The 113,359-nt window shown below is 38.7% G+C and overlaps 2 protein-coding genes across 2 annotated transcripts; one reads left to right on the forward strand and one right to left on the reverse strand.

Annotated features, from left to right (window-relative positions):
• Positions 1–28,183: 28,183 nt before the first annotated feature.
• SHOC1 (shortage in chiasmata 1) lies at positions 28,184–104,491 on the forward strand. Its single transcript, XM_055124987.1, has 29 exons — positions 28,184–28,260; positions 29,352–29,533; positions 38,714–38,873; positions 39,070–39,166; positions 40,558–40,708; positions 43,034–43,135; positions 43,345–43,446; positions 43,629–43,730; positions 44,939–45,040; positions 45,237–45,338; positions 46,954–47,062; positions 48,335–48,426; positions 49,440–49,682; positions 53,910–54,338; positions 56,392–56,541; positions 57,727–57,903; positions 66,490–66,594; positions 69,235–69,413; positions 71,200–71,272; positions 76,429–76,498; positions 78,187–78,365; positions 79,869–79,986; positions 82,662–82,773; positions 87,686–87,807; positions 90,801–90,891; positions 94,765–94,896; positions 98,231–98,380; positions 99,390–100,323; positions 102,956–104,491. Exons 1-29 carry the CDS (start codon positions 28,199–28,201, stop codon positions 103,054–103,056), a joined length of 4,728 nt encoding a protein of 1,575 aa, XP_054980962.1. The 5' UTR covers positions 28,184–28,198; the 3' UTR covers positions 103,057–104,491.
• A 143-nt stretch (positions 104,492–104,634) lies between these two features.
• On the reverse strand, positions 104,635–111,546 carry GNG10 (G protein subunit gamma 10). The gene is made up of 3 exons (XM_055140744.1): positions 111,379–111,546; positions 106,713–106,844; positions 104,635–105,550 (listed from the first exon to the last, which is right to left on the reverse strand). The coding sequence occupies exons 1-2, from the start codon at positions 111,457–111,459 to the stop codon at positions 106,719–106,721; spliced, it is 207 nt and encodes a 68-aa protein (XP_054996719.1). The 5' UTR covers positions 111,460–111,546; the 3' UTR covers positions 104,635–105,550; positions 106,713–106,718.
• Positions 111,547–113,359: the final 1,813 nt, after the last annotated feature.

Here is a 113,359-nt window from a genome sequence, read left to right on the forward strand (position 1 = left end):
AGTAGAGTTAGCTCTTGCACTATTCCCAAGGAAGTGGTGACTCAAGTACCTACCCATAGAGTATTCAACTCTATGATTTTTCCACTGTTACAGAGTCAAGCATAATGTCATCTTTCTCATCAGAAGCTTAAGTAAATTTTTTCATGTTACTAGAACATTCAATAAATATTTGATGTATGTCTCCCAATCAGAAAAATTTGAAAAGTTGAATATGTGAGCAGAGAAAAGTGATGTGAACAGTCAAATCTTGCAAAAAAAGTTATATTTGCCTTCTATATTTAGAAAAAAATCAAACTATATGAATATAAATATTAGTCTTCACTTCCATACTCGTGAGATAGTTTTTAAATGCTGATGCTACTTCAGCTCTTTTCTAGCACCAATATCTAATGTAATTAAATATGTTATTCTAAAATGTTTACTCTCAATCTATTGATGTGAAATAGTCCCTTCACTGATCAAAAGATATGATGTAAGAAGACTACACCCACAAATTAGCAACCAAAAAACAAGTTACTTATGAAACACATTTGTGCAATGTACTTTTCATTCCACATATCCAGATTTTCTGCATGATCTTGTTTAGGCTAATAATAATTCTTTTATTAAGCTGAGTATTTGGTATATTCATGCCATGTTCACTTTGGAAGTCATGTGTGTTTGATATTTTATACGTATTAGCACACCACAAAACACTTAATATTTAATAAGAAGTACAAAATTGGACTTGTTGTTTCAAAGTTACCTACTGCCAGATTTTAAGAGGTTTATTAAATGAAAATTCATTTCAGAGTTTATTCCAAATAAGATATTGGTACTCTTTACTAGTTTATGTGAAGATAACCAATATGTCTGTAATCCACATCTCAAGAAGATTATAATCTGGGTAAGTACATACACATGAACAGACTGCCTGAGTTTAGAGTTGTCATACTTTCTAGCTGCTTAATCTTGAGCAAGGGACTTAAACTCTCAGTGGATTGTGCTACAGAATCTCATTAATAAGTAGCACAAAGTATAATAGTTCTTAGCACATAGTAACTGCTCAATAAAAGTTAGGTATTTTTAAACTATTATTCTTAATGTGGCAGAGACTATTTCCACAAATATGTTCTCTTATTATCTTGATAAAATCTCCAAACTGCAATTATGCAAATAACTTTCCAGAAGAACACCAAATATTTCAGATTCTTCCTCTTCCTCTAAAAGTTGTGATTAGAAAAGGAAACAAAGGGGCTAGAAAGATAATACCAAAAGAAATAGAAAGATAAATACAGTGGATAAGGTATTGGCCATGCACACTGCTGACTTGGGTTTGATTCCCAGCACTGCATATGGTCTTCTGAGCCTTTCAGGAGTGATCATAGAGCCAGGCGTAAGGCTTAAGCACCACTGGGTATGGCCCAAAACAAATAGGAAAAGGAAACAGAAAGTTTCTAAAATTCTTGTAATGCTGTTTCTTCATTTGACTGGAGGTTCCAAACATATTTCTTTAAAATATTTTAAAATTGTGATTTGCTATATTTTTTAATTGAATCACCATGAGACACACAATCACAAAGTTGTTCATGATTGGGTTTCAGTCATACGATATTCCAACACCCATCCCTGTACCAGTGCACCTTTCTCACCATCAAAAAATTGTATCTTGTTTTATGTACTTTCTTCTATAAACAGTCTACTTAAAACTCATATATATACATATGATTCATTTTTATATATATATAAGCAGCTGTTCTTGGCCACTGGTTTTTTTCCCTCCATTCCGCTGCCTGAGAGATTGAGTCACAAGAATATGGATTACAGAACAAAAATATCAGTGTGATTAGTCAAAGATAATCCTTATGGGTTTTGGGAGACATAACTATTCTGTCAAACCTATATATATCCCAAGTTAATTTACTTACAAGAAAAAGAAATATTGCTTATTTTAGAGTTTTCTACTCTAAACGAGCGATAACACAGCGGGTAGGGCATTTGCCTTGCACGCAGCTGACCCAAGTTCAATTCCTCTGTCCCTCTCGGAAAGCCCCGCAAGCTACCAAGAGTATCCCATCCGCACGGCAGAGCCTGGCAAGCTAGCCATGGCATATTCAATATGCCAAAAACAGTAATAGCGTGTCTCACAACGGAGACGTTACTGGTGCCCGCTTGAGCAAATGGATGAATAACGGGATGCCAGTGCTACAGTGCTACAGCATATTCTACTATTTTATGGACAACCCCGATATTAGTTTATGTATGCTAGAACTTTAAAAAGAAAATCTACTTAGAAAACCGGTATATTCTCCATACATACACACACACACACACACACACACACACGCACACACACACGCACACGCACACTCATATACACAACCAGACATATAAATCATGGAAGAAGAAACCAAAAATGTTTTAAAACTATTTAAAATGTATTTAATCTCAGGGATAATCAGAGAAATGTAAATTTTGGGGTCTTTTGGGTGGGCCACACCTGTATTTCTTGGCCTCTGGCATCCTAAGCATGTGCTCTAGCCCTGGAGCTATTTCTCCAGTCCCAAGAGAAATGCAAACTAAAACAAAAAAGAGCATTTTCTTGCATCATATCAGCAAACACTTCCCCCCCCCATTGTTGGGACACTCCTGGCAGTGTTCAGGACTTACTCCTGGCTCTGCCCTCAGGGATCACTCCTAGCTATGCTCAGGGGACCACGTGGGGTGCCAGGGATTGAACTAGGGTTAGCAACATCCAAGGAAGTTGCCCTCCCCACTGTACGACGACTCCAACTTCAGCAAGCACTTAAAAAGAGCGATATATTCCATTCTGTTGCTAATCCAGAAAAATAGTCATTCTCAGATTAACACGAATCGCTCTAAGTTTGGGAAGTTAAGTTGACAATATCTCTTAAATTTAAACATACTTACTGTTTGAATCAAGAAAGCAACACAATTCTATATTAGAGAACTAACAGCAACTGAGCAGGGGATGTACGGTTCAGTGGTACATTCCTAGCATTCATGAGACACTGGGTTTGATCCCTGAAGTGGGGAAAGAGCAATATACATACATATGTCCAAGAATTATTATTGCAGCATTCTTTGCCAAGATTAGAAAAACAACAACAAAAAAAGATAAGAGGCTAGATAGTACAGTGGGCAGGGCTGCATGACCTGTGTTCAATCCATAGATCCCTGAACCTTGTCAAGAGTGACTCCTGGGCACAGAGCCAGGAGTAAGCCCTGAACACAGCTGAGTTTGCCCCCCTCTCCCCAAAAAACTTTCAAAATTAGAAATATGGGGTTGGAGTAATAGCACAGCAGACAAAGTGTTTGTCTTGCAGGTAGCTAACCCCAAAATTAATCCCTGGCACCACATGTTGTCCCTCAAACTTGCCATGCATGATCTCTGAGCACAGGACTAGAGTAATTCCTGAAAACCTCCAGGTGTGGCCCGTAAACAAGGAACTAAGAAAAAAAATTGTAAAACCCATGAATAGCAGAATGGATAAATTATGGCACATCCTTATTATGAAATATGCTGATTTTCCTAGTGAGTTAAATCTATGGTGACCTGGTATTCCTGACGTATTGTTTAATAAGGAAAATGAGCTACCTATTTTTATATAACTAGTCAGCCTACTTTGTGTAAATTTGTATATAAGCATGTAGGAAGGTTTGGAAAAATACATCCCAGGTTGCTAACAGTAATTGCTTGAGAATCAGGGTGGTAATGAAGATTACTTTCTCTGTGCTCATCTTTACATTGTTTTATTGATTACAATAAGTATAAATAAATCGGTGTTACTCAGAAGCACTAAATTTAACATTGGTCAAAATAATCATATGTATACATTAAAATAATGAATGTGCTCCATGCTTGGTGAATGTTTTCATAAGCATTAAATCCATGTGACAGAAGCAAACTGCACAAACCTGTACGGACTAAGTAGAATGAAGTCGGTGACTTAAGAAAATAGAATGGTTTATCTACTGACATTTCATAATTAGTATTTTGTTAATAATTAACTTGAGAGACTCCCAGGTGTTGGTAAAATAAATAAATGCAGATTGCTTCTTGAAATTTCTGGAAAGGAACTTAGGATGACAGGAGTTAGGAAATGCAGAGGAAGGGAAAATTCTTGTTCCTTATCAGGTGGGCGTTGGGATTCCTAAATGAATGTGTTTGAGGAAGTGAACAAGACATGCAACAAGACGTGTCCCAGTACCATCGCGTCCTCTTCCTGCTCCTCTGGAAACATTCTTCCGCCAGACAACCGAGTCATGGGTGTGATCTCTTTTGCATTCCTCTTTAAATCCGATTGCTAAATCCTCTCAGTTTTACCTGTGGAATGTTTCTGACCTGGTCCTCCCTCAGGCTCGCTTGCCTTTGGCTACCATGTGCTCAATGACGTTGGAGCACCCCCAACCAGAGCAGCTGGGTGGGACTGGGGTCATGTGTCTCATCTCTGGATGACCTTTCATCACTAGTTCTTTTCTGACTTTCTTTCTTTCTTTCTTTCTTTCTTTCTTTCTTTCTTTCTTTCTTTCTTTCTTTCTTTCTTTCCTTCCTTCCTTCCTTCCTTCCTTCCTTCCTTCCTTCCTTCCTTCCTTCCTTTCTTTCTTTCTTTCTTTCTTTCTTTCTTTCTTCCTTTCTTTCCTTTCTTTCCTCTCTTTCTTTCGCTTTTTGGGTCACACCTGGGGATGCACAGGGGTTACTCCGGCCTCTGCACTCAGGAATCACTCCTGTTGGTGCTCAGGGACCAAATGGGATGTCGGGTATCGAACCCGAGTCTACCTCGTGCAAGGCAAACGCCCTACCCGCTGTCCTATCGCTCCAGCCCCCCCTTTCGCCTTCTTTCACTGCCCCCTCCGCACTCCAATCCGGTTTGGTGCACCTTGAGAGCCCATAACCTCCGGGAAGGATGCACGATAGTCTCCAGGTTTGGGCGGGTGGCGAAACGTGGCCAGAGCCGGAAGCGGTGGGCGGGACGCAGAAAGTGGCGGAAGGCGTGGCCAAGGCTGGGTGGCCAATGGACGCACGGAGATCAAGGCGAGAGGTCACAGGTCAGCCCCGGGCGGCAATTTTTCTCCAGCCGGGCTGCTGGGCGAAGCTTTACCTCTGGGGGAGACTGAGGCGACCCGAAGAGGGCGCGAAGGGAGGTGTTCTGGAACTCGGCGGGACTTCAAGCCTCGAACTTCTAGAAGCTGCGTTGTTTAGTGTGGGGCGTCCCTGAACCTCGCCCCCCTACGACTTGACGTTGTTCAAGTGTGTTTTCGGGTTTTGCGTTCTCAAGGAGGGGGGTGAGGAAGGGAAGGAAGCTTCCTTAGGCGAGTGGGGGGAGAGGGAAGCCCACCTGAAGAGTCCCTTTGTCGTCGTAAATAATCAGGAGCAATAGCCATTTTTCGTATTTTCTTTCTTTCCTTCCTTCCTTCCTTCCTTCCTTCCTTCCTTCCTTCCTTCCTTCCTTCCTTCCTTCCTTCCTTCCTTCCTTCCTTCCTTCCTTTCTTCCTTTTCTTTTTACTTCAGTAAAGGGGGACGGGGAGGGATCCTGAGGAAAAGCTTACTTGGTCCCGTCCCCAAGAACCTGACTTGCAGCGTGCGTTTTTCATGTTGATCTGTAGATACCAGGCAGAAGGCAGCACAGGAGAATAGAAAGCTTTTAGAAATAGGTAAGGAAAGCTTATTTCAGGAAGAATTGCTGCGTTTCAAAAGCCGATGAATTTGAAGTACCTTCTCTCCAACCATGATTTGGGTTCTCCTCCTTGATGTTAAAAACAAGGCAACTTGATCTCTCTTCCAGTCCATCTACCATTATGAGATGGAGTCATATCTACTGCAATGGACTGATGAGATAATAATTATTGTTGTTATTATTTTGATTTTGGTTTGGGAGCCACACTTAACTGTGCTCAGGACTTTCTCCTGACTGTGTGCTCAGGGATCACTCCTGAAAATCCTCAGGATCCTTCCTATTCAGGTTGGCCACCTGCCATAGACGCTCCCTGCTGGTTGTACTACTTATCTCTAATCCAAGGACAGATAAAATGCTAAGAATGTCACTTATTTAATTGCAGTAATTATGATCTATAGGTTATTTAGTATGAATTTAAGTGATTGGCTTCAGTCAGTACAACGATGATTATTCCTAAGGTAGCTGATGACAAGGATGAATCTGGAGCTGATAGAAACATTATGCTTTATAAGAAAGAAAATTTTAAGATAAATGCTGGCAATAACCTAATAAACTAGAATTCGTTTTTTGGTTTTTTTTTTTCCTTTTTGGGTCACACCTGGTGAGGCACAGGGGTTACTCCTGGCTCTGCACTCAGGAATTACTCCTGGCGGTGCTAGGGGACCATATGGGATGCTGGGATTCAAACCTGGGTCGGCTGTGTGCAAGGCAAACACCCTACCCACTGTGCTATCTATCACTCCAGCCCCTAGAATTAGTTTTTAAAAGTTTTTTTAAATGACTACCAGATTGTAACTCATAATTTTTCCTACACTGTAGCACTGTTGTTCATTAGTTTGCTCCAGCGGGCACCAGTAACATTTCCATTGTGAGACTTGTTACTGTTTTGGGCATATCTAATCCACCACGGATAGTTTGCCAGGCAGGGGTAGCTTGACAGGCTCTGCCGTGAGGGCGGGATATTCTCAGTAGTTTGCCAGGCTCTTTGAGAGGGATGGAGGAATTGAAGCTGGGGTCAGCTGCATGCAAGGCAAATGCCCTACCTGCTGTGCTATCGCTCCAGTCCAGTTTTTCCTGAATTAGCAAATATTAACAAATGAAAATTCTATAATCAGTATTTGCTCCAAAGATTAGTGACGCACCAAACGGAAGTTGTATGGATATCCAGTTATTGGAATATTTTGAGAGGAAAAAATCACCTATAGAAAATGCTGTGTGGGCGTTGTTGATGTAATAGTGAAAGACGGTCACCAACATATATTTTAAAAATTCATTATGTATTTTTCACAGTTGTTGACATAGCAGAATCTGATAGTTCTAAAAAAATTTAGATAGGGTTGGAGCAATCGTACACCAGCTAGGGCACTTGCCTTGAATGCAGCCCACCCAGCTTCAATCCCTGGCACTCCATATGGTTTCCCCAAGACTTCCAGGAATGATCCCTAAGCACAGAGCCAGGAGTAAACCCAGAGCACTGCCAAGTATGGAGGTATGGTCCAAAACAAAACAACAAATAATTTGGATAATTTTGGGGTCCTGTTTTTATTGAAGAGTTTATAGTAATATCCAAAATACCTTCTAATTTATTGATTAAATAAAATAATTGTGTTCTGGATTAAGATTTATATTTGGGGGCTTAAGGGGGGGAAATGGCCCAAAGGGTTGCTCTAAATTGGATCCCCAGCACTTAATGATCCCCCAGCACAGCCTGGATTGTCCTCCCCAACAAAAATTTAAAAAGAAAACTAAAAAACTCAGTAGTAAAAGGTTGATGACCACTAAAAGAAATAGATTTATATTTATTTATTTATTTTGCTTATGGGGTCACACCCAGCAGTGCACAGGAGTTACTCCTGGCTCTTCACTCAGGAATTACCCCTGGCGGTGCTCAGGGGACCATATGGGATGCTGGGACTCGAACCCGGGTTGGCCGCGTGCAAGGCAAACGCCCTACGCGCTATGCTATCGCTCCAGTCCCAAGAAATAGATTTATAGCTATACATGGTACTATCAGGTCTTTTAGTGCAGTTTTTAGTTTTAGTACATCAACTAAAACCAAGAAAACATCAAAAAGTTAAAAATAAAAGACCATTTGGATTAAAGTATTTCATTGAACAAAAGCTTATTGACAAAGTGCCATATGAAAACATTGAACTTACATCTGAATTTCCCAAGGTATTTTCAATCATTGATCATAATGACTAAGAACATTTGATAATCAGGATTGTTTTAGAGTGACTTTTTAAAATTATAATTCCTTTGTCTTAGCATAAGTAAAAACCATTTTGTATTACTTAGCATTATAAATTTTTTCCACTGTCTTAATAGATGAGCTTACCAATAATATAGTATATTGGCCTAGGATTAAGGTGCATTAAGGCTTTATTCTAAATGAGCTAATATTAGGGAATTCTAAGTTTAGGTGTTTTATTTTCTAAAGAATAAAGTGGAACTTCCTAAATCCCACTTTAATAGTAGTTTTACCCTTGGCTATTTGATTTAAAGACCAATGTTTTGGTTTGTTTTTATTTGGGGGGGGTCACACCAGGGCTCACTTCTGACTCTGCACTCCAGGATCATTCCTGGGGATTATAGGTGGCACGAGGCAAGCGCCTTACCTGCTGTACTAACACTCAGTTTTAAAAGACAGTTATCCTAAGAAAACCATTCTCCAATTTTGTGAACTCTAACCTATTTGGCAACAAAGTGATCACGGTAAACATATTTCAGCCCACCAAATTGAAGTTGTACAGACTAAACAATATTAAAAATACATGAACATTTTTGTCAGTAAGCTGTTTTCATGATACCTAAGTCATTATAGTTAATTTATTAATTTTTATTCATATAAAAATGATTTTAAAGGCATGAATGAACAATAGCTTTGTGAATAAGAATGGTATTATGGGGGCTGGTGAGAGTAGGATCTTTGCTTTGCACAAGGCCAGCCGGGTTCAATCCTCGGCATCCCCTATGGTCCTCTGAACCCCTCCAGGAGTGGTTCCTGAGTGCAGAGCAAGGAGTAAGCCCTGAGTACTGCTAAGTGTGCCAAAAAAAAATGGTACTCCAGTTTGATATTTTACCAATATTAAATTTTTATTTTTGTATTTTCAGATATTAAAATTTGTACTGCTTTCAAAGAAAGAAGATATGTTTTCACCATTCAAATATTGCGCAATAGATTATTTATATGAGGTATAGTGTTACTATATTACCACTTTATTTACAAAGAATTATAATAGAAAGTGTTATCTGCTTTCATTGTATGGTTATTATAATTTTGCTGCTCTTAACTTAATCTCTAAATACTTTGAGATTCATTTAAAGTTACTTCCTGTTTTGGGGAGTTGTTATATTTAGTTTTTATTTTGGACATACCAGATGGTGCTCAGGACTTACTTCTGGCTGTGCACTCAACAATCACACCTGACAGAGCAGGAGACCATAGGCGATGCCAAGGATAGAACTTACCTGGGTTGGCCTTGTACAAGGCAAGTGCCCTACCTGCTGTACTATCATTCTAGCCCATACTTCCCATTTTTAACATACCTTAACAATGTCTATTTTGGAAGAAATTTATTAATAATTTAACATGAATTTGAAGCTGTCATGAGTAAAAATATAAACCATTAGCAAGTTTGGGCTGTCTTTATGAATCTTCAATGATCTTTCTCAAATGAAATAGGGAGGAAAGCAATCCAAATTACCTTACTTTTTTTTTTTAATTGAATCACCATGAGATACAGTTATGTAGCTTTCGTGTTTGAGTTTCAATCATACAATGATCAACCTTACTTTTTCACATTAAATTTTTCCATTAATTTATCATTGGTTTGCATTATTATGGAATTTCAGAGGTTTAATTTCATACCTTCATGTACCACCTCCATGAAGTTTCAGGGCCATTCAATTAACTCTACTCATTCCTCCCATCTCCCTTCTCTTTCCCTCAAGTAGTCACTATTGTGTTCACTAAATCAAGGAGTTTTGTTGTTGTTTTGTTTGTTTGTTTGTTTGTTTGTTTTTGCTTTTTGGGTCACACCTGACTCTGCACAGGGGTTACTCCTGGCTCTGCACTCAGGAGTCAGTCCTGGCGGTACTCAGGGGACCATATGGGATGCTGGGAATCAAACCCAGGTCGGCAGCGTGCAAGACAAATGCCCTACCGGCTGTGCTATTGCTCCAGCCCCAAGTTTTGTTGTTTTTTTGACAGTTTATTTTATGTGTTTATTTTTCCACATGTGAGTGAAACCATTGGTAATTATCTTTCACATACTTCCTTATATCATTTAGCCTAATCTTTTCAAAATTTACCATTTTTTCCAGAAGAGCATGATTATATATATACATATATATATATATATATATATTTCTTTTTGGGTCACACCCAGCGATACTCAGGGGTTACTCCTGGCTGTGCACTCAGGAATTTCTCCTGGCAGTGCTTGGGGGACCATATGGGATGCAGGGGATCGAACCTGGGTCAACTATGTGCAAGATAAACGCCCTATCCACTATACTATCGCTTCAGCCCCATGATTTCATACTTTAAAGAAACAGTTTAGTATTTTGTTTTCTTTATCTATTCTCTGTTAATAGGTATTTAGGTTGATGCTATGTGGGCTATTTTGACTTTAATAGATTAGATGATTAGATGTGTGGGTTTGTTTGGGGCATCTCTATTCTATCCCACTGGTATATGTACACTTGTTTTTGTCTCAATAACCTCACCTGTTTATTATTATTTTGTTATTAAGGAATTTAGGAATTGCTTTAAATTTTTTGAAGTTCCACCCAAATTTTAGAATTGTATGTTCTTGCAAACAGCCTCTGTCATTTTGTTGAATCTATAGATTGCTTTAGGTAAGATGACCATTTTAATATATTTTGTTATTCCATTTCATAAACATGAATTTCATCTATCTTTATGATAAAATAGCAGTAACATGTGTAATTATGCATTAATTAGTTTTCTCTTATAATGGATCATGCCTTTTGACCATCATAACTATCCCAGGAGGTAGATAATATTGTTATACAGATTTTACAATTTATAGATGATAAAGCTTATGTCTAGAAGTTAAACACCTATGAAAAGCAGAGAATCAAGGCAAATTGTATGTATTTGATTAAAAATGGAATCACATCTTATATATACGTATATAATTAATTTGTTTTTGTTTCATTTAAAGGTAAAATATTTTGTCTTAATTGTTGTTTTAGAAAACAACAAAGCCTTACCTAGGAGAAAATCTGTAGGAAGGGCCAGAGACCTCAAAGGATTGGAATATATGCTTTGCACACCAGAGTTCCATGTTCTGTTCCTGGCTCCACATGGTCTCCCAAGTACCTACAGGAGTGACCTTTGAGCTTCCTAACACCAGTGGCTGTGACCTAAACAAGCAAATAAAATATGTATGAAAATACACTGAACTGTTATTGATATTACTCTGTTTTCTTCTTTTTTATGTTTTATATTGAGAAGTTATTATCTTTAAATAAAACTGATATAAATTTAGAATAGAAAAATTTTAATATTCTATTTTGATACATTAAATCTGATAAATATATATTAAATTATCAATCTTATTTCTTTACACAGAATTTAGTTAAAAAAGCTTGCAGAAATGCTTTAATGCGTCGAATCCCTTCATCTTTATGTCAAGATGAAAATTTTGCAGGAGATTTTGATGATAAATATAGGAGACCATGGATGAGAGGTATTTTTTTCTTAAAAACATTTTTCCTTAACTGAAGATATGGCTCAAAGGACTGTATTGAATTCTTTGTATGCAGGAGCCCTGGGTTTGATCACTGTAACAACATGATCACCAGATTATAGCCAGTTGTGTTCCAAAAAACAAAAGTCTATTTTTAAAAATAATTTAAGAGTTTTACATAGTAAATTATCAAGAAAATGCCTTACTTTGCTTATTTACTATTAAAACATAGTTTTAAATTCATTATTCTATAACACAGTTACAAATTAAAATTTTTGATGGCACCTCCCCAACAGTGCTTGGACCACTTTGAAAAACTGGGTCTGGAGATGTGGTGCTACCAGCCGAGCAGTACTGGCCTCACTGGCAGTGTTTGGGCAGTTAAGTGGTTATAGAGATCAAACTTGGAGTTTCTAACATGCAAAGAAAGTATGCCCTCTACCACCTTGAGCTATATCCCCAGCCCACAAGTTAATATTTATTTTTATGACCAAATTTAAATGACAAAGCAGGAAATCAGAAATTATATACTAGATACGAAAAAAAATATGTAGATCTGAAATTTTTAAATAGTTAACATTGTAAAACATCTTGTGTAATAGGCTTTTGTTCAGTTCTGTAAGGATTGTTTTAAGTTGTAATGATACCTGAATATATAAAGTTATTACTATTTAAAATTTTATTTTTATGAAGTTGTTCACATTGATTTATTACATTAAATATTCCAACACCAATCCAACCACCATTACATTCTCCCACCACCATTCTTTTCTTTTTTATTATTATTATTATTTTCTATTTTCCCTGCCCCAATAGCAGGCCCTAAATGATCTATTTTGTATTGCTAGTTATGATTCGCACTATACCACTGTTAACACTGTTATCCCATTGTTCATTGATTTGCTCGAGCAGGCACCAGTAATGTCTCCATTATCAGACTTGTTACTGTTTTTAGCATATCGAATACGCCATGGGTAGCTTGCTAGGCTTTGCCGTTATGATGAATTCACTAAAAATGATCAAAATGGATTTCCTCAAGTGAAAGTGTGCAGACTGTTGTATCTCAACCTGGAGTCTTTAAACTCTTGTGTAAAAGATTACTAACATGATATTTACAGGTTAAGCCTTGTGGTTGCCTTCTACTTTACATCCCATCCCAATGTGGTGTGCTACTTCTAGTATGTCAGCATGGAGTATGAGATGTTGCACAGCCATAAAAGCAGCTATACACTCCAGGAATTCAAAAAATTTTATGGGATGATACAACTGGGGTTGAATAATTAACTGGATGGTGACTTTGGGGTCCGGAAGCATCTCTGTGGTTTGCTGGTCTCTTTCAAGATTCTCTGGATCATGGCCAGATAATGAGCTTATTTGGCGAGTGCCTGAGGCAGTTTATGGGCATAACTGCCAGGCTCCCAGGAGAACAGGAGCATGGGGGGAGGTCACCCATCCTCTACTCATGGAAGCCTGAAGATGCATTCATGCAAGAGGCTCATCCAAGCGTGTGGGATCCAGCTGTGAGCATGGTGGTCATTGGGTTCTGGGAGTCTTCGCTACCAGGGCTCTGCTGGGGCAGTGGGAGGCAGTGAGGGGCTGATCCACCCTCTTCTGCTCCACTCTTTCCGGGGTCTGAAATTCATCCTGGTGCAGGGTTTGGAGACCTCTCTTGGCAGTTCAGAGTTCTGACAGCCTCCACCACCCAACCCATCCCAGCCCCCGTGTCAGAGCTGCTGCCATTTTGACTCCTCCCATCTCTAAAGTTATTTTTAAATATATGGGTGAAAAATAAGTTTTTTCCTTTTTATTATGTTATGAGCTAAAAATATAGATATAGCCTTCATGAAGAACTCAAGTCAGTTAACATTTATTCAGCGTGCATTATGTACCAGGACTATTATAGGTATTAGGGATATAGTTAATAGTAAAATTCAGCAATATCTCATGCCTTCAGTGAGTTGAAAACTGGTAAGGAAGATGTATCAATAAAACAAGTATACAAACTAATATCTGCTATTGATAAATGCATTAGAAAGACAGAATAATGAAAAGTGATAGGAAGTTTCAGGAGTAGGAAATGCTCTTTTCGAAGATGGTTAAGAAAAGACCTCTATGAAGAGGTGGACCTTTGAGTTTAAGGCTGAATAACAAGAAGGCAGGAGCTATAAAAGGTATGGAGGAGAAGCATTCCAAGCATATGCAAGTTCCTAACTCAGGAACCTAATAAACTTGATTTGTACAAAGGTCAGGAAATTAGGCCATTGTGACTTTTTTTTTTCCCAAAGGAGATATCTGAGAAGTAGACACTTTTTTCATTTACTTTTGCAGAGCTGAGGGCCACACCCCACAATGCTTAGGATTTAGTACTGGGGGTGGAGTGATAGCACAGTGAGAAGGGCGTTTGCCTTGCACACAGCCAACCTGGGTTCAATTCCTCGGCCCCTCTCAGAGAGCCAGGCAAACTACCAAGAGTATCCTGCCCGCATGGGAGAGCCTGGCAAGCTATCCATGGTGTATTCAATATGCCAAAAATAGTAGCAGCAAGTCTCACAATGGAGATGTTACTGGTGCCCACTCAAGCAAACCAATGTGACAGTGCTACAGTGCTATATTCGGAGATCACTACTGGTGGTAAGGGACCATATGTAGGATGGTCACATGGAAAGCCAGGGCCTTAACTCCTGTATTATTTCTCTGGCCCTGTTAATTTTTAAATAATTTAAGGCTTTTCAGGCCATAACATGAAGTTACTTAGTTTGTTGGTTAGTTTTATGACTCATATGGGAAGTCACTGGAAAGAGATAATATGAGATATGAAAATTAAGAAAGGGAACCTTCTTTCCCTACCAGGTCAGTTCTCCATATTCTCCTCTGTTCCTTCCCACAAATGATATCATCAATAAATAACCAAGACTGAGTCAGTGGCCCATTGCCCATTTCTAAAATGAATAACTGACAATAAGGACTAAAGAAAACTATTTAAACAAAATAAAATTTTTATCTTCAAACATAATTTAACAGCAAAAATTTTCTGGCTGTTAAATATGCATAAACCACCTGACTATGATAAATACATTATTTTTTGCAGGTAAATAAGACTAATCTTTAGGCTATTTTTTTAAATACCAGTCTGTATTTAATATCAAGCATTATTCTTCCACGACGTCAACTATTTCAATTTTTCATGCCATTCCTATTCAGCAAGAATCAGTCAGATTTGATTCAAAGCCCAAACTTCTATAGAAATAGAAGGAATAACTGACAATAAGTCAAAAGGACTTAGGAACTGAATTCATAATTAAAAATTAGCTACTCTTCTGGACAAACACAGTTCCTTAACTGTCCTTCCAAAAAGCCTAAGGTAAGGACCACTTGAGCCTTTGACTTAGATCTGTAGATAAAGATGACCACAAGAAACTAGTCTGGGAAGACATTTATTGATCACTCTGGTGCCCACCAGTCTACAACACACCTTTTAGAGTGCCTTCTTCCAACCTGCCGCATATTGTCAGTAAAGCTGTTTCTCCACCCATTATTGTGTCTCTCCATTGATTTACCACTGAGCAATAATGTAGCAGAACCATGGTGATTACAGGAATCATATAAGTGGCATAAATTACAAAGAGAAACACATTTTAGTCTACCTAAATATCTCTGTGTCACTAAGTTGAACAATAGAGATTGTGAAGTATGTACATAATTCTTTAATAATTCCATTTTAGTTTTTCTACTCACATTCATGTTTTATCGCTTTCCTCTTGTTTTCTCATCCCTTTTGTTATTAATCAATGCATGAGCCCAGTAGATACCATCCTCAGTTGGACATTAGGAAGGAAACTACACACTGGAGAAGTTCTTTTGTTGGGAGAGGGCACACCTAGTGCTACTCAGGACTTACTCCTAATTCTGTGGGATCACTCACAGTAGACTTGGGGAAACTATATGTGATGCCTGGGATCAAACCTGGGCTGGAAAGCCAAGCACCCTACCCGCTTGTACTATATACTCTGGCCCAAAACACTGGTGAATTTTTACACAGTTTTATTCTTCATGTTAAAGCATGATGCAAGACAGAAAGGAATCTGCTTGCCCCTGTCTAGCAGGAATATCTCTTTAAAGCACAGCACACAGTAAGATCTGTCAAGCTCATCACAGCAAAGAGTGGGAATTTTCCTTGGTTAATGTCCATTGTAAAAAATGCCCTCTTATGGGTTGTATGTTTCTTTTACTTGTTAAATCTACTCTTCAAGACATGATTTTTAGTGTTCAAATGAGGGGTAAAGTCATTAAGGGATTAGTCCCAGTATCTATCTTGGCATATGATTTTTTGTTTAATATGGTGTGTGAGCACCTTTCCAGTATTATCCTCTTTCCACATTTCTTTGTGATACACTGTTCAGAATATATGAAACTTGGTCTTTCCTTGTATTAAAAGGTGGTAAGTACAACATAAGGAACAAGAGTGGGACTAAATTTTCTGCCCCTGAGTTCACCCTTAATTACCAGGCATTGAAATTAAGAGCTTCTTCCAGCACTCAACTAATTGCTCCTCTTATGGGGCAATAAAGTTTATTTTCTCCAACTTAAAAAAAGTAATTTATCGGAGCTGGAGCAATAGCACAGTGGGTAGGGGGTTTGCCTTGCACGTGGCCTACCCGGGTTCGATTCCCAGCACCTCATATGGTCCCTTGAGCATACCTAGGAGTAATTCCTGAGTGCAAAGCCATGAGTAACCCTTGTGCAAAAACGCCGGGTGTGACCCAAAAAGCAGAAAAAAAGGTAATTTAATTAAAAATTTTTTAATTTATTTGTTTATTTTTTAATAAGTGAGTCACCGTGAGGGTACAGTTACAAATTTACCCATCTTCGTGCTTGTGTTTCCCTCATACAATGTTCGAGAATCCATCCCTCCACCAGTGTCCATTCTCCACCACCAATGAAACCAGCATCCCTCCCACCCTCCAATCCCGTCCCCCCACCCCCACCCTACCTCGACTCTGTGGCAGGGTATTCCATTTTGTTCTCTCTCCTTTTGGGTGTTGTGGTTTGCGATAGGGGTATTGAGTGGTCATCGTGTTCAGTCTCTTTCAGCACGCATCTCTTTTCTTGTGCGGGATCCCCTACCACATTTTACTTGGTGTTCCCTTCTCTATCTGGGCTGCCTTTCCCCCAGCATGTGAGGCCAGCTTCCAAGCCACGGAGCCAACCTCCTGGTATTATATACTACTATTCTTGGGTGTTAGTCTCCTACTCTGTTATTTTATATTCCACAAATGAGAGCAATCTTTCTATGTCTGTCCCTCTCTTTCTGACTCATTTCACTTAGCATGATACTTTCCATGTTGATCCACTTATGTGCAAAGTTCATGACTTCATCTTTTCTAACAGCTTGTCAAAATGGCAATACTCCCCAAAGCATTATGCAGATTCAATGTGATCCCTATAAAAATACCCATGAAATTCTTCAAAGAAATGGATCAAGCAATCCTGAAATTCATATGGAACAACAAACACCCACGGATAGCACATTGTATATGTACCAAAGTTTCTTTAACCAGTCATCTGTTCTTGGGCACTCAGATTCTGGCTATTTTCCAGATTCTGGTTAATGTAAACAGTGCCGCAATGAACATATAAGTGCAGGTGTCATTTTGACTATACTTTTTGTTTCTCCGGGATATATTCCCAGACATGGTATTGCTGGATCAAATGGAAGCTCAATTTCTAATTTTTTGAAAAGCGTTCAATTGTTTTCCAAAAGGGCTGAACCAGTCGGCATTCCCACCAGCAGTGTAGAAGGGTCCCTTTCTCCCCACATCCTCTCCAACAGCGGTTGCTTTTGTTCTTTTGGATGTGTGCCATTCTCTGTGGTGTGAGGTGGTATCTCATAGTTGTTTTGATCTGCATCTCCCTGATGATTAGTGATGAAGAGCATTTTTTCATGTGCCTTTTTGTCATTCATATCTCTTCCTTAGAAAAGTTTCTGTTCATTTCTTCGCCCCATTTTCTGATGGGGTTGGATGTTTTCTTCTTGTAGAGTTCAGTCAGTGCTTTATATACCCTTGATATCAACCCCTTATTGGATAGGTATTGGGCAAATATTCTTTCCCATTCTGTAGATTGTCTTTGTATTTTAGTCACTGTATCTTTTGCGGTACAGAAGCTTCTTAGTTTAATATAGTCCCATTTGTTTATCTCTGTTTCCACTTGGTTGATCAATTGCGTGTCATCTTTGAAGATATCTGTAGCTTCAATATCATGGAGGGCTTTTCTGACCTTGTCTTTGATGTACCGTATGGATTGTGGTCTGATATTGAGGTCTTTAATCCATTTTTATCTGATTTTTGTGCATAGTGTCAGGTCAAGGTCTAAGCCCATTCTTCTGCATGTGGTTGTCCAGTTATGCCAGCACCATTTGTTAAAGAGACTTTCCTTGTTCCACTTCACATTTCTTGCTCCTTTATCAGAGATTAGATGATGATACATTTGAGGTTGTGTGTAGGGATATTCCACCCTGTTCCACTGGTCTGTGGTTCTGCCTTTGTTCCAATACCATGCTGTTTTTTTTAAAAATAAAAATTTTATTTTATTAAATCACCGTGTGGAAGATTACAATGCTTTCAGGCTTAGGTCTCAGTTATACAATGCTGAAACAACCATCCCTTCACCAGTGCCCATATACCACCACCACCAAAAAAAAAAAACCCACACAGTACACCTCCATCCCGCCCACCCCCTACCTTGTAACTGATAAGTTTCATTTTACATTCGGTTTACTTTGGTTACATTCAATATTTCAACAGAAACCTCACTATTGTTGTTAGGAGTACCCCACTAGATTCAGACCTACTGTGAAGACAAATAAGGTTTTGAATTTCTGTACTTTAACACTAAGTCCAGGGAGATTTCTTCCAGATATTGGATCATTGCAGGCTTGAAAACACAATCTGTGGTCGTCTTAATATGGCGGACACTGCGCCCTTCATCCCCGGAGAGAAAGAGGCGAGAGAGAGAAATACCTTTCCCCTCCTGGGCGGGCACGGGGCCGAGGCTTAGCTCTCAGGCTGGAGACATTCTGCGAGGAGATGCCCATGCCTAAAGAGGTTTTTCTGGGTCTGGATTCACGCTTGTGCAGCTGCGGAGAGGCCCCAATACCATGCTGTTTTAATTGCCACTGCTTTGTAGTAAACTTTAAGGTTGGGGAGGGTGATGCCTCCCATCATTTTTTTCCCAAGAATTGTTTTGCTATCCGTGGGTGTTTGTTGTTCTATATGAATTTCAGGATTGCTTGATCCATTTCTTTGAAGAATTTCATGGGTATTTTTATAGGGATTGCATTGAATCTGCATAATGCTTTGGGGAGTATTGCCATTTTGACAATGTTGATTCTCCCTATCTATGAGCAGGGGATATGTTTCCATTTCCTCATGGCCTCTTTTATTTCATGGAGTAGCGTTTTATAGTTTTCTATGTAGAGGTCCTTTACTTCTTTAGTTAAGCTGATTCCAAGGTACTTGATTTTTCTGGGGCATGATTGTGAATGGGATTGCATTTTTCATGTCCCTTTCCTGTGTCTCATTGTTTGCAAATAGGAAGGCCATGGATTTTTGGGTATTGATTTTATAGCCTGCGACTTTACTGTACAAGTCTATTGTTTCTAAGAGTTTCTTAGTAGAAGTTCTAGGCTTCTTTAGATATAATATCATATTGTCTGCGAATAGTGAGAGTTTGATTTCTTCTTTTCCTACCTGGATGCCCTTAATATCTTTTTCTTGCCTAACAGCTATTGCAAGTACTTCCAGTACTATATTGAACAGCAGTGGTGAGAGTGGGCATCTTGTCTTGTCCCTGATCTTAGAGGGAAGGCCCTTAGCTTTTCCCCATTGAGGATAATACTTGCCATAGGTTTGTGATAGATGGCTTTGAATATCTTGAGGAAAGTTCCTCCAAAACCCGGTAATTTAAATTTTTTAAAGATTATTCCAGTTATTTGGAGGATTTAAGAAATAGGTATTGAGAGACAATAGTACAAACAGTTATTGTAATGGTCCAGAATCTACAAGGTAATTACAAGCTAATACCTTGTAATAACCAAATATTAATGATAATAGCCAAAATATTAATGGCTTCGACTAGTAGAGATGTGAGGAGTAATTAAACTTTGGATTACTTTAGAAACCCAGCCAATAGTGAGGAGTTAATAAATAATTCCTGCTTGGTATTTGGCCAGAGCAAATGGATTGATGACAGTACTATTCTAAGATAGGGAGACTCACGAAGAAGCCTACTTCTTCATGAAGTAACCTACTGGAGGTATTAATTACAGCTCATAGCTCTACTTTGGCCATGTTGAAATACTCATAAAGAAACTAGTTTTTAAATAAACACATATAATTGGTGTGTGTATATATGTGTATACCCCTAATCCCAGAATGCATTTCAATGGAAAGAAATTCAGAAAGCAATTCGTGGGTTTGGAGATGTGAAACAATTGATTAAGCAAGGCCCTGGGTTCCACACTTAGCACCATATGTCTGCTGTGTCAGCACCTTAAGGAGTCATCCTGATGACTCAAGCTTCACCTGGAGTAACCCTACTTCCACAGAACCATAGAGTATGACTCCATATCTAAATAAATAGAAAAATACAACTGGTGTTGTCAGTCTAGAGCACAGTTGGTCTTTTATCTTTTTTAAATATTTTATTAGTGAATCACCATGAAGTACAGTTACAAACTTATGAACTTTCATGTTTGCATTTCAGTCATATAGTGATCGTTTACATCCCTCCACCAGTGCCCATTCTCCTCCACCAATATTCACAGTATCCCTCCCACCATACCCACCCCAACCCCTACCACACCGCCCTGCCTCTGCAGCAGGGCATTCCCTTTTGTTCTCTCTCCTTTTGGGTGTTGTATTAGTTTGCAATAGAGGTATAGAGTGGCCATCATTTTTGGTCTATAGTCTACTTTCGGCATGCATCTTTCAACCTGAGTGGGTCCTCCCAACATCCTCTACTATAAGTTCCCATCTCTATCTCAGCTGCCTTTCCCCCCAGCATGTGAGGCCAGTTTCCAAGCTGTGGGGCAGACTTCCTGGTTCTTATCTCTACTACGCTTGGGTGTTAGTCTCCCATTCTGTTGCTTTATATTCCATAGATGAGTGTGATCCTTCTATGTCTGTCTCTCTCTTCCTGACTCATTTCACTTAACATGATATTTTCCATGTTGATCCATTTATATGCAAATTTCATGACTTCATCTTTTCTAACAGCTGCATAGTATTCCGTTGTGCAAATGTACCAAAGTTTCTTTAACCAGTCATCTGTTTTTTGGGCATTCCAGTTTTTTCCAGATTTTGGCTATTGTAAACAATGCTGCAATGAACATACAAATGCAGATGTCATTTCTACTATACCTTTTTGCCTCTCTGGGATATATTTCCAGGAGTGGTATTGCTGGGTCAAATGGGACCTCAATTTCTAAATTTTTGAGAATCATCCACATTGTTTTCCAAAAGGGTTGAACCATTCCCACCACTGTGAAGAAGAGTCCCTTTCTTCCCACATCTGCGCCAACACCAGTTGATTTTGTTCTTTTGGATGTGGGCCAGTCTCTGTAGTGTGAGATGATATCTCATTGTTGTTTTGATCTGCATCTCCCTGATGATTGGTGATGTAGAGCATTTTCTCTTGTGCCTGTTAGCCTTTTGAATTTCTTCTTCTTTTTTTTAAATTTTGCTTTTGAGTCACACCTGGCGATGCACAGGGTTTACTCCTGGCTCATGCACTCAGGAATTACTCCTGGCAGTGCTCGGGGGACCATATGAGATGCTGCGAATCGAACCCCGGCTCGGCTGCGTGCAAAGCAAATGCCTTGCCCACTGTGCTATCGCTCTAGCCCCCGGATTTCTTCTTTGAGAAAGTTTCTGTTCATTTCATCACCCCATTTTTTGATGGGGTTGGATGTTTTCTTTTTGTGGAGTTCAGCCAGTGCCTTGTATATCCTTGATATTAACCCCTTATCAGATCAGTATTGGGTGAATATCCTTTCCCATTCTGTAGACTATCTTTGTATTACATTCACTGTTTCTTTTGAGGGAGCACAGTTGGTCTTTGAAGTTGCAAACCGCCAATATGTACCTTGCACATAAATTTGGAAAACAGAAGAAGTCACTAAGGGCACATGTACAGATAGAGCAGAGTACCTAGGAGAGAGTCTAGGAACAGTCCAGCAGCTAAAATTCTGACAGAAAAAGAGAAACCAACTGAAAAGACAAATAAGACAGAAATATTGAATGAGTGTGGTGCTGTAGAATCTAAAGAGTTTTAAGAAAGAGGATGTAGTGATGGTGAGTGTGGTGTAATAATGGATACATTTGAAGGGGTGTGAGCTTGTATAACTAAAATATGTAGACCAATTCTCCCTCAAAAAAATAGAAAGCAGTCATATTACATTGGTTACTTTTAATAGGTCAGTTATGGTGAGGATAGTGATTTTGCCTATATTCAACTAGAATTGGAACTGGTTTCACTAGAATGGTTGGTATAAAAGTGTGATTAGAGTATGATGAGAAGAGAATGAGAAGTGGGGATATGAGATAGTGACTGTTGACAATGTTTTTGAGGAATTTTGCTGTAAAAGTAAATAAAAAATCACTTACTACAGTAGTTATATAGTGGTAGCTCCACTACCTAGCCACCGCCACGCTCCAGGCCACTTTCTGGACCATGCAGCCATGAATAAGACACTTAATACCCATTTTCCATAATTACCACACCATATTTGATGGGGTTCAAATATGGTGTGAACCATGGGAACACGTGTAAGGGCGATTAGAGGCCACCCTATAAGCCTCCATCCCTCTCAGAGAGCCCAGCAAGCTACCAAGAGTACCCCGCCTGCACAGCAGAGCCTGGCAAGCTACCCGTGGCATATTCGATATGCCAAAAACAGTAACAACAATAGACCTCATTTGCCTGACCCTGAAAGAGCTCTCAATACGGCAGCATTAAGAAGGATGAGCAAAGAGAGGCTGATAAAATCTCAGGGACGAACTAAACTGCCAAAATGAAGAAGAACTAAAGTGACTGTCGGTACTTTCAATGCACATATGCTGGCATCGGAAGCATCCATCAAGGACCGGATGGTACAAGTGTAGAAGATCAAGTACGACATCATTTGTCTGACCAAAACGAGAAGGCATCAATCACATTTTCAACACTGGAGAACTGTTCCTCGGAACATGCGATGTAGAGGCTTTGGTGGCATAGGTGTCCTTGTCAACACGCACTTTGCCATGAGCATTGATTCATTCCAATGCCTAACAACCTGAATCGGTTGATTATGCTTGGATAGATGTGACTCACTGCCAGCAGTTTCTATCTTTATCGTCTACACACCAACATCCAACTACGATGAAGAAGAAATTGAGAAGTTCTACCTGGAGTTGGAGAAGTTCTATAAAGAAGACCACACCTGTTACAAGATCATCATTGGTGGTGATTTTAATGCCAAGATAGGACCGAGAAGGTCGCCTGAAGAACTCCACATTGGGACCCATGGCCTAGAATGGAACAAACAGGGCGTGAGACTGTCTGAGTTCATCATGTCGACCAAGACCATCCATGGTAACTCACAGTTCCAGAAGGCCAAATCTAAACGTTGGACATGGGAGTCTCCCAGTGAACAGTTCCACAACGAAATTGACCACATCATATTCAATTGACAGTTTTGCCTGCCTGACCGATATCACTGTTGTCCCAAAATTCCAAACAGGATCAGACCACCAACTCCTTCGTACAAAATTCTACTTCACAGAGGAGGGAGAAAGGACTGCAAAGTTTAAGAAGAAAACTCCCAGAATGACCACCAATTGGGAACTCTTTGGCACTATTGCGGTAATATAGGAAGATGCCGTCGCTGACAACATCAATGAGGAATACGATAGACTGGTTCAGCACTTCCATAACTGCGCAAGGAATGCCAAGAGTGGAAAAGCCACAAACGGACACCTGTCTTCGGAAACTCTCGAGCTCATTTGTCAATGTGGTTTGGCACGAGCCTCAGGCAATCACAAGCTAATGTCCAAGCTCCCAAAGCTACAAAGCTATGCAGAGAAGTGATAAAGAAGACCTCAAAGAGAGAAGAGCAGCAGTGTTGGCCGATGCGGCAGAAGCAAGGAAAAGTATTAGCAATGCTCGCCTGGCAATGCTCACCTGTCCTTTGCCAACTACAAGACCAAGATGACTGCCCTCCGATGTCCTGATGGATCTATCACAGCTTCCAAAAGGGTAAGGGAGAGGATTATTCACAACTTCTACTCGGATCTCTTTGATAGCCACATCCACCTGCCCACATACCAAATTCTGCAGGATGGATATGTCATTCCCAATGTTCTCCCTTCCAGAATCCAACATGCCATTTCATTGGTAAAGATGCGTACAACACCCGGTCCAGACAAGGTCAGACCCGAACACCTGAAGAATCTACTGCCAGTACTCGTCAATACACTGGCTTGGCTCTTCACATGCTCCCTGTCCTAATGCAAGGTTCCGTCCTAATGGAAAACAAGCAGGACCATTCTGTTGTACAAGAAGGGAGACATCCACTGACATGAGCAATTATCACCCAATCTGCCTCTTGTCCATCATCTTCTACAAGTTGTTCACTCGAGTCATCCTGAATAGAATAGGCAGAACACTAGATGAAGGACAACCATGTGAGCAAGCTGGGTTCCGAAAAGGATTCAGCACGATTGACCATATCCACACGGTGACCAAGTTCATGAAGTTTCGCGAGAGTTCAAGATGTCACTCTGTCAAACGTTCATCGATTTAAAGAAGACCTTTGATTCTGTTGAGACTGAAGTAGTCATCTGTAAAAACTAAGGCACACCGACAGGTATGTGCATTCTCGGGCTCTCTGGGTGGCTCTGTCTCACCGCTCGCGTTCAGTGCTCTGGAACCGCTGTGTATGGGCTGGATTGGGATGGCCGTTGGCCAAGGACAGGCGAAGGAAGAACGAGGACCAAGCTGGTTGCTGATTAGTTACTGTTTATTCAATTTTCCATCTTTCTCATCTGCACTCCCGGCTCCTTCCTCTCTCTGGATCTATTGCAGCCTCTCTCTGGATTCTCTAGTCTCTCCCCCTACTTGTCTCTTCCACCTTGCCCTCTAGGCTACACACAGCCAGGTAGCAAAATCAACATAAGAAAGCCCTTCCTGAGGGCCATCAGGTTCAAAGGCAATACTACCTAAGGGCATTCCAAAGCCCTTCCTGACTCTTAAGGTGTTTTTCTCCTTTCCTTAGTCCAAACACTTATTAACATCTAAATACTAGTTATTTTTGGATGGACATAGCAAGAGATACATTGAGGCTTGCAAGGCAGCTCTCATGGCAACATCTTGCTACAGGCTCAGACTACAGCACTCAGGCCAGATTAATCATTCCTAACCCTAGCAGGGTCTGAATCTAATTATCACTGTTTGGATCATGACAACATTTGTCCATGACCAAGCTCTTAACATAGTTAAGCATTAGGCACTTTGGCCAGGCCCATCTCGATGCCAGGGTAGCACACAACTCACCGCTTGCCCTGGGTTCGTCTCATCCCTCATCGGGACCCTGCTTTTGGGGGTGCTAGGAAGTAAGGGCAGCTGAGGTTTAGGTTGAGAGAACAGATGCCCAGGAGAAAAATATCATGTAGAGTCAAATGACTCCCAGGTTACAAAAGCATAGCATTTGCTAAGTCTTCCTGTGTCCATACAAAAAAGACATTGCTCTGAATAAACTATGCAAAGGACTCAAGGAGAAGAGAAAAACATTAACAAGTCAACAAAACACTAAGAAAGAAGCTACAAATAAACACAGAGGAATGGGAGCATTGTGATGGGAGTAACCCAATAAACCTAAACTATCTGAGGCTATGCTATCCTACAGTCATCAAAGCCCTAGCCAAAGAGGGCATTCATCAGGATCCTCCACTAGCTGTATTATGGATTCACCACCAGGATTTCACCATTCTACAAGGAAGTAATCATCGATGTAAAGAGAGGGGTTCGGCAGGGTGATACATTTCGCTGAAACTCTTCAGTGCCACCCTCGAGAACGTCATGTGACAACTGGAATGGGAAGGAATGGGAGTGAAGATAGACACTCAGCAACTACATCACCTCCACTTCACTGATGATATCATTCTCATAATACCAAACATAACACCAAACACAAGACCAAGACAATGTTCAGGAAAAATGAACTAGTCCTTGACGTTCCATTTGTTCTCAATGGAATGAATATCTCCGAATGCAGCAGCTATGTGTACCTGGGTCAAGAATTCAACATGTGGGGCTGGAGCAATAGCACAGTGGATAGGGTGTTTGCCTTGCATGAGGCCAACCCTGGTTCAATTCCCAACATCCCATATGGTCCATCCCATATGGCACCTCCAGGAATAATTCCTGAGTGCAAAGCCAGGAGTAACCCCTATACATTGCCAGGTGTGACCCAAAAAGCATAAAAACTTAAAAAAAAATAAAATAAAGTAAGTTTATTCAGCATTTATTATTGAGGTGATTTTTTTCTAATAATTTTTACCTCACCTAATGTACATGTATAGAAAGTAGAGAATAGGGATTTTCCTAATTTATTATAAGGGAAAGAGATATAAGAGAATCAAGAATCTTTGTAAGAGAGTAGCTATGAGGGGCTGGAGCAATAGCACAGTGGGTAGGGCATTTGCCTTGCATGAGGCCAACCCGGATTCTATTCCCAGCATCCCATATGATCCCCCGAGCATTGCCAGGAGTAATTCCTGAGTGCATGAGCCAGAGTAACCACTGTGCAATGCCAGGTGTGACCCCCCCATCCAAAAAAAAAGAGAGAGTAGCTATGAGACTGGCCTTGAAAATCAAATCTGACTTAGGGCATGAGGGAGAATGACAAACATTGTAAAAAGTAATCAGTGGTCTGAAGCAGTTAATAGAATTGTAAGTAAGATACAGAATAGCTTTCATCAATTATTCTGAAAGTATAGGAGGAAACAAAGGGAGATCTCATTTATTTCTATTTCATTTTTTGCCTTTTGTAAAACAACTATAATAACAATAACCAAATTTTATTGGTCATTTAAAGTACATTCACATGACTCATTATTTACTGCTTATAACAACACAGTGAGAAGATTATTGTTATTCCTAATTTGTAGGCAGGGAAACTGAGCTACAAGGAGATCAAGAATTATACCCAATATCATTAATAAGCTGTACAGGTATAAAACTCTATACTTGTTTAGACCACAGACTTACATGTTAAGCAATTTCTTCAAGGTAACAAATCTAGTAAGTTGTAATTCTTGTAGAATACACGTCCTTTAACTCTTACTCAGTGGCTTCCCCTGACACTAGTAAATATTATGGTCGTTCTCTTTAAGAAACCATCGGTCTTGGGGCCTGAGCAGTAGCACAGTTGGTAAGGTGCTTGCCTTGCATGCAACTGACCTCAGCTCAATCCCCAGTGTCCCATATTGTCCTCTGTGCATCACCAGAAGTGATTCCTGAGTGCAGAGCCACGCACAAGGCCTGAGCACCTGCAGGTATGACTCAGAAAAGAAAAGAAAAAAAAAGAACACAGAAAAAGTGGGTCTAATTTGGGGAATAAGCTGTAGATAATATTTTCTCTTGTTTTTTTGCGGGGGGGTCAAACCTGGCGATGTACAGGGGTAACTCCTGGCTCATGCAGTCAGAAATTACTCCTGGCAGTGCTCAGGGAACCATATGGGATGCTGGGAATCGAACCCGGGTCAACCGCGTGCAAAGCAAATGCCCTACCCATTGTGCTCCAGCCCCTGTAGATAATGTTTTATTTTATTTTTTTATTAGTGAATCACCGTGAGGGTACAGTTACAGATTTACACATTTTTGTGCTTGTGTTTCCATCATAGAATGTTCGAGAACCCATCCCTCCACCAGTGCCCATTCTCCACCACCAATGAACTCAGTATCACTCCCACCCCCCAATCCCATCCCCTCCACCCCATCCCGCCTCTGTGGCAGGGCATTCCGTTTCATTCTCTCTCTCTCCTTTTGGGTGTTGTGGTTTGTAAAAGTGGTATTGAGTGGCCATCGTGTTCAATCTATAGTCTACTTTCAGCACACATCTCCTTTCCCGAGCGGGTTCTCCATCCACATTTCACTTGGTGTTCCCTTCTCTATCTGAGCTGCCTTTCCCCCCCAGCATGTGAGGCCAGCTTCCAAGCCATGGAGTCAACCTCCTGGTACTTGTTTGTAGATAATATTTTAGATAAAAATATGAAACTATGAATCAAGAGTGGCAGAGTTAGGTCTAAGCCAACTGGAATACATATACTAACAATGTTAATATTGAAGTCTTCAGCTGGACTCTGCACAGTTGGAGATCTTTGGTGCCATTTGAGACATCTTTGGATTTAATCAATCAAACTGACTGCAGTTTTTCATGAAAACCCTAAATTTGGGGTCAGAAAGTGGGCGAAGTAGATAAGGATCATTTGAGCTGTCTCATTAGTTGATAGATATCCTTTCAGACAAAATAATTTCTTAGATGTGATTGTATATGATTAAGTAATGCTACTGATAGTGTTATGGTCTCAAGGAAAATATGGCAGAGTAAGCTGGAATGGCTAATAAAGATTTTAGAGAAATAATATGCGCTATTAACTAGTACTCTCTGGTTTCCTTATAGTAAGTATCAAAGAAAATCCTATTATGTGAATACTGATTTTATCTTTCCCTTTTCTAGTTTCAGCTGTTCCAGTTTTGGGAATGACAGATTCAGTCGTGGATCAACAAAAAGCTGATCTCTTTGTAGAGAATTTCTTTGAGAAGTATGTATCCTTAGCCTAAATGTATCCCTTTTGCAACTAGCAGATAAATAAACTCTCTAAACACTAGAATATCCCTTTTATATCGTTGCAAAGTTTCTTTCATTTTGTAATCTGAAGCAAAAACCTTAATCTTCAAAGGATACATAATTAATGATTAATTAAAATGATTTATATCTTTATGTTGTTCCCTTAATCACATACTAACTATTCTCTATGCTTCTGTATTGCAGGACACACAGAGATAGAACAAATAATTATGTTTTAAATCAGTAAGTAAACTTTCTATATAAACTATTGATAGAAAGTCTTTAATATTGAAAAAAATCTTTTTCTTATGGCATAAATTAAGATTTAGGGCTGTTTTCTAACATTCTGTGAAAACTTATGTTTTGCTCTTGGGCCACACCTGGTGGTGTTCAGGGGTGCTCCCAATAATGCACAGGGATCATGTGGTGCCCAGGATCAAACCCAGGCCTCCTGTACTCTAGCCCATTGGGTCATCCCTCTGACCCCAAACATTTTTTATTAATCAGTCATTCATCAAATATTTATTGGACACCATGCTGTGTGCTGGATCAGGATACCATTACAATAGGCTCCTTTAAGTCACTTGAAAATGAAGTGAGGAGTGAGAGAGATAATACAGTCGGTAGGGTGCTTGTCTTGCACACAGCTGACCCCTGTTTGATCCTCAGCATCCCATATGGTCCCCAGAGCCCCACCAGGATTGATCCCTGAGCAGAGCCAGGACTAAGCCCTGAGCATGTCCCAAAAAGCTAGAATAAGAAGAGAAAAAGAAAGTGAAGTAAATGTGCATTGATTGAAATATAAATGTGCTCATGCTTCATTTTTTGGCAGAAAATGAGAGGCTACAGAAAACTATGTACATAAATTTACTTTTGCTGTACAATTCAAAAATAATTGAGAAAATTCTTAATCTTTTTAATTCATCTCTTGAGTGGTAAGACTACATGTAAATTTCCTTTGTCTTAGAATGTGATCATTTTTCTACAAATAACATATACTATGTGTTGTTAAAGATGGTTTAAAGTAGAACATATATAAAATAAGTATTTTTTATGATGTTATAGAAAATCAATTACAGAAATTGTGACCCCAATTGACAATGAATTTGATGAAGTTGTTCCAAGTTCAAATCCAAACTCTCAAACTGAAGAAGAAACGAATTTATATACTTGTGAAGATTACATTGAAATCCTTTCACCTATTAACCCTTTAGTAATATATCCAGCACTTCAAGCAGAGAACCAAGGTAAAACATTTTTGGTTTTATAAAACATTTCTTACTAATATATATATATATATATATTTTCCCTTTCAGTGAGTTTTGTTTTATTAAAAGTTTCATTTCTGTCTTTAAAAAAGGTCTACCTGCATATTATAATTCTGAGTTTTGTTACACTAGGGAAATATTTTATCTTTCATAGTAATTCACTGTATCACTGTCATCCCGTTGTTCATCGATTTATTCGAGCGGGCACCAGTAACGTCTCTATTACACTCAGCCCTGAGATTTTAGCAGCCTCTCCTTACTCGTCCTCCCCAACAATTGGAGGCTTCTTCAGGGTCAGGAGAATGAGACCTATCATTACTGTTTTTGGCATATCGAATATGCCATGGGTAGCTTGCCAGGCTCTGCTGTGCAGGCAGGATACTCTTGGCAGCTTGACGGGCTCTCCAAAAGGTATGCATATATCTTTCACTGTATTTTTGGATATGAATACACCATAGTAATTAACATTTTGTAAATTACATTTTTTGGAGGTGGGGGTTTAGGTCTACTGGGATTCCAAATAGTAGCACTGCACTGCACTGCCGTCCCATTGTTCATCGATTTGCTCGAGTGGGCACCAGTAACATCTCCATTTTGACACTTGTTACTGTTTTTGGCATATCAGATATGCATGCCACGGGGAGCTTGCCAGGCTCTGCCATGCTCTCTGAGAGCTCTCCGAGAGCTCTCCGGTAGCTTGCCGGGCTCTCCGAGAGGGGTGGAGGAATCGAACCTGGGTGCTCAGAAAATTCCAAATAGTACACAATAGTATTCAAAGCATGCTGCTAAATGATTTTAATTTCTGTGTACAATCTGATAACACAGAAATTGGCATAACATTAAATTAGCAATTGCTATATTTTATTTTCCAAAAATTTGCTAAAGACTTTCAATATCTCCTAATTTATATAAAATCTTAATTCAAAGTAGAAATTGAATAGCTGAACTATTACTTCAAGAGAGTCACTTTATCATATAAATTTACCATGAATAATTAAAGATAGTTTACCCACCTGCCCCCAGTGCCGTGTAATCCCACCAACGGCCAACATTCAGAGACTATAACACCAAGCTCCGGAAAGAAAGCGACGCAGTCTCTTGGCCCCTGCACCTGGCTGTCTTCTCAGGGGCCTTGGAGGGGATGGATTGCCTTTCCCTCCCCGCCCCAAGCAGAGCCTTGATAGTTGAAGACCTCCGGAACCCAGACACAGTCATGCTCAAGGCCACTCTCCACATGTTTGGACAAGCCTCACACATGAAAGGGCCGGCAGAGGAACCCAGGTGTGCGGGCCCCGGGGATGAGATCTCCAAACCTGCTCAGATTGCGACTGGGCCTTCTCCACCCAGAACCCCCATTTTCCCGTAGCTTGGCAGCCACACCCACAAACTGCCCCTGGCACCATGTAATCCTACCAACGGCCAACACCCAAAGACTATAAGACCAAGCTCCTGGACATCTAATAAGCCTTGTTCTCCCTCTTGGAGACCCTGACAAGCTACCAAGAGTCTATTGCCCATACAGGAGAGCCTTGTAAGCTCCCCATGGCATATTCATATCCCAAATACAGTAAAAGATATATACATACCTCTCGGGGAGCCCAAGAAGCTACCGAGAGTATCCCACCAGCACAGCAGGGTCCGGCAAGCTACCCATGGTGTATTTGATATGCCAAAAACAGTAACGATAGGTCTCAGTCCCTTGACCCTGAAAGAGCCTCCAATCATTGGGAAAGATGAGTAAGGAGAGGCTGCTAAAATCTCAGGGCTGAGTGTAATAGAGACATTACTGGTGCCCGCTCAAATAAATCGATGAACAACAGGATGACAGTGATACAGTGATACAGTAATTTAAGATATGTTATAAATTGAATATTAAAAGTAATTTTCCAGGACTGGGGATATGGCTTAGTGACACAATACTTGATTGAAGATTTGAGACCTTGTACTGCCCCCCAAAATGTAAAATAATTTTAGCTAACTTTTCAAACTGATTTTTTAAATGTTTGTATTTTGCTTTAAGTAACATGGCTAAAATTTTTGTTAACATTTATAGTTGTGATGTACAAAAATATTATATCTTCACCGCCACTTACGTGCTCAAGGCCCTCCACCTCTGTCTTCATGTTACTTCTAGTCAACCTCTTCCTCTTACATCCTCAATCCCCAGTGCTTGGTAATCTAAGTTTTATAATCCAGTGCCAAGTGTTTATCATTATTCAATATTATTTCTTCCTTATTTTGTTTCTTTATATACCACAGGTGAGTGAGATCATCCAGTATTTGTCCTTCACCCTCTGACGCAGCTTGTTTGACATGATATTCTTTCATCTTCATTACAGTGAACTTCAAATTTCATCTTTTCTTTGTTTTTAATAATATAGAAATACTGCTGTTTATTCAGCCATTGATTAAGCTGATTGAATTGGGCATGAACTCCACATTACCTTTTATTTTTAGTATATTCTGAATGTTAACTTTATTTTATTATTTTATTATTATTTTCCCCCCCTTTTATTTGATTCACATTGAGATGCATCTACAAAGCTTTCATGTTTGAGCTTCAGTCATGTAATCATCAAACACCCATCCCTTCACCAGTGCACACTGTCCACCACCAAAATCCCCAGTATCCCCCCCGCCCCGTTCCATCCCTTTCCCTATTTGTGCGGCAGACAATTTCCCCCATAAGCTCTCTCTATTTTTGGTTACATTCGATATTTTGACACCAGTCTCACCACCACTCAAACCTGCCAAAAAGGCAATGCTAGACAATTTGTTTGGTATTGCTTGCTATGGATAGAATATAATGTCCAGGAAATTCTGTGTCATTCTCTTCTGGGAGCTTTAATTTATAGTCTCTGGGTCTTGGCCATTGATGAGATTACATGGCGCCAGGGGCAGTTTGTGCATGTGACTGCCAAGCTTCTGGAAAACTGGGGACCTGGGGGTAGGAGGCCAGTCCTGATCCAAGCATGCTTGGAGATCTCAGTCATGTATTCTCGCATGTCTGGGTTTTCCTCCTGGTCTGCTCTCTGGTGAGGTTCATCCCGTTTTGGGTGAGGCTCGTCCGAGCATGTGGAGATTAGCCTTGGGCTTTGCAGTTTTTGGGTTCTGGAGGTTTTTGCTGCCAGGGTTCTGCTTGGGCCAGGAAGGGAAACTCAACCCACCCTACTCCAAGGTGTCCCAGTGAAGACAGCCTGGGGTGGGTTCAGGGCATTCTGCAGCGCTCTCTTCAGAGAGCTTTAGTTTATAGTTTCTCGGTCTTGGCCACTGATGAGTTTAATGGCAACAGGGGCAGTTTGTGGGTGTGACTGCCAAGCTACTGGAAAACTGGGGAGGGGTGGAGGAGGCCAAGTCCTGATCCCAGCAAGCCTGGGGCTGTCAGTCATGGGTTACCACCTACTTCTGCGCTACAAGCCCTAACTGCATCTTTTGATCTCTTTCAAGACTTATGGGTCACTGAAATAAGGCCAATAAATGAGCTTATATAGCTGAGCCAGAGGTGATTTGTGGGTATGTCTCCCACATACCTAACTTTTGGCCATTTAATTCTTGGTAAACTTGGCCCCAAGTTGTTGGGGTCTGGCAAAAGGCACAGCAACAATTTTAAGTTATCTGGAAGTCTGAAGGCATCATCAAACTGTTGATGCACTTGCCTCATAAGTACAGGTTTACCTGCTGGTGGCACCATACCCCCCCAAATTTCATCTTTTCTTATATTTGCATAGTACTCTACTATATGTACAGACAGTAGCTTCTTTAACCATTCATCTGTTGTTGAACATTTGTGCTGTATTCAGTGCTGCTATGAGCATAATGTGCATGTAGATCTTCAAATTAATGTTTTTGTGTTTGGGGCATTAATGCCAAGTGGAATTGCTGGGCCATATGAAAACTATTCTTTTTGGATCAATCTCCATGCTGTTTCCCAGAGAGGAAATTGGCTAATATTCCCACTAGCAATAAATCAGGGTTCCTTTTCATCTCATCAATGATGGTTGTTTCCAGTCTTTTTTTTTTTTAATATATATGTCATATTGTGGTGAGGTGGTATCTCATTTTAATTTGCATTTCTCTGGATTTTGCAATCAGTTTTCCAAGTGTCAAAAAAATCTCCTAAGAAACTGAAATATTATGGGGATCTGTTAATTTTTTTTACCTTAGATCTTAGGTATTAGTTAACCTTAGCAACTTTTCATTGTTGTTGTTTTTGTTTTTGAATCACACCCGATTAGGATTCTAGGGCCTAGATGGGATGCCAGGGATCCAACGGGGTAAGTCTGTGCAAGAGTACTTGATAGGGTACTTACCCTACCAACTGTACTATCACTCCAGGCCCTAGTCTTGGTTAGCTTTTAATTTTTTTCCTGGAAAATGACTCATCTTGATTTTTCCTCAAGATTTTTTAAGTGGAGTTCATTAAAATTTATGGTTTTCTCATATACTTTCTGCATGTTTCCTTTATGTTGCTCCTTGATAATTGCACATTTGTAATCATTATGAAGGAGTTTCTTTCATTAATTTTTTTGGGGTTTTTGTTTGTTTGCTTTGTTTTGCTGTCATGCCCAGCGGTTCTTGGGTCTTACTCCTGCCTCTGTGCTCAGAGATCAGCCCCTGCTGGACCTTCCATTAACTTTTTTTTTTTTTTAGTTTTATTTTTTATTGAGTCACCATGTGGAAAGTTACAAAGCATTCAGGCTTAAGTCTCAGTTATACAATGATCCAACACCCATCCCTTCACCACTGCACATATTCCACCACCAAGAACCCCAGTAATATCTCCCCTCCTACCCCACCCCCCTGCCTGTGTAGCTGATAATTTTCACTTTACTTTCTCTTTACTTTGATTACATTCAATATTTCCAAAAAACTCACTATTATTGTTTGGAGTTTCCCCCCAAAATCAAACCTGCTGAAAAGGAAGCATTTGATAATTTGTTTTCCATTGCTGAGAATGAAGAGATATGAGGTTTTGGATTTCTGTATTTAGTATTTTAGTAACTAAGTCCAGGTAAATTTCTGCCAGAAATTGCATCATTGCAAGCTTGTACCTCTCTTTAGTGGTCCTTATAAGATGGCGGTCCCCACACCTTTACCCCCACGGAAAGGAAAAGCTGAGAGAGAAAAACCTTTCCCCTCCTGTGGCGGCATGGGGCCGTGGCTTAGTTCACAGTCTAGAGACATTTCTGCAAGAAACTGCTGGTACCAAAAGTAGTTTAGCTGTCCTCCGGGATCATGGTCATCCACCAACGGAGAGGCTACACATGTGCAACTGTGTAAAATCACAAAAAATAAAAAGAAAAGGGGCTCGGGAGGAGCGCCTCACTGCACCGAGCCAGGCACAGGGCGAATGAAGGAACGGAGGCAAGCCGGTTGGTCTCAGTCGCAGTTTATTCCATTCCCATCTCCATTCTCCTCTGATTCTCCTCCTGCTTCTTCCTCCCCCATCCTACTTCATTCTCCTTCTCCTCTGGATCTCGATCTCGATCTAGCTTCTCCAGCTCTGGCCCTGGGACTGGCCCTGGAATTCTACAGCACTCTCCCCCAACTGGCCCTGGAATTCTACAGCACTCTCCCCCAGCCCCCTCTCACAGCCACACTAAATCCCTCCCCGCCCCCCCCCCCATTCGCCTTATGCATAGGTGTGGTTACAATCAATAGGGGGTAAAGTTCTATCCCTTAGGGGATGCTTTCACTAGGACAGAATCTCTCTCAGCAGGACATGGGTGTGTTTCTCCTCTCTTTGTCCAACTAACATATAAGTATTCATATTATAAATCATTTTGTATGGACATAGCAAGAGACCAAGAGATGCATTAAGCTTATAGAATTGCTCTCCGGGGGTCACCTCGATCTCAGACTATAGCGCTCAGGCCAGATTAGTCTTTCCTAGCCCTAGCAGGGCCCTAGTCTCGGCATTGCTTTTGGATCATGACATGACATGCCCATGACCAAGCTCTTAACATATAGTTAAGCATTAGGCGCTTTGGCCAGGCCCATCTCGATGCCAGGGTAGCACACAACTCACCGCTTGCCCTGGGTCCATCCTGTCCCTCGTCAGGACCCTGCTTTTGGGGGTGCTAGGAAGTAAGGGCAGCTGAGGCTTAAGTCCAGAAAGAAGATGCCCGGGAGTGAATAATATTTAAAGCCAATTAAATCCCATGTTACCAAAGCATATTAACAACTGTCTTTCTTTGTCTATACAAAGAGGATATTGTTTTAAAGTAAACTATTCAAAAGACATAAGAGAGGAAAAAGACAATATTAACTTACAATACAAGTTCACTTGTCCTAGCAAGGTCTTACCTTAAAAATTAACAGTTTGATTAGAGGAAGAGCAGATAAACTGGTAGAAGTGGTTACAGATAAACAAAGGAATGGGAGTGACTCGGGAGCACTTTGATGGGTGTGACTGGTATACCTAAGCTCCTAGTGGCAAGGGGAGCAGGACATACCAATGTAGTCTAGAATTGTTTAGAGATTATTACCAGATAAACCCAAATTCTGTGGCAAGGGAGAAAGGACAAACCAATGATATCCAACATGCAACCACTCGGAGGACCTTCCATTAACTTTTGACTAGATTTTTATTTATATTTGAAAACCACTGAGTATATTTATCAGACACCTTAGTGTACTTTCTTTCAGTTTAGTTATGTCATTTAGTCTAGGTAGAAAACTATATTTTCCTTTTTAAAATAAAAATGTTATTTAAAAAATTTTTTAAAAAAATGAATCGTAGTGATACACACAGTTACAAAGTTTCTGTGATTCAGTTTCAGTCATACAATGTTCCAACACCAGTTTCTTCACCAATATGTATTTTCCATCACCAATGTCCCCAGTTTCCACCCCCACCCCAGCCTGCCTCCACAGCAGATACTCTTCTTTAATCTACCAAGATTAAACCTGCCCCTTTTTCGATCTACAGATTTTTCTGCATTTTTCATAATTAATTATTCAAAATTTATTTCCTATAGTAACGTAACAGTCCTCTATGACAGATGAGGTTAGTTTCCTCAGAGCTATATTGAAACACAGCTGTAGCACTGTAGCACTGTCGTCCCGTAGTTCATCGATTTGCTAGAGCGGGCACCAGTAATGTCTCCATTGTGAGACTTATTGTTACTGTTTTTGGCTTATCGAATACGCCACGGGTAGCTTGCCAGGTTCTGCCATGTGGGTGGGATACTCTCAGTAGTTTGCCGGACTTTCCGAGAAGGACGGAGAAATTGAACCCAGGTCGGCTGCGTGCAAGGTAAATACCCTACCTGCTGTGCTATCGCTCCAGCCAATAAAGTAAAAACACCAGCATGGGCTATATAAACTTAAGAACATAAATAACATTTCTGTATGTAATGTTATAAAGTACACTGTAGTGTGATACTGCCCTCAAGTGGATTTATCATAAAAGTGTTGGGAAAAAAAGTCCTCATAACTATAGATGTTCCCCAAGGGTTCCCAGAGATACTAGGATGAGCCTTGAGAAAAGGAAGATGGCCAGAAATATTTGGAAGTTGAAGATAGAGATGGGGGTATTAACTATTTCTGTGTGGGTTTTTAGTGATTACTGTTTCTTCATTCATAATTCAGAATTAATGTACCATGAGCCATTTTTTGATGATTTCATTTAAATCCTGCTAAGACAGACTAATTAGCTAATATTCCTTGGTACATAAAATAAATGTACCAAATATGTCATGGAATATTCTTGTTCATGAAATTATTTGGAACATAATTGGTTCATATCAATAATTCCTAGGAGTCTGGCTTATAAAATAATTTCTTCTTCGGCATGCTCTAAGCTTATGTATTAAGTATGTGCAATAATTATGGGTCATGGGAGATATCATTCTGTGCTATCCTTCAATCATGTCATTCTAAAATTTCTAAGTGACACACTGATACCTAGGTCAAGAAATTCTTGCTGGAGAAGTTAGAGAGATAATACAGGGCCTTGCACACAGGCGACCCAGGTTCAATCCCTGGCACCCTATATGGTTCCCTGAGCTATATACTAAGGAGTGATCCCTGTGCATAGAGCCAGGAGTAAGCCCAGGAGTAACCCTGGATATGAGCCCTATTGTTTGAAAGATCGAAAGAAAACAAAATGAAATTCTTGCTGGGCCAAAGATCACTCAATAGACTGAACACATGTTGTGCACGTGGGAAGCCTGGGATAGATTCCGAGTACCAGTGGTTCTCTGATGAACTGGAGCGATAGCACAGCAGGTAGGGTGTTAGTCTTGCACAAATCTGACTTGGGTTCAATTCCTCCCTCCCTCTCGGAGAGCCTGACAAGTACCAAGAGTATCCCGACCACATGGCAGAGCCTGGCAAGCTACCCATTCAATATGCCAAAAACAGTTTCACAATGGAGACGTTACTGGTGCCCACTCGAGCAAATCTATGAACAACGCAATGATAGTGCCACAGTGCTACCGTGGTTCTCTATCACAAGGAGCAACCCCTGAGTACAAAACCTGGAGTAGCCCCTAAGCAAGTTGGGTGTGGCCCCAAATCAAAAACAGAACAATGGAAAAGAAATTTTTGCTTCTGCAAAGTAGTTTTTGTTTGGGGGAGCTTTGCTCTCCAAGTAGTTCCTTGCTTAAACTGCAATTTCCATTTTCTTTTTCATCTTTAGAGCTTATTGAAAAACAGGTTTTTGTTGTTGTTGTTGTTGTTGTTGTTTTGCTTTTTGGGTCACACCCAGCGATGCACAGGGCTTACTCCTGGTTCATGTACTCAGGAATTACTCCTGGCAGTGCTCAGGGGACCATATGGGTTGCTGGGAATCGAACCCAGGTTGGCCGCGTGCAAGGCAAACACCCTACCCGCTGTGCTATCGCTCCAGCCCCCAGTCAGGTTTTTTTTTGTACCAGCCCACTAAAAAAAAAAAGTGGAGGTGGCAATCAAAATTTTTAGGCTATTTGCTTACTACTAAGTATATTACAAGTAATAAATTATTGAGCTATTTTATAGCTTAGTTTATAGCTAAGAAGCTATAAACTGATGCTATTGTGTATGTTTTACATGCACAGTAAATGAAAAAATAAATAACTTAAAATATTTGAAAAACCCTATTTTATCTATTGGTTATCTATACTAACCTTTGTGTAACTAGATTTTTCTTATTTACTTGGATGTACTTATTTTCAGATTTGTCTACTAATGAAGAGATCGTTTCTGTAGATAATTTTATGAACTATAAAAGTCACCTGACAACTTCAGACACTCTATTAAGTGGTCAGAAATTATGTTTGGTTGAAAAGCCCCATGTAGACTTCAAAGGACAAAGCACAGAAGCAGATTTTTCCAGGTACTTAGTTGCACAATAGTATAAATATTTTTAAGAGAAGAAAATATTCTTTGTATGCTCACAAGTCTAGATGTAATCAATAATAATGTTTTACCATTGCATTAATTCACTTATAATATTAATCATTATATATTTTGATTATCTGCACTTAATATCTCTATTAGTGAATACTAATGAATAATTTTTTTTTATTAAGTGAATGTTTCTCTTTTCAAGAAGATTTGGAAAGCTTTATGAAGGATGATTTTTTCATGGATGAAGAAAACCTTGGTCAAGAAAATCTAGAAAACATAGTAAGTTTTTTCTTCACTTTCCTTCAGTAATATTTTAATAAAAGTAAAGTACTCTTATAGTGATTTTAACATAAACCATATTTAGAAATAAAAGACTTTATAATTATTAAATGCATATATTAAAGAATGAAATTTACTTCTAAGATAGTGATTCTGAAGTTTTGCTACACATTGGAATTTTTGGAGAGTTGTAATAAAATACTAATGCCTGGATTCTATTCAAATACATGCTGACTTAATTATTCTGGTGTTCAACCCAAGTATAAGGGAATTTAAAACCTCTCCCAATTATTTTATTCAATATACTATACCTGAGATATAGAATATCATGTCTTAATTTAAAAATTGGAGACTAAAAATGTTTATGAGTTATATACATAACAGATGGTACTTGAACTATAAAAGAAGTCATATCATTGAAAGAGTAAGAAAAGAGATTTTCTGAAACTCCATTTTAGGCTTGCCAATGCTTAATGTGAGATAGATTTTTTTCATATCTAAGACCAAATTTTTTAAAGGTCTTATCATATAGTTCCAATAGACACAAAATTATTATGATGTTATTATGTCAAGTGTTCTAGCAGTTGAAAGAACAGATCCCTTTTGGATCACTAAGATAATGATGGCTGGAGGAACCAGTTGGGATGGGAGATATATGGCGAGAGTAGATAATGGACCAAACATGATGACCTCTCAGTGTCTGTGTTGCAAGCGATAATGTCCAAAAGTAGAAAGAGAGTATGGGGAATATTGTCTGCCATATAGGCAGGGGGAGGGTGGGAAAGAGGGGGTGTACCCGGGACATTGGTGGTGGGGAATGTGCACTGGTGGAGGGATGGGTGTTTGATCATTGTGAGATTGTAACCCAAATATGAAAGTTTGTAACTATCTCACGGTGATTCAATAAAAATTTAAAAATTTAAAAAATAAAGAACAGATCCTTTCTGTAGGTTTCATAAGCTCCAATATCTAGCTTTATATAAATTAGATGCATTTACAAAGTGAACTTGAAATTTTTAAGACATTTGAAAAAAATCTGTTCCATTCTGTCTACCCTTTTCATTTCCCACCATTAATTATCATCTGCTGTGTTTATGAGTTTTTAATTTAGAATTTTTAATTTTCTGTCAGTTCAGAAGGTATTTCTGCACTGAAAGATATTGTATAGCATTAACATAATCAATCAGTCACCACTCAACGAGCATTACTTAAAGAGAATATTGCTTATAATATAAAATATTTTGGGTTGACATACTTCTGATTTTCAAAGATATACATAGTTTTTAATTTTTTGACTGGATTTACTAAAATTTTAGTACTCTGATTAATTAAATTTATAAATATTTATTTGGAAAACCTCGCTAAAAACTTTTACTTGTATATTATTTCAGCCATCAATATTGCCCAAGAATGAAACCTTAATATCTTCAAGTCTCAGTCAAGAAGGTGATATTTCAGCCTTCTCAGAACTGAAGGAATCATTAAACTTCATGCCAGAAGAAGTAATTTATGAAGATACAAATAAAGAGCTTGCCCAAAAAGGTGAGAATTGATTTAAAATTATGTATTTGTAAAAATTACTTAATATTTGTTGAAAAAATTCATATTCTTGAGGGAGAAGTAGGCTATAAGGCTATAAGACTTAGAAGCTTCCAGGAGCTTGCTTTTAAGTCTCTGGACGCTGGCTGTGGATAGGATTACACGGCACTGTGGGGGCAGTCCAATGGGTGTGACCGCCTTGCTACTGGAAAATGGGGAATCTGGGCGGAGGAGGCCCAGTCCCGATTCCAGCAGGCTTGGAAGTCTCAGCCCCAGGTCCCACACACCTGTGTTCCTCTGCCGGTACCTTCATGTGTGAGGCTCATCCGAATGTTTGGAGAGGGACCTTGAGCATGGCTGTGGCAAGGCTCCTGAGGTCATTGGCCGCCGGGGCCTCTGCTCAGGGTGGGGAGGGAAGCTGGAGCCCATCCCCTCCGAGGGGCCTCGGGGAAGACAGCCAGGTGCGCAGGCAAGAGACTCTCTGGGTTGCTCTCTTCTGGGAGCTTGCTTTTTAGTCTCTGGATGCTGGCCGTGGATGGGATTACGTATGTATATCACAACTTTTTGATCTGTTTATCTGTATTTGAGCATTTGGGTTGTTTCCACATCCTGGCTATTGTACTAAGTGCTGAAATGAGCATAGTTGTATATATGTCCTTTCAAATAGTTTTTAATTTTTTTTGGGGGGGAGCAGATTCCAAGAATTGGTATGGCTATTTTATAACAAAGTTTCATTTTTACTCTGGAGAAATCTCCTCTATTACTTTCTATAGAGGTTGAACGAGACAACATGACTGCCAGTGGTGAATGAGTGTTCCTTTTAGTCCACAACCTCACCAACACTGTTTCTAGACTTTTTGATATATGCTATTCTGACTGGCATGAGATAATATCTCATTGTTGCTTTGATTTGTATTTCCCTCATAAGTCATGATGAACAATTTTTCATGTGCCTGCTAGTCATCCTTATGTAGTCTTTGAGGAAATGTCTATTCTTCTCTCCATTTTTTTTTAAAGCATTTATTCTTTTTTTTTTTTTTTTTGCTTTTTGGGTCACACCTGGCAATGCACAGGGGTTACTCCTGGCTCTGCACTCAGGAATTACCCCTGGTGGTGCTCAGGGGATTATATGGGTTGCTGGGATTCGAACCCGGGTTGGCCACGTGCAAGGCAAACGCCCTACCCGCTGTGCTATCGCTCCAGCCCCTCTTCTCTCCATTTTTGAATGGGGTTCTTGGATTTTCTATTGTTGAGCTTCATGAATGTTTTATAGATCCTGGATATTAGCCCTTTATCTAAGGTGTTATGTAGAAATACTTTCTTCCATTCAGTTGGGTTTCTTTTGTTGTTGTTATTAGTTTGAACTTCCTTTGCTGTGCAGAAGCTTTTTTATTTAATGTGGTCCCATTTATTAATTTTTGGTTTTTTTGTCTTTTTCTCTGTGGTCATCTCATTGAAAATGCCTCAGACTTTTTCCTTGCAAAGTTATGCTTATGTTTTCTTCAGTGCATTTAATGGTTTACTTTTGTAAATGCTGTGAGGTATGGTTTTAATATTATTTTTGTATATGTTGCTATCCAGTTTTTCAAACACCATTTGTTTAAGAGACTTTATTTTCTCTGCTTCATATATTTAGCTCCTTTTTCATAGATTAACTGCCCATAAATCTGAGGTGTTAATTTTGGACTCTTAATTCTGTTCCACTGGTCTTTGAGTCTATCCTTATTCCAGTCCCATGTAGTTTTGACTTTATAGTACAATTCACACAGCAGACCAAGGTTCGGTTCTTGACACCACACACAGTCTGAACTCCGTGTAGGCATGATCCCGATGGAGCATAGAGTCAGGAGTAAAATCTCTGAGCACTAAACTCCCCAGCCAGTTGAAATAATCAAAGATATAGCATAGTAGAGAGATATGAAGGGGGATTTATTGCATCCATTTAGAATACAGATGCTTGTGATCTATAGACCACAGAAGAAATCTTGCAGATATGACTAAATCAAACTACATGTCAAAACAAGAAAATGAAAAAACAAAGTGTCAATTTGGAGTAAATGCATACTAAAACTTCAAAATATAAGAGTTCAACATGAATATATCAAAATATAATAGAGTTCTGTATGGTGATCTGTGTGCTTAATTTATGAATGCTATGGGAAAGGACAAGTAACACTCCCAGTCTTTAACTGGCTCTGACGGTAAAGTAAAATCATTGCCACTGGGTAATGTAGAATCACTGCCACAGAGTAATTAATATTTTTTTTAAAAAACTCACCTAATAGAAGTCTTTTTGTAGAAAGTAGTCTTTCTTATTTTTCTTCTCAGATATTATTATCAAGCAAGACATTAGAAATGAAGATACGAAATGCAGCTCCATCGAGATTTTGACCACTCAAAGTCACATTGAATCAAAGAACAGTGAACCAGGTAAAATTTTTAAATAAGCCATCGAGTTTATCAAGGTTTTCTAAAAGTGAGGGAAAAGACTAATGCATTTATGTATAAAATCTTTCAAGATAATTTTATATTTAAAATTATATTATTGAAATCTAATTTGTTTTTAATGAATAAAATTTTAAAAGCCTAATATAAAAGTCATTTTGTTGAAAGTAGCCTTTCTTATTTTTCTATTTTAGATTCTACTACCAATCAAAACACTGAAAATGAAGATATAAAATGCAACCCCATTGAGATGTTAGTCACTCAAAGTCAGAATGAGCCAATGAACACAGAGCTAGGTTAAAAAATTTAATGAATCATCAACTTTATCAGGGTTATCATTACATTTCCAAAGTTTTGAGACAATATTCATCTTTAAAATTTTATTATTGAAATTAATTTATTGTTTTTAATGAGCAAAATTTTAAAGCCTAATATAAAAGTTCTTTTGTTGAAAATACCTTTCTTATTTTCTTTTTAGATTCTACTACCAATCAAAACACTGAAAATGAAGATATAAAATGCAGCTCCACAGAAATGTTGGGCACTCAAAGCCAGAGTGAACTAAAGAACAGTGAACCAGGTAAAAATTTTTAATGAATCATCAAGTTTATCAGGATTATCTTTACAATTGCAAAGTGTTGAGACAATTTAATCTTTAAAATTTGATTTATACATATTGCAAACCACAATGCCCAAAAGAAGAGAGAGAGAGAGAGAGACAGAGAGAGAGAGAGAGAGAGAGAAAAGAAAAGCCCCTGACATAGGTAGACAGTGTGTGTGTGTGTGGGGGGGGGTCTGGAATATTGTATGACTGAAATCCAATCATGAACAGCTTTGTAAGGGTCTATCCGACAGTGATTCAATAAAAAAAGTTAAAAAATAAAATTTGATTGATACAATATAATTTATTGGGGGATTTTTGTTTTGTTTTGTTTTCCCCAAGTTATTTAGACACCATGGTTTACAAAGTTGTTCATGATGATTTGTTACTGGTATTCAGTACTTCAGCACCAATTGCACTACCAGTCACCTTCCCTCCATCATTGTCTCCATTTTCCAAACAACCCCTCAAGTCTACCTCTGTAACAGGCCCACAGTAATTTATTTTATATTGTTTGTTACTAATACATGGCTAATGGAATGAGAAAAAATACTTTGGTAAAAAAATTTTTTTGAAAATTCTACTCACCATGAGGACATAAAGTCCGTTTTTGAGGTAAATTTACTAGGCTGTTATTGCAAGGTAAGCCTTCTGTGTTAAAGTTTTTGTTAGTCTAGATTATTTGGTTTCTACTTTACATTCCTACCCAACCTAGTATGCTCCTACTGGGATGTTAGTATTATAGAGTTTGGAGATGTTGCTCCAGAAAATCCAGAATATTTAACTGGGCAATTTGGCTGGAGGCATGGTGAAAACTGTTGGGGGCATGATGAGTATGACTGTTTGGGCTATGGTAGGGTGGGTACTTGGCCTGCCCCCATACCGAAGATCACCTCAGAGGTCTCAGCCAGGATCAGGTATTCTAGAATTTTTTTTTTCTTTTTGGGTCACACCCGGCGATGCACTCAGGAATTACTCCTGGTGGTTCTTGGGGGACCATATGGGATGCTGGCAATCAAACCCGGGTCGGCTGCATGCAAGGCAAACACCCTACCCGCTGTGCTATCACTCCAGTTCCAGAAAATTTTTACTAATTTATTGTTTTTAATCATTAAAATTACCCCTTAAAAAGTCTCTAATATGAAAGTTCTTTTGTAGGAAGTAGACTTTCCTATTTTTATTTTCAGATCTTATTATCCAGCAAAACTTTGAAATTGAAGATATAAAATGTGGTTCCACAGAAATTTTGGCCACTCAAAGTCAAAGTGAACCAAAGAATAGTGAACCAGGTAAAAAGTCTTAAGAACCATCAAGTTTATCAAGATTATATTTATATTTACATATAGAATCTTATGAGACAATTTTTATCTTTGAAATTTGATTATTGCAAGTCTAATTTATTCCTTCTAATGGACAAAATTGTAACAAAAATCTAATATAGAAGTCCTTTTGCTTAAAGTAGACTTTCCTCTTTTTTATTTTCAGATACTACTACCAAGCAAAAATTTGAAGCCAAAGATATAAAATGCAGCTCAATAGAGATCTGTGCCACTCAGAGTCAGAATGAACCAAAGAAAAGTAAACCAGGTAAATTTTTAAATAAATAGTAGAGTTTATCAAGGTTATATATATGTGAGGTATAAGATTGATACATTTACATATCAAGTCTTATAAAATAACTTCATCTTTAAAATTTGATTATTGCAGTCTAATATATTGGTTTTTATTTTATATGTCCTCTTTATATTTATTACTCCTATTAAGTTATTTTTCTTCTAGCACCAAAACTGAATAATGAATAAAGAAAAGGTATAAAAATCAAGGAAGAGAATTGGAGGATAATATTAGCATTAAAAATGTAAATCTGATAATATAGCTTAATAAATAAATGTTTATGTTTTATAATAGTTTTAGCATTCCTACTAAGTCTTTATTGCATTTTTGTAAATTAATCATTTTAATCTCCCTAAATAATTCTATCATTATTGTTAATATTATTCTAGGAAATTTATAATCTCTGAATCATCTTTTGTTTCAATGTAATGCCTAATCATGTTGTGTCTTAAATATATTGATGGGAACATTGTTTAGTTACATTCATAACTGGATCACATTAATCATTTATTTGTAGGTTAAACCATTTATTTGAAAAGTCATAGAAACATATTGACTACTTATGACTAAAGACCATATTTTCAAGAATACCCTATAAAAATAAAACTTAGAGCCTGAGAGATAGTACAGCAGATATGATACTTGCCTTGCATGCAGGTGACCCATGTTTGATCTCCAGCATCCTATATTGTCTCCTGAGCACAGTCAGAAGTGATCTCTGAGTGCGGAATCAGGAGTAACCCCTGAACACTGCCAGGTGTGGTCCAAAAACAAAACAAAATTAAATAAAATTAAAAATTATAACTCATTGTTAGGCCAGCAAGTCTCCATATCTATGAAAATGAAGAGTTACTTTCCATTAATATTATTTGTCTGATGGCTTGCTCTTTAAATCCCATGTTCTCCCAAGGTCCAGTGTCTTGCTTGTTTGTCTCTGTTTCTTTGCTTGCCTATTTTGACTCTGGAGAAAACTGTGTTCTCTCTTACTTACCTTTTTCTCCCCCCTCACATCATTCTAAATAATTTTCAATAAAAACTATCTTGCATCACACAAAAAATTACTGTTTGGCATTATTAATAGTTACTACAGAGATAAATCATATTATCTGCTAAGTAATAACAACTTGTCAGAATTAAAATCACACATAGAGCTCTTAGAATTTATCTCATACAGTAACTCTATAAACTTTAGTTTTCATTCTATTTAAAAATCACTGCTAATAGGGCTGAAACAATAGTACAGCAGGTAGGGTGTTTGCCTTGCACAGAGCTAACACAGGTTGATTTCTGGCACCCCATATCTTCACCTGAGCCTACCCTGAGTGCAGAGCCAGGGTACTATGAGCTGTGCCCCCAAGCAAACCCCCCAAATCACCACAAATAAAATATGAGAAATGATATATGTATAATTCCTTATATATGTGGAAATTTTAAGAGTTCTTTAATAGTTCAAATTACTCCAAACTTATTATTGAAATGTGCTAACTACTAAGTATAGTAGTTGCTTCCTAAGTGTTCTTTTTTTAACTTTTGTAATTATATTATTCAGTATTTATGCAATAATATGATAAAATTTTATGCATTCTAGCAATGTTAGAAATGCCACTAATTCCTCTGAATTTAACAAACCAACATTCTTCAGTGAGTTTATTGTGTCCAGGACTTAAGACATTTTCATTTTCTCCTGTTGGTGAAATGTGAGTAAAAATTTATCTTGAAGGGGTTGGAGTGATAGCACAGCGGGGAGGGCGTTTGCCTTGCACACGGCTGACCTGGGTTCGATTCCCAGCATCCCAGATGGTCCCCCGAGCACCGCCAGGAGTAATTCCTGAGTGCAGAGCCAGGAGTAACCCCTGAGCATCTCTGGGTGTGACCCAATAAGAAAAAAAAAATTATCTTGAACTCAAATTGTAATTCAGAACAAGAGGTCCTTAATTATATCATTCTATAAAAAAGCAATTTCCAAGATAATACTTTGAAAAAATATAAGCTAGAATTGTGTCTATAGTAAGCATCTGGAGTAACACATCAATATATGTATATATTTGGTTTTATATGCATAGAATGTCTTTTTAATGACAACAAGAGTCAGGTAACATTTGTTGTGTTGAAAAGAGAATTGGGTAACCTGACAGTGTAGAAGCTATTAATTGATAGATATAGGGTCTGTCAGTTTTTTAAATGTAAATGAATTACTGTGAAAACTAATCAACTTGAAAATAATTTAAATATCTGGTATTGGAACAGTTCCTTAGCATAGTGTCATTGGCCACTTATCAATGTCACTGTCCCTGTTGGCACTAAGTGTGAAGTACACTTCACTACTACCTTCTCTACTACCTTCTCTACTACCACCTCAAAACATAGAAATAAAAACCCTTGCTATTCACTCACACATCCGCCAAGATTGAAAAATATCCAAAGATTGTTACTTCCTGAACAATAACTGATCACTTCCGAAGAAGATAGAGCAGAGAGAACCTTTTCCATAGTTCTATCTGTATCTGTTCTATAGCCAGCAAAGATCCCAGAATTTCTATTAGAAATTGTTAGAGAATAATTTTATCAAACTCTATGTTGATGATAAAATTATAATTTTTCATGATAAGCACAAAAATTGTATTTAAGATTGTATCTTGCTCCTTCCTGCAGAGACTATTCAGGTGCAATGCATAGGGTTGTGCACTGGCAGTACTCAGGAAATTTTGTGGTACCAGACATCCAACACTGACCTCACAAAAATAATAGCACTTTGAGCCATGTCTCTGGGCCCTAGATTGTATTCTTATATGGGGCAATTTGCAGGGTTGGTGCTGGCACAGTTTGTGAAACTCTCTACTTCAGTTTAAATATGTATTAAATAGATCATTTTTTCACTTTAGAACATAAAAATAACTTTTCTTGTAATAAAGTTTTGTTATATAAAGATTCAATAATATTAATATATTAAATAAACTCTTTTTCGGTAGTTTGCTTACTGCTGAAGAATCAGTTAACAAATACTTGAAGGTATGGCAATTACAAAGCTGCAGAAGTTCTTTGAATTCTCTTTTGCATACAGGTAAAGATTGATTTTGAGTACTAAATAGAAAGTATATATGAAAAGGTAACTGACATTCAGTAGTAGTGTTTTGTCAGTTTTGCTTTTATTATTATCATCATAAGAAGCAGATTGAAAATTAGAATTATAATTTTGGGCTGATAATGAAAATAATAACATCAAGTAGTTGCTCTACTTTTTTGGGGGGAGGGGTCACACCCGGCAATGCACAGGGGTTACTCCTGGCTCATGCACTCAGAAATTACTCCTGGCGGTGCTCAGGGGACCATATGGGATGCTGGGAATTGAACCCGGGCCAACTTTGTGCAAGGCAACGCCCTACCCGCTGTGCTATTGCTCCAGTCCCGTTGCTCTACTTTTGGTCATACATTATTATTTGTTTTTATTTAGACTAAAAAGTGATTAACTGGAGGTCTGGGGATGCAGCTCAAGTAGTCCTTATCTTGCATGTGCAAGGCTGGGTTCAGTCCTGTATACCAATCCCTCTAACCACTACCAGGATGTGTGAACTTGGTAGTCATGGTAGCATCTAAGCACCTTGAAGCCCGAGTTCCATTGGGAATGACCCTTACAAAAACAGCAATAAAGTAGAAAGCTATCTGTCACAGTAATAAATGAGAGTCATCATAAAATTTGATCAAATGTATCTTCTTGTTTAGACTCATTGTAATGAATAAGAATTTAATATATATATTACTTTAATTCTTCAAAATTTATGAGCTGATTAGAAATGACAAATTAATTGTTCCATTCTACTGAATTTAGAATAATTTTAACTTCTTGGTAATTCCACAGATCAAAATAAACTTTCATTGCAATAATATTTTAGACATCATAAATATTAGTATCTTAAAGACAAAATACTTCATAGAATTTCAGTTTCACTCTCCCCTCCCATGCATGAAAATCTCTTTCACAAGAAATTTACAGAGTGGTTATCTTTATTATGTTACCTTTTTTGTCTTATATATTGTTTCTAACTATTTAGTTTTGGACTTCACATTGTTTTTTAGTGCCAAGTATTGAAGAGCCCATCAACCAGCATCGAGCTATAAACCTGAAAAAGGCATTTTCTACTGAAGAAAAAAGTGTCATGGTTAGTCCTATAAATACAAAGGGATGGAAACAAGCAAGACTACACCTGATAATGACAGAAGATTTGAAACATCAGAATATATATTTGTGTCCTGATGATCTATCTTCTGATGATACTAAAATGAAGATTAACTTGCCTAGTAAAGAACTTCAATTAGAATGTAAGTACAAAATACTAAATAACACTTGTGTTAGCACCTTTAGAATGAGAAAATAATAAATACTAGCTTTCCATGAGATGATTGAAAAAATATAATTAGGTCCAAGTACTTAACATTGACTCGTGTATGCCAAAATGTGTCTTTTTAAAGTTTATGATTTAAGCACTGGTCATAAATTTCACTTTATTTAGTTGGCCGAATAGCCATTTAATTTTTTTCAAATAAATTTTGAGAGTTACAAGTTACATAAAATAAAATTTTCCTATTTATATAGTTTGATGCGCTTTGATAAATATGTATACCGAAGACCTACCGTCATAATTAAGGCATAGACTATCCAGAAAAACTGAAACTGGAATTGTATGGAATATTTTGTCTTTAAGATGCTGCTATTTGTAAAGACTAAAATATTATAGCAATGTAAGACACATAGAAGTTTATTTTAATCTGTGGGATTACCAAAAAGTTAAATTTACTCTAAATTTAGTAGAATGGAACAATTATTTTGACTTGGTAGTAGAGTGCCTGCCTTGATTGTGTAAGGCCCTGAGTTTGATCCCTGATATGACACATACACAAAAATAGAATATTTCTATAGCCAAAAAGTTTCCTTATGTCTATTTGCCTTCTGTTCTCTCCCCTATTCCCTATCTCTGCCTACAAATATTTATCCTTGATTCTAGGTAACCACTGGTCTATTTTCTGTTACATTAGTTTCCTCTATCCTAGAATTTCATTAAAGGAATCATACAGTATAAATTTTATGTATCTGGCTTCGATTCAAAATGGCATTTTTGAGATCTGCTCATGATATTGTATATAAATATAGCATGTTTCTTTTTATTACTAAGTAGATTTTATCATATGGGTGTATTCACAGTTATTCAATTCTGTTTTTCCAAGTCTTTTTATAGTTATGAATAAAACTTCTATAAATATTCCTCTCCAAGTCTTTTTGTGGATGTATGTTATCCTTTTTTAATTTTCTTTTTGGGTCACACCCGTCGATGCACAGAGGTTACTCCTGACTGTTCATTCAGGAATTACTCCTGGTGGTGCTTGGAGGACCATATGGGATGCTGGGAATCGAACTAGGGTTGGCCGCATGCAAGGCAAACACTCTACCCACTGTGCTATCGCTCCAGCTCCCTGTTATCCTTTTTCTTGAGCGAATAATTTTATGATGTACTATTCAAATGGGGTTTTGGTACCATTGTACATGACACCAGTATTGTATAAAAATTCTAGTCATGGCTATCCACAGAATGGGAAAGGATATTTACACAATACCCATCAGATAAGGGGTTGATATCAATGGTATATAAAGCACTGGTTGAACTCTACAAGAAGAAAACATCCAACCCCATCAAAAAATGGGGCGAAGAAATGAACAGAAACTTTACCAAGGAAGAAATACGAATGGCCAAAAGGCACATGAAAAAGTGCTCTGCGTCACTAATCATCAGAGAGATGCAGATCAAAACAACTTTGAGATACCACCTCACACCACAGAGACTAGCACACATCCAAAAGAACAAAAGCAACCGCTGTTGGAGAGGATGTGGGGAGAAAGGGACCCTTCTTCACTGCTGGTGGGAATGCCGACTGGTTCAGCCCTTCTGGAAAACAATATGGACGACTCTCAAAAAATTAGATATTGAATTCCCATTTGACCCAGCAATACCACTGCTGGGAATATATCCCAGAGAGGCAAAAAAGTACAATCGAAACAACATCTGCACATGTATGTTCATCGCAGCACTGTTTACAATAGCCAGAATCTGGAAAAAACCCGAATGCCCCAGAACGGATGACTGGTTGAGGAAACTTTGGTACATCTATACAATGGAATACTATGCAGCTGTTAGAAAAAAGGAGGTCAAGAATTTTGTAGTCAAGTGGATGGGCATGAAAAGTTTCATGCTGAGTGAAATGAGTCAGAAAGAGAGAGACAGACATAGAAAGATTGCACTCATCTATGGTATATAGAATAACAGAGTGGGAGACTAACACCCAAGAACTGTAGAAATAAGTACCAGGAGGTTGACTCCATGGCTTCGAGGCTGGCCTCACGTTCCGGGGAAAGGTCAACTCAGAGAAGCGATCACCAACTACATTGTAGTCGAAGGCCATGTGGGGGAAGGGAGTTGCGGGCTGAATGAGGGCTAGAGACTGAGCACAGCGGCCACTCAACACCTTTATTGCAAACCACAACAGCTAATTAGAGAGAGTTGCGGGCTGAATGAGGGCTAGAGACTGAGCGCAGCGGCCACTCAACACCTTTATTGCAAACCACAACAGCTAATTAGAGAGAGAAAACAGAAGGGAATGCCTTGCCACAGTGGCAGGGTGGGGTGGGGGGGGAGATGGGATTGGGGTGGGTGGGAGGGACACTGGGTTTACGGGTGGTGGAGAATGGGCACTGGTGAAGGGATGGGTTCCAAACTTTGTATGAGGGAAGTATAAGCACAAAAGTGTATAAATCTGTAACTGTAAAAAAAAAAAAAAAAAAATTCTAGTCATGGGACTAGACTTTGCAAAAGCAAAGCAGGTAGGGCATTTGCCTTGCATGTGTCTGACTCCGGTGCGATTTCCAGCATCCCACATGGTCCCCTGAGCACAGCCAGAAGTAATTCCTGGGTGCAGAGCCAGGAGTAACCCCTGTACATCACTGGGTGTGACCCAAAAAAGCAAAAAAAAAAAAAGAAAGAAAAGAAAGAAAGAAACTTCTAGTCAATCTATGCCATTGCCAATACTTGGTATTGACAGTCTTTTCAATTTGACCATCTTAATGTGTGTTGTGGTATCTCATGGCTCTAATTTGTATTTTCCTGATGATTAATGATGAAGAGCATTTTTTTACACACTCCTTGGCCATTTGTGTCTCTTCTTGGGGGTGGGGCATTGAGGCCACATCTGACTGTGTCAGTATTTACTCCTGGTTTTGCTCTCAGGGATAATTCCTGGCAGTGTTCAAGGGACCATATGTGGTGCTGGAGATCAAACCCAGGTGGACTGCATGCCGGGTAAGTACCCTACTCACTGTACACTCTTTCTGTGATAAATAAATATATACATCCTTAAAATGTAATTTATATATGATAAAAGTACCCATTTAAAGTATATCAGTATTTTTAATATATACATAAAGTTGTATACTCATCACCACAATTAAGTTCTAAGCATTTCTATCATCCCCTCCCCCCAGACAAATCTGGTGCCTGAGATCGGTCACTCATATGAGTTCCTAGTTTTGGAACCACTAATCTAGTCTTTTTCTCTCTATATTTGCATATTCTAGATGTTTCGTGTAAATGGAATCATCCATTTTGTGTGATTTTTGATATTTCACAACTATCTCCTTTCATTTAGCATGTTTTTAAATATTCACCTATTTTGTGGCATGTGTAATACGAAATATTATTTAAATATTTGACAAAATTATTCTTCTTTTAGAATATTGTTATGAATTATTTGTATAATTGATATGTAGGTTGATATAGTCTTTTTCTTTCTTTGGCTTTTTGGGTCACATCCGGCGATGCTCAGGGCTGATTCCTGGCTCTGCACTCAGGAATCACTTCTGGTAGTACTCAGAGGACCATATGGGATACTGGGAATCAAACCCGGGTCGGCAGAGTACAAGGCAAATGCCCTACCTGCTGTACTATCGCTCCAGCCCCAATACAGTCATTTTTAACTATCTGTTTTGCAGGTTTTTCTTCTAGTCTATGGCTTGCTTGAGACAAAAGTTTTGAACCTTAGAAAACTGTTACTACCAAAGCTATGACATATTATGTGCCTTTTCGCAATACAGTTTTTCTGTAATTACTTATTTACCTGGTAAATTAGCTTCTAAAGTAGAAATATGATGCTAAATTTTTAATATTTAAAATATAATATTTTATTCAGACCAAAAGTACATTTTCAAAGCATTAAACAAATGTTTCCCAAGGTGGGTTATATCACACCCCCAACCTCCCAAGGGCGGGTAGGAGTAGGGGCAATAGTAACCTTGGTGCCACTGGGGGACATTCTCTGTTAACTTAAAGGACATGTATTTTCAGGGCAACTCTAGTAACTTTTTTTTCTGGAAAAAAGGCAGAAGACCTCTGAAGTAAACAAAGTATACTTAGAGTCAAATTATATTCAGAAACCACAACTTAATATTCTAGTGGTATTCATTTAGTCACAGAAATCATCTGAATATTTGTATTCTGTTTTCAGCATGGCAAGAACATAAAGGTTGTCCCTCATCTATTGTACTTATTGATGAGAAATCTACAAATGATCATTTATCTCTTCCACAAAAAAGTCCATCTTTGGTAAAAGAAGTACCAGACCTATGTTTTTCTGATGATGATATCTCTGTTAAGACACCAACAAAGGAAGAGAAAGCAAAAACTGATGTGGAACTAGTTGTGAAAATAATTGAAAATGAAGAAAATAAAGATTACAAGGAACTTTGTCACACAGTACCATCATCTATTGAGTCACATTCCTCTCCAAAAATTGAAAAAACATCTTTTAAGAGTGGCAAAAGTTGTGGGAATAATTTGGACCTTTTGAGTGACTTTATTATGCTTCGAAAAAAATATAATACTTGCATCTCAACAAATCACAATGATGAAGTCATAAACAATGATAAAAAAGATGGTGAGTAACTTAGTAATATTTTAGTATAGACGTGGTAGCTTCAAAGACTAGGTATATATTATTTATTATAGAAATAAAATGAACACAACTCAATTATATTTTTCAAAATGAAAGAAAATGTCATTGATTTAGGACACTTATTGTGTAGATAGCAATATAAATAGATGTAGATAATGTATTCTCTAAAAAATTCAAAAGTATATTTTAATTTGTATGAAAAGCTGCTGCTTACAAAACATATATTTATAGTGTTTCTAATTTTTGTTGATCATTCTTCAATTTTTTCTCTCTTAAATGACAGTTATATCTCAATATTTTATTAATTTTGGGTGGAATATTTTATCTGTATTTTACTTCTAGTCTTATTTTATAGTTTATCAGGAGGCAAGAAAAAAGGCAACTTATTATGCTCCCTCAAAATTCTAAAAAGTAGCCTGGGCGGGGGGCAGGTGGTATCACTCAGCGGTACTCAAGGGTTATGCCTGTCTCTTTACTCAGGAATCACTTCTGGTGGGCTCACATAACCATATGATATGCCAGCGATCAAAACTGAGTTAGTAGAATGTTGTTTCAGTATAGTAGAATGTTGTAACAGGGCAAAAGGATTCACAGGATGCTGAAGAAACTAAAATGAAGGCTACATTGTTAAATTTGAGGTAGAGCAGGTAGTCACAAGTAGAACGTCTTATAGAAGTGCCTGGTATATGTTTAAGCTAAAGAAAGTAATAAGATATGAATGGACATTACCTATTGGTGAAGGGATTAACTGATCAACATATATGCACTCAATTAAAGGGCATTAAAGTTAAAGCAACTTCTATTAGACCTGAAGGGATCATCAATTGGAACACCACGGTGGTGGGACATTTTAACACCCCACTTTTGACATTAGACAGATCAACTAGACACACCAGTAAGAAAACAAGATTCCTAGGAGAGAAATTGGGTGTTCATACTCTCCTTTATTATTCAGCATAGTCTTAGAAGTCCTTGTCACAGCTGTGAGGCAAGAAAACAAAATCAAAGGCAACTTAGAACTATCACTATTTGTGGATGACATGATAATATACACAGAATGCCCTAAGGACTCCACACACAGAATCAAAACCTCTTACAATAAATAAACCAGTACAACAAAGTAGTAAACTACACAATTAATACACAAACACTGACAGATACTCAGTGGGTAAGGCTTTGACCTTAACACACAACTGACCCTGGTTTGTTCTCTTGCACCACATATGGTTCTCAAGCATCACCAGGGCTGATCCCTCAATGGCCTGAAAACAACAACAACAAAAATATTTTTAAATTATTTATGAAAAAAATAGAATGGGAAAGGATAACCCCACTTAAACATGTGCCAGATTTGAGCTAGTGTGAACAGTGCTGCAATGAACATAAGAGAGATAGCTACTATATCAATAGATCTGGAGAGTATAATGGTATAATGTATCGTGTTAGTCAGAAGGAGAGGTCAGACACAGAATGACCTCTCTCATATGTAGAAAATAAAGAAACATAGAAGAAGTGTACAAATACCTAAAGGAAACAGAAAACAAGAACTGGTCTTTGGTGGGAAGTTTACCACAGGAGAGGGATGGGTGGGATAGGTTTGGGGGAGGGGTGTAAGGGACACTGGAACTGTGGTAGAGGGAAATGAACACTCTGGAGAGGGTGTGGTGATGGGTTCCATAGGTATATGGGATTGTGTCCCATATACCTATATCCCATATATACATATATATATATACACAATCCCATATATAAAGTACACACAGATATATAAAGTAGATATATGTTTTATATTTTCCATTAAAGAAACTGAGCTAGTGCCATAATGAAGTTGAACACTGACTTAAAGTTTTTTCCATTATTACCATTCAGCTTCATATCCACCATAGTTCTAAGTCCATTGACGTAAAATAGTTGTTTAGTACTATGTTTTTAAGAAGAGCTTTGGCAATTTTGATCATATCTAAAGAAATTTTAAAAGTAAATCAGTAATGTTTTCCTGAACAATGAAAATTAATATTTTTATTATAATTTCAAGGCAAAGAGTGTTCTTGGATGCTTCAAGAAGAATGTATGAATAAAACCCTAGAAAAAGTCAATCCAGAGAAAATGGAAGAGAATGTCACGGAAGAGAATGTCACCAAAGACAATGTCACTGAAGATAATGTCATTGAAATTCAAGCATCAGGTAAGTTTTGAACTTTTAAATTGCATTCAAATTCCAGTAAATTTCAAAACCTTTTTCTTAGATATCTAGGACATACACTTTCTTTTCACATATTTATCTTCTCTTGTTTCGGGTATTTTCTCATTCCGTTCCTGCTTTCAACTTATGCAAAAGCTTGGAATACCCTATTTACTGCCTTTTGCCCTTCCCAGTGCCCTACTCCTGTCTACCAACTGTTATTTCTTTCTTAGTTTAAGTTCTTTCTTCCCTACATCAATCAAAGAAGAATAACATAAAACTTCTTGTTGTAAGGGAGCGCCATGAGACATAGATGAACGCCACTGAGAGACTGAATCGGGAGTCTCTATCAAAGAAGCAGCTAACACAAGCAGGCTAATGTCCCAAAGAACTCATGACCTAAAATACAGTCAGGGACAAATTTTTAAGGGCAAAAATGACATCCTAGTAAAAGAATGGACATATTGGGTGAGGGACTGCAGGAGCTGAAATCAGCAAAGCAAGTTATAGAAGCAAAATAAGCTAGTTAATGATTAAGCTGACTTTCAGTCCTGGAGAACAATTGGCTGCAGTTATGGAGGGACAATCACAATTAGGGGAGGTAATGATTCTGGGAACTGAACAATTTGTTTATGGACTGTACTTGTTAATGGGTTACACCTAACCCTTGGAACAATGGAGAGGAATTCCCTTCCTGCTGACAGGCTGGGAGAGGATTAAAGATGGAGTCTCTTATGTCAGGAGCCCTTAGCTCATTCTCCGACTCTTGAATAGGACTCTCAAAATCTAGAAAATGAACTGCTAGTGGTTGCTTTTCTCTTTCTTTTCCTTTTTTCTCTTTCTCTCCCTCTCTGTGTTCCTTTTAATATCAGGGTAATGAAAGTCACCTATTATTAATTTTTATATTGATGACACTTGTTCAACTGTAAAGAATAGTCTTTGACTCCTAAAGAACAGGATATTTATTATTAAAATCAATAAGGTCATGTCATTAGTCCTTGGATATCTTATCATTATGGTTAAATTTTATGACCTCTGATTATACGAATCTTTAAATAATGACCTATTGAAAATTAGAAATAGTATATCAATGTTATACATTTGCTTATCATAAAGTTGTAAGTAATGGAAGAAAAAAGGAGTAAATTATACTTTTAAAAATTGTATTTAGTGCTTTTATTTTTGCAGATAGCCAGTGCCAGGCATACTGTCTCCTAGAAGCCACTGCTACTCCCATTTTAAAAGAACTTGTATGTCTCTCTACTCACCAGGCTGCTAGTTGGAAATTTGCCACTGTAATTTTTGATCAAACAAGGTTCCTCTTAAAGGAACAAGAAAAATTAGTAAGTGATACTATTCCCCAAGGTGAGTACAAATAAAAGTCAGATTGTCTAAAGAGTTACAAAGTATTTAAAAGAATGTAAATTTCTGTATTGTGTGTGTCAGATTATTACAGCAGGTACTAGCTTGCACAGCTGCCCACCCAAGTTTAATGCCAAGCATATCATTTGGTCCTTTGATCCTGCCAGGAGTAATTCCTGAATGTAGAACCAGGAGTAACCCCTGGGCACTGCTGGTGTGACTCAAAAACAAAACAAAACAAAACAAATTAGTAATAATTACTATAGAAATTGCAGAAATCAATCATGAATGAGTATAACCTAAGTTATAACCTAAATTTAGAGTATCAATTAAATAAAGAGAAAAATATTAAAAATGTCCTGAATCCTATCAAACTTGTTCTACAGCCCTTACCAGCCTGTCCTGGTCACAGAAAATGAGACAAACAAACACATAGAGACAAACAAACACACAAGGACTGTCCAAGCTTTAAGATCCCCAAGAGAGCAATATGTGGTCTCACAGGCAGGCAATTTATTCAGTACCATATAGCTGCACCACCGGGACTCCAACATGTGAGCCATTGTTTAAGATGACAGAGACTTTAGAGACAGTTAATAAGTGCATCAACATACAATAGGTACATGAAGAGCAGAGGCTGGAATTATTTCACGTAGCCAACCAGCGGGCACCCCTTAAAGTATAAAGTCAATTTTTTATTCTCTTTTTACCCATGTTGTCTGCTACATCTAAAAGGCACCAAACTGTTTTATTCTTTACTTTCCTCAGCATATACTTGCAGCTGTTCTCTGTTCATCCTCTATTTACTCTCTATCCATCCTGTATTCTTCAGTTCCTTCCTGGGTATACACTTGCAAACCCTTTGTATTCTAAGACCTAACCTGTTTTACCCAGTGGACTATCCTAAACTTGGGTGTTTTTTAGTACAAGGATTCCCCACAGTAAAAAACAAACAAACAAACAACAACAACAACAAAACACTATCTGGCATTATTTCTCAGTAGGCATCTAATTTACATATATTTCTTGAAAGATTTCTATTGCAGAAATCAAATTAGGCCTGTTATTTTCAGCATGTAAACTCCCTAAGTTCTTAAAAAAGTTTTTTTGAAGGCAAATATATTAATGAAAGCTAATCCTGAATTTTTTTTCTTCTGGCCAAAAGTAACAGATTGTACTTACCCTCCTGCCAGAAACAATCCCCCTCCCAAAAAAGACAAAACATATGAAACTAGCTTTAAAGATGTTAGGCACTAATAAAAAATATAAAACTTGTAAAAAAATATTTTTTTTTTTGCTTTTTTTTTTTTTTTGGGTGGGTCACACCCGGCGATGCACAGGGGTTACTCCTGGCTCTGCACTCAGGAATCACCCCTGGTCGTGCTCGGGGGACCATATGGGATGCTGGGATTTGAACCCGGATCGGCCGCGTGCAAGGCAAACGCCCTACCCGCTGTGCTATCGCTCCAGCCCCTAAAAAAATATTTTTAATTAAAAAAAAGATAGGCACTAAAGTTCAGTGATTCCTGAGATATACGAAACAAGTTAAATTATTCCTTCCATTGCCATATTTTAACATACTTCCAGATCATGGCACAAATGGTATTTCAAACAGAGCCTGGAAGAAAATCTGAGTTGGGGAAAGAGCTGAGTGTGCAAGAAAGTATGACCAATGAAGCTAGAGTTCAAGTGACAGCAGTAGAGAGCAGGGAGTTTCACACAAAGTCCTGGAGAGTGAAAGAAATTCTCTCAAGTATTCAGGAGAGTACAAATCAAATAATTGATGTGAGGAAATTGTATGTGACTAGGGAAACAAATCATCTAAAAGGACTTGAGAAAATAGAATTCTGCATTCACACAGTGCAGGGAATGTTGCCTATTCTCACCTGATAGAGTAGAAAAACTCATAATCCATGAGATAATGAGTAAAGTACTCAATAGTGATGTCTTGCCTTACCACTGAGGAATAATTACCCCTAGATTAAGCATTGCTCTTGACCTGCCTAACATTAGAGTGTCAAGATCCAAGGGATAGAATTATTTCCAAAGATCACAGTTATGTCCCAGATCAAAGTCCAGGAGAATTTATGTATCACTGTATCACTATCATCCTGTTGTTCATCGATTTGCTCGAGCGGGCGCCAGTAATGTCTCCATTTGTCCCTGTCGCGTTCAGGGTCAGGGGAATGAGGGGATTGAAGCCCATTATTGTTACTGTTTTTGGCATATCGAATACACCACAAGTAACCTGCCAGGCTCTGCCGTGGGAGATTCTGTATCACTCTCTTCCGGGAGCTTTGTTTTACAGTCTGTACTAAAAGTATCACTGTATCACTGTCATCCTGTTGATCATCAATTTGCTCCAGTGGGCGCCAGTAACGTCTCCATTCATCCTAGCCCTGAATTTTTAGCAGCCTCTCTTTACTCATTCTTCCCAGCGATGGCACATTGGAGGCTCTTTCAGGGTAAGGGGAATGAGACCTATCATTGTTACTGTATTTGGCATATCGAATATGCCATGGAGAGCTTGCCAGGTGCTGCCATGTGGGCAGGATGCTGTCAGTACCTTGCCAAGTTCTCTGAGAGGGAGAACTAGGGTATAAGAGGTCATGTGGCCATGAATGTGGCCACTCTCTTCCTGGAGTGTTGTTTTATAGTCTCTGGATCTTGGCTGTTGATGGGATTACATGGTGCCTGGGGAAGTTTATGGGTATTGCTATCAAGCTACTGGAAAATGGGGAGATCTGAGTGGAGGAGGCCTAGATCCAAGCAGGCTTGGAGATCTCAGCCCCGGGTCCCGCATACCTGGGTTCCTCTGCCAGTTTCTTCATGCGAGAGGCTCATCCTAGTGCATGGAGAGGGGCCTTGACCATGGCTGTGGCTGGGTTCCGGAGGTCTTCGGCTGCCGGGGCTCTGCTTGGGGCAGGGAGGGAAACTAAACCCACCCCACTCCAAGGGGCCCTGGTGAGGACAGCCAGACAAGAGACTGGGCAAGAGACTCTGCCATACTAAAAATAGTATGTAAAAATACTGCAATTTTGATGGATCAGATAAATGAGTATTTTTTAACTGAATGGTAAAAATCCAAAATAATAACATCCTTTCCAATACAAACAGTGGTTACTGGTTATGAGGAAGTTTGGGATATAGTCAGATGGCAGAATAGTAATAAACAGGGAAAAAGGATCTGATCTAGACTATTTCATATTACAAATATATACTATGCTCGTTATTTTTTTAGCTAGGGATAAGCAAAATTAGAAGTCCTGAAAGTTTGGATATCTCTATACAAGAAAGCATACAAATAAAACTGTTGACAGGTTCATTTTATTTGAAGGGGAAGGTATAGTTTTCTTGGACATATCATGCAGGTATCACTACTTTCCTCTTATTATAGATTTTTAAAAACTGGGAAGTTGGTCACTTTACAAAGAAACTTGGTATTTGTCCTGAGTCACCTTTAATAACTGGCTAAAATTTGTGAGACTAATTTAGACATTAAGCTAATGCTAATAATAGTGAATTTATGTAAGCACAAAAATATCTAGTATCTAACAAGATAGAATACACAATGTCTGGCACTCAGTCAAAGATTATCAGATATGAAAATTAAGAAAAATACAAATGCATAAGGAGAATACTCAATTAAAACAAATTCAGAACTGATATTAACACCATAAAGGTACTTAAAACTCATTATAAATTAGATTAAATAGTTAATAATTTCAATTAAATTCAACATATAAAATATATCTGATCAATCTTTCAGAGACTTAAACTATAGCATATGAGATGAAAAGTGCAATAGGGCTTGCTCTTCAAGCCTGTGTTTTCCCTTGAACACTTTTCTTGCTTGCTTGTCTCTGTTTCTTTGCTTGCTTATTTCTACCCTAAAGAAGCTTGTGTTCTCTTTTAAACACATTTTCCCTCTTTCTTTCCCCTCATCTTTCTATGCAAGCTTCATTCAATAAAACTCTATTTTATTTTCTTCACCAAAAAAAAAAAAAGAAGAAAAAACCAAAAGAAAGGAAAGAAAGTGTAATAAGTGTAGGTCAGCTGCAGCTTAAATATTGCGCATAAAGGATTAGTTAGCTGAAAGATATAACAATGGATAATATATAAAATAAAGCAGGTAAATGTTCTTAAAAAGGAACATCAGTGGTCTATAAAGCAACTTCAAGAAGCCTAAAATACAAATAATTAGAGTTATCAGAGGCAAAAGAGATTAAATAAAAGATATTTTAAGAAATAGTGACTGCAAACTTTCCAAACTTCATGAGAACCACAAACCCATAGATTCAAGAATTTCAGTAAGCCCTAGCACAAGAAGTAGGACAGTTACACCAAAGCACATCTTAATAAAATTGCTCAGTGGGGCCAAAGCCATAGTGCGCAAGTTTGATCCCCGACTCCCTAAAGGGTCCCCAAGCCCTCCAGGAGTGATACCTGAGCACAAAGCTAGGTGTATACCCTGAACACTGCCTGGTTTGCCTTAGAACAAAACAAAATTATAAAACTGTTCAAAATTAGTAAGAAGAATAAATCATAGGCTTGATCAAAAGGAAAATGTTATGTTACATGTAAGAAACCAAGATAAGGATGACATGAGATTTCTTGTCAGAAATAATGCAACTTAAGACACAATGGATACTGAAATACTGAAAGGGGAAAATCCACCTACTTTTCTAAACTACGCAAATATATATTACAAAAACAAGGGTGAAATAAAGACCTTTTCAGACCAACTAAAGTTGAATTCATCAGCTGCATACTCTTTACAATAGCAAAGTATGGATACAATAGCAAAGTATGGATACAATAGCAAAGTATGGATACAACCTAAATGTCCGATGATAGGTGAGTGGATAAAGAAATTGTGGTATATACACAAAGGCATACTAGTAGGCTCTAAGAAAGTTGAAATTTTGCCTTTTGCTACATTGTGGATGGAACTAGAAGATGTAATGCTAAGGGAAATAAGTCAGAGGGAAAAGACAAATACTATATAATCTCACTTATATGCAGTATATCCTTAAAAATGAAGAAAAGGAATACAGTATGTAATAATAATAAGTCCTTGTTGGATTTGAACCAAGTGATGCAGGGAGAGGGCTTGGGGGAAATGAAGAGGCAAACTAGAAGTGACATAAGGGCATTAAGGAAGCATAAAAGTTAACACTACTGTAACCTAATCTACAAAAAAAAATTAGAAGCATACCTCTGTTACAAGAAATATTAAAGAAACTCCTAAAGTCAAAAGGGAAAAAATGACACCAGATTTGGTTTCTCTCTTACCTTTTTCAAGTCGTGATTGATTTGTTCCCATAAGTCCTTCCAGAGAAGGACAATTCTCCTCTTGCCTCAAACTTCCTAGATGCCTCTAGATTCCCACTGACTCCATATTTGCCTTGATCTTCACTATTATCTTAGCAATTTTCAAATTTTTTAGCAGAGGTCTTTGAAGAATTTCATGGGATCCCAATATATAAAAACAGACAAGTAGCGCTTTTCTAGTTAAATTGGGGCAGTAGACTGTGAGTTCACAAAGTGTGGGTGCTGCGGTGTGTGCCTTTGATGGCCGAGAGCCACCTCCCAATCTCCCCAGGCCTCCCTGGCAGAGAGACAAAGAGACAGGGGGACCACAGACTGATGGTGAAGACAGCCCATTCAGTGCAGAGCTGCTAGCATCCTTATAGAACATCTGAAGAAGTCAGAGGTATAGGACTGCATGTCTGTGTGATTTAGAGGTAAACATAGGCAGAGGCAATTCTCTGGGGAAGATTAACACAAGGAGACACTCTGTCTCCCGGAGACATCTATGTTGCTTCCCTCTTTCCCTCTAGTCTTATGTATAAAACAATTAAGTCAAACAATTAATCAAACAATTTAGTCTACTTCTTACCAATACTTGCAATTGTTTGGATAAACACAGTAAGAGAGAAAAATCCTAAACTTAGTCCCTGGGCTTAGTTCTCTGAGAGCAGGCAGGCTTTTACCATAAATCCCAAAGTCCTCAGATCAGTTCAGATTGTCCTTCCCCATGAGGTTCCTATCTCGTAAGTCATAAAAGCTTCATAAAGACCATGATTTGTGCTTTCTAGACTGTCCCATTTAGATGCCCGGGTAGCTTCACTACTCATCCCTGTCCATCCCAGTCTCAAGGCAGGATCTCCCATTTTCTTTTAAATTTTTAATTTTTATGTTAGTTCACAATGTTTGATTACATTCAGTAGTCAAACACGAATCCCACCATCATTACACCTTCCCACCAACAACTTTGGGATGTTTCTATCCCAAACCCCAATCCCTGTCCCAAAATACAACGGAAACAATATATTTTGTATTTTCTGGTATAAGGAACTGCTAAACATGCTTATAAAAAAGTGTTCATATATAAAACAGTGTGAATATTGTTCTATTTTGGCAGGAGCCATTAAGACATTCTATAGGATATCACTAACATGTTGTTAAAGTTTGCATGATGTGAGCTTTGGTATATATATCTGAAAATATGTATATATGCATATAGATATTCCCTCTATGATTTGTTGCCTACTATCTGAACCCTATCAGATGTGGTGCGGTAATTATGGAGTATGGGTAGAGTGTTTTATGATGTGTCAAAAGTGGCCACATGGTCCAGGAATATGTTTACTCATATGTGAGGCTCAGCCTGAGCACATGGGGAGCGGCCTTAAGTGTCATGGCTGTTGGGGTGTGGAGGGTTTTGGCTGGGTCCCTTGGGGTACAGAGGACTCTTACCCTCCCCACTCTGGGGCACCCCATGTGAAACAGCCTGGAGTGGAGTCTGGTGGCATGGTCATGGGGGCCTCATGTTATGCTCCCTTTCGGGAGAAGCAGCCATGTGATCTGGACAGTGGCCGATAGTGAGATTATCTTGCACCAGCAGGAGGTAGCTTATGAGTGTGACCCCTGGATCACCAGAGACTGGGGAAAGCGGGCAAGGACCCCCCTTTTGGGATGTCAGGAACTACAGCAACCAAAGCCTGAGTCAAGTAATTATGGTGGATGTCTGGGAGTAGATCTATTTCGGAGCTAATCAACTCCCAAATATTAGGAGCATAGCATTAACGGTCTTTCTGTGTTTAAGCAAACAACATTGCTCTATTGTAAAATATTAAAAGGCTATAGAGGAAATAGAAAAGCTAGTAGTTCACTACATTACAGAATCCAGAATTACCAGAAAGTTTTGGCTTATAAATAACCAAGACTGACTTGGGGAACTGTGACAATGAGAGATAAAACATAAAGGAAAGGTTAAAGACAAACTCAGTGGATTAGTGATGCTCTCAAGAGCATTGTAAGCCTCTATGGGAGAAGAAAAGGGGGCAATTCACTGATGAAGCCTAAAACACTCAGAGTTAATATCCAACAGTAGACCTACACTTCTCCCTTCTTGATCTCACTTTTATATACAGTATAATTCAATATCCCATCTCAAAAAGCTCTGGAACTACAGAAGCACATTATACATTGGCCCATCCTTGTGAATGCATCTCTTGTTTAAGTCACATCTTTAATCACTTATAGGTACAGAAAAATAGTACAGGGGCAGGGCATTTGCTTTACATAAGTCTACCTGAGTTTGATCCCTGGCATCCCATATGGTCATCCGAGCACTGCCAAAAATAATTCCTGAGCATTGCTGAGTATGACCCAAAAACATAAAGAAAAACAAATAAACATCCACAAGTATCAATCTCTTTTTTAAGGTATTGCTTTATGTTAAAATTATCTGACTTCCGTGCAGCCACTAGTGCGGCCACTCGACCTCATATTTCTTCATTCTCAGCAATGGAAAACAAATTATCAAATGCTTCCTTTTCAGCAGGTCGACTTTAGGGGGGAGAAACTCCAAACAATAATAGTGAGGTTTTTTGTTTAAGTATTGAATGTAATCAAAGTAAAGTGAAAGTAAAGTGAAATTTACCAGTTACACAGGTGGGGTTGGGGACTGGGGAGGTGGGAGGGAGAGGGGGAGGTATGCTGTGATTCTTGGTGGTGGAATATGTGCACTGGTAAAGGGATGGGTGTTCGAGCATTGTATAACTGAGACAAACCTGAAAGGTTTGTAACTTTCCACATGGTGATTCAATAAAAGAATAAATTAATTAAAAAAATCAAAACCCTAAAAAAAATTATCTGGCTTCATTTCAACCAGTTGGCAAGTTATGAGTTTGATTTTATTCTTGTTTCATAACTGGAACTCATTTTCCCATCAAGAGTATAAATAATTATATATTATTTGAAATAGCAAAATATGAACTCTAAGACTGGCTTCCTGGACTTAAATGTCAGCTCCACCATTTAGTCACAAAATACCCTTGAACAATGAATACTTGTTAACAATTACTAATTGTTAAGACCATTTTCTCATCCATAAAATTATCATTTTCATAGTCATTCCTGATATGGTTGTTGTTGTGGATTTAATTACATAAAAGCTTAACTATATACCTTCACACATAGTAAGCATATGATAAATTTTAGCTATTATTGTTAATTATTCTGAGATATGTGCTAAAGTGCTAATTGTACATTCTATGTTTTTAACTATGTTTTGCCTAGGTACAAGTAATGAAAGAGAGACAACATACAAGTATGCTGCTCTCTTACACCTTCTGGTAACAATTAGAGATGTACTTTTAACATGTAACTTGGACACAGCTTTAGGTTGGTGGAAAAATATTTTATTTCCCAATTGTTCTTTTGAAAAATGTTATTCTAAATATTTTTAACTTTTAAGGCCGGGGTGGGAGGAGAAATGTGCCATATAAGATATATGTGTCCTACTTTTACTTTCACATGAAACATATACTGACATAAATATAATTAAATATGTTTTCTCTTTGTATTAATTTTAAAATGTTTAACAATTACCATCAACTGAAAAAACATTTGTACCATAAACTAGGTAAAGGATTCGCTAATATTGATATGAATTATAGAGTACTAGTGGCTTTAAGCAGATTTGATTATCTAAATATCAACCATTACTATAAAAAAATTCTTAGGGCCAGAGCAATAGTACCATGCATAGGGCACTTGATTTGCATATGGTCAACCCAGATTTGATCCCCAGCACACCATATCGTTCTTCAAGTCCGGCAGGATTAAGCTTTGAATGCCACTGGATGTTGTTCCAAAAAAACAAGCAGAAAAATCTCTTCAGCTCTTCTTATTTGAAATTTTTTTCTTGCTTACCATTCTTTGATTTCTTCTGGTTCTCTATTTATTAATGGTTTTTATTGGAATAATATTATGCTACAACATACGAGACACAAACACTGCTTTTTAGTGTAAGATATAACGTTTTACTATATATGTATTTTAAGTCCTCAATAAATGTTTGTAGTTTTGGATCATTGCTAGATGAAATACAACTACATTAGGGTCAGAACAGGGAATGTACAGCAGGGAAGATTTTTTTTTTTTTTGCTTTTTGGGTCACACCCAATGCACAGGGGTTACTCTTGGCTCTGCACTCAGGAATTACCCCTGGCAGTGCTCAGAGGACCATATGGGATGCTGGGAATCGAACCCGGGTCGGCCGCGTGCAAGGCAAACACCCTATCCGCTGTACTATTGCTCCAGCCCCCAGCAGGGAAGATTCTTGCCTTGCCTGTGGACAACCCAAGTTTGGTCTCTGGTACCCCACATGGTCCCCTGAGCACCTCTAGGAGTAATCCCTGAGTGCAGAGCCAGGTGTAAACCCTGAACCAGCCACGCATGCCTCACACTAAAAGAAATACAACTAAATAAGAAGTAACAAGACCTTAGTTGTAATGTAAATTAGGATATGTATTACTTGAATAATCAAAATGAAGCTATTTTGAATGTATTAAAAGTTTTTAATATCAAGCCATTTAAATATCTCTCTTATTATATTACTCTATTCTTTTAAATAAGGTTTCTCGTTGCAAAATTATGTCAACTTGTTTAATAATGCTGTACTTAAAATATTCTTTTATGATTTAATTTCTAGAATGCATCCACACTATTATTTAACTTTATAGTTAAAATATCCTTTGATCAATGACTTGGGTGTTTTCTTTTACCTCTAACTGCCCCCAAAAGTTATTTATCCAATCTAAGGTTTTGATAAGTATTGAGCAGCAGTGAGCCACAACTATTATGCATTTCAGCACTGTGAGTTATAATAATTGGCTACTATTATTTATTGGTTAAATATATTGGTTAAATATTATGAGCAAGTTATAACCACCTTTAGAAAGTACCACGTGGTGCTTTTTCTTTTTTCTCTAATGTTTCTGCTGGATTGTTTCATGTCTATCCCCGAACAATAGAAGATTTGGGGCTGTCACCCCACTTTATAGTAACCAGAACTAGCATAAAGATACACCTTTTATTCTATTTAGTTCTTTTTGGCTTTTATAAAAGATTATCTACTCACAGCTAAACTGACTTTTGAGACATAATAGGAAGGCATACTATCAAGATATAGAAGATCTAAGATCTCCTAGTGCTATTAATAGGGTGTAATTTTGACTTCCTGTCCCTCAATATTTACCAAACCTTGAATTAGAGAAATACTATGCATGGGGGAGGATGCTTGATGGATATTCACATTAAGTACTTAATAATTTACCCTAGGATTAAGTGGGACCATTGAGAGCTATATATCAAGACAGAATTTTTTTTCTTTTAGGGTCACACCCAGGCATGCACAGGGGTTACTCCTGGCTCTGCACTCAGGAATTACTCCTGGTGGTGTTCAGGGGACCATATGGGATGCTGGGATTTGAAACTGGGTCGGCCGCATGCAAGGCAAATGCCTTATCCGCTGTGCTAATGCTCCAGCCCCAAGACAGAATTATTTTTATCCTCAAAGAAATGCATTTACAAAACAAAATTTTGGCATTACTGTTGGGCTACATTGAGGAATACTATGAAAATGAAATCCTTGTGGGACGTGGCGATAACTCAAGCAGTAGAGTATGTATGCAAGTGCCTAGCTTACATGGCCCCCTAAGCATCATTACTAGTTGTGTTTCTGGTGGCCCCAGGCTCTGCCCAGTGTGACTACCTATTAAAATTAATTCAATTCTTGAAACTAAGTTCTTTACTCTGTTTGAAGATGACACAGATTATGTCAAGCCTTAAAATAAAGAGACTTTGATATGTATTTTTTTTCAGTCTCACTCAATGTTAAGGTTTTCATATCTTTGGTCAAAATCAGAAAAGGATTCAAGGAAACTGTCATTGTCTGCTATTTCCTTTTGGAATTTTATCATGAAGTTTCTCAAAGAGCAGAAATAAATGCTTTTTCCCCACTATTTTTGTTTTTAACAGGATATTTGTCAAATGCAAAGGATATCTACCAAAGCATTTTAGGCTCTTACTTAGACAATGTTTGGAGACAACTGACAATTATACAATTTATTAAGAGGAAAAACCCTGAAACCAATTATAAGATACAAGAATTGCAATGTCAGGTACTGACTTGGATGCAAAACAAAGAGCAAATTAAGGTTAAGTATTAAAATAAAGATGAAAGTAATCTGTTTAAATAAGAATCAGATGTAAGATAAGTATTTGCAGGGCTGAATTTATAAAATAGTTTATCCCTGGCTCTTAAAAACTGGGTAGCACACTACATGGGACTGTGTAACTGGATGTTGAAAATCTTAAAATTTTTACTTTAAAATAATGTTTATTATTAATAATAGCACAGCGGGTAGGGCATTTGCCTTGCACGCGGCCGGCCTGGGTTCGATTCCTCCGTCCCTCTCTGAGAGCCCGGCAAGCTACCGAGAGTATTCCATCTGCACAGCAGAGCTTGGCAAGCTACCTGTGGCATATTCGATATACCAAAAACAATAACAACAAGTCTCACAATGGAGACGTTACTGGTGGCCGCTCTAGCAAATGGATGAGCAATGGGATGACAGTGATACAGTGATTACAGTGATTATTGATAAATATTTTACTTTTTGTACTTATTTTATATACCCATGAGAACATAAAAATTTCTTGGATAAAAAGGGATAGCAAACGGAAAAAAGTTTAAGAAGCTCTGGTCTTTACTGTTTGATCCCATCATAATATTCTCCCAAAGTTAGTTAAACATTACTAACTGTTACTAATGAAACAGAAATATGATTTGCATCATAATTTGTACTTTGAAAGTTTTAATATTTTATTTTTATTAGATAGTTTTTTCTGTTCTAGTTCAATTCTTTTATAATTTCATGAGTACATATCCAATGGTAGAAATACAATTTTTTATATTTAGATTGAGCTAGAATCTCACATGATTACACCATAAAATCACTTAGGTTATTATGTATTGGATTATATTTTGCCTGCCCTACCTCACACATCTGAAGGTCAAATTAATAAAAATATTTTTAAATGCTTTTTAAAATCATACTAAGCAAAAAGCATTATAAATGTTTTAACTAAATTTGCATCTAACTTTGAGCTTTTTATTTTCTTGTCTGTTCCCCTTTATATATTTTTGTTTGTTTGTTTGTTTTTGGGGGCACACCTGGCTGTATTCAGGGCTTACTCCTGACTCTGTGCTCAGGGATCACTAGGATTGTATGCAAGACAAGGACTCTACCCATTGTACTATCTCTCTGCCCACCCTTATATTTTTCCCCAATTTTATGCTTACTGGTATAAACTTTAAGATAATAAGATAAACTAAATCAATCATTAAGAAAATTTTCTTTAGGGGCTAGAGCAATTGTACTGCCAGCAGGACGTTTGCCTTGCACGCAGTTCACCCAGATTCCATCCCTGGTATCCCATGCACCCCCAGGAGTAATTCCTCAGTACAGAACCAGGAGTAACATCACTAGGTAGGACCTAAAAAGCCCCTCAAAATTTTAAAAAATTATTTGTCCTGTCCATGCCAAAATGTTGTAGTGGGAAGTAGAAAGATAGAGCAGCAAATCATTATTTTTCTCCAAAAAATATAAACTTGTCAGAGTTAAACTTAGAACTAACAAATACAGGTAGAGATAACTTACATATAAACAGAATCACCTATATAAGAACATTTAAAAAATACTAAGAATGCCTTACTCTGAAATATTTTCTTATTGATATTTGGATCTGGTAAGAATGTATTACTTTATGTTTAAGCATAAACATAAAGTAATAGTAAAAGTAAACGCAAACTTTTACTTTATAGTCTTTTTGTCACTAGTTTCATATCATCAATTAAATTAGCTTTTTTTAGTTACTGTAGTCAAGTTATATAAAAGAATAATTATTTATATTACATGTGAAATTGTTATATTTTATTAGGTACTGATTATAATAAGAATGGAATCAGATGGTGAAAAAGATTTACTTATTAAAATCCTTAAGAAAATGGAAGGTAGGAAATATGTAAATATATAATGAATTTCTGTATAGTTGTATGTATCTGTATAGTTTTGTGATTAAAAATAAAATAATTATGACATCTTTTTGACAGTATGTTGTTAACTACTTAACATTTATAACTTTATGAAAATATTTTATTAATTCAATTTTATAATAAACTAAAGATCATAAAGATGATATAGCATATCAAATCTCATAGATTACTGAGGGAATCAGAATTTGAAACATGTAATATTGTTATTTCGTTCTCTGTTACCCCATTTTGTCATCACCTAATAACCTCCTAAACATTCCTCATTATCTATGGAAAGTTGTGCATGTGACTCCTAGTATTCTCAATTCTGCTTCCTTTATCCTATGTATCTTTAATGGGAATGTTTCATTCAACTTTCTCACTTTATAATTTCATTGACTCCCACTGCAAAAATGGCATTCATTCCTTCGCCAGGCCATTGACAATGTGACAGTGCAGAATTTTCCTACCTCTGGACTTTAAATTCTGATACATTATTCTCTATCTAAAACTTCTGTCTTTCATAATCTTCAGGATTTTGGAGATCTACAGTCTGTCTACTCATTTTTTGCAGTGTCAAGGAATGAACCCAAGAACTCACCTCACTTCACACATGTAAGGAATATACTATACTATTAAGCCATACCCACAGACTACTCATTTCATTTCACTTGTTTCTTATTTTTTTCCTGATTTACTGATTTACCAACACTATAATTCTTTGTGTTCTTATATCTTACACTTAAACATCAACTCGGAATCAACATATCTAACCTCAGTATTCTTACACATAAATTATTGAGCATTATTGGAAAAGATAATTTAGATTGGTACCACCACAAACTCATATTTTCTGAACTTGAGTATATTTCCTACCATATTTCTATATACTCTAGTTCCATTCCTGTTCTCTTAATGGCTTTACTACAACTCCCACTGTGCCATCCACAACTTTATTTTTAGGAGAGAATTATACCTTCTAAAGTTCATTAATTAAACTTAAAGTCTACCCATTTTTCTTCTGTTCTACAAACTTACCTTTATTTCTTCTGTTGCTTTATCTTTTTTTCTTTCCTTTTCCAACGAGATGAATGTTCTTTCCTTAAAATCAGGGTTTCAGGGACTAGAAAGATAGTGCAAGGGTTAAAATGCTTACCTTGGGGTTGAAGCCACAGTATAGTGGGTAGGGCATTTGCCTTGCACACGGCTGACCTGGGTTTGATTTCTGGCATTCTTATATGGTACCCCAAACACCAGCAGGAGTAATTCCTGAGTGCAGAGCCAGGAGTAACCCCAGAGCACTGCCCCGGGTGTGACCCCCCCCCCCCAAGCCTAAAAATAAAATAGAATGCTTACCTTACACACAGCCAACCTAAGCTTGATTTTTGGCATCATATATGGTCTCTCAAGCCCCACCAGGAGTGATCCCTGAGCACAGGGCCAAGAGTAAGCCCCGAATATCATGGGGTGTGGCCCCCAAACCAAAAAGCAGCCTTTCACTTATGCTTTAGATTTCATCCACTGTTATTTCCTGGATTTCCTCGGCTTCCTCTCTAATGACTCTTTCCTTAATATTTAAACCCTCCAATGTCTGGACAAATAAAATACCACCCTTTGGGGCCAGAGTTATAGTGTAGTGAGTAGGACACTTGCCTTGCATGCAGCCGACCCAGTCTTTTTTATTTTTTTTAATAAAAGAATTTTTTTCTTTTTTTTCTTTTATTTTCTTCTTTTTTTTTGTTTCTTTTTATTTTGAAAAAAAAAATTTTTTTTTGAATCACCATGTGGAAAATTACAATGCTTTCAGGTTTAAGTCTCAGTTATACAATGCTGAAACAACCATCCCTTCACCAGTGCCCATATCCCACCACCACCAAAAAAAACAGTACACCTCCCATCCCGCCCCCCTCCCCTCCCCCATAACTGATAAATTTTACTTTACTTTCTCTTTACTTTGGCTACATTCAATATTTCAACAAAAACCTCACTATTATTGTTAGGAGTTCCCCACTGGAGTCAGACCTGTTGTGAAGAGATATTAGGTCGCCGTGGCCGAGCAATTTTGGATTTCTGTACTTTAGCAACTAAGTCCAGGGAGATTTTTTCCAGGTATTGGATCATTGCAAGCTTGTAACCCTCATGTGTGTGGTCGTCATAATATGGCGCTCGCCACGCCCTTCACCCCCGGCAAGGAAAAAGGCGAGAGAGAGAAATACCTTTTCCCTCCTGGGCAGGCATGGGGCCTCGGCTTAGTTCTGTTTAGAGACGCTCTGCAAGGAGCTGCCCATACCAAACGTAGTTTAGCTGACCCCTGGAGTCATGCTCGTGCACACGTGCGGCCCCCAGGATCATATCTCGGCGGCAGGCCCCCAGTCTTTTTAAAAATTTTTTTAAAATTATTATTATTTTTAATAATAATAGTCACCGTGAGGTACAGTTACAGACTTACAAACTTTCGTGCTTACATTTCAGTCATACAATGATCGAGTACCCATCCCTCCACCAGTGCCCATTCTCCACCACCAATGTTCCCAGTACCCCTCCCATCACCCCACCTCACCCCCACACACACACCTCCTACACCTGTGGCAGGCGCATTCCCCTTTACTCTCTCTCTCTCCTTTAGGAGCCGACCCAGTCTTGATCCCAGACACCATAAACAATTTCCTGAGCTCTGCCGGAATGATATTTGAGCACAAAACCAAGAGCTGAGCATCATAAGGTGTAGGCCAAAATGAGAACAAACAAAAATACCCTTTGGCTATTTGGCTTTCCTCTATAAACTACATATTTTACCATCTCCCAAACTTTCTTTGTTCAAACCCTATGAAAATCCTTCAAAAGTTAGTTAAACTGGGCCAGAGGGATACAGCCTTGCCTTGAGTCAACCCTGGTTTGATCCCCATACAGTTCCCTGAGAACAGTCAGAGTGATGATTGTGTGCTGAACCAGGAGTAAGCCCTGAGTATTCCCAGGTGTGGGGAAGAAAAGTTAAACCATTTGTTCATGTATCCTTGATTTAAATAATTTCCCTCTATACTCTCAGATTCTAACCTGCATACTTTTTTTTTTGAATCACCATGAGATGGTTACAAGCTTTCATATGTGGGTTACAATCTCACAATGATCAAACACCCATCCCTCCACCAGTGCACATTCCCCACCACCGATATCTTGGATATCTCCCCCTTTCCCGCCCTCCCCCTGCCTTCATGGCAGACAATATTCCCCATACTCTCTCTCTACTTTTGGGAATTATGGCTTGCAACACAGACACTGAGAGGTCATCATGTTTGGTCCATTATCTACTTTCGGCGTGCATCTCCCATCTCAACTAGTTCCTCCAGCCGTCATTTTCTTAGTGATTCCTTCTCTTTTCCATCTGCCTTCTCCCCTTCGCTCATGAAGCAGGCTTCCAGCTATGGGGCAGACCTCCTGGCCCTTGTCTCTACTGTCCTTGGGTGTCAGTCTCATGTGATGTTATTCTATACTCCACAAATGAGTGCAGTCCTTCTCTGTCTGCCCCTCTCTTTCTGACTCATTTCACTTAGCATGATACTCTCCATGTCTATCCATTTATAAGCAAATTTCAAGACTTCATCTCCTAACAGCTGCGTAGTATTTCATTGTGTAGATGTACCAAAGTTTCTTTAACCAGTCATCTGTTTTAGGGCACTCAGGTTGTTTCCAGATTTTTCTAACCTGCATGCTTCTAAGGCACCATTTGCCACCCTGGGGTCACTGTCACTGTCATCCCATTGCTCATCAATTTGCTCAAGCGGGCACCCGTAATGTCTCCATTGTGAGACTTGTTGTTACTGTTTTTGGCATATCAAATATGCCACAGGTAGCTTGCCAGGCTCTGTCATGCCTGCGGGATTCTCTGGGTAGCTTGCTGGGCTCTCTGAGAGGGACGGAGGAATCAAACCCGGGTCGGCTGCATGCAAGGCAAACGTCCTACCTGCTGTGCTATCGTTCCAGCCTGCCACACTGGGATATAATAACATATTCTCTTGTCTTTTTTTCTCACCAAAATGTCAGCTTCTGAGTTTCAGTTATACATCAAACACCCACTCCTTCACCAGTGTACCTTTCCCACCATCAATGCCCAAGTATCCTTCCCACCATCCCCACCCCACGCCCTGCCTCTATGGCGGGCACTTTCCTTCTTTTTCTCTCTACTTTTGGGCATTATTGTTTACAAGACAGGTCCTGAGAGGTAGAGGCTGGATCACACTCCCTGTGCTCGGGGTTTACTGTTAGCTCCTGGGCAGGTATTAACTCCTGGCCGTAGTCAGGGCACCATTATGCAGTGCTACGGATCTAACTGGAGTCAGCCTCACACAAAGCAAGCGCTTCACCCCCTGTACTGTCTGTGGCCCCGTAAGATATTATATTTTAAATAATATGAATGCTCTTATAAATATAAAAAAGAAATACTTCTTTATATTTTCTTATTGTTATAAAAACTAATATTAAAGCAAGTCAAGTAAACATGAAATTACTAAGCATTTGCCCCATCCTTATTATAGCATGTCTTTGTGAACTTTACACATAGAATCTACTTTAGATAGAATCATCTACTAAATAAATTACATCTGCACAAAATAAATTATATGATGGTAAAGAAATTGTTTTTGAAATTGTAAATTATAATTAAGAAGAGTAAATCTAAGGATCAGGTAGTTCTCATGGAGCCTACTTGCCGGTAGAAAGGGAGAAAAGTTATTACTACTCATGGAAAGGAAGCTTCTTTCTGTTTAATTATGCACTTAAATTTTGGGCAGAAGAGAAAAAGGTGATTTGCTATGATTTTTATCAAAATAAAAGTTACTACACAGAATTGGTGTTTTATTTGATTGCCTTTAAATTTGTTTTCTCTTATATTTTTTTCTGTTTTACTCAATAAATTCAGAATATACATACAACATGCACACATAAGAAAAATAACTGTGATTCATACTTTTTGACACTCTAGACTTGAAATCTCAGTCCAGCAAACTGTATTTTAAACAGTTCATTTGTTCATAAACCTTGAGTTCATTTTTATGGTAGTGAAATATATGACACAATGAAAAATATACATGAACAAAACTCTGAAAGAAACTTTTTACATGTTACTCCTTGTTCCACAGGTTTTAAATTGACTGTCTTACATCCTAACGAAAGGAAAAAATATTTGGCATCCGGAAATGTTTTAAATGGGTAAAAATTTATTTCTTTATCTGTGGAGAACAGATATACCAGTCCACATAGGAAAAAATCACAATTTCTTGTAGAACTTAACCTTTACAAATATTAAATAAAACCTGAAATCTGTAACCCACGTAGTGTTATGACAGTATTTACTTAATTTTTAAAAGTTAAATTTTAAAAGTATTTTATTGAAATAATATTGTATTGCATTCTTTTATGTATGCAACATTATAAATCAACATCTGTAAGTATTAACAAAAAGGAACAACTTTTTCATTTTAGATTTAGTATATAAATTCTAGCAGAAATCTTTTTTTCCTATTTTTTATTGAGATGTCGTGGTTTAAAGTAATTCTTACATTATTGTTTTATACTTGTGATACTGCTTCACCATCCCTACCAACAGTTAATAACCCTCCCTTACTGTCCTGTTGTCTCTTCTGCATCATATAAACTTTAAGATAGGGAGTAATTGATTCTTTTTCACTCAAGGTTAAAAGGAAAATTACATAACAAGGTGGAGGACATGAGAGGTGGAGAATCTTGGGCACAGATTAGGGAAAAATTAAGTTTGATCTCTATACACATATGGTCCCCTGGGCTCTATCAGGAGTGATCCCTTAGCAAAGAGCCAGGAGTAAGCCCTGAATACAGCTGCATGTGACCATAAAGCCACCCCCACCAAAAGCTATGATTCTTGCCCTATTTTATGATGAAATTACCTCTTTATAAATTTGGCCTTCAAGTAATAATGAGAAGTTGTAAGTCAAATAAAAGTTCATAAAGCTATGCAGAAATACCACTTATTTTCTAGACTGATTTAAATAGAAAGCAGCAGGAGTTATATAAAATTTGAAGATGGGAAAGATAATTTTAAATTTAAGTATCCATTTTTGTTGCTAAAGTATTTATGAGTCCCATTGAGAAAACTAAAATTCCATTTTTTTTTTTTTTTTGCTTTCTGGGTCACTCCTGGCGATGCACAGGGATTACTCCTGGCTCATGTACTCAGGAATTACTCCTGGCAGTGCTCAGGGCACCATATGGGATGCTGGGAATCGAAGCCGGGTCGGCCACGTGCAAGGCAAACGCCCTCTCTGCTGTGCTATCTCTCCAGCCCCTAAAATTCCATTTTTAACTTGTTAGATAATCTTTACTTTAAAGACTTTCAAAGAAAACCTGACATGGATAAGAAAATGAGATTAAGGGGCTGGAGCAATAGCACAGCAGGTAGGTCGTTTGCCTTGCATGCAGCCGTCCTGGGTTCGACTCCCAGCATCCCATATGGTCCCTGAGCACTGCCAGGAGTGATTCCTGAATGTATGATCCAGGAGTGACCCCTGTGCATTGCTGGGTGTGACCCAAAAAGAAAAAAAAAAGAAAGAAAATGAGAATTATTTCTCCTGAAAATTTGTCTATTACTGACAGAACTTAGGCCATAGAATTAGGATTCCTTAAATTTAAAGAAAAGGAAGATTTTTATATCCTGCTTTTAAAAAAGTTTTCACCATCAGAAAGAAATAAGAAAGTATATTAGCACAATTGGAGAACAGAATAGAAAACATAATAATATCATTCCAAGATAAATACATTTAAAGTGGAATAGCAAAAAAAATCAAACCCACTATATCTTTTCATATGCTAAATTAATAATTGCCCAATATAATTCCATATTCTTGGCTTTCTTTTCTCTTCAGTACAAGTTCCTGTGTAGTTGTACATAATCAATACATTGGAGCAGATTTTCCCTGGAGTCATTTCTCATTTGTGGTGGAATACAATTATGTAGAAAATTCTTGTTGGACCAACCACTGCAAAAAATTGAATATTCCTTACATGGCTTTTAAAGTGATTCTTCCAGACACTGTTTTAAAGAGTAAGGATATGAACTAAATTTCTTCTTTTGCTCTGTTAGAATAAAAATTTTCTGTTTTCTGTTTCTGGTCTAAGGAAAGAGAATAAGTTATGACATTAAAAGATTCAATTCAAAGCTCTAATCTCACCACTCTGTGACACTGGTAATATCCTTTTAACTCATATTTCATGTTCTTTATTTGTAAAATACATTTTGTGGATTTTATTTGTCTTCATCCTATTAGCCTCCAGATATTTTACTTACACAGCACAATTTTATTACAATTCTATCTGATCTTGATCTTATACACTAATGCAAAATTAATTGTTAATTAAGTTATAGTGGAAATGTAACCATGATTTAGAACAATTTTAATATGCAATATTAAACCGCAAATAATTAGAAAATAGTCTAAAGCTACTTCACATATCGTTTCCTTTGTGTTTGTGTTTTCCTTTGTGTTTCCTTTTCACGTGACTAAGTTTGAAATTCTCAGATCTATTAATAAAAAGTCTATGCGGGCGCTGGAGCGATAGCGTTTACCTTGGTGAGGCCAACCCGAGCTCGATTCCCAGCATCCCATATGGTCTCCCAAGAACCGCCAGGAGTATTTCTGAGTGCGTGAGCCAGGAGTAACCCCAGTGCATCGCCAGGTGTGAGGTGTGACCCCAAAAGGAAAAAAAAGTCCATGCAGTACATTTTTAGATCCATCTCTTTCCATTCTTGCCACAAATTACTTTCTGTCCATTTCAAGTATGAATAGGGAGTCCGAATTCTGAGATATTCCAGCACAATGCTAAAAGTACAGTCATCATACAATTTTGATGTTTAGAATTTTAAAAAAAATAGAATCAAAAGGGCTTGGGCGTTGGACCACATCTGCCTGTGCTCAGCATGGTTCTTGGAGTCTGCTCAAGGCAGTGCTTCAGAGCATGTGGTGCCAGGGATTGAACCAGGACCACCCACATGCAAAGCATAAGCAGGAGCCCTTAAAGCCATTTCTCTAGCCCCTGTGTAGATATTATTCAGTAAATTGTGTATTTTGATAAATAATCCATTTCTCTAGTGAGGTTTTTATTCTTTTCCTATTTATATCATTTCCTTTATATTGTTATGCATCACTTTCAATTTCTATATAAATTCCTATGTATGCAGACAAAAATTCAGTACACTTAAATAAGTAGATTTTAACATTCAGATAGAATATGATCCTATTTGCTTTTTTCTTTTTTTTTGTCTGAGTGTACATGTGTATTATAGATAAGTATATGCAAAAACATCTGGAAGTACACAGTAAACTGGTTTTTAGCATAGAGTGGTTTTGCTAGCTTTTGTCTCTAGTAGGACAACATGGCTTTTCATTCATTCTTGAGAACTTTGTTCTGATTTCTGATTTTTACAGAGAATATTAATATTATTTTCCTCTTTGAATTTATTTATGCCTATTATTACAAATTCAGTTATAAAAGAGATACGTAGGGGTGAGAAAAAAAGAGAAACATTCATAAATTTTGTTTTCTTTAGGAAGCACTTTGTTGGATAGATTTGGTGGTTTCCTTTTAGAAATTCAGATTCCTTATGTATTTTATGCCTCTGAGGGACTTCTTAATAATCCAGAAATACTTCAGTTGCTAGAATCCAGGTAAGTGCTTAAATTAAAATTTTGAGTCAAAGCATCTCTTTCTACATATATATAGACATATTCTACTTGTTTAAATATTACTCTTCATGTGATACTATTTCTGATTCCAGTCTGAAATTATCACTGTTTTATTGTATCACTGTCATCCGTTGTTCATCGATTTACTCGAGCGGGCACTGGTAACGTCTCCATTCGTCCCAGCCCTGAGATTTTAGCAGCCTCTCCTTACTCGTCTTTCCCAATGAGTCTTTCCCTCTATATTGGAGGCTCTTTCAGGGTCAGGGGAATGAGAGCCATTATTGTTACTGTTTTTGACATATCAAATACACCACAGGTAGCTTGCCAGGCTCTGGCATGCAGGCGGGATACCCTTGATAGCTTGCCGGGCTCTCTGAGAGGCATATACATATATTTCCCTTTATGTTTTGTTGCCTACTGTCTGAAACCCATCAAATATGGTGTGGTATTTATGGAAAATGGGTAGGGAGTGTCTTATGATGTGTCACGAGTCTCCATAGAGATCAAGAATTACAGAGTTTTAGAACTGAAAGTATGACTCTTTGTTCTTTTTCTTTTGGGTCACACCCGGCGATGCACAGGGGTTACTCCTGGCTCATGCACTCAGGAATTATTCCTGGCGGTGCTCGGGGGACCATATGGGATGCTGGGAATTGAAGCCGGGTCAGCCATGTGCAAGGCAAACGCCCTACCGGCTGTGCAAGCTCTCCAGCCCCATTGACATATTTGTTCCTGTAGCATTTATCAGGAAGCTAAATTCTATTTAGTGCAACCAGTCTATGCTTAACGTCTTTTACAAATCACAACCTGTGTTAAGTGCTGGAAATGTCAAGATGAATAAGACATCATTCCTATCAAATGAACGCCAGTCTAGCAGGAGAAATAGAGAAACAAAGGGTACAATGTGTCCCTTGCAACGCTTGTAACCCTTCACAAGGGCGCTTGCCAGTCACGGAGTAAAAATAGAAACAATGGCTTAGGGTCCACACCAGTGATGTGGTTAATGATCAATAGTTGATTGCTTTGTGTAATCACTTTTTCTTTCTTCTATATCAATGCTTGCTTCACTATGCTTACATGAATTTACTGGGTGCCAGGACATGGGCCCAGTGAGTTAAACTAATTTTGTGGGTGATTATGAATATGACAGGTACGGCAGGATGTGTTTTTTTCTAACCAAAAGCCTGTGCTCTGCTGGGAGGCTGCTGCTCTTGCCTAGCAGGACAGCGCACCAGCTGGTGTGAATACATGCCTCCAAAATTTATTTGTTGATGTCTCTATGTCTCCTTTGATCATGAACTCAAAAATTTTGGGGCTCATGTGGGATTTGATGGTGAACCGCAGCACAATAGATACCTGTGGAATTATAGAAGACTAATTGCCCAGATAATTTTTCAACTTATGCTTTCCCCATAGAATACACCATCAGAACTATTGAAGATTATCCCTTTTTGTAATATATAAGATATATATCAATTTTGGGGTAATATTCTTATTGAAAATTAATTTTGAGTGCATTTCTTTTGCCACCAGAAAATATTAAGTGTCAGCATGGGAATTTTTTTCCCTGTGAATTTTTATATGGTCCATCTTTGAATTATTGATAATGTGGTGAGATTTTTTTTTTTGGTGGAAGGATTTTTAAATACCTCCTGAGGAATACTCTATGAAGATCTAAGTGAAGTCTCAAGCTTTTATACCTCTAGTTCTCAAACATTCTGTATCAAATTTTGAACATTTTTGTATCAAACATTGCGTATCAAACATTGAACATTCTAAATAGAAGACATTTTTTCTTAGCACAGAGTTGCTAGCCAAAGGCTTTATATATTAAGGAATTATAATTGTACTGTTCCCTTTATTAAAGTACAGTTCTATTTTTCATATTTGTTTTTATATATTAAGTTTGTAGGGAAAATCACAGAAAACTATGAGTTTATAAAACAATTTTAGGGAGAATAACTAAAAGTTCTGATAATTGCTGAATGTTTTTTATTCATAAAAGTGTTAGCTTTCATGAATACATATATAGAGCTAGAATAAATTGATCAAGATATTGGTAATAATATTATAAACCATAATATTTAGCAAAATAACTAGAGCAAAATGCATCTCAACTAATTTGTTATCTATACTAAATAAATTGATTTCATTCCTCAAACTTATACACTTATATATATTTAGTTTTGTTTTGGTGTCACACCCAGCAATGCTCAGGGGTTACTCCTGGTTCTGCACTCAGGAATTATTCCTGGTGGTACTCAGGGGTCCGTATGGGATACTGGGGATCTAATCCAGGTAGGCCTTGTGTAAGACAAGTACCCTAATCACTGTACTATCACTCTAGCCCTTTATTCCTCAAATGTATAAAGTAGAATACATTTATATATAAAAGACAAAGCACAGTGATTCAAATAATTTAATATACAGGAGACTAATACAGTTTAAAGAATTGTCTTTTGGGGACTGGAGAGATAATACAAGGGTTAAGGTGCTTGCTTTGCTCACAGCCAACCCTGGTTTGATCCTCAGCACTGCATATGGTCCCCTGAGTACCACCAGTAGCCATCTCTGAGCACAGAACCAGGAGTAAGCCTCCCCTGCAAAAAAGTTCTTTTCTATTTTATTGTTTAATTCACAAATATTGTATTTTACAGTTACAATATCACCCTAGTGGAAAGATGCTGCAATGAGTCACTGAAACTTTTTGGAGACACAGAGCATTATGTAGTAATGACAATTAATGAACATACTGCCATAATTTTGCAGGTAAAACTATATAGTAAAAAAATAAATACATACAACTGTATATAGAGCTTAACTGTAATATATTATTCTTTCCAAAACTGAAAATTAGCCACAGTGCTAAAATTATCATAGTGTAAAAGTTACTAAACTTCTTTTTATTATTTTTTGTAGGATAACATTGGTTTGCCCTTCCTCCCTGGCCGTAGGGAACTTAGGTTTATTGGGTTACTCCCATTGCAGTGCTCCCATTCCTCTGTGTTTATTTGTAACTTCTTTCTTTGTGTTCTGCTAACTTGTAAATATTGCTTTTCTCTTTTCCTTAAGTCCTTTGCATAGTTAATTTAGAGCAATGTCCTTTTTATATAGACACAGGAAGACACTTAATGCTATGCTTTTGTAACTTGGGAGTTAATTGACTCTGAATGATATTCACCCCTGGGCATCTGTTCTCTCAACTTAAGCCTCAGTTGTCCTTACTTCCCAGCACTCCAAAAGCAGGGTCCCAATGAGGGACTGGATGGACCCAGGGCAAGCAGTGAGCTACCCTGGCATCAAAGTGGGCCTGGCCAAAGTGCCATAATACTTAACTATAAGTTAAGAGTATGGTCATGGACAATCTGCCATGATCCAAAAAGTAACATCTAGACTAGGAACCTGCTAGGGTTAGGAAAGATTAATCTGGCCTGAGCACTGTAGTCTGAGATCTATAGTGAGACGTCCCCAGGAGAGCTACCCTACAAGCTTAATGTATACCTTACTGTGTCCTTAGAAAATAACAAATACTATGAAGTAGAATTAAGATGTTAATTAAGATATTAATTTAGTTATTGGACTGTGGAGAGGAGAAAAACCCCTAGGTGGGATTTCCCTCCCTTGAGCTGGATCAGTGATCAGGAAGGGCTTTTGATATGTTGAATGTGCTACCAGATGGGATGTGGTGTCTACCTCCATTGCTGGGGAGTTGGTGAGAGACTAAAGAGACCAGGGCAGCAAAATGGAGCACGGAGAGACTAGCAAGGGAGACAGAGGGAGAAGAATGTAGGGGAAGAATGCAGGACCAGGCATGTGGAGAGATGAGAGATGAGGCTGAGAGTGAGAGAGCGGAAAGATGAACAGGAGAGATTAGAGGAGACAGGAATTCGGGACAATGTGAGACTAGAATGAAGGGCTCAGGAAACTGGAACAGGTGCGTGCGGAGAATGGAATAAACGGCTACCAATCATCAACCGGCCTGGCGGCCTCATTTCCTCCTTCGGCCGCCCATGGCACGGGCCGCCCCAGGAGGGGAAGCGGCCTGAGACCACCAAATGAGAGGGAAAGGCGCCAGAGCTCTCCTTAGCCACCTGGAGATTAAACAATTTTTAACATACTTTAGAAGACAAACAATGAGATTAGGCTAGAATCTATAAAATATGCCAGAGACATACGACAGAATTCTCCAGGAAAAGGACTTCAGAGGTGTTTTCAGTGACTTAATTCCATTGGAAAGATAACAAATCTGTTTGGTAAAGCTGCCTTCTGAGTTGAAGAGCAAATGTGAAAATATAAGCTGTGTGGAAACACAGAGCTCTGTTAGACATCCATTATAAAAACCTATTTGGGGACCTTTCGCTTGCTGCTCTGTCATCTCAGGTGACGCTTGCCTCCAGCTGACATCACTGGTCCTACACTGGGCTGCTCAGCCACATGCAGAGCAATGAACTCAGACCTCCTTTTAATGCCAAGCATAAAAGTCAAATCAAAATGGATTAAATACTTGTTATCAGACCTGAATCCATAAAGTACAGAGGAAAACATTAGCAGAACTCTCCATGACATTGAAGCTAGAGGGACCTTAAAGGATGGCCAGGCAAGTGGAGCAAAGATTAACAAACAGGGACTACATTAAATTAAGGAGCTTCTGCACTTCAAAGGAACTGATGACCATGATACAAAGAAAGCCCAAAGTGGGAGAAATGATTTGCCCACCACTCATCTAATAAAGGGTCAATATTAGGACATAAAATGCTCATAGAATTTTACAAGAAAAAATCCAACTCCACAAAAAAACGGGGAGAAAAGATGATCAACTTCCTCAAAGGAGATATACAAATGGCCAAAAACAGGTATATAAAAAAATTCTCTTCATCACTAATTACCCAGAAAAATCAAGTCAAAACAACAGTAAGATTTCACTTCACACCAGCGAGACTGGCACTCATCAAAAGCAAACATCAACCAGTTTTGGTGTGGATGCAGGGGGGAAAAAGGACTCTCATTCACTGCTGGCGGGAATGTTAACTAGTCCAGCCTTTTTTGCAGATAATATGTACATTACTCAAAAATCTAGGAATTGATCTTTCATCTAACCCAGAAATTCCACTCCTGGAAATGTGCCCTAAGGGTGTCAAAACACAACGCAGAAAATATGTCTGCATTCTTATATTTATTGCAGCATATACATATATTTATATATATCAGCATGATACTCTCCAAATCCATTCATACATCAGCAAATTGCATGTTTTCACCTTTTCTTACAGCTGAGTATTATTCCACTGTGAAAATGTGCTATCATGCTGAGTGAAATAAGTCAGAGGGAGAGGTATAGACACAGAATGATCTCACTCCCAGGCAAGATATAAATAAATAGTAGGAGACTAAATAAAGCCCAAAGGCAAAAGAAACAAAGAGCAGGAGAACTGGTTCTTAGTATGAAGCTTGCCAGTTGGGAGTTAGGTCAGGGAAGGGATCACTGTTACAACGATGATGAAGACATGCTGGGCCAGGACTAGGTGCTTTAAGGAGGTAAAAGTGGTATGCATGATACTCTATCAGTAACAGTATTGCAAACCATATTGCTTAAAAGAGGGGTTGGGGGAAGGAAAAAATAAAAAAAGGTGCTTGCCATGGAGATAGGCTGGGGTGTGGGAGGGAAACTGGGGACACTGGTGGAAGAAAATGGACAATGGTGAAGACATTGGTGTTGGAACATTGTACACCTGAAACTAAATCATGAATAACTTTTTTATTCAGTGATTCAATTATTTTAAAAAAAGAAAGAAGGGAGCTGGAGTAATAGCACAGCAGGTAGGGTGTTTGCCTTGCACACGGCTGACCTGGGTTCGATTCCCAGCATCCCATATGGTCCCCTGAGCACTGCCAAGAGTAATTCCTGAGTGCAGAGCCAGGAGTAACCCCTGTGCATTGCCAGGTGTGACCCAAAAAGCAAGAAAGCAAGAAAGAAAGAAAGAAAGAAAGAAAGAAAGAAAGAAAGAAAGAAAGAAAGAAAGAAAGAAAGAAAGAAAGAAAGAAAGAAAGAAAGAAAGAAGGAAAGAAAGGAAAGAAGAAAAGGAAGAAAGAAAGAAGAAAAGGAAGAAAATTTTAAAAAGACATTTTCATCCCTATGTTCCTTGCAGCACTATTCACAATAGCCACAATCTGAAACAGCCCAAATGTCCAAGATAGATGACTGGATAAAAATTATAGTACATGTACACAGTGAAACAGTACTTGGCTATGAGATTAGATTATGCAATTTACAAATATTGGATGGATCTGGAGAGTAGTATGCTAGGAGAAGGACAGACACAAAATGATCTTTCTCATATCACTGTCACTGTCACTGTCATCCTGTTGCTCATTGATTTGCTCCAGCGGGCACCGGTAATGTCTCCATCATGACACTTGTTTGTTACTGTTTTTGGCATGTTGAATACACCAGGGGTAGCTTGCCAGGTTCTGCCGTCTGGGCAAGATACTCTCCGTAGCTTGCCGGGCTCTCCGAGAGGGGCGGAGGAATCGAATCTGGGTCGGCCACATGCAAGATGAATGCCCTACCGCTGTGCTATCACTCCAGCCCGATCTTTCTCATATGTGGAGTATAAAGAAACGTGGTAGGGGAATTAGAAAAAAAAAAGGTAAACAGATGCACAAGGAAATAGTAACTGCTGCAAACTGGTTTCCAGGAAGAATCTCACCGTGGGGGAGAGAGGAGAAGGAGGGAAGAAGGGGACATTAGACAATGGTAAATGGAGGTGGACACTCAGTTGGGGACACTCTGGAGTGCTAGTGCTAGAATTTTTAAGTATGAAACTCCACTCAACAGTTTTATTAACCACATTGTGTAAACTGTAAAGAAACAAAACAAAACCTTTTCAGTGTACATTATTCATGACTTTTAAGACATACTTTCATTGAATTGCTTTAAAAGTTTATTAATGACAGGTGAAACATGATTAGTACCATAACAAGACCCAAGTATAAAGTAAAATTTAATGTAATATATATTAGATTCCAGAGTTGAAAATGTATATATGTAAATGAGAATAGGCATTTTATTACAGTGTATTAACTGGTTTTAATTTTCTTATTTACATTGTTCAAAATCATATAGTAATTGTTAATTGGCCCTTACTGACTTAGTTTCTGATCATTCTATTTGCCAGGTTCTAAAATTTTGTTGGAAGAAGCAATATAAAGTAAATTTATTATGTGCCTAAGGGGACAGGTTGGGATTGGGAGGGAACCTGGGAATATTGGTGAAGGGAAGGTCACACAAATGGTTTTGGAACACTAAATGATTTTGGAACGCCAAACAACTGTATAATGAACAACTTTGTAAATCACGGTATTTTAATAAGAATTAACTTTTAAAAATAGCTTACTTTGCATTCCCCATAGGAAAAATCCTCTAAGGACTTTTCCCAAAATAGGGAGGCACTCTGTATGCTGTTTTGTCATATATAGCATTTTGAGAGACATACAAATCCTTCTTACTGAAGCAATCATTAACTATACTATTTCCAAGTGTGACTTTAATTTTTCAGTGCAATAGGAACCCATTCCTATGTTTCTCCTCATATCATCATTTATATGACATAGATTATAAAAATATGGTCAAATAATTACATAACAACTCTTTAACCAAGAAAATATTTTTATTTCTTGGCAGGACCTCGAAGAATTAAATTCTGAGAAGGCATCAGACAATATTGTTATGAGATTAATGGCATTATCTTTCCAATACAACTATTGTTGGATAATTTTATATTTCAAAGACACAGTTAACTCAGAGTAAGTAAACATTTCTTCATCCAAATTCATGTTCATATTTGAATCACTCAGTTCTCCTCTGAAGCAGAAGTCAGTTTTCCACTTACTCATGGTATATTTGCCCCAGAAGTTCCATGTGAATTATTTTCCATCCTCCATCTCACTAAGAATCTCTGCTTTAAGTATTTCTCTCATTATTTTTTAATTCTAAACCAGTCTTTCTCAAAAACAGTCCCTTCGCTCCACACTCTTCAGCACTGGAATAATGCACTGACTAGTAGTAATCTTGGGTGCGTTGTGAGGGGGCACTTTGTTTGCTTAAAGAAGATACATTTTATAGGGACCACTGAGTAATTTCTTTTTATAAGATGGGGATAGTAAGCTAAAAACGTTTGGGATTTTCTTGTTTTAGACTTTTTTTCCTAAAAGATAACTTATTCTTTTTTTTTTTCTTTTATTCGTTCACCATGTGGAAAGTTACAAAGCTTTCAGGTTTAAGTCTCAGTTATACAATGCTCAAACACCCGTCCCTTCACCAGTGCACATAAGATAACTTATTCTTAAATCACTTCTCTCTAAAATTTTTACTAAATTTACCAACTAAATGGCATCTTGCTATACTTAATCATTGAATAAGTAAATTGGTAATCAAAATTTAAAAATCCATGTCAAGACATTGGTTTTGAAGAGTCATCATATGACACTTCTTTCCTTTATCTTTTATGCTTCTATACTACTTCCACTTCTCCTTTTCTATAATCCGTATTTCCTTCCTACCTCTACTGTCTCTCAAAGGTAATTTATTACTGTGCCTCTCTTGTATTTCAGGTTTTATCTCTGCATTTTCCAATTTTTTAAAAATTGAGGTTGGGCTGGAGCAATAGCACAGCGGGTAGGGCGTTTGCCTTGCACACGGCTGAGCCGGGTTCAATTCCCAGCATCCCATATGGTCCCCTGAGCACCGCCAGGAGTAATTCCTGAGTGCATGAGCCAGGAGTAGGCCCTGTGTGCATTGCTGGGTATGACCCCCAAAAAATATTGAGGTAACTGTGGTTTATAAGAACAAATGTTTATATTTTAATAGTATATAAAAATAATTTATCTTTCACTTCTATGGAATGTGAAGGTCTATTATAAGTGTTTTTTCTGGAAACTTAAATTCCATGGCATTTTTTATCTTCTACTACTAATTTTTTATCTTCTAATACTAGCTATTTTTCCTTTCCGACTATACCTGAACTCCTTTCTTCCTCTCTTATCAATTGAAAGGCCTATCTATACCCACACTTCAGTTATCCTTCTGCTATAATCACTCCATATTTTGAACCCCTGTCTCACTTTAAAACTTCTAATATGTATCTCTCATTTTCTGTTAAATATTTCCACTCTTATTCCACAGCTACCCAATCTGACATGTTTAAGTATGAACGAAGTTCTAAATCCCCTCCCAAAAATGATATCTTGCTTTTTGCTTGTTTTTGAACCACATTCACCAGTGCTCACAGCTTACTTCTGGTTCTAGCTTAAGGAATCATTCCTAAAGAGGCTTGGGGAACATATAATTGAGTTTCAGGGATCAAACCCAGGTGAACTAAGTGCAAAACAAGCACCTACCTAATGTACTCTCTCTAACCTTGTCCTCTTCATTTCTAAGGCTGGAAAAAAATACTATAGGTTCAGGCACACACTTTTTTTTCTTTCTGAACCACAGTTCAGATTCTCATTATTTTATGTGAGCCATTATAATAGACTACCAGTGTTTCCCGGTTTCCCACCGCCCAGTGGGTCATTGGAACTCTCCATAATCTGTTGTGCATTCAATATTCTTTTTTGTTTTGTTCTGTTTTGTTTTGTTTTGAGGGTCACACCTGCTGGTGCTCCATTTCTATACCTGGCTCTGTGCTCAATCTCACTCCAAGCAATTCTTGCAGGACTAGGCAGTTCTAGGAATGAAACCCAGGCCTTCTGTATGCAAAGCATGTGCTTCAGCCACTTTGAGCCCTCTTTGACCAGTAAACTCAACACTAGGCTCTTACTCCACTCTGATAAAATGTATCCACTGACTCCCCTATTTTCTACTGAATATATACAAATAACTTGCCATAATATTCAGTCTTCAGAATATAACCCTAACCTATATTTTCAGGCATAATTCTCAGTTATTCATTTCAACCAGACTGGTTTCTGGCTCACAAATATGATTTATTTTCCCATTCCTACTATGCTTATATTTTTCTCTATCTTTTTTTTAATCTTTTTTGGGGGTCACACCCAGTGATGCTCAGGACTTACTCCTGGCTTTGTACTCAGGAATTACTCCTGGCGGTGCTCAAGGGACCATATGGGATGCTGGGAATCAAACCCAGGTCAGCCGCGTGCAAGGCGAACACCCTTCCCGCTGTGCTATTGCTCCAGCCCCTATTTTCTCTATCTTAACATTATTCTCTACTTTGTCCCACTCTTTTATCTTCTGAAATTGTGTCTGTTTTCTCAGGACATCCAGAATAATATTCCTTTTTCTACCTTTTTTTTTTTCTTTTTTTGGTTTTGGTTTTTGGGCCACACCCAGCTCTGGGGTTACTCCTGGCTCTGCACTCAAAATTACTCCAAGCAGTGCTCAAGGGACCATATTGGATGCTGGGGATAGAATCTGGGTCGATTGCGTGCAGAGCAAATACCCTGCCTGCTGTACTGTCTTTCCAGCCCCTCTAAGTAATCTTTTCTAAGTATAACAGTCATTCACACAAGTATTTAGTTGTGACCATCCCATTCATTGAATTCTTGACACCATTTTTTTTTCCTGTTACTTACCACATTTTACTTTATATTATCATTTTGGAGTACCACCCCTACAGAATCAAGCACATTGTTTACATTTGCTAGATACTTGGTAGTTATTGATTGAACGAGTGAATTTCCATACTAATATTCTTTTGAAGGGGAGTACTTGGGGTTGAACTCATTAGCATGATCAGCTTTCAAGTGAGTATATATAAAATAATAATTGTTTTTAGGTACCATCTTACAGAAAAGACCCATCAGCACCTAGCACAGCTTTATGCAGCTTTGGTTTCCTGTGGGCTAAAATCAGAACTGGATGTAAAGGTACATTTTTCCTAAATGTTTGTTCATAAATCAAAATTATACTCAAACTCAAGTACCCAGTGAGAAATATCAAATGAGTAAACTAAAAACTGCTAAAAAGCCAAATAAGGAACAATTTCAAATTTTCTTATTTTTTTTTCTTTTTGGGTCACACCTGGTGATGCACAGGGGTTACTCCTGGCTCATGCACTCAGGAATTACTCCTGGTGGTGCTCAGGGGATGATATGGGATGCTGGGAATTGAACCTGGGTCTGCCACATGCAAGGCCTTACCAGCTGTGCAAAGCAATTACCCTACCTGCTGTGCTCTCTCTCTCTCTAGCCCCTAAAAGTCTTTACTTTAAAATCACATTTTACTTCTAATTACTACATAGATTATTTTCTTTTTTGGTACCTAGGAATGAACTCAGGGCTTCACACATGCAAAGCATGTGCTCTACCACTAAACTACATCCCTGCTCCCTCAGACGTTTTTGAATCTTAGGAAAACATGAATTAAAATATTCATTCTTTGACAAAAACAAAACAAAACAAACTGCTCTTTTAGGATCAGGAATATAGCCACAAATCATAGAACATATGCTCTGCATGTGTGACGCCCTGGGTTTGATCCCTAGTACCACAGGCCTATTGGGTATGACCATGGTTCCCAAGTACCAACTACTGGGTGTACTGGAAGCAAGAACAAAATGTTCTTATAAAAGATAGACAAAGTTGTAGGGTCCACAGGGACAGAATGGCTGGTAGGGTACTTCCCTTTCATCCAGCCAACTGGGATTTAACCCCAGGCACCCCAGTTCTCATCCAAGACCTGCTAGAAGTGATTCCTGAGTACAGAGTCAGAAGCCCTGAACACAGCTTGGTGTGTATGGCCCAAAAAACCAAAAATTTTTAAAAAAAAATTTTTTAAGTTCTTATCTGGTATGTAAAGAAAATCTTTTGACATAAATAACTTGATCTCTAATTAGTCTCCTTTCTGGGCCCTTTTTCTCAGTGTTGTCATTGCAATTTAAACAATTTTTTCCAAATTCAAGACTAAGCTCTCTTCTATTTTAACTATTATTTCCTTCATAAACTCAGACATTCTCACAAATTCAGTTATTTTTTTGGGTATAATTCTTAAATTTTTCCTGACTTATGATTCTATACCTATATTCTAGCATTCTACTGGAAATCTTCACAGAAACGTCCCATAGGTACCTCAAACTCTGCATATCTAAAACACAATTTCATGTCCTCTCCCAAATTTATTTTATGGTATTACTATCTCATTCACTTCCTGGAATTAAGTTTTGGGGGGAGATTGGGAAACATTTATTTATTATTTTATTCTTGGCCTAGTCTACATGTGCCAAATTGGCTCTTGATAAATATTTGTTACTGAGTTGAATTTCCTTGCTCATTCCTTCCATAACTTCCTACTTCATTCAAAATAGAGTTGAAACTCAGCTGACTGCTGATTTCACCCCTGGTATAACTTCCTTTAGCCTTGCTCTACTCATCACTTTCGGACTATCCCCTCTACACTATCACCTCTGCCACTGCACATGGCACAAACATGACATTCTGGCCCGTCTTCCACCAAGAATGGTACTTCCCTCCTCTCACTTCCATCCTTCCTAGTTCTTTTTTCTGCCCAGCTCAAAACCACTAGAAATAAAATGTAGACTGGTCCTTTTACTTTTTGAAAACATTTTGAGCTGGGAAGATAGCTCAAGTGGTAGACACAGTCTTTGCATGTAGGAGGTCCCTAGTTAGATCTTCAGCATCATGTGACAATTCCCCCACTCCACCCCAAACCCTGCCATCATCAGTGGGTGTAGCTGTGGAGGCCCCTACACTGCCTGGTGTAGCCTCTATTTCTTCTGGGCCAGTCCCAGAAGTACTGTCACTGGCTGGAACATCCATCCAGCAGAGTCACACTCAAGGTTGAATATTGCTGGAGTGACCCACACACACATTTCTGGAGAAACCTTGATTAAAAAAAAAAAAGATCTGTGATGAATTATAGTTTTATCTCACTACTCTTTCTAGAGTCAGTTTTCACTTTTTTTGGTTTTGTTTTGAGGCCACAACCAAGCGATGCTCACAAGTTACTCCTGTGTCTGCACTCAGGAATTACACCCGGTGGTGCTCAAGGGACCATATGGAGTGCTGTGGATTGAATCCAGGTTGGCCGTGTGCGATGCAAATGGCTACCTTCTGTGCTACGGCTCGCACCCAGTAATATCTCACTCAGTTTCGCTTCTTAGCTAATAGTAAGCTGTTATAGATAAAGTACACTTTAGAAATCACTTATTCCAGGGCCGGAGCGATAGCACAGCGGGTAGGGCGTTTGCCTTGCACGCGGCCGACCCAGGTTCGATCCCCGGCATTCCATATGGTCCCCCAAGCACCGCCAGGAGTAATTCCTGAGTGCAAAGCCAGGAGTAACCCCTGAGCATCGCTGGGTGTGACCCAAAAAGCAAAAAAAAAAAAAATCACTTATTCCTTAATATACAGGGTCTACAACACCAGTTGTATATAAACATCTTGTTTATATACACCAGTGTGTGTATGTGTGTGTGTATGTACATATACTTCTCAGGTATAGAATTGTTTTATGTCTATTATTCATGTGAAAGAAAAACTGTCATAGTTTATTTTAAGGTTCATATGGACTGTGTTTCTTAAACTTTCTACAGTACAGATACTTTTATTTCTAAGTATGATTGCTTAAGGCATTGTCTTTCTGCCCACGTTAAACTCCTCATGCGTGAACTGTTTTTCAGACAAATCAAGAAGATGAAGTAGATGATAAAGGTAGTAGATTACCTTTCAGGTGGTAGTGAAATGGAAAAAAGAAAGCTGCCATTTCAAAAGAGAAAGAGGCACAGAATATTAAGAAAAATTATTTTAGTGTTAAGTTTAGTTATATTGACACACACATTCTTAGAAAGATATCTGAGTATTAAGAGAGCCAAAACTGAAAGAATAATCCCCAAATACAAGCAATGACTATTTTAAGTCAAAACCTTATTTTTTTCTTTTTGTACACAGCACCAAATTCATCTGTAATTATACTGTATTTTTTCAACTTTGTTTTAAAAATTCTTGTCCTATAATAATTTGAGAACACTAGGTTTAGCCTAGAAAAAGCAAAATATTAATTATTACTAATGATATTTAAGTTGCTTTACTTCTATTATAGATACACTATATAACACCAAGTATATTTAAGACTGCTATTAAGTGCCAAATAAATATGAAGGAAAACTGCATTCCAAAATTTGAATCTACAGGGAAATCATATTTAGGGAAGAAAATTGTTTATCCTCACAAATAAAATTCCTGAATTTTATATAACTTGATAAATTATATCTAAAATAATGTTCACACAAGTCAGGGGGAGAGCAATTGCGACAGAGAAGAAACCACTATGACAATGATAGTTGAAAATGATCATTCTGGACAAGAACTGAGTGCTGAAAGATGGTGAAGAGATATACATTATAACCTTTCCATATCTTTATTGCAAACTATAATGTCCAAAATGAAAAAAAAGAGAGAGACACAGACAGACAGACAGAGAGACAGAGAAAAAAGTGTCCGCCATAGAAACAGGCTGATTGGTGGAGTGGAGGAAGGTGACCTGGGGACATTGGTGATGGAAAATGGACACTGGTGAAGGGATGGGTATTGAAACATTGTAAGACTGAAACCCAATCATAAACAACTTTATAACTTTGAATCTCTAAGTGACTAATACAAAAATTAAAAAATTGAAAATAATATTCAAAGAATAGAATGTAATTTTTCCTTACAATTACAAGTTTTGTATGATATATTTTGCTTAATATTTCCTGTAATCTGACATGTTAAAATATTTTTTAGCTTATAATGTCCCCAGGAGTAGAAGAGACTGCACTATTAATTCGACAAATAGCTGACCATAATTTAATGACCTCAAAGAGAAATCCGTATGACTATCTGGATAAATCCTGGTTTGAAGTTTCACCATCTAAGGTTTATTATCTAAATAAATAATTGATATATTTGCAAATATATATAAATGTACTTGAATTCTTTTTATGGTAGCATATTTTTGTCTAGTTTAACACTTTTTTGTATATTGATCATTTGATTTTTGCTTTCATAATTGTCTCCTTATATATTTTGACCATTTCCACTTTGTTGTTGTTAAACTTATTTCTTTTTTCTAGAAATTAATATAGAAATCCCACATGGGAGACCGTGGCAAGTTCCCTGTGGAGTATTCTTATGCCAAAACCAGTAACAATGATAGGTCTCATTCCCTTGACCCTGATAGAGCCTCCAATGCGGCATCGTTGGGAAGGATGAGTAAAGAGAGGCTTCTAAAATCTCAGGGATAGGATGAATGGAGACCTTACTGAGACTGCTCGAGAAAATCAACAATCAACGGGATGATGATAATACTGAGTGCTTGCATGAATATTTATAACAGTAACCATAATGCTCAACATTTACTTAGATCATTTCCAGAATCACCTGTAGTGATTTTAATCTGACAAAACTAAGTACAGAAATGGTAGCTTAACAATAGAATACTTGCCTTGTTTACATGAAGCCCTGTATCTAATCTCTGGCACCAAAACAGGGAAAAGAAGAAAAGAAAAATCTGACAGAGATGTTTTAATTGCATCTTTTATAATGACTTTTAAATCTAATTTACCAGATGACTAATGATTTCAATACATATTATTTTATTTTTTGCTTTTTTTTTTTTGGTCACACCCGGCAATGCTCAGGGGTTACTCCTGACTTTGCACTCAGGAATTACTCCTGGCGGTGATTGGGGGATCATATGGGATGCTGGGAATCAAACCCGGGTTGCACCGCATGCAAGGCAAACGCCCTCCCCACTGTGCTAACGCTCCAGCCCCAGTACATATTATTTTAAAAACAACTTCTTCCCTACTTTAAGCATTTAAGAATAATAAGTATATTTAGAGAATAGTAAAATTCTATCATTCTACGATTTATCAATAGTTTTAATTGAAATTGAAAGTAGACTTGTAAAATATTTAAGATAATATTTAGAAGTACTTTTTTGTTAAAGTGTAATATCTCATTGCTCTCAAATCTACAGTGTTTATCTTTATTTTGAAATACAGTTAAGGGGCTGGAGACATAGTCCAAAGGACTGCAGTACGTGCTTTGCATGGAGGAAACCTGGGTTTAATCCTGGCCCCACATGAAACACCCCTTGGGAGCGACCCCCAGGCAACAAACTGGGAGGAGGCTCTGAGAGCTGCTGGTTGTGGCAAAAAACTTATAAGATAAAATAATATATATTCAAATCATAAATCCATAAAAAATGATTCTCTATGTACAAATATAGAATGTTCTTCAAGTAAGGGGGCTAGAGTGATAGTATAATGAGTTGGAGTTTGCCTTGCATGGGCCAACCCAGGTTCAATCCCTGGGACCCCATATGTTCCCTCAATCCCACCAGGAGTGACCACTGAGCTCAGAACAAGGAGAAAGCCCTGAGTACCACCAAATATGGCACTAAAAAGAAAAATAAATAGTAAGTTAATGAAAGCTGCAGCACAGAGCATGCAGTATACTACAAGTATACGAAACAAGAGGGGAAAAATCATTATTTGAGTACTATATATCTGGGCTGTCACTGTCACTGTCATCCCATTGCTCATCAATTTGCTCAAGCGGGCACCAGTAACGTCTCTGATTATGAGACTTATTGTTACTGTTTTTGGCATATCCAATACGCCACGGGTAGCTTGCCAGGCTCTGCCGTGTGGGCGCAATACTCTCAGTAGTTTGCCGGGCTCTCCGAGAGGGGCGGAGGAATCGAACACAGGTCGGCCACGTGAAAGGCGAACACCCTACCGCTGTGCTATCACTCCAGCCCATATCTGGGCTATAGACCAAGAAATGATGATTGGTTTAGCTCTAAAAGATCTGAAATAATGGAGTGGGAATGTACTTCCAACTGTACACTTCCCAGTACTTTTTGAATTTTTAACCATGTGACTATTTTACCACTGAAAACTATGAAATTATAAAATATATAAACAAATACTCATGTATTAAGTCATAGAACCTTTATCTGCTAAGAGGTCCATAGTAGCATCAGTAAGTATGGGTATAATTTATACATGAGTACAAATATACATGAGTACAATTTTATTCCTATTAAAGCATGCCAGTCTACTCACATGTCTATTAGATAAAACCAAAGGGTACAAAAAAGCCATGCAATCTGGTTGTGGTAGGGGTAGGGTAAGAATATGGCAATAGTAGATATGGCTGCTCTATTTCTAAACTTGTCATGAATCTCTCTGAAATTACATTTTAGATTTGAAATCATTTCTTGTTCAAAGATTCTATATTCTTCACAAGGCTTTCCTGAAATTGTCTCAGATAACAAAATGATTTATTTTAGTCAAACAGTGGTAGTACATAGTTTAGAGAGCTAAATTAATCTTTTTTTAATTGAATCACCATGAGATATAGTTACAAAGCTTTCATGTTTGAGTTTCAGTCATATAATTATCAATCACCCATCCCTCACCAGGGCACATTCTCCACTACCAGTGTCCCCAGTATCTGACCCCCATCTCCTGACTCTATGGCAGACAATTTCCCTCTTACTCTCTCTATTTTTGGGCATTATGGTTTGCAATACAGATACTGACAGGCCATCATGTTTGGTCCTTTATCTACTTTCAGCACACATCTCTCATCATTGATTTAGTGATCCCTTCTCTATTACAGCTACCTTCTCCCCCAGTTCATGAGGCAGGCTTCCAACTGTGGAGCAATCTTCCTGGCCCTTATCTCTGCTGTCCTTAGCTAAAGAAATCTTGAGGTATAAAAATTAAGTCTCAGGACCGGAGAAATAGTACTGCAGGTCAGGCACTTGCCTTGCACACAACTGGCCCGGGTTCGATCCCTGGCATCCCATAGGGTTTCCTGAGCTAAGGGCAGAGACAGGAGTAACCCTGAGGTATATTCCCCCCGTTCCCTGCCTCCAAAGAAATTAAGTCTCTTAAAAGATTTCCTACTAGAAAATCTGTTAGATTAAAAACAAATTTCACTGGAAAGAAATAAACTATAATAAATCTTTCTGGATCTGTGATTTAGACTCAATGAACATTCCGAGTTATGACTGCATATAAGTCTTTATTGCCAAAGAAGTTTCTTTTCTTCCTGGCCATACTTGTCCCCTAGGGATCTCAAAGGTGCTGTAGATGTAATCAAAATAAGCATTTGGATATGCTAGAGTTAAATATAATGAAATTGGTCACTTTCAAAACACCACTGACCGACTGTTCCTTAAACTCTTTTCTAGGAAGAAATATATTTACTTGATTTTCCATGTATTAATCCATTGGTGGCACAGCTCATGTTAAATAAAGGACCCTCACTGCACTGGATATTACTGGCAACTCTTCCTCAACTTCAGGAACTCTTACCTGAAGTTCCAAAAAAAGTGTTAAAGGTTAGTTAATTGAGATGCTTCTGAGTTTCTTTCCCTTCAACTAGAGTGTCAATTTTTACCATAAGAGGTTTCAAAATGAAGTGATCCATTTTGTTTTGGACTTCACATAGCAAAACAATGTCACTTGAATTAAATTGAATTAAATTTCTTTTCAAATTCTCACTGAAAACACAACATACAATTTAAAACTATTCAATGTGGATAATACAATGCAATCAGTTTAAAACACTTAAATAATTTTGGAATGTTTCTACATCCACAGACAATTACACACTCTATTCTTTTGTTTTCACATTATCTTTTCAATACCATCATGATGTTTTTAATTGTAGTGAGGAAGCTGTAGCCTTATTTGTAATATTTTCAAGTCTATAGCAAGCAAAAATTTATAAATAACTTGTGTAGCTAAAAATTCTGCTGAGTGATCAGGAAATAAATGCAAATTATAATAACTTTTTCTTTAAATAAAAGACAGAATATGAAGGACAGAATATAACTGACAGAATGTTACTCTAACTGACAGAAATAAGAGAGAAAAGCATGGGTCTGATGGGTCTGGAGGCTAACAGCCTCTTGAACTGAAAACCCCATTCTTGGTCACTTTTCTCTGGATATTGCTTAAATCAATAATCATCAGAAGAAAGCAGTTAGGGCGTTTGCTTTGCACGCGGCCAACCCGGGTTCAATTCCTCCGTCCCTCTCGGAGGGCCCGGCAAGCTTCCAAGAGTATCCTGCCCGCACGGCAGAGCTTGGCAGCTACTCATGGCATATTCGAGACGCCAAAAACAGTAACAACAAGTCTCACAATAGAGATGTTACTGGTGCCCACTCAAGCAAATTGATGAGCAACGGGATGACAGTGATACAGTGAAAACCTAATCATATTATGAGCTTATTGCATCAATTATTGCAATACTTATGAATAGGTTAATTATTTGATCTTGTCTTTCTTTTAGATAAGCACCATTATTTATGTTTACTTGTTGATGTATTTTTTTTTACTTTTTAGCAGTTTTGTGACATCACTTCCTTATTCAAGATTAGTTCTTCTCCCATAAAAGAATCAACTCAAATTTTATCACCTCCAAAAAACAATAATCAGACCTTTGCTTCTCAGAGTTCAGCATCTGGTTCCACAGACTGTGTCATTCAAGAACATAATGAATATTATCAATATATAGACTTAGGAGAGACTGTACAGAAAGATACAAATACTACTTCAAATTATGATGCTTCTTTTATGGAATTAAGAAAAATATGCCTTTCACCACCTGTGACTTCTTACAATCAGACCAGCTACTGGAAAGACTCCAGTCATAATCTTAACATAATGCAGAACAATTCTTTTCTGACTAACAGAAAATCCGGAAACATGGCTAGGAACTCATTTTTATATCAGAATAACTCAGAATCAGATATATTTTCTTTGGGTCTGAAACAATCGTATAGTGCACCCATATCACCAGCTGACACTCAGGAGATATTTGTTCCTGGTTGTATAAATTATCAGGAAAGGGGACTACCCAAAGCAAAAGGATGTATAAATAAAGAAGCATCTACTCCCAGCCCAGGGTGCTCTCACTGGAACATCAAAAACAATGTTCAGGAACAACATTACTCATTCAACTTACCACATGAGACAGAGCAGACTACCCGGAACAAGTGGTTCTCCCAGGAAGACCATTTATTCACTGAGCAGCGGAAATGTCTACTGAATGAATTAGGAAGTTTCATATGTGAAAGTTCAAATTCTGGGACTAAGAAGTCTGTCTGTAGAGAATCGCCATTTGCTCCCAGTATGGATTTATTTTGTGCTTCTGATACTCATGTAAATCAAAAAGAATTCAACAATTTTAATTTTAACCAAAGTGCTGAAAAATGTTTAGGACAGAAAAGGCACTCTGAATTTTCATCTACCTCAAGGGAAAATGAACCATTAGCAGGTAACATTATCCAAAATTTGATTTTAAAAAAACACTCCCAAATAGAATTTTATTCTTATTATTTTTTAATGTAGGAGTACTGCTATTTATTTAGCCATTGATTAAGCTGATTGGATTGGGCATGAACTCCACACTACTTTTTTTTTATTCAGAATGTTAATTTTATTATTATTGTTTACTATTATTATTATTTAATAACTAAAACTGTGAGATAGTTACAAAACTTTCATGTTTGAGTTTCAGTCATACAATGATCGATCACCCAACCCTCCACCAGTGCACATCTTCCACCACCCAGTATCACCCTCCCCACTCCCCATGCCTCTATGGCAGACAATCTCCCCCATACTCTCTTTTGTATTGCTTGTTATGAAAGCACACGATGTCACGAGGCCACGAGGGCCAGTACTTTTAGAATTCTGAAATTTTAGATAATTAGGGTCTGGAGAAATCTCTGCAGTGAGCTGCTCGGTTTGGAGATTGCTTTGTGTGTCTCTGGATCAAGACTATTAAGGAGCTCAAGTAGCAGCTGGAGGCAGTTTGTGGGCGTGACTTCTCATTGGGTTCTGGAAGTTGGCGGCCGCTGGGGTTTTTAGGGGACAGGTGGAGGGATGTCTACCCCTGTCTGAGGCACCCCAGTGAAGTCAGCCTGGCTTAAAGTCCAGAGACATCTCTGCAGCGAGCTGCTTGATTCGGAGATTCTTTTGTGTGTCTCCGGATCACGGTCCTTGTTTCCATCTTTTCCAGAGAAATAAACTATTGGTATATGCCATGTAGGGCGCACCCGCTCGCCCACAGCACACCATACTGCAGGCCCTAACTGCGGCTTTTGATCTCTTTCGAGATGTATGGGTCTCTGAAATAAGAACAACAAATGAGCTTGTATAGCTGAACTGGAGGTGGTTTGTGGGTGTGGCTCCCGTACACCTAACTTTTGGCCGTTTAATTTCTTGGTAAACTTGGCTCTAAGTTGTTGGGGCCAGACCAAAGGCACAGCGGCAATTCTGGGGTATCGGGAAGTCAGCTGATACTGCAGTGAGGCTGCTGATGCACTCACCCCGCAGGTACAGGTTGACCTGCTGGCGGGCACCAGACCCCCTCCAAATAGAATTTTAAAAGACAGAATCATCTTCAAATTAAAAATCAGATTTTTGGTCCTAATTAACTTCAAAAATCTTCAATACCTCTTAGGTCAGGGGAAAATTTTAAAATCTAATTATATACTTCTATAAAGAAATGCAAATAAAAATTGTACCAATTTCTTGTTGCTTTGTATGGACTAAACATTCCACTTGTTTAAAATAATAAACTAAAACAAAAGATTAACATTACCAAAATCAAATACGAAATCAGTAAATTTGAAAATCAGTTTTTGTGTAAGACTCTAATAGACTAACATCAGTTAAGAGCTTAATATGCTAGGCACCAGCCTAAGCCATTTAAGTGGATTGCTTAACTTAATTCTTTTATTACATTAGGTACCATCCTTAACTCTTAGAATTAACATCTCTGAAAATTTACTTGTAACAGTTTTTCTTATAGAACACTTACGTTTTCTCTTCATTAGTAATTTTATCTTTTCTATGTCATTTCTTACTGCATTAGCAGGAATATCGAGAACAAAAGATTAAATTCTAATGACCATACAAAGCTGGACTTCCCATGAAGAGGCAAAAAGAGAAGCTGAAGTTCATCTTATCCTACTCTGTAGACCCTTTTGTGTAGCCTAAGAGCCCAGAATATTATTTTAGATTTACCTCTTTTTGATTCCAGTTCAGAGGTTTGATTTACATAGTACTGCCCCTAGAAAACTTATTCAAAGTCATGAGCAAAATCTCAAGATAATTTTCCATTTGTTCTATAGGTTTATATATGTGATCTCTATCCTAAAATTGCCTATTACATTGCTTTTTTAATTTTCTTATAATGGCATCCAATACTTGAATTGAGACTATATGTAACCTCAGGAATAACTGAAATTTTAAATATTTTAGCTTCCTTTTTTAGAAACTGACTTTTTTCCTCTATAGATTCCAAACCTAGGATATTTCAGCCAAATGTAATATATATAAAATTGTCAGATAAGGCAATACCACATACAATTACTATCTCGATCAGAGCTCATTATGTTAGCAAACATACATTTCAGAACTAAGGCACAGGCTTAACTTTAAAAGCAAGAGAGGGGCTGGAGTGATAGCACAGCAGGTTAGGGCCTTTGCCTTGCACGCGGCCGACCTGGGTTCTATTCCCAGCATCCCATACGGTCCCCTGAGCATCGCCAGGAGTAATTCCTGAGTGCAGAGTCAGGAGTAACCCCTGTACATCACCGGATGTGACCACCCCCCCCCAAAAAAAAACTAAAAAGAAAAATAAAAGCAAAAGAGATGTAATCATCTGTGCTAAGCATAAAAACATTTATTATGTTTATCATCAATTTCCAGAATTTGGTTACTAGGTACACATGCATTTATGCTAAGAAATGTAATCTTTAATAGTCACGATATTACTCATTTGGAAAGTCAACACTGTAGACAGATGATGAAAAGACAGGATTCATTTGAATATCTGGGGAAAAATAGCTACACTTTATTATTACGAACAATAAAATGATTTTTCTTCTCCTTTTTAGGTGGTATGTGCTCACAATTACCACAATTCAAAAAACGACGTCTCGTCTATGAAAAAGTCCCCGGTAGAGTTGATGGACAAACTCGTCTAACATTCTTTTGAAAGAGAAAAAGGTGTGACATACTTTTAATGATAATGACTTACATTTGTTGATACATGAAAAAAATGCAGTTGTTGGTTTTTCGATTTTGTTTTGTTTTGGGGCCACATCCGGCAAAACTCAGGGTTACTCCTGGTTTAAGATTCCAGGGATCGAACCCAGTTGACCACATGAAAGACAAACACCCTACCCATTGTACTATCACTCCAGTCCTAGAAATGCAATTGTCCTTACATGTTCTTGCTGTTTCAATTCATTATATTGTATTTTGCCCCAATACTTTGCATCTTTATAACTAAAACATTCAAATTATCATGATGGTAATAAGATACAAATATCTCCAATTTATCTAAATAACTCATGTTTTGTTAGAGAAAGAGAAAACTTTATTGAATACATGTAAAAGGGGTATGTAGGATGTGTGTGTGTGTGTGTGTGTGTGTGTGTGTGAGTGCACGCGCATGTACGTTTAAATTTCAAAATCTACGATTTTCTTGAATTCTCAAGTTTTTGCCAAACAGGAAAAGTGAATCAAGTAAAGGTTTTTTTTTTTCTTTTTGGGTCACACCCAGCGATGCTCAGGGGTCACTCCTGGCTCTGCACTCAGGAATTACTCGTGGCGGTGCTCGGGGGACTATATGGGATGCTAGGAATCGAACCCTACCCACTGTGCTATTGCTCCAGCCCCTCACGTAAAGTTTTTTTGGGACATACAAAAGGCTATACATAATTAAAGTAATACGTGATGAGCTTGAGATAATGTGGAAATTTTTAATTTGTAAAGATAATGTGAAGTATAAACCATCCTCCACATGTATAAAACTATCCTTCACTTTTATGCTATAATACTCTTACCACCAAAAGTTTCTTCCAACCCTCAGTGTGTGCACACATGTGCATGCGTATGTGCATGTGTGTGTGTGTGTGTGAGAGAGAGAGAGAGAGAGAGAGAGACAGAGACAGAGACAGAGACAGAGACAGAAACAGAGACAGAGACAGAGAGACAGGAAGCATAGACAATATAGAGTCCACCCTGTTAGGAAAATTCCAAGCATATGATACAATATTGTTAACTTCAGGCACTAGAGTTAACAGCACATCTCTAAGATATACTTGTCTTGTATAACAAAATTTAGTAGGAATTGTTTAAAATGTCTATTGTTAAGCTGACAATGAAACACAATAAAGAAAGAATCCAAAGAGAAGCTGAAGAGAAAGGAAAGAAAGGATAATTGATGGTAAGGCATTTCAGAAGTGAAACAGATCCAGAATACAGGGATTAGTAAAGGGATAACTGAATTATGATGAATGGAAGGGATTCAGATCATTTAGATTTAGAAGTGGTAGCTATTTTCATTTATAGGCTTTCATGTCACTATATCAAAGAGCAAATACTGTCAGTAATTGAGTAATTTCTGCATGCTATATTATTTCCCCACAAATTAAAAAAATAACTCTACAAGTTTTTATACAAACAAAAAGTTTATCTCCCACCTGCATAACTCAATCTCACAAGCGAACAGAAATTCAGGAAGCCTTTAAAACACACAATAGACAAAAAAAACTGCTCTCATAGAAAATAATGGATCAAGCATAAATTTTATTTCTAAGTTCTTCAAAGAGTATTACAATAACAGAGTATCTTTTAAAAGTATCCCAAATTAAAGGCACCTTATCAAACACTTGTGATATCAAGAATGTATTTTTGTTGTGGTATCTTCATTTTACTTTGTTTTAAATTGCTGGCAATGTCCTCTAGGTCACATTTTAAACATTTTTTAAAAGATACAAAATACTAGTTTTTCATTTTCTGAAGGATAACCACAACTACAAAGTAGAGGAACTTAAAAAAGGCAAATATCAAATATGCTTCATATACAGGATGGGTGATGTTATACACACCATCAGCCTTTCTAAGAATGTTTACTAAGAAACAGTTTCATATAGTGTTAAAATTAACAGTTTTCTCATTAAGAAAGTTCAAAACATTATTTGACTATTGAAATCTATTTCTCCCAATTTTATGTCATTTATAAGTTGTAAATTCACTTAGAAAAGAACAAATTTTGTCATGATACAAAAATCTTATTCACGGAACAACAAATTATAAATAAACAGTTTTTAATAAACAAGTGTTTCTCAAAAGTGTAAACATACAGTAAATAAAACATGTAATATTCTAGGCATATAATCACAGTAACTTACTTATGAAGAAGGTACATTTTGGAATGTATTTGGTGATGTATTTGTCTTAAGTACAGAGTACTTGCCCAAAAGAAAGCAAAATTTGGTGGTTATTATTTAAATCTACTATTTTACTTGGTTTTCTTATTGACCAGAAAATCAAATTTCTATAGAATATTGGCTATAGGATCTAGGTCACAGAAAAGGTCTGAAACATCTAAAGGTCATTAATTAGAGAAAAGTGTTTTCTGAGACTTGGAGGCAGTCATTCGTTAATCTGCACTGGAAAGCATTCCTCAGCGAACTTCCCTTCTGAAAAGAGAATTTGGTAGATTTTCACATTAAAATGACTTAGACATAAAATTAACAGTTTTACTTTCATAGGTCCCTTAATAGAGTAGAAAGTAGCAAGTTAATAGGAAAAAACATCCGAACCATATGATTGAATGAGTGGCATCCATGAAAGTAAAAAGAAAAATGAAATGTGAACTTTAAAAACATTTTTTTAATTATTTCCAGCAGTGCTTGGAGACCATGATGGGGATCAAACTGGGGCTCCCACATGCAAAGTATATGGAAAAGGACCTCTCGGAACACTAATTATTAATATGCCACCAGAGGTTTTTAAAGCTGATTTTAATCTATGCACTATTCCCCTCATAGCTACATTACTTCCTTTATTAAAACACATAAATATATCCTTAAAGCTTTTAGGAAAAAATCTGAGCTGAAGTTAAGAACGAGTCTTCTTCTCTTTGAAGTGTTTTGCTCCAAAAGTAGCAAATCACTCTGAAGCATCATGTGGCAAATAACAACTCTCAGATGGAATAAGGACCAAGAGGGTTGGATTAAGACCAAGAAATCACCACCAGGGGCTGGAGAAAATAGCAAAGCACCTAAAGGTGCTTATCTTGCATGTGATTAACTGCAACCAGATCCCCAGCACCCACGTGGTCCCCCAGATACCTCTGGGTGCAGCCCTGGAGGCCCCATGCACTGCCCGCAGAGCCCTCACAGCACTGCAGCCTTGAGCCCTTGCACTGAACCTGGCTGAGAATCAGCGAATGGGGCCCCTAGACCTCCTGGAAATTGCTTGGGAGACCCCACACCAGCCCTCAAAAAAGAAATTTCCACTAGGGCCAGGGGTCCAACTCAATGACAGACTACTTGGTCAGCATGTGTGAGGAGGCCCTGAGATTCCTGGTATGCACATACATGCACATACAGAAACTTCCACTCGAAGAGCTCAAGTGCATAAGGTTCTTAACATCTCAGGAGTCAGTGGCAGAGGGAGGGAGAGGAGGCTCGCCTAATTAGAAGTATTCCCCTGGCAGGCTAACCAGAGCCACCCTTAAGGAAGATGTGCATTTTGTTGTTTCTTACTCTAATTCCCCCCCGAGAATGGTAGATCTTCAAAGCTCGGCTGCCAGACTCCATCAGGAACTTAATAATGGCACAGTTTATCCCTGCTCACCTGTCCTCAGAGTAAAGCACAGGATCTGGGTTCCCGGAAGGGATTACTGCCAGTCGGAACACCGACCAGCAGGGCATCCTTGCAGGCATTCTGCATGCAGTACTGCTGAAGCTCGGCCGCGGCCTGCGAGACCTGAATGAGACAGAGACACAGACAGGGCGAGCTGTTCAGTGATTCCATATTCTGGAAACCGGCCCCTCAACCTTGTAAAGGTTTCACTCTGACAAGCCCCAATTTCCCTTTACCTGAAAGTTTTAAGAACTGAACTCAAAAAAAAAAAAGGGGGGGGGGAGAAGGAAGGTTATAATTTCTATGAATTCTGAGTAAGCAATTTGAGGGGGGTTAATTGCTTATTTATTAAAGGGAAAAACAACCTTATCGTTGAACACCTTACAACCCTAATGTTGTGACTGAATTAGTAAAGAAATATTTTATGCTAGTGTTTCCTTTACAAGTTTTCAGAGTTTAAAGTGTACACTGGTATATTTAAGTTTGCCAATAATTTCCAGTCACCTCTCTTGTTGTATTCCAGTTACCCCAAGAACACACCTAAAGGAGCTGGAGCTAGCCTACTGGTTTTGTGGAGGAGAATCAGCCACCAGCCCTTAACTCCCTGCCTACCAAACCTCCACCCAAGTGAGTGCGGTCATCCCAGGACATCCAGTCAACTCTCCATTTGACCGTAGACGCAGGAAGAGCTAGCAAATATCAGCTAAACAGTGGAATCCAGCTCAAATAAGTGTTGTTTAAGTCACTAAGTTTTGGAGTTTTATTAGGCAGTGAAAACAGATACAGTATTATTCTACCTCTTCTTAAGCCTCCACATTTATTGATGCATATTTATATGGAAATTCTCCTCATTTTTCTTGAATAATAATAACTTTTGTATTAAAAACTCACCATACTGGGGCTGGAGTGATAGCACAGCGGGTAGGGCGTTTGCCTTGCACGCGGCCAACCCGGGTTCGAATCCCAGCATCCCATATGGTCCCCTGAGCACCGCCAGGGGTAATTCCTGAGTGCAGAGCCAGGAGTAACCCCTGTGCATCGCCAGGTGTGACCCAAAAAGAAAAAAAAAAAAAAAAAACTCACCATACTGTATAAAATTGCTCCAATTGTTTTCAGGCATTACTACTAGTCTGTCTTAATTTTCCAAGCTTCTAATAACAAGAAAATTATCTTCATGTGTTATAATTAAAACTAATTATAGGGGCTGGAGCGATAGTACAGTGGGTAGGGTGTTTGCCTTACATGCGGCCGATCTGGGTTCGAGCCCCAGCATCCCATAAGGTCCCCCAAGCACCGCCAGGAGTGATTCCTGAGTGCAGAGCCAAGAGTCAGCCCTGAGCATTGCCAGGTGTGACCCAAAAAGCCAAAAAAAAAAAAAAACCTAATTATAATTAAACAATTACATTTTATACAATTATTATACTTAAATATAATTATAATTTAAATTATGTGAAAATTAAAACATCTCCATATGTCATAATTATTCCACTTCTAGACTGTTTTACAAATTTAGATTTCACTCAGGTAAGAAGTTTATTCCAGGGGCCATATCAATAGTATAGCCTGTAGTATGCTTGCCTTACACTCAACCAAACCCAGGTTAGATCCCTGGCTCCCCTAAAGTCCCCTAAAGCCTGCCAAAAGTGATCCCTGAGCACAGAACCAGAGAAAGTCCTGAGCACTGCCAGGTGTGGCCCAAAAACAAAACAAAAAGTAAAGTTTATTCTGTACTCGATATAGACTACCCTATATTCTAATACTATCTTTAAGTTTGCTTTTCCCCTCAACAGAAGTTTGGCAGTTTAGATATTTATGTTTGTTGTAATTATTAGTGATTATATTAGTGATTATATGTAACAGCTATAATTTTTAAATTGGAACACCCCCCCCCCAATAACTTATTAGTGTGACCTTGAGTACAACTTAAAAATCTGTGGATCTTCATCACCCAGAACTACCCTTTTATAGATAATAGATAGCAGTATTTTTTCCTACCTACTTCACATGGGAAACAGGTATTTGGCTCAATTTTCCTTTCCACCTGAGATTCCAATATCGTGAATATATTGAACATCTAGCCCTGGTTTCAGTTCCTTGACCTTTTCTTCAAAAATCCTCCACATTGGGGCTGGAGCAATAGCACAGTGGCGTTTGTCTTGCACGTGGCCGACCCGGGTTCGATTCCCAGCATCACATATGGTCCCCTAAGCAACGCCAGGAGTAATTCCTGAGTGCAGAGCCAGGAGTAACCCCTGTGCATTGCCAGGTGTGATCCAAAAAGCAAAAAAAAAAAAAAAAAAAAAAAACTCCACACTGACAATGAATTGCTGGCATCCAGAACCTTACACTCCTACACCCTCCTTCCTTATCACCACCTCCCCTACCCTTCCAGGACTCCGTTCTTTCACTCTCAATATACCTCACTCCCTTTGCCTGGCCCGGGGCCACGTGGCTGGCTCTCTTCCTGCTCCACCCAGCTGAGATTGTGCTTCTTTCTGGGCAGACCCTCATCCTCTTATCCCTCCACCCCAACTTCCATCTCTTTGACCTACCTCCCCTGCCAAAGGACTATCACCTGAGCACTAGAGTTCTAGGCCAGGGCCCAGGGAAAGTATAGGAGGGAAAGGAAGGCGTGGACAACCCCTTCCATCCTTGACGCAGCATACGGTCCCCCAGCGTCGCCAGGGTAACACAGCCAGGAGTGTAAATCCTGAGCACTGCCGGGAATAAAAATAAAAATAAAATGGGGGGCCATCCCACCCCCCAAAATTAGTCCTAAATTAGTCCTACTGGAAAAAGAAAAAAAATCACAAGTCTCCAGTCTCACAAGCTGAGTTGAAAGGTATCTACGGATGTGTCTACTACACGGGCTCACTCCTTCCCCCAAAGGACTCCCCCAACTGGCCACTCCTGTGACTGCTGAGTTTCCTTTCCTCTGTCCTCACAGAGAACTTGGCTTCCTACTTCACAAAGAAAAATATCACCATACAGGATCTGAAGCCCATATGTAGCAACATCTCCTGTAACTCTTCTTCCAGCCGCAGAAGCCGGCCCTCCAATCACATGCTCCCCGGCAGGTCCTGTCTCCTCTATTTCCAACTCTTTGTTCCTTCCCTCCAGCCTAAAAATAGTTTGTTCCTTCCCCCTAACTTCAACACTGCCTTTTCATTTCCTAATTTAAAAGTTTCCTCTTTAGAACTAGACTTTTTAAAGTCTGTCTATCCTCTATTACCAATCCAGATTCTGTTTCTTCCATCTAGGCGAACTTTTCTGCATTCCATAACTCTCCTTCACCATGCTTTTATCATGCTCACATCACTGAAAATAATCTAACATTATATTATTGGTGCAATTCTGATGTGGCTCATTGCTCACACTAAGCAACTCTCTTGGCACAGGCCAGGGTCTACAATTCAGCCCAGTTCTGACGGTTTCTCCAGAGAAAGCCTCAGCTCCCTGCAGGTTAAGGCTCAGTCCCACGGACCCCTCTTTCCCGTGCAGAGAGGAAAGTGCAGGCAGCCACCGGCGCTTCTGACCTTTGGGCTATAGGTAGGCAGCTCTCCCCGGCCCCCCTCGTAGGTTTGCTTAATGTGCTAGGGCGGCTCACGGAAGCATTTACTAGATGGCTGTTTTATGACTTTAAAAGGAACAATAAAAGATGTGTAATTCCGGAACAGCCAGAGCTGGAAGAAAGCGCTGCTTTAGTCAAGGTGTGGGGAAGAGGAACTGAGCTTCCAGGCTCGCTCCAACTCCACGCTCCGCTCCACCGGCATCTCAGCTCCGTCGCCCAGGCAGGAAGGATGCGGGAAGGATGCCTTTAACTCATCACCACCGAGGAACTAGTGCCAGACGAGATGCACTTTTAATTCTATGTCACAGCTGGTTGCTATGTTTACGGTTTACCTTCCCTATGGAATTATCAGTATTCCCAGGAAGGACCCGGAGTGGGGCCAGCTACAGAGCAAGGGACGACTGAGCCAGGCTGGCAGTGGGCGCGGGGGGGCGGGGGCGGGGGCACAGGGCAGGCACACGCCCAAGGCCAACAACCCCCGCCACACTCACTACGCAGGGCTGGTTGCTGGATACGGCTGGGCAGCAGAGGCTTCTCGGACAACAGAAGAAGGACACCAGGCGTGCTAGGCCCCACCTCTGGGAAACCCCCTCCTTCTCCCCTGCTTTCTCCGGTTCTCTTCCTCCGCCAAGTCTTTCGGGGCCCCCGGGCTCCCGTGTCCCCTGGAACACCCAGTTTTCGTTGGCGTACTAAGGATCCCTTTCACCCCGGCTACTCGGAGCTCCCCACACACACACACACCGGCCCCGATCCCCGCCGCTCCATCCCTCGCGCCCAGGCCCCAGCCCCGCGCCGCGTCCCGATCCATCCCGCTCCCCATCCCGACTCGTGGCCGCCCTCCACCCATCGCCCGCGACCCTCGGGATCGCTTTCCCAAAGGGCCACACACCCCCAGGGGTGGGGGGCGGCATCCCGGCCGGGTCCCCACCGCCGCTGCCCGTGCTGGATCCTTCCCATCCGACGCCGCCCGCCCGGCCCCCGGCCCGGCCCCAACCCCGCCTGCCGCCGCCGCCGCCGCCACCACCGCCCGCGGGTCGGGCGCGCGTCCGCCGGGCGCCGCGGCGGGCAGGGGCGCGGGGACCCCACCTTGATCCTCTCCACGGCCGCCTCCAGCTTGAGCTGCTCCACCAGGCGCTGCAGGGCGCTCACGCTGGCCCCGGAAGACATGGCGACGGCGGCGGCGCTCGGGGCGCGGGGAGGCCGGGCAGCCCCAGCCGCGAGGCCGCCGACTCGGGCGCCGCCCCGGGGCGGGGAAGCCGCAGCGCCCGCCCCGCCGGGGGGCGGGTGGGGGTGGGGGAGGAGCCGCACCCGAGCCCCCGCCGCAGCCTCGAGCCCCCGCTCCGGGCGTCGGCCAGGCTCGAGTCCGAAACCTGGGGCAGAGGAAACGCGCCGCGTCCCGCCTGCTGGCCGCGTGCGCGCCGGCGGGTCGGACCCCGCGGGCACCGCGACTCCCCCTAAGGGGACACGGGCCCGCCGGTCGTGGGTCACTTTGTCTCGGGAGCGCTTCCTCCTGGCTCCGGTGAGACCGTGGTGTCGGTCCAGCAGCTCAGACGGGGTCCCGCGAAGAGGAAATGCAACGCCAAGAGTTGGCTTGTGCCGCTGAAAAGCTCGGGGACTTTGGAAGGCGATTCATCTGCTCTAAATAATAGCGTCCCGGCGCCGGGCGCAGGGTCGGCCGCAGTTTGGCCGCGGGTTGCTCGGACTCCGGGGCGGGGAAGGAAGGTTGCAAGCCTGCGCCGCGCCCGTTAGGAAAGCAAAGCCCAGAGCCCCTCTTCGCTCTCTAGGTGTTTCAACAGAAAATCCCGGGGCGCCCCGAGCCCAGTCACTCTTCGAGACAAGGGTCTTGGAGTTGGGATGTTCAGATTATTGAGGACGAGGGGTGGTGGCCAGTCCAGCGGATAGGCCACAACTTCCCCTTTTGAAGGAAGGGGAAGCTGAGGCTCTTAACTAAATCTCATTCCAGGAGGTTCTCTTAACAAGCACATCCAGCCCAGAGAAAGAGGCATCATTTTTTTTTTTTGGGGGGGGGGTTATTTGGGTATTTTTTCACTCCACAGTTCTCTACACAAAGGAATTCAAAACACCTATAAAAAACACCAGGCCCGGGGCTGGAGCAATAGCACAGGGGGTAGGGCGTTTGCCTTGCACGCAACCGACCCGGGTTCGATTCCCAGCATCCCATATGGTCCCCTGAGCATCGCCAGGGATAGTTCCTGAGTGCAGAGCCAGGAGTGACCCCTGTGCATCGCCGGGTGTGACCCAAAAAGAAAAAAAAAGAAACAGACCAGGTATTGGCCATACCACTCAACATTCCCGTTAGGTCATGGGTTTTAACAAACGAGGTTCTTTCCTGTTTCTGCGTAAGAAGTTCGTTTTAGGGAGCATTACTCATGTCTTGTTTTATTATTATAATAATTCTGTGGTTATTACAATTCAGTTATCTAAAACTGAAGTTGAGGAACCCAGTTCTGAGGTTAATCTGCCCACAGTCAACTAGGTAGGGGCAGTTGCAGAACCACAAATCAAACCTTGGCCTCTCGGGCTATTAAGCGTGAGCAGGTGGAAGCCTCTGCCTCCGCGCTCTCTTCTTGGGGTTATCAGAGGAGGAACTGCCCCAGGCTGCAGCTTCTGAGTCACTTAACGGTCACAACCTGCAGAAGTCTCTGAGGAATCCCTGCTCACTGAGGGGAGGACGTGACTCGCTATTCCAAACACAGCTGTCAAGGAGACTGAATCCTCTAAGATAGTGATTCCTAGATTTATAACCATATATGTTGTTTAATGTGTTAATTTTTCAAATGAACGCAAGCTAATCTCTTACATCCAGACCTTAAATCTATGTAAATATGTCTATAGCATTTCATATCCTGACTTAACCAAATATGTATATTATCATTGTATCACTGTCATCCCGTTGCTCATCGATTTGCTCGAGCGGGCACCAGTAACGTCTCCATTGGGAGACTTGTTGATACTGTTTTTTGGCATATTGAATACACCACGGGGAACTTGCCAGTCTCTGCCAGGCGGGTGGGATAATCTTGGTAGCTCTCCAAGAGGGGCAGAA

This window comes from Sorex araneus, chromosome 1 (assembly GCF_027595985.1).
Source record: "Sorex araneus isolate mSorAra2 chromosome 1, mSorAra2.pri, whole genome shotgun sequence".
NCBI lineage: Eukaryota > Metazoa > Chordata > Mammalia > Eulipotyphla > Soricidae > Sorex > Sorex araneus.

Coding starts and splice junctions, on each gene's coding strand:
- GNG10 (XM_055140744.1), bottom strand. CDS start 111,459: ATGTCTTCCGGGGCCAGCGTGAGCGCCCTGCAGCGCCTGGTGGAGCAG. Junction 106,845..111,378: donor CGGCCGTGGAGAGGATCAAG/GTGGGGTCCCCG, acceptor TGTCTCATTCAG/GTCTCGCAGGCCGCGGCCGA.
- SHOC1 (XM_055124987.1), top strand. CDS start 28,199: ATGACAGATTCAGTCGTGGATCAACAAAAAGCTGATCTCTTTGTAGAG. Junction 54,339..56,391: donor AAACAATGATAAAAAAGATG/GTGAGTAACTTA, acceptor TATAATTTCAAG/GCAAAGAGTGTTCTTGGATG. Junction 82,774..87,685: donor ATACTGCCATAATTTTGCAG/GTAAAACTATAT, acceptor ATTTCTTGGCAG/GACCTCGAAGAATTAAATTC.